General features: G+C 36.6%; 2 protein-coding genes across 5 annotated transcripts; one reads left to right on the forward strand and one right to left on the reverse strand.

Moving 5' to 3' along the window:
* The first annotated feature begins 9369 nt into the window (after window positions 1-9369).
* PFKP (phosphofructokinase, platelet) lies at window positions 9370-54083 on the forward strand. Of its 3 annotated transcripts, XM_082754871.1 has the most exons (23): window positions 9371-9785; window positions 17633-17706; window positions 23602-23679; window positions 24626-24815; window positions 27311-27476; window positions 28223-28267; window positions 28368-28476; window positions 28764-28859; window positions 29484-29576; window positions 29935-30060; window positions 30625-30689; window positions 32214-32283; window positions 35388-35534; window positions 36359-36429; window positions 36860-36947; window positions 37791-37943; window positions 43535-43687; window positions 48233-48397; window positions 49548-49609; window positions 50628-50739; window positions 52137-52236; window positions 52862-52967; window positions 53550-54083. In XM_082754871.1, exons 1-23 carry the CDS (start codon window positions 9701-9703, stop codon window positions 53701-53703), a joined length of 2508 nt encoding a protein of 835 aa, XP_082610997.1. In that variant the 5' UTR covers window positions 9371-9700; the 3' UTR covers window positions 53704-54083. The 3 variants fall into 3 exon arrangements, with proteins under 3 accessions (XP_082610996.1, XP_082610997.1, XP_082610995.1); XM_082754870.1 differs by lacking the exon at window positions 43535-43687 and having other exon boundaries at window positions 9370-9785; XM_082754869.1 differs by lacking the exon at window positions 37791-37943 and having other exon boundaries at window positions 9376-9785.
* Window positions 54084-54215: 132 nt separating this feature from the next.
* Window positions 54216-84066, reverse strand: PITRM1 (pitrilysin metallopeptidase 1). 2 transcript variants are annotated; one of them, XM_082754868.1, is made up of 27 exons: window positions 83822-84066; window positions 83543-83645; window positions 82628-82734; window positions 78923-79074; window positions 78395-78509; window positions 78189-78285; window positions 77624-77784; window positions 76165-76291; window positions 75375-75463; window positions 74656-74784; window positions 72799-72912; window positions 72227-72323; window positions 70258-70392; window positions 68287-68425; window positions 67040-67156; window positions 65416-65548; window positions 64534-64654; window positions 63697-63773; window positions 63091-63256; window positions 62869-62969; window positions 61801-61921; window positions 60954-61025; window positions 59507-59619; window positions 58844-58969; window positions 57419-57564; window positions 55685-55787; window positions 54216-55100 (listed from the first exon to the last, which is right to left on the reverse strand). In XM_082754868.1, exons 1-27 carry the CDS (start codon window positions 83866-83868, stop codon window positions 55007-55009), a joined length of 3102 nt encoding a protein of 1033 aa, XP_082610994.1. In that variant the 5' UTR covers window positions 83869-84066; the 3' UTR covers window positions 54216-55006. The 2 variants fall into 2 exon arrangements, 1 of the variants encoding a protein (XP_082610994.1); XR_014317038.1 differs by lacking the exons at window positions 54216-55100; window positions 55685-55787; window positions 57419-57564 and adding an exon at window positions 59223-59356 and having other exon boundaries at window positions 83822-83939.
* Window positions 84067-144179: the final 60113 nt, after the last annotated feature.

Genomic DNA, 144179 nt, shown 5'->3' on the forward strand with positions numbered 1-144179 from the left:
ACTGATCAAGAAACAGCATAAGTAAGAACTGTGATGCTCTCTCGAAGAAACAATCTTTGCTGTTATACATTATTCATGACACCATAGCAAAACAACAACAAAAAATCAAAGGTAAAGTCTGCTTCTTGAAGTGTAAATTATCTGGAGCAAATATCTAACTTTATTGATTTTTTAAGTACTTCCGATCTCTCTCTCAGAAACTGCAGGCTGCTAACACACAAACTGTAATGCAGATCCCCACTGTCTGCTTTACTGCCAAAATTCCTTTTCTAGTCTCCTCAGTCCTGCAGAAAGACAACTTTGTGGTGCTCTGCTCCACAGAGAGTTTGTAGAGGAGACAAAGATGGCCTGTAAACTCTGGAACGCATTCCATTGTGACCGTTTATGTTCTCTCCCTGCCTCTCGAATCCCAGAATTAATGTTTCCATTAAGTTCAGACATTTTGAGCTTAGAATTCTCTTTCAGTCCATCAGTAAGAAACCACAATGAATAAGAAGAGCCTTTGAAGGATGAAGGTCACTGCAGCTACAATAAAAAGTGCAGTCATACCACTTTATTTGAACACTCTATGGCTGTCTGAAGTCAAGGCAGGGATGTAAAAACCTTACTTTGTCTGCTCAAGGAAGTCCTGGGCCAACAAAATCTGGTCCTCGTGAGTGACTTCAAATGGACGTTTGTTGGGAAAACAAGGTACTGCCCAAATTGTCCATCAGTTTTCTGGAATGCACTGAGGACTACTTCCTGCTGCAGACACTGAACCTGCTGAGTAGGAACAGCATATTGCCAGATTTACTGCTCACAAACTGAGAGGACTTACTAGACAGCATGACTACCAATGGTAGCCTTGGAAACAGCAATCATTTCATTGTGAAGTTTATAGTTTTGCTGAGCACACCAAAGGCCAGTACTTAGATGAGCCAACTTCAACATGCTCAGAGTCCAGCAGTGAGGAAATCTGTGGGGAGAATCCATGGAGGGCAAAGGAAGAAGGCTGTGGGAAAGGAAGATAGCAGAACTAGAGACCATATTGGTTTAACAATGAGTTTTTGGGTGTGCTTAAGAGCAATAAATATATGTATGAATGTTAAGGCTCATAGAATCATAGAATAGCTCAGGTTGGAAAGGACCTTAAAGATCATCTAACTCCACCCCCTCTGCCATAGACAGGGATGCCACCCTCTAGATCAGGTTGGCCAGGGCTCCATCCAGCCTGGCCTTGAACACCTCCAAGGATGGGGCATCCACAACTTCTCTTGGCCTGTGCCTCACTATATTTTCAGTGAAAAATGTCCTCCTAATGTCTAATCTAAATCTATCCTCTTTTAGTTTAAGACCATTCCCCCTTGTCCTATCATTCTCTACCTGAGTAAAGAGCCCTTCTCCATCTTTTTTATAAGACCCCTTTAAGTACTGAAAGGCCACAACGAGGTGTCCTGGGAGCTGTCTCCCCAGCTCCCTCAGCTTTTCTTCATAGGAGGGGTGCTGCAGCCCTCTGATCAGCCTCATCTAGAACGATTGGCTAAAGATGTCAAAAACAACAAAAAAGGTTCTTCAAATACATGAGCAGTAAGCAGAATCGAAGGGAAGACATAAGCCTACTGCTAAATAGGGCGGGGAAATTAGTTACAGTTGGTGCAGTCAAGGCACAGGTTCTCAATACCTTCTTTATCTCTGTCATTACTGGCATAGCTGGACCCCAGGCAGCAGATGAAGTAGCTATGGTAACTCACGTGCCAATCCACCAGTAGCGGAGGAAGGGCTGGTTTGCTGCCTCTTACAAGGGCTCAACCCAGATAAATCTATGGGCCCAAGTGAAATCCACCCAAGGATGTTAAGAGAATTGGCTGACATTGTTGCAAAGCCACTGTCTAAAATTTCTGAAAAGTAGTGGAGATCAGGCAGTAATACTGATGACTGAAAGAGGGCAAACGTCACATTCATCTACAAGTCCCCCCAAGGGACCCAGGAAACTACAAGCACATTTGTCTTACTTCAGTCCCTGGGAAAGTGATGGAGTGAGTCCTCCTAGAAATAATTCCCAACCAAATGAAGCAGGTGATTGAGAAAAGCCTAAACAATTTACCAAAGGCAAAGCATGCATGACTAACTGGACCACCTGCTTAACAAAGTAACACTTCTTGTGGACATGGGGAAAACAGTGGATACTATATATCTGGACTTCAGCAGGGCATTTGACACTGTTTCCCACAGCCCCCATCTAGACAAACTGGCAAGACACAGACTGGATGGGTGGTCTGCAAGGTGGGTAGGAAATTGGCTAGCAGGCTGTGCTCAGGGGGTGGTGATCAACGTTCTTTTTACTCAGCCTGGCAGCTAGTTATAACCAGAATTCCCCAAGGTTCAGTACTGGGCCCTGCACTGTTCAACGTCTTCATAAATGATCCAGATGATAGGACTGAAAGAACACTCACCAGGTTTGCTGATGACACTAAACTGGGCAGTGAGGTGGACACATCAGAAGGGAGAGCTGTCTTTCAGAGAGACCTGGATCGGCTCAAAGAATGGGCAAGCAAGAACTGGATGAAGTTTAACAAAGACAAGTACAAGGTCCTGCACCTGGGATGATATAACCAAAGAGCTACAGGCTAGGTAGGATCTGTGTAGCTGGGGAGCAGCCTTGCTGAAATGGATCTGAGGTCCTGGTGGACAACAAGCTGAACATGAGTCAGCAGTGTGCTGCTGCAGCAGCAAAAACAAATCAGTCCCTGGGCTGCATTTGCAAAGACATTACCAGCAAAGGCAAATAAATGATCATCCCACTCTATTCATCTGGGTGGCTATGAAGACGGAGGCTCTCTCATCACAAGGAGCCACATGGAAAGAACAAGGGGCAACAGGTATAAGTGTTGCACCAAGAAAGGTTTCATCTTGATACAAGAGAGAAATATTTTACAGTGAGAACAATCAGCCATTGGAACAATCTCCCCAGAGATGTGGTGGAGTCCCCAACACTGGAAGTTTTCAAGATGCACCTGGACAGAGCACTAGATAATTTCATCTAAGTCCCCTTTTCCACAAAAGGTTGGACCAGATGATCTTGTCATCTACCTTCCAACCTGCATTATTCTAGTGTCAATTAGTTTAATTTTAGTTAAATTTTAGATAAACTGAAATTATCTAGTAACATGGGAACTGCTGCATGTAGTCTACAAATATTTGGGAGAACTACATGTTTTAATTCATCTGATTAGTAATTGTATAATCATATTTATATTACACTAATTACATTGTCTTGTTAATTTAGGAGAATAAAATAAAATTCAAGTCTTTGAGAAAGGTAACAACAATTTTGATGTTTGTAGGACATCAGATATTATATTAAGGAAGAAACAAAGTTACACTTACCAAACAAATTGAATTAAATCAGATCATTACTTACTGTAGCCTATTTCTTGAAATATAAAAATGTTACATAATTTTAAAGGAGCATAACAAATCTGTTTTTGTTTTTAACGATCCCCAGTGTTATAAAATGGGGAAGTGGTTACTCTTTCCTTAAGCAACCCTGATTTATACCTAGTTTTCCAGATTTTTTCCCCCTTGCAGTTATTTCCATGAAGTCTGCTGAGGGAAAAAATCAGAAACAGCCTCAGGCTAAATTACCAATTTGGCTCCAATCCACATACGCAGTTCGCTGATGTCTCCTGTATTCATGCCTTGTTGGAAACAAAAGCCAAAGCAATATTCCAGCCAGACTCGTCTGAAGAATATGATAGAATAAATTTTCAGAGAACTCTTAAATATCATCTGCATCAGAAGTGACCTACACATAAAATTCCACAGTGCTCACCTCTCATATAATATAGCCTAACAATTACAGCACATGACCAGAAACTGAACTAAGATCAACTCCCTCTTTTGCCCAAGTACATTGAAGCCTTTCTCCACAATCTGACCTGTCAGTCAGGAGAGTCAGGAGGATATTTTTATTTATTTATTTTTTGGATGAGGACACTAACTCTCCTTCTGAAGCTGTTACAAAGATTCACTAATCCAGAAATACTGTTCAAAGGATAATACCATCTAATAATCAAGTAATTAGGACACTCATATATAAGAAGCCCTCTGTACCAGACAATGTTCTAAGGATTGTTTATATTTTTATATTGAGCAATAAAATACATAAGCATGTCATTCACATGACATAGACGATAAGATTTCTCCTCAATATCTTGAGATAATTCATGCTGCTTAAAAGAAAACTGTAGACTCACCATATTCCAAGAATAGCGTCATTAGTCTATATACTTTTCACGTGAACTATGAACATGTATACATGGCCCTAGTCATTTCCCAACCAGACACGTACCTTTTGTGGCTCATAGCTTACAAATTATCCTGTGGCACCAAATGATGTCTCAATGTGGAAGTTCTCTAGGTGAGAAAGACAAACTTACGTATTCTTCTTCCCCAAAATACAAGAAATAATTTAGTCAATTGTGTGATTCACCAACAATTTAATTACCACAATGTTTTCTTTTAAAGAAGCTTCTTAGGCAGTTTTTTCTGTTTCTGATTTTTTTTTTTTTTTTTTTTTTTTTTAACTGAGCAATTATGATACATGTATGACTAGCATGGCTCAATCATTCCAAGCCTTGTATATCTGACACAACACGTCTTTCATAACACAAATCCTCTTTGATCTGCAATATTTTGGGTGGTGCTTAGCATAGTCTTGAATTTTCCTTCCCAATAAAACAATAAAAACATATTTTTAGTTTAAGAAGTGGGCTCCAGAGTTACATGGATCATGTTAAAGTGATGGAAAATATATTTCTAAGGTGTTAAAACATGTTTTTCAAGAATCAAAGTTTGAAGGGTAGATAACCTAGATAACCTAAAAATATGTATCATGTTAACAGTATTTGTTTGATGGTGGCACTGAACAGTGAGTTTAACAGCTGAAGCAGGAGAAAAACAAGCAAACAAACAAACAAAATACAAAACAGTGCCACATAATGAAAAAACTGAGCATGGATTACAAACTCTAGTATGTGTTATTTAAGAAAACGTGATTTTACAATGGAAGAAATAACTCTCTGGTGTAAAGACCAAACTGATACTTTTTCCATATATCCATTTATACAGTATCTTCTATAAAAAACTACCACTTGAAAGCTAGTAAAAGTTGATCAATATCTCTTGGTTTTGAAGTGATATAGCAATATTCTTATTAAAGATATTTCTTCTAGGAATTAACTTGCTATTGCAAGTTAATAATCTGATAAACAGATTATTAGCTTTTTGAAATAAGCTAATTTTTAATTAAGAACATTTATATTTAAGCAAATTTAGGGATTAGATTTGTGTTTTCCATTATACAGAGATTGATTTAAGTACCATCAAACGGTTGCTTGGTTTTACTGGGACTTTCATTAATGCTTTAGATTAGTATCAGAACTCTCAAGTGAATAGTCAGGTACAAGAAATTCAAAGCAACAGCCATTTGACATTAAAAAAAAAAAAAAAAGTTGTAGCTGATGTTCAGTAAATGACTTTCCTTCATGATGAATACAGTGACTTTATATTATTATCCCTCTCTGAAAATAAGATAACATCCTTTTATAGTTGACACTTGTTCCCACTCCCACTTCCTCAGCTGACTTTGGTCAGTTTAAATAGCTTACACTTAGTATAAGGGTTTTATTTGTCCCTGCGTAAAATGGGCATATTCACAAACCAGTGATACTACTCTTTATCTCTGTTAAAAGCTGATATTACAGTGACTCAGGACATTATCTATCTTCATAATGAAAATTATTTTGCTGGGAAGTAGCAGATTAATATTTTGATTACCTTTTCCATAATGTCTGTGTACGTCGGAGTTTTAAGTACATTCCTCTCCATGACTCTGTCAATTGCTACTCTCCACCTAGCAAAATCACTACCAGGTAGAGATGGAAAACACAAAAAATACATTAAAAAATCATATGAATATTTACTAGAAGACTTAACTATTCTGGATACAATCACATCCCCTTCTCAAATCTGTGTTAGTTTCCATTGCCCTCATCTCCCTTTCATCCTCAGCTATTCCTAACAGCAAGACCTTTCTTCAAATCTCTTGAAGATTTTCTTATACCTCTTGCCCCATGCTAGTTCCAGATTTATTTTCATTTACACCTTTTATTTCTAGCATAAAGGAAGACTTATGGACATCAACATAGTAGTACTTTGAAAGAGAAAAATGAAAAACAAACAAACAAAATATGGGAATCCAGCTGCTGTACTACATTTACACTGTTAGAATGATGCAATTGAAGGGTGAAAACAAATTGGAAAAAGATAGACTAAGAAGCACAAGGGTTTGTATGCACGATATAGGGAGGGAATACCACAGTATTAAAGAAATAAAGTAATCTGTTCTCTAACAGAAATCTCTGTCTCCCTCTTCCCAGAAATGACAAACCAATGATTTCTTTCTTTCTTTTTTTTTTTTTTTTTCATGCCAAACTGTGCATTGTGTCTATCCTGATTCATTTTTAAGTGCCGTAATTTCTAAATATCTTTCCACCCCATCCTCTGTTTTCTGCCTGTTTTTAATATTTTATAAACAATATTTTAATAATAATAAATTATTATTATTAAATAATAAATCAATGAATTTATGATCCATAAGTCTCATGGTAGCTGAGCAGAAGAGACAGCTTCTATAATCTCATTATAAAAACTTGAAGTGTGGGCTAAAATATTACTAGATGGCAGAGAATCCACATATGAAAGAAAGATCTAGCAGTAGAAAATTATTTCAATTGGACCTTCAGTTTTCATGTACTAAAAGCTGGAAATTTATTAAAAATGAATTATACTCTGCTACGCTACTTATGCAATAATCTTTTTGGAAAGGCTTTTTCTTCTTAATTTAACTTAATTTCCATGGAAGTTAAATGAAATACTGGATGCATCTATGATACTACATCCACAATATGAACAACTTTATAATTCAAAGGCACAACATTGTTTAACCATATTTGCACAGTAAGTTGAGGCAGGCAGCAACTGAAAGTATTTTTAAAGGATCCATCAGGACTTCTTAGGTAGTGACAGGATTTAAAGAAGCCTTGATCTAGATGGCCTGGGGAACACACAGTCTAACCACATTCTTCTCCTCTTGCCTACCTGCAACAGTCAGTATCAGGGAACAGTCAAAACCCACCTGTGCTGTCTTTATCCATGTAAACTGATTGTATTAATTGTTATAGTAAGAGGACAATTAGAGCACTTAATGTAGTGTGCAGCTTAACTGCTGAGATTTTACTCAGATATGCATTTTTTTCATGATCGGTTTGCATATCTCACAAAAGCCTATTCTCTCCGTGTCAGTAAGATTTATGTGCCTGTACCTAACTACATTGCAACTATACCCCACAGGGTTAAACGAGATTGTTTTCCCTAACAATCTTCAATATTCAAGCCAAGCCTTTTAAGATTATTGGCAACAGTAGTACCAGAATATATTTAAGTACATCAAGACAGCCTCGAGAACAAACAGTTCCACATCTTTTCCTCTCCTCCCACCTCTGTTATTAGACTTTACACAGACAAAATATAACTCTCTCCTGAGAGCTCTCCTAAAGAACAATGAGTAGCTATAATAAATGATGAAGTGAAATCACAGGCCCCTCCAGAAGGGAGTGGAAAATTACATCACTTACAAGGACTGAATTCTTTATGTACCATAAGGCTATTGGAGAAAAAAATGTTTTCAGAAAGTCATAACTCCACAGCATCAGGGGTATATCTGGAAGCAAAGGGGACAAGTCTCCTTCAAGACAAAGTGTGAATGCTTTAATTACAAAGAATAAAGCAAAATAAACCAATTCCAAAGATGGGCTAAGTATCTGCACCAAAGCAAACATAATCAATGCAAAACTTCCTCAGGCTATTGTTCAGATGACAAATTATCACTGGTCCATTATCTTGAAGTTGTTGCAATACTTTATATTAACCTAAGACCTTCCTATTGATTTTACAGGCTTTGTATCAAGCCCTGAATTTTAAAATGTTAACTTAGCTTTTGCAGAGCTACTCTTCAAGAAACTGATGCAACTCCAGTTCAAAACAGAGATGATCGAAGCAGGACTTTATGGGGCTTATATATTTCTACAATAAAAGTTTATCTTTGTTGCACTGCATGACTCAGAACTCTCCTCAGATATAATACAGTACATTCCCTATTGAATAGTTTCTGCAGCTACTTACACAGAAAAGATGTTCAGGGTATGCAAACTACTTGGAAACGTGTCTTTTCCATTGTTAAATTATACACTCATTTTAGCCTCTGAGAAGATTTGCAAATACGTGGTGCCCATTTAGTACGTGCAGATATCTCTTTGCAGGTACAATTTCTTGAAACATTTACCTATGAGTAATATTGACTGAAGTACTTAAATGACTGCGCTTCTGCCTGTGACTGTGTGAAAGTTGACAGGATGAGAACGTGTATTTTTAGAATGAGAATTAAGTCTAAGATGTGATGTAGATGTTGAATAAAAACAATAATTATTACAGCTATTAAGGTATAAAACTTGAGTCAGCATTTTGCTTCTGTTCCTGACTCTCTCCCTGACTTGCTTTATAATTTTGGGCGAGTAACTTGGTCCCCGATTCTGCAAATACTTTTACTCATGCTAAGTTCCAGACAGAACTGTTTATGGGATAACACATTAATATCTACTTAAATTAACAAAATCCGGGTCTTAAGCTGTTTCTGCTACAATCACAGGCATGTTACAGCGATGAACATAATCATACTGGTTTGGTCCAATGAGATATTATAATGAAGTGAGTTTAAGAGAGCACTGCTTTATCAGTGTGGAACAGAAGGAGGGCAGAAAGACAGGGGCTTCCTATGTAACTTCTGCCATCTGCTTGGCCTCCACTGCTCCCTCAGACTCAACACTTGTCTGCGAGCTGTGCACACTCACAGGCAACAACTCCACTTCCCTATGTGTGCCTGAGTGCCTGCAGTGCAGCAATAAATACCTCAGGAGGGATGGGGAGGGCAAAAAGAGGGACAAAGACCTGACAGAGCAGACACCGAGCAGGCCCTGGGACACGAGGCCAGTCAGAGGTGCTGCCGAAGGGAAGGGAAGGGAAGGGAAGGGAAGGGAAGGGAAGGGAAGGGAAGGGAAGGGAAGGGAAGGGAAGGGAAGGGAAGGGAAGGGAAAGGTTCTCCCGCCCCCACCTGCAGCCCCTCCTCCGCCTCAGCCCCCACCCCAGACCCCTCACGCCCCCACCCCTCCCGGCCCCGCCCCGCCGCCGTAACGGCCTCCGCTCGCTCCGGCACCTCGGCCTCCCATTGGCTTCCCGGCCCGCCCGTCAACCGCCCGTGGCGGCGGGGCGTTAGGGGCGTTACCGGGCCGCGCTGTCAGCCGGAGCCGGGGGAGGCAGCGCGGCGAGGCTGCGGTGTGCGCTGCGCCTCCTCTGGTCTCGCTCGCGCTCTCTTCGCCTCTTCCTCTCTCTCCCCGCCCTCTGGCACCCAACTACCCCTTACTATCCGTCTGCAAAGCCACACCAGCACCGCTTTATATTTTTATCCCATTTTTTTTATTATTATTTTATTTTAAATTTGTTTTCCGCGGGAGGCCGAGCGCTCGGCGGAGCCGGGCAGCAGGGCAGAGCCCCGAGGCCAGGGGCTCCCTCAGCGACCTCGCCCGGTCCCCCCCCGGCCGGCGCCATGGATCACCAGCCCAAGTTCTTCGAGAACCTCTCGGGCACCGGGAAAGCCATCGGCGTGCTCACCAGCGGCGGCGATGCCCAGGGTGAGCCCGGAGGGAGGATGAGGAGAGGGGGGGGAAGGCTGGGGGGGGGGGTGCGAGGAGGGGGGAATTCCCCCTCCCCGGGGGGCGGATGGAGGGACGGGGTGCTTGGGGGAGGCCCCGCTCCGGCTAGGGCACGGCGGGGGAGAGCGGCCTCGAGGGAGCCTGGAGGGGGTGTGGGGGTCCTGCGCCTCCTGTTGCTATCTCGTACTAAGATCATTTAAAAGATAACCTTTTTTTTTTCTTTTTTTTTTTTTTTTTTTTTTTCGCGGCCTGGCCGCAAACGGCCTCTCATCCTCCGTGCCTCCTTTCCTTTTCTCACCCTGGCTTCCTAACGCGTGGCCTCCCCTCAGCCTGCCCCGGGCGGGGAAGAGAGGGAGAGAAAGCAGCGCTGCGGCGTTAGCAACTCCTGCCGCCGAGACGGCTTCGCCCCCGGGGAAATAAATGGAGGGGGGGGGAAGGAAGGAGGTCGTGCTGCCTCACGGCGGGGGGAGGCTGCCCCGGCGACACGTTCGTGTGCCCGGCCGTGATGTAGGAAGCTCAGGCGGTGGCTTGCTCTCGGGAGGAGCGTGCTGGCAGCGTGCAGAGGGAGCCCGAGCCGCACGAGCAGGGGGAACAAAAGACGCGCGGGCATCAGGGGGAAAGAGAGAGGCTCGATCTCAACGTACTTTAGTCGTGAAGTAGTTTTTTTCCCGCACTTTCGTTTCCCCTTTTCTACCAGAAAACCTCACTTACGCTAACAGCTTGAAGTTTCAGTTAATTAAGGTTTCAGACCTCCAGCTTTTCGTGCTGCTTCACAGGACTCTCCACGCTTGCTGGGAGAGTTTTGTGATGATTGCTTTTAGCTCCTTTGCTTTATTTACTTTTTTTTTTTTTTTTTTTTACTTCCCCGGAGAGTGCCTCGGAAGTACTTTAACTTCGAGAAGAAACGTTACTTGCGTTTGTGGATTGAAGAGAGAGGAGGAAGAGAAAAGCCTCCCTCTCTTTCCTTTATACTTGGCAGCTCAGTGACCACTGCTTGCTGCGTTGCACATGGAAACGTGCAGGGACCGGTCTGCATCCATGGTGGAGCCTCTCCTGGCTCTCCCAACGGGCAAGTGGGTATGGGCAGAGCCGTGCCTGCTGCTCGCCCTCCTGGCAGCCCATCGCGTGGACCAGCGTCTGCCCGCTCCCCCCCTCCGGTGTGTACGTGATCCACTGCGAGTCGCTGCAGATTCCGCCTCCCTGCGTCATCTGGGCTGGGAGAAGCATCCTCCCGCCCTCCCTCTGCAGGAATAACGGGGAGTCCCCGGTCTTACCTGGGATCCTCAGGAATCTTTCTGATTGGGGTTGATCTAGTGCCAACCAGGAAGGAAAACAGTTCCAGAGAAAAAGCAAGCTGATGACCTTAAATGGCTTCTCTTTTCCTCTGCAGTCAGGTTACATTTGTTCAAGTTTTATCCGCTGTTTGCTCTCATTACTTCCACTGACAAGTGATTCTAGAAGGGACTGCGAATAAAGGCTTTTCTGCTGTAGTGGTCAGGTCACCCAAATCGCCATTTTAACTTCTAAGTGTGACAGGGCATTGCCTCAAGCAGCAGTAGCGTGTTCAGCAAGAGGCTGAACCCTGCTGCTCGCTTCCGCGTGTCTGGAGATTATATAATGCAGCGGCAGATGCATCTCCTTTTATAAAGTATTAATCTCCACTTGTCACTATGTGAATTAAGGCATTCTGCAAATCACAGAATGAGTGGATAGCATCTAGACATTATCTGGCAGATTGCAACTGCAGCATATTTCCATGGAAAGGTAAAGATGAACAACCTGTGAAAGCTGCTGTCTGAGGAGAGAGGTTGTCATAAAGACTAAACAAAGCAAGCTGGATGTCTTCCAAGACATCTTGTAGGCAGCTTTGTTGACCTAACTTAGAACAAGAAAAAAGCAATTTTAGGACTTGATCATTTGGACCAAATGACACGAGGCAGTTGAGGTTCATAAACCTTACTATCTTGAATGACAGAGATGTGTAAGATATACAACCTGTAGTCTGTTTGCATGCTGGGTTAGGCGTAGAGCAAGGGACAGAAAGAGTCATGCCCTGTCAAGGTCATTTGCTCTGTGTAGGGCAAATGTTCTAGAGAAACTGTGAAGGATACACAGAAGGAAATATGCTGCTATTGCTGCAGAACTTGTTGCAAATAAATTTTAAAGCAAAATTGTAGAGCAGGTAAAACTACAAACCGTGACATAGACAAAAAAGTGAAAATATAAAAAAGTTCCAGTCTGTGGTTTTCTTTCAAATGTCTTACGTAGATGTAGAAAAGGTCAGATTATCTGTAATGTAAACCAGCCTCAGCAGGAAATACAGTGGAAAGAATACCTGTTAAAGTTGCAATAAACACATATCTGCATCCCAATAGGTGCCTGGATTTAGACAGGTGGGCTGTAAATCTTATCCTAGAACAAAATATGCTTGATACTGTTTTAGAATACAAGTTACTGCCTTTACTGCTGTTGTGAATAATTTAGAAGTAGCATTATGTAAAACAAACAATCCTTCCTATTTATAGGATGTGTTAAAGTGTAAATCACTTTCCCACCTTTGTGGTACTTCCTTGTAAGTTGTTTTTTTTTTTTTTTTTTTTTGCCAGCTGTGAAATATTAAGCACTATATAATGTGTACATGCCATGCTGGGATTATTATGATTTAGTCACCACACTTCGTGAAGTATTGTTTTTGGTGGGGTTAAAGAATGTATTGCTGGTTTATTTTACATCAAAAAGGTGTAGTTTGTACACTAATGTGTGTGAGCATTAAACTTGGCAGTCCATCGCTTTAGCTAGCCAGCTAACTAGTAAACTAGAGTAAGTACTTTCTACCTTAATCACAATTACCTTGAGAGGCAAAATTCTGACAACTCTCAAAATTTAGGGGTTAATTCATTTCCTGGACTATTTACAAATGGTAGAGATTGAAGCTCAGAAAAATAGACTAAAAATTGGTTTTATTCATGCTTTCATCATTACTCAGTGGGATTTACCATGATCTGCTTCAGGTACGTGGTTGTATTTTATGGTAGTTGGCAATGACTACCACAGACGATTTGGGCAGCTGTAGGTCACTTTCATGTTTGTATAACCTCCAGTCAGGCTGCTTATTCCAGAACCATGATAGGTGTGTCTCAGCAGCAGGAGCAATATCGTCTGAAAGCATCTGACAGAAGGCAATTGCATGCTGTTGAAAAAGGATGAGCTTGTGGTTCCTTTGAGCTGTTCCCATTTACTTGCTCAGGATTATTGTCCTTAGAGGTGATCACGTTATTTCTGATACTAACTCAGGGATTTAGTGTTGTGGAAGATAGCAAGTGAGGGGACTAGAAATCTGGATTGCCTGGTAATATTCTAGAATATACTAGACCAAGGCTGCTGAAGTAAAGATTTGCATTTCTCTGTTTGATACATTACAGGCTTGCCAATGACATTTCAAGGCATATTTAATATAGTAGTGTAGATGTACTGTTCTTATCCTGGTCACTTCCTTTGGAAAAATGAATTTTGGCCACTGAACAAATAATAAAATATGCACTCTTTCATGACATCCAAAATGTACAATTTATTTATTAACACTTATGTAATATGAAGATAATCACGTGGAATAAAGGCATCTTTTCCAGCAAATATGATTGTGTGTGTAGAGACATCCATGTGCAAAACATGTGTCCACTTTTTAATATATATTAAAAAAAATAAGGCATGTGGTTACTAATGGATGACTGTAACTGTTTCAAGACATTTAATATTTTGGAGGAAGCTTATCTATTATTTGCAGAATCTGTGATTGAAAGTAGTCTCTTCAGATGTCCTTTAAATTGTGAAGAAGTAGATACATTTGCAGTCTAGATGTTATGTAAATATTTGTGTAGTACAGAGCTCTGATCTGATACAGTTTTTCTAAGCGCTTAAACTGTATAGTATTTCTCTTCAGGTAATTAGAATCATTAATGTGCAATAAAATGTTATGTAATTAACAAAACAATTTGAATTTTCTCCATTTAGCTTTAATGATTTGTTCAGTGTTTTGTATTTGACTACAGCTTCTTATCTTTCCATTTGACGATTATAGCCTCCTACTGTATTATAGGTATATCCATTTATGTCCTTGAATAAATTCTTTCTGTTTAACAGTGTTAAGACATTTCTGTAGTTCATGTGTTAAGGCATTAAATGTGCATTTAAGCCAATAACTAAAATTAAAATAGTTGAAACTTAAGGATTTCTTGATATGTGAGCAAGATGCATAGTTTTACATTTTCTTTTACATGGTTAGTGTTATAGTTACTTGTTTAAAGGCCTCTTTGAGCTGACTAGCGTGAAAAAAGATAGCTAAACACAAAACTGTGTTTCAATTTTACTCAAATTCCATTGTTGTAATTTTGCACATGCACGTGAAACAGTATGTAGGCACAAGAGAGAAATATTCTTCTGGGGGGAGTGTCTTTGAAATAATTTAAAGAGTTCTGCAGTACTGTTTGTAACTCTGCTATGAAAAATCAGCTTCTTCAAAGAGAACTGAATAGAGAATATCAAGAAGGACAGTAAATCATCCACTCTGAAATTAATTTTAGGCATTACATAAAGCCATCTAAGTCGTTGCAGGTAGCGTAATCTGTGCGGAGTCCAAAAGAACAAAATAAATCTTTTCTTCCTTCAAAGGCTTCTCTGCAAAAGTGTTTGCATTAAACCAAAAAAAAAATATTGGTTTTATCTGTAGCTTACTTTTAAAGCTGCTATTCTAATCCTACGTTCATCGGCACAGTGTTTATTATTCAGGACTAAATCCATGGCTAACTGGATAAATCTGTTTTTCAGTAATAAGCGTGTAATTACATTTCATAGATATTACAGTAATTCACAAACGCTATTGTAAGTCTCCACAGATAATGAAATAGAGCAGCGCTTTGTTAGACAAGTTATGCGGAGACTTTGTGAAATCCTTTGTATTTACATACTTGAATCACTGCAAGCAATGCAGTCTATTCAGATTTAGAAAGCCAACATAAAATCTAAAGCTTCAGTGTTTTACCTGTATTTTGCAGATACCGAATTATAGTGTGCTTTAGTCCTTCTGAAATGCCAGCCACTTCTTTAGGAGTTTGCCAATAGATGCCCAAATCCTCTTCCTATATAAAGAAATAAAGCCTGCATCGCCAAGCAATAATAATGCCTGTTACGTGAACTTACAAAGTTTTAGTGGTGGTACAGAGAAAATGGTTTTTGTCTGTAGTTCCTGCATTTTTCTTGAGCTTTTACTGTCTTTTTGGACAGGTAAATTATGAGTCTCACCAGTTTTTCATGTCAGACAGGGAAACTGGGAAGTATTCACTAAAAACGTATGCAACTGTATTAAGAATATATTCATGGTTAAAGAGTTAGTGGATTTGCCATTTTAAGAAATAAATGCTTAAATTTTCTGTTTTAGAAGAGTGAAAGGTAAGCCTAATCAACTAGGCTAATTTTTTGGTTTAAAAAAAAATTCTGGCAGATCTGGAGAATTTGGAATAGGAACAGAGGAATCCTTCTTTAAAGTACAATGATTAAGAGATTTATGCTAAAGATATAAAGATATGGTACAGGACCAATAAAGCAGAAACATAAGATAAAAGACAAGTTCGCGTCTTTAGTAGATTTGGATGTTTGTATTTAATGTCTTATTTTATTAAATACTCTTTTTGCTGACAAAACAATTCTGCCTCAGCTGGCTGGAATCACAGACACCTTTTTTTTATTTTACTTAGATACATGGAGAACAGAGACAGCTAATGAGTGAGACACCAGAGTCTTTGAAGCCAAACGTTTGTTAGATACCAAAGACGTGTTACTGTGTCCCCTCAGGAGCCAGACGGGAAAGGTGACATTTGAACCTCAAGAACAAATCTTATAAGGGCAGTTCTGAGTACTCCTCTCTGAGTGATAATGGACATCTTCCCTTCAGAAAATGAGCTTGCCAGCTCTCTTCTAAAACTGTGTGGTGATAGGGATAGTACAAAAAGTTGTCCTCATCTCTTAATCAAACAAACAGTTGTGCACAGAACGAGCTAAGTATGCGGTGGACTTTGATGAAAGGAGTAGCTTGTGCCTGTGTCTTCTTGGTTTGCAGAAAATGGCAGTGCTGTGAAGAACGGTTGATTTTATACAGTTAAAGGTCTTTGTCTCTGCTTTCCAGAGGAATTTGGAAGGGGGGGATGTTATTCTTTTATTTGTATTTTCTTTTTGAACTGCTTAATTGAGGAGATACCTTCACTCTGTGTAATAGATTAGTTTTAATCTGAAATTTAGCATGCTAACTTTCTTTTCAGTACAGTGTGTCAAAAGAAGTTCTCAGCTTTTCCTTGGCATTAGCCAGTTTTTCTTCCAGAGCTGTGCTTTTAGCTTTCTTGGCACCTGAGAACTTTTCCATGTTCTGCCACAAGACAGAGGGACAAAGAGACAATTCTTGCTTTTATTTCCTAATACAGATTTTGGGGGAAAGCGTGGTTACTTAAGATTTGAGTCTTAAGGTGAAGTGACATTATGCAAATTATATTATTATTCGTTAATTATACATCAACAAAGCTGTCTACATGATTTTGGCAAACTTTATTTATTTATTTATTTATTTTTTTAACATTAGCTAACTTCAGGAATTTTCTGGTATGTTCCTCATTAGTCAATCTCTGAGAATACCTCAGCCTCATTCTTTATTTAGGCAGGTAGGCATTTATAGCTCAGTATTTTTTTTTTTCTTTTCTCCCAGTAATGGTATTGTGGGGATAGGCCATTATGGCTTACTGTGTTGTGAGTTTACGTATTCTAGCTATCATGTTCTCAAATCTCCAGATTGGTGAGCACGTAACACCTACGTTAACAGCAGAGCTGACCTACTGCTTTGCTATTTTGATATTGAATGCAGCAGATTTGGAGAATTTGTCTTGTTTCTGGCATCCCTTTTCAGCTGATGTGCAGAGGCTAATCTTTCAGTGTAGCCTAACTGCAGCTTCTGTCCTCAGGCTTTGGATAATCTCATGCCTTTTTTAAGTGGTATAGAAGCAATTAGCATATTACTTTTGTGAACTTCTTGATTAATGAGAAAGGTAACATGAAACCTGAAGTGATGGATTATGATAGAAATTCATTTAACAAATGTAGGGGGACCAGTGGAACTTCCACTGTTTCTGAGGAGATCGTGTTTGATCATTACGCTTGCATGTAATACTTTATATTAGTATAGTTTGTCAGATATGTGAGCAGAGAGTTCCAGTGTGAATTTGCATTTCAGGGAAGCAAAGTGGCATATAGACACTTTTCTTTTATGTGAGATGTGTCCAAAAAACATTTCTTGTGTTAATTTCCAGCTATTTCTTTATTTCCTTTTTCCTTCAATGTCAGGAGCTTTGGCTGTGCTCCTGACAGAATACTCTATACTCACGTTGTTTGGAGAGCTCAGGAAAAAGAGCTGTTGTAGCATAATATCCCTTTTGAAGATGTTAAATTGGTTGAGTGTTCATTGTGAATTTCCTTTCTCTTTCTGGTTTAGTAGCTGTTAGCTTTACAATGCTGTTTTACAATAGACAGCAATTTAATCACAGACCAACATGCATACTGGCATATCATTATTATATTAAGGTAAATACTACTGCAACCTTCATATTTATAGACTGATTGCAATATCATTAAGCAAATTCCTGGTATAATAGATGCTGATCATTGTCTTCCTTTAGGAATGAATTAATTGTTGTTCTTATTTTTATTTATTTTCAAAAACGCTGAAAGTTTACACTATACACACAAAAAAAGGTAACCTGGAACAATGTGATTTTGCTTTTTCTTACCAGGTATGAATGCTGCTGTACGTGCAGTGGTACGCATGGGAATCTATGTGAAAGCCAAAGTCTATTTTGTTTATGAGGTTAGTGGTTTTTATTCATTCTGTATTTCTTTTGACTGTATTTGAGTAATTTTCTGACTGTGGAAACTTCATAGAGAGTGAGTAACAAAATAGGAAAAAAAATGCTGTAGATATCATTCCCTTTTAATCATATCAACTTTTTTTTGTGTGTGTGTAAAGCGCTTCTGACATGATATATGATAAAGTTAAGTCACTTGTAAATAAATGGAATAATCCATATAGCACCAGAAGCCTGAAAGCATTAAGAATACAGAGGTGGTTGACACTCAACAGTGAGATAGGTATTTGTGTACTTGTCAGATGTTTGTCCCCAATTATTATTATTGGATTTGGTCTCAATTATTGTGATGTATAAATAAACCTAGTTAAACTTCTAATTCTTATTTCCCCCCAGGGTATGATAAGAATGTGCCATTGTCACAATTTCACAAATAACACCATTTCTTTTTTTATGAGTTCTGCTAGGCTGGTTCCATCTTTCCTGGTTTAAAGATAGGATTTTTTTATTATTATTATTATTATTTTTTTTTTAAGAAACAAACAAAAAAGTAGCATATCCAGACATCAGAATTTTGTGGTTGAAGATTATGACTGCATGTGCATGAAGACTATTAACTTACATAAGAAACATAACAATCCTCTGAAATGAAACATGCAGAAGGCAAGTTTAATGTAAATGACAAAAGAATACTATCTGAGCATGTCTTATCGGAAGACTTAAATTCAGGTTAGACTTCAGCTTGAAAGACACCTTCAGTTATAAAATGTGCAAATTGCACAATACCGTAAATACTTTTTCAGCAAAAAGTCATTCTATTTACACTTGAATTCCTTTACAACTACTTAGAAGTATGGGGTGATTACAAATCATAAAAAACATTTGCTGTGGGGCAAAACTCAGTAGTCAGTACTCCTGTCAAAATTTTTTTTTGTTTTTTAAAGTTATTTAACAAAAGGAGTACTCGGATTCATAGAGGTGTTATGAAAGTACTTTATTTTCTGTTTTGTGCATGCAAAATATACAATTTAGTTTTAAAAGGCAGCTATTTATCCATCTTCTTTCTTGGTCTGCTTATTCCTACAGCTCATTTACTAAAGAGAGGTGAAGTGCATTGAAATGCAAATAAGTGGAGCACTGTGCTCCAGAATTCTTTTGTGCTACACTGCTACAGCAAGGAGCCCTGAATACTGTGTGTGTGCTAATTACATGACCAATCTCTAAAATTCTTTCAATGTTCAGCTGTTCTGCAGGATTGCTGAAATAGGTCAAATGTTTTTGAGAAAGTAAGGAGGTTTTTTGGCTGTTCTGAAAGACCAGATTTTTTTTTAATTATATGTAAATTGAGAATTATCATTGTTGTAATTTATCTTTGAGTTTGTTTGCTTTTTAATGGCTATTTTGTATCATGCAGTGTATCCAGTGATGAATTTCCATAGAAGTGCTGTTGTTTTTCTGAATTTGTCAAAATCCCAGTGAAAGTTATCGTGCTTCTCTATCAATTGCTAAAATTTGATAAGAGTGAAGTCACATAATTTTTGAATGAAAGTCATTTGTAGAAACCAAGTTATTGTTGGAGTTTTGCTTCTTGAATACCTACAGGCTTGGGGCTGTAACCACTTGGTTCAGTGCTTGACCACATTCAGTGAAGGACTTTCTTCTGATACTGTCTGAACTTCCCCTGACACAACTTTAAGCCATTCCCTTTCATCCTGTCACCAGAGAGAAGTGATCAACACCCCCCTTCCTCGTCCTCCCCAAGGAAGCTGTAGACAGCAGCAAAGTCACCCCTCAGACTCCTCTAAGTTGAACAAACCAAGTATCCTCAACTGTTCCTCATAAGTCATGCCCTCTAGTCTTTTCAACATCTTTGTTGCCCTACTTTGGCAATGTTTTCTTATTTGGAGCCAAAAATGGAGTTAAACGTCTCAGCCTTCTGAAGCCTACTTTGCTGCAGTTGTCTGCTCTTTTTTTCCATGTAACTATTGCTTTCCCTCATAAGAACTTCTGCACTGCAAAAATCACTGTCTTCTACAACTGTGTCCAAAGCTAGGTCAATATTCTACATAAAACAACAGCTCAATCTTTCTGTCCTTCTTTTAGAGGTAAGAGAGACTAACAAGATAAATAAGCAGAAAATGGCAGTGAAGTAAGACTTATCTAATTTTATAGAGTTTAAGTTGATCTTGGCAAGGCCCAAAGAAAGAAAACATTAGATATTGGAATTCTTATGCTGTTTGGACATACCTTAATTCCCAAAAGGAGGAGGAAAAACAGACAAACATGAAAATTAAAATTAATTGTAAAAAACAAAACAAAAAAAAAACAAAAAAAAAAAAACAGAAACAAAAAGAAAACAAAAACAAAACAAACAAACAAAAAAAACCAACAAAAACCACAACAAAACAAACAAAACTAAGACATGTATCTTATGTAATTGAAATGAGCACGTTTGAGAATTACGCTGTTCATTTGTGGAAATAATGTTTACAGTTCTTTTGTGGAAATAATGCTTACTCTACACAGTTGTTCTGGTTCTATATTTTATTCATGTTAGCATCTTTTAGCGCTTAATATTAGGATATAAACAGTTTGTAGCTACCATCATAGAAAACCATCACATTATTTCCCATATCTACACAACCTGAATTAAAATTTTAATACCCATGGACTTATTCATGCTGTGAAAATGTAGTAAGTATAGGAAGTATGTGTAAAAGTACCAGGCTGCGCTAGGAAGCTGTTTTATTTTTATTTATTTTTACTAATCAGAAATGTGTTTTTTCATATAGAAGTGTTAGCTGTCATATATGGCTATCAATTTGAGAAACTGAGATCCTAAATATTTGTATAAATAACTTCCCTTTTTTCCTCAATTGAAGCAGGCCACATAGTTCCCAGTGGCTGTTTGCTCTTACCGCTAAGCTGTGGAACCCTTAGGTTCTTTGCCTTGCTTAAGAGACCTTTTCTTAAGAGGCATTCCAAGAGCATTGGAAACTCAGTGGTAAAGCTGTCATGGATTTCTGTGTGGAAATCTTCATGTCTTTTATGTGGTGTTTTGTGCACCCAGTGATATTTTTATAAGCAATAACCAGAAAAACTGAGTAATTAAGCGTATATTTTGGGCTTCAACAGTTATTTAACATGAATCATATCAGAAGATAACTTGTTCTTTCCCTATAGCTTTTTTTGTGGACTTAAGATCAGAAGCAAGGTTTGCTGTCCCTGCTGCTCTCTTCTAGAGTTACGCTATATTCACATGTGCCCTGCAAACGTGTGACCCACAGATTTCCTCTAGTTTGTCTTTAAACTATCAGATGTTAGAAGAAGGAAGCATGACAAGGGGTTGACCTTTGAATATGTATTGTTGTATTTTTTACAGTTTGTTTTTGTTTTGTTTTTTTTTTTTTTCCATGTTTGCCTTATAGCTCGAGTATGTTAGTACCAAAGCTGCTATTTTAGAAACTGTAAACATTTTTTGGGGGGGTAAATTGGCAAATTGCCACCATATTTTTATTAAGGTCTATATGCATGCCAGGCAGAGATTACCAGTAATCAGACAATTATGACAGTGTTAAATCTAACAGGTTTAGTTTGCAATATTTGATAAAATATTTAATCTTGAATTACACTTTTAAAATGAATTGCTCTGTCCCCAAGGTTAACATCAGCGTTTAAGTAGGTAAAATGATAAATGGAAATCATTTTTATTATTAATACTTAAATTCTACTTGATCCTTTTTTTTTCCTCTGTAGCTTTTATAGAAAGATTTTTTTTTTTTTTTTTTTTTAAGTTCTATGTTTTTTGTACCTGTTAGTGGCAGGGAAGAACAGAGCTGAAATTGTAGTTACGTTGTTCCGAGCTAGCTTACATGCACCATTTGGCATGCAGAACTGAGTTAGTAAAAGCTAATGTAAACAAAGCTAATATGCATCTAGCCTGTTCCAAAAGCTACCTTTCAGTTAGAGGAATTATTAATTGTTATTGCTTGTCAACACAGAGAAGCTCATGGTCACGCAGTTACAGAATGGTTGGTTGAGGCTGGACCTGGCTCTACATGGCCCTGCTTGAGCAGGTTGGACAAAATGACCTCCAGAGGCCCCTTCCAAACTCAACCATCCTGTGAGTCAGTCAGCTCATTTTAGCCTTGCTGTAAAGTGTTTCAAATCACAGAGCCAACTTCAAGTAGTAGTTTATTCCTTTGCTCTTTCTATGCTTTAGATCTGTTAATAAAATATGAATTAGCAATTTTCATCTGTGAGTCTCATGATATGCCTTTAATACTTAGAATACTTTATTGGATCCAGTTTGTTTATTTTTCCTTTCAGGTAGAAAGGGGAAGTGAATGATTTGAGCAAAGTCGTGGACTGTATGCATTTTTGTCAGCTTGTAGTGCAGCTTGCTATATATAGTCTCTTACAAGCAGAGTTAGGGTATAGCATCATGCTATTTGTTCAGGATTTATAGGCTATGTATTTCAGTGTTGTTGTAGCCAATAGGAATGTGGATAGGAGAAGCTTTCTATCCATTATTTATCGATATGAGTAACACTCTGGTTTCTTTTTTTTATTTGTTTTTCTTTTAACAATTCTCTGATAATTGAACTCTGCAATTTGTTTATCAGGCTCAGTTGGATATAATGGAATGTTTCTGTCTGAGGGTCTGCGCTTTTTCAGAAATAAAGTTGTAGATAAATTAAATAGATTAAGGATTTATTATTTCCCAGCTTGATCTTTAATTTTGAAAGAATTATGCAAATAATATCTGAGCCTTAAGATGTCTTATTTTGTATGTGTGTATGTTACATATTAAAGGTATCTAGAGAGTATACAAAATAATGAAAAGATCTGTTAAGGACAGAAATTAGGGACAGATTATCTTCTACCTAACTGTTTCTTTACTATTACTTGATTATCTTACATGTAACTCATACTTTTGCTGAGTCGAGGTTTTCTTTATATTCACGTTCTAGCATGTGACTCAAATTTTATAGAATATTCCTATCATATCATATTATATTGTATTCCAACATCACCTTCTTAAGCCAGCGCAAGCTTGTAACATGTAAATGAACTTTCTTAATGGCTAAAACCTTTGCTTCCTCTGGATCATCCCAAATTAAGTGTTTCCAGTTTTGCTGTCTTACAAGCTTTCTATTGCAGCTTCCAATTGACTTATTACAGAGAACCCTAAAAATAAATATGTACTGCCTTGCAGTAACTGGATATGGAAGAATGGTTAATTAGTTCCTTTTATACACATTTCTTTTAAAATTGGTGTATTGTTTCCCTTTGAATTTAGAGAAATGTCAAAAAAACGAATAGTAACTCCAGTTTTAGTCTTCTCTCTATATCAATTAGTTTTTTGCAGGTTCAAAATTTGCTGTATTTTCTTTTTCTCATTAGTGTTTACAATATCACCTAATGGAAAACAGTCTGTAACTATCATCTTTCTGCTAATATTTATACAGGGAGTTAATAAAACCAAGCAAAACAATTTTCTGTAGCTGCTAACTACATCATTTTCTTTCTTTCAGCTCAGTGTAGTTCTTTCTGTATTAGAATATGCACTGGTTTTTGAAGACAATTTGAGTTAAGGCATATAAGATTGAATAACCTGATTTCTTCTTCCTGTATGAAAACTTTTTGCTTGTTGCTGTTTATTTTGCTTTGCTTATCCATACCTTGGGGGAAAAGCATACAAAATGTTACAGAGGTAGATTTTTTCTGATTGAACATTATTTCATTTGAATTAAGTATCTTTTAATTCAATGTTTCTCATTACTTAGAGTTGCATTTAATGTGAATATTACTATATGGTGAATACAGTGGAAATGCTACAGCTTTTCAAATCAGCCTTCTTGAAATACTTTTTTTTTTTTTTTTTTTTTTTTTAGGGTTACCAAGGAATGGTTGACGGAGGTGATAATATTGTTGAAGTTTCATGGGAAAGCGTTTCGAGTATCCTGCAAGTAGTAAGTGTTAGGGTATAAGGGTGGGAACACAAAGCATCTCTCTGAACAACAAACCAAAATCTTACATCCAGGCTTACAACTGCAGTTATGGAATTTTATTTCTGTGATGACTGAAGTGATCACATACCACTTCTAGCAGAGCCTAATTTCTGTGATACAGTTGCTTGACATTTTCTAAAGATGATCTCTGTGGGATCTCATTTTTGGTGCACAAAAATAATCTCGAAAACCTTTGTTCTAGATTTTCAATATCACATGTCATTAGCTTCCTGAAGATATATTGGCAAAGATGTTATAGGGCCTAAATAAGGAATAACTGTATTTTGTAAGGCAAGTGCTTTCTTACAAAACCCTGTTGGCTTCCTGTCTAAGTGAATTTAGAATTATAGTAATGGATGTAATTACAGTTCTCTAGAGCTCAGATAATACCAGTGATTTTGTGCATTTGTATTACAATGTCCTGCAAGGTGGCCATTTGGATCTCCTTATGCTTTTCCTCGACATGGTAATACTGTTCTTCCAGAGCAGATGCGATGTTTGGCAAAGAGGCCTTGCTGCTTGCTAGGCTTTCTGAAAACTCCTTTCAGGTGAACTGTTTCTTTGAGATTATCTGTAATTCAAATATAATAAGCATAATTTGGTTAGCATAGAAAAATACAGTTTTTTTATCTTGTAGCATCTATAACCAAGAGAAAATTGAGGTGTTATGGCCAAGGACAGAGAAGGAGTCAAATTTTTGAGTGTTACCTTTTTATTTCTGTTGTATGTATTGACTCCCGTGAACATAATTTCCAACAAATTCGATAATTGTTTTCATTACTTTTTACTCACTATAGAATTAAAGGTGGAGGTTATGCTACAAAATAACCATTCATCATTAATACATCTTAAAAATACAATAATATATTAGGTTATAAATTAAAACCATTATATTTCCTTTTTCTAGGGAGGTACGGTTATTGGTAGTGCACGGTGCAAATCCTTCCGTACTCGGGAGGGCCGCCTGCAGGCAGCCTACAACTTGGTTCAGAGAGGAATCACTAATCTGTGTGTGATCGGTGGAGATGGTAGTTTAACTGGTGCCAATCTGTTCCGTGAAGAATGGAGTGGACTTCTAGAAGAACTAGCGCAGAAAGGTAAGTTTGGGTTTAGACCCTCTAGACTTTTAGTTCAATCTCCAGAGTGGTTATATACCTTAACTATATGTTTACGAACTATATTCGGAGGATATTTATTAACTTTAAAAATCAAATACATGCATTCTGGGAAATTATGCATCTCTTCATAAAGTATTAGTTCTTGATTTCTGTACATCCTTTCCTATATACCATAAATGTTCAAAAAGACCCCCATAAAATACTGGGCATCTGTCAGTGTGGCTTTTTTCCCATTATGAACAGATTTCAGTGTCTAAACTTTGAGCCTTCTGCTTGAAAGGCCCCTTCACTCAAATGTAAACTGAGATGGCATTTTTTTCCTACAATAAGCAAAATTTTCCTACAATATTTGGTTGTTAATAATTTATTATTACTTTCCTGCCTAGTTGTTTAAGATCAGAACATTATAAAAATGCATCCAGCCCAGTATTCATTTGATGGCATCTAAGAGAATGTTTAAGAAAAAGAACGGAGCAAGCCTACACAAGGCCATGTTGATGCTCTGTGTTACTCAGAATATATAAGTACTCACATATGTTTCATCCCTTTCTGTCTTCAAGACTTCCTGAACCAGATGCTGTTAGCAGTCCTTAATGAATTTCTCCTGTATGAATGTATACAGTCTCCTTGAACAGATACAGATTTTTGTGGAAAACACTGTAGCAAGCAGTTCTACAGCTTCAACAAATTATGAAGATTGTGAAGAATCTTTTCCTCCTGATTATTTTGATCCTATTAGTTTCTAGTTTTATTTGTTGTCCTCCGACTTTTCTGTTAGAACAAACAGTGAATGATCAATCCTGATTTCTTTCTGTGTGCCACTTATGATTTTACAGCTGTTGTATTTTTTCCTTCATCATCTCTTTTCTAGATGGAGGAGTCCTAGTTTGCTTAGTAGTTCCTTATATGTATAAGTTCTGTACCTATGATCATCTTTGTTGCCCTTCTCTGAACCTTTTCCAGTTCTACCATATCCTTTTTGAGGTGGGGAGGACCCGAACTGCACGCAGTATTCAAGATGAGGGCAAACCATGGATCTGCACAGTAGTATAATGATCTTTGTTTTGTTCTCTGATATTTTCCTAATATTTTCCTAATATTTTCATTTTATTTTTGACTGCTACTGGGCACTGAAGCTGATTCATTAATGAAAACAGCATTATCATATAATTATGTAGAAAATAGTATTTTCATGTTAGGATATGTTTTCATGTGGGTTAGTTTATATTTCTCTACAGTGAATTCCATCTGATACTTTATTGCTGCTCATCGTGTCTTGGTAGTCTTCTTTTTATTCACAGACATTTCCACACATTTAGAACCCAAGTAATTCAGTATGAACAATAAACTTTGGCACCTTACTGTTCATTTCCTGTTCTAGGTTATCGCTGAATATGTTAAACAGTCCAGATCCCTTTAAAACTACTTTGGTTACCTTCCTGAGATATAAAAATCTGCATTTACTACAGCCCTGTTCTGTATTTTTCACTCTCTCGTTTCGTATCATTTACTCCATGCAAAAGCCTTCTCTCTTATGCTGTGGATGCTTAGTTCCCTCAAAATCCTTTGGGGATTGAAAATCCTTGTCAATTTTTGGAAATCTAAGTAGAATATATCAACCAGATATCCCTTGCATTATTATTATGTCACTTTAGGAACACTAGAAATGGTTTGTAAAGCATTATATATATGTTCACAGAAAACACTGACTCTTCTTCAGAATGCTGTAATTATCTGTACAAACATTAGTTATTTTTTCCGTATGGTTTATAATATTTTCTTTAATATAGTCATTAAACAGTTATATAGTTCTTGAATCTTGCATGAAAAATTTGGTGTTATTTGCTACAGTTTAGTTGCCACAGCTACTAAAGTAGTTGTAAGCACTTAAACAGCTGACATTTCATCCTTGAGATCCTTTAGAACTGTTGTGTGACTCAGCATTTTCACTGATGTCTTTGGAGACATATATGAAAACTTAAGAGTAGGAGCTGTCCTATTCTATTTACTTATTAATCATGAAATTAGAGCCTTTCAGTGATGCAGAAGAGAAGTCTTCAGAAGCTTAAATGTGGGGTTTGATTACTTGTGTATGCCCCCTGACATCCAGTTTGCATCTTTTTGCTTGTACATTGTGTGTCACACACTGAGCCTACAATTTGGATGCTATTGTGTCCCAACCACCAATTTTATGGTTGGTTACAAAACATGATAATCTGTTGACGCTTTGAAATGGACTGAAAAGCTCTTGTTTCCTTCCGTAGTGTAAGGAGTTCTGTGCAGGATTCTTTTGTTTGGTTGTTTGATTGGCCTTTCTTTGTACTTCTGACTAACCCTGCTACCTAAAATATCTAAACATTATTTAACGTTTGGATATGTTTAATTTACAAAAATAGAGCACGCAAGAAATATTTCTAGTATGCATTTTTTTGAAGTTTAAACTTACACGTCTTTCTCTGGATATTTCTTTACAGGAAAGATTGATGAAGAGGCTGTTAAGAAATATGCTTATCTTAACATTGTGGGAATGGTTGGATCCATAGATAATGACTTCTGTGGCACTGATATGACCATAGGTACTGATTCAGCCTTGCACAGAATCATCGAAGTCGTGGATGCCATCATGACCACTGCTCAAAGGTAATTGTGCATGTTATAGAAGACTCTAACAAACATAGTTGTTTCATGTCTTATTTCCTATTGTCATGCAGTAATGGAGGATATATGTTCATCTTAAATAGAAGTTAGGTAATTGACTCACACGTTATTTCTTGAGTGTGAATATAAGCTATTTTTAACCACATCTTTCATGTGTCTTGATTTTTTTTTTTTTTTTTAATTTGCAACTGCTTTTCTTTCATTCCTGTCATGGCGGAATTTCAAACATCTGATTGTAGAGATCTAGGGGCACAGCTTTTATCAGCTTTAGGGGCAGGCTTCATTTTTCTAATACATTTTTAGTCTTTCCTAGACATGCTATTCTAGAGAAGATTCAGACACGCATTGAATAGTACAAAATAACATCTTCATGTAAGCTTTCCACAGGTAAAGTGGTAGTAATTAAATGATAGTTTTATGAAGTTCAACAACAACTACAAAACCTACAGCAGTATCATTACAATTCATAACTATGAGTTTTTATCATTTACATTGCTAGTGAGTGTTCATCTCTTCTCTTGTAAATGCTTTTATAAATCTTAAAATGAAATAGGAGTGAAAATGAATTAAATTGTAGAAGATACGTAGTTTAATATGGCCTTTTATTTTGCTAATGAAGGCTGTGGTCATGTTACCAAACACAGCATATTTCCCAATACCAGCTGCTGATTTCAAGAACTTGGATGGGATTTTTGAGCTGCAGTTAATTTGTTTTCTCATCTTTACAGCCATCAGAGGACGTTTGTTCTGGAGGTTATGGGGAGACACTGTGGGTATGTATTATATTCAGTAGTTTTTGTTTCATACAAATATAATTATGAAATACCAAGAAATCTGAACCATAAATAACTAAGTATTTGTTATATTTATTAGGTATTTAGCTCTTGTCAGTGCCTTAGCTTGTGGTGCAGATTGGGTATTTATTCCTGAATACCCACCAGAAGAAGGATGGGAGGATTCAATGTGTGTTAAGCTTTCAGAGGTAATAAATTACTCTGTTTTGGATTTCCTGACTTCTTGTAGATCCTTTTTTGAAAGCAGTGATTTAGCAATGCAATCAGACTTCTTAGCACCTTTCCTTGTTAATTTGGTAAGATGTTTTGGTTCATCAATTAAAATACCCGTATGAAAATAAAATGTATGAGAACTCTGAAGTGATTGAGTATAAACTGCATGGAGAGGGAATATTTTTTTAATGCAAAACAATTTCTTTTGAAATTGCGTGGTGATTTTCTATATAACTATATGAATATGCTTTTTTTACTATAGAATCGTGCACGAAAGAAAAGGCTGAATATTATTATTGTAGCTGAAGGAGCTATTGATTGCCACAACAAACCTATAACATCAGAGAAGGTTAAGGATGTAAGTGTCGATACATTTATGATGCAGTTTCTATTTTGTCCATACCAGAGATCTTTTTACTAACACTAACATTTCTGTTAAGTAAGTCTGTTCAAAAGTAGATTCTAACACACTTTGCTGGTTGTATTTTAAATTTGTGCTTTATTTATCCAAGTGCACTTAAAGAGAAATTGTTTCAGTTGCTGTTAATTAGGACCTTTTTTAGTCACAATATAAGACAACAGTCTGAAACACTTACTTCATTGGTACCTTCATTGATACAAAGTCTGAAATCTGCTTAAATCAGTAATTACAGGTATATTATATATTGTTTCTTGTAAAACTTAAATCCTGATATGTCCCACTTATTGTGAAATAATTATGTTTACTTTGGACAGTCTTGTCTTTTTTTTTAAATGGATCTTTGTCAATAATTTTTATTGTTCTCTAAGATTTAAAAAACAAAAACAAAACAAAACAAAACAAAAAAAAAACCAAAAAAAACCTTTTGAGCTGAAATCACTGATTATTTGCAAAGTGTCCTTTTGGAAAAGAATTTCAAAACCACTCATTGGCAGAGATACATAAACTAGTTATGCTAATAAAACTACATATAATAAAAACACATTTTGAAATTTTTTGCAGCTTGTGGTTCAGCGGCTTGGATTTGACACTCGTGTGACTATCTTGGGTCATGTGCAAAGAGGAGGAACCCCTTCAGCCTTTGACAGAATTCTGGTGAGTTACTTAAAATAACTTTTCATGGCATCACTTGGTACAAATGCACAGTTCATCATTTGTGGTAGTTTCACACTGATGACTGGCTGAACTCCACCTTGCATAGAGATATCGGATTATTTACTGGAGAGAGGGAGATCTCAATTGTCTGTCAAATTCAGAATAGTGAAGCACTTTACATAAAATAATCTGTAGTAGGGTTAAAAAGCAAAGCTGCAAGAACAATCTGTTAAAGTTTCACCTGAAAAATAAGAATTAATTTCAGGTTGATTTTCAGAGAAATCTTGACCATTTCTGTGAGTGCAGGCTTTTAGGTTTTAAACACTTGCTTGAACACTTGAATGTTTTATTTTTTCAGGCAAGCCGTATGGGTGTAGAAGCTGTGCTTGCCCTTTTAGAAGGCACTCCAGATACTCCTGCCTGCGTTGTGTCGCTGTCTGGAAACCAGGCTGTCCGTCTGCCTTTGATGGAGTGTGTGCAGATGGTGAGTTTCTGGCAAAAAGCCAGTTCATCGTTATTCATTAACTACAACGGACCACTGTGTACTATAATCAGTGGTCTGTCGTTAAAATGCTGATGGGAATGTGTACAACACTTACCCGGATCTGGGAAAAATGAGCTTCGTGTGTGTTCTCTGGTACTAAGTGATAACTGTGAACCACCAATAAATAATATATAAATAAATATATATTCATTAATGCAATGGAAGCATCTGAAGAATGCTTGCATCCATTTGCACGTTGTATACAACACTCTGGTTTCTCCACCAAAACTGTTCAGTGTTACTTTAGCTTAAAATAAAAAGGGAAAATGCAAAATAGATATGCTGATTTTCCAGGGAGACTTGAGGTGTCAATTTCTACTTTGTTCTTCTCCTGTGTACTATAAATTATGCTGTGATAAAATGTAGGTCATAAAATGAAAAATCGGTATTTCATTTTTCACTTTGGAAAGTTATTTCATAGTGCCTGTTTAGAGAAATATATTGATAATCAATCTTCTGGGTTGTTTTTTTAAACTTACTGAATAATCAACTTGTTCTTTCAAGACTCAAGAAGTACAGAAAGCCATGGATGAAGGAAGATTTGTTGAGGCTGTGAGGCTTCGTGGAAGGTATGACAAATAACACATTAATTTATTTGCTCTAGAAGGGCTGAATTGCTTTGCTGTTCTGCTGGCACTTTACATTTAAATCAGTTTATAAATGTTTTTGTGTATTTAGAATAATATAGTAGAGAAGATGGAAGAAGAGTTGCTTAAAAAGAATAATAGAAACATTTATCTGTGTAAAACAAACACAAAAAAACCCGCCACACAAAACAAAGAAAACTAGTTTGGTACCGTGTGAGACTCTAGTGACTGATGTTAGGATAACTAGCCACAGAGAAAAGAGCTGCTGTCATGTATGAACTGGCTGGTAGCAACCACATGTTTGTTTATTCAAGATTTTGAAACCAATCCTGTGTAAGATGAATTTATTTGTAAACAGCCATTAGTTTTCCAACAGTAATGTTGGGGAAAGACCTTCTGCACCCGTATGTGTCAAAAGGGCACGTTCTGTTTCAAGTTGCTTAATAGTAAAGTGTTTTATCACCCATCTAATAAAACTCTCTTGCCTTACATATGGTTATTTTATGTTTTCATGTTATCTTACAAAGTGTGTAACACAGTGTTTTTCTGTGTTCCCTCATTTTCAATTATTACCATGTTTTGCATTTGTAATAACTTTAGTCCTAACATTGGATAGCTGTTTTTAAGTTACTTTGATTTGCTAGAGTGAGGATTGATTATTCATACTTATAATTAAAACAATATTTTTCAATTAAGTGTTTAGAAAGTACAGAAAGTGTTCATTCTTAGAAATCTGTTTTACTCAGTAATATTGTATTACGTGTACAAAGCAATGTGATTGCTACTAGTTGCACAAAAAAAACACTTTTCAAATCTAGTACTGTAGCTGAAGTTGCTGCATTGTCAAATTCAGTGCCTTGAATGCCTTCAGTATTTAAGGCATGTTTCCTCTAGAATCTTCTATTTATTTTTTCATTATCTATATACAGTTATTTCAAATAAGTGCTGTGTCTTGAGATTAGCAGTGGAATTTGAAATTCTTACCCTAATACAGAATGCATGCTTTATTTTTGTTTGTTTGAGATAGACAAGCCTTGCATATTCATATTATGAACTGGCAGGTATGCTCTTGAAAATGGGGCTATATTTTATTTTATTTTATTTTTTTGCTGTAGTGTTGCTTCGCATTCAACCAAGGTCTAGGCTAAACAAAATGTGGAGGAAAAAAAAAAAAAGGAAACCTTTTTCCAAAAGATTATTACTATTTTTTTTGTTAGAAGACCTATGACCCGCCCAATACACTTTGCGATAACAAAGTTTAATGGGAACTATGTTGTCTCGCTTTGTAAAGGCTTTTTGTGAAGCCAGAACACTGATATTAAAACTTTCTTACTTGGGAGTTGACTTAGTTTTAACATTTGTAAGATCTTGCATATTATCTTTAAAAACATGTTCTGTTAACTTCTTATTCTTTCTATCAGCTTATGAAAAAGTTTACTCTTTAAAGTAAGTGTGTTCAAAAAAACTACTGTGTTACTGGATTTGTTTATTTTATTTATTCTTTAGGAGCTTTGAAAACAACCTTAACACCTACAAATTATTGTCACACAAAAAACCAGATGCTGAGCTTCCAAAGGTGAGAGTTCTTTTATGAGTGTGTAATGTGTGTCTGCCCCTAGGGTATATTAACAAATCAACTTTTTCTTCGTCACCCCCTTAAAAATTGTCTTCAATTCTATATCGTATGTTATTTTATAAAATTAGTCAAATATTATAATGGCAGAAAGGTGATTGTAACACACCATCTGATTATTATAATAGTTAATATTTTTTAAAATGATACAAGTCTAACTAAAAATTTTTATCCTAGACAATTTCTATTGTGAATATGTCTTGGATATGTCTCTTTCCCAATTGCTACAGTATCTGGTCCTAATGGTTACTGTCATCACTTTTGTTAGGTGACATGGAGAGAAGGAAAGGTGATGTAATCGCAATTAAGAGACTAAAAATCTTGGTAGAAAGAAGGGTACAGTATGAAAAAAAAAATTCTAGCCTTTCATTTCAAAGGGGCAAAACTACTCAAGAACAGAGGCAAGTACAGGAATTCATTGAACAGATTGGATAAGACACATGGTTATCTGATCTAGTAAGTCACTGTGCACAAGGCAGTAGTGGCTATTTACCTCTTATTTCCTTTTATACAACTTACAGACTGAGAAAAGCTGGATTTATTAGGAAGTTGTCAATAAATGGTGTCTGAAATAAATTTCAGACAGTTGTTTTTTTAATTTTTCCCTATTAATGGTTTACTGAGTAATTCTGTTTTTCACCAGTTTGCAACTATGTCACCTCACTGGTTAATTCATTTTTAATTGTGGTTTGTGACTATTTTTTGCCTTATTTGCATGATTATATTACTATTATGTTTTGAGGATTTTTTTCAATGAAATATTTAAGTAATGGTTAATAGTACCTTCTCCATATTACTAAGCACAAATTTGCATTGAAAATAGGAAAAGTTCATTTTGATTTAGAAATTCTGTGGATAGGTAATAGCATTGTCACAATAGCCATTTTGGTTGACAAAAATTAATGTGTAATCTGTCAGGGAAATCTTTGCACAATAAAGAAAACTTGATTGCAAATTAAAAGTTATAATAGAAGCTACTAGAGAGGATAAAATGTAGTTTAAATTATATTTTTACTTTATCTAAATATAAGTAAAAATAAGTATATAGATTGACGTTATTTCAAATATACCTGTCAAAAACTTAATTTAAAAGTGTGTGATTTTTAAATTAGTGATTTTCAAGAGACCAAAGAATTCAGGATTATTTTTAGTGGATATTCAGCATTTGCTTTGCCAGATCAGACTATTTGTTTACATTGCAGTGTAATTTTAGGATTGTTAGCATTGGTCTATTTCTACTAGTCTATTTTGTTTCACAGTAGTTCTACTATGTCTTTTTGTGATGGAAGACATTAGAAGGAATTGTAGGTCACTTGTAATAATTAACAGAAGTACTTGGCTATGACCACACCAGCCAAATCTGTGCTTCAATAAAAGGTGTTAGAGGGGAATTAAAAAGCAGATAAAATGAGCCTGTCACAAGAATTGAGGAAGAGGCTAAGCTGATCAGATCACTAGAGCCTACTCAGTGCTCTGCTTCAGAAGTGTTGCTGCATGCAGATATTTTGCTCTTACGTTTCCTTTGTCTTTTTTACAATTCTTTGATTGCACTGAAGTTTAAAAATAAATAAATAAAAATTCTGTATTTTTTTATTTGAAAAGATTCAATGATTGTTGCCTAACAACTGCTCTGTATTTATTGTTTATTTGTTTTGGTTTTCTTTTTTTTGTTCTTTATTCCCATTTTCCAGGGTAAAGCAATTTTCTCCAGTACTAAGTTGTTACAATTTTGTCATATTAATGATTGCAAACAATTTAAGATCATTGAGCTGTGATGAATTTCGGTGTATAAGCTCAGGCTGTTAAATTTTGTTGCATTTTTCTTAGTTTGCTATTGTTTAAAGCCTGTTCTGCTAAATGCATACATGTATGATTTGCATTCCATGCTTTGCTGTTCAATTGAAAGATGCTTGCTAGCATTTACTCATAGTAGTACTGTTGCTTTTTTTTACCCATACACATTTTTTCTTTTTGTTTTTAATGCAAGTACTGAAGCTTTAACTCTGAAAAAGAATCTGTGGTCTGAAAGGTTTTGGATTTATCAGTGTGAAGACATAGTTCCATTGAGGATAGTGTTCTTAATTTGAAAATTATTTTGTCTTTAGAACTGGGCTTGCTGTAACAAGATAGAAGTTTTACATCCTATTTTATATCTAGGTCGTGTGATTGTGGTCCTTTCCATTGTTCAGTCAGTAATGCTTACATTTACAGAATTGCTTTATTTAGACACAATAACTAACAAATATATATGGAAACTAAATGCAAGATCATGGAATATATATTACGTAGCAAAATATTATTTCATGTCTTGTTTTAAGCAGAACCTTTTCTCTCTTACATTGCGTGTATTTTAGTTTACAAATGTATATTTGATATCTCAGACTTTTCCCTTTGAATAGACGAGACACTTACCTGGAACACATATTAAACTTGCAGGAGGAGGTAACACTATATATAAACAGTTACACTGAGTCACTAAAATGCTTTAAATCTGCCATAATCTGAAACCTTACGGTAATGTGAAAGATGCTGAATGATCCTGTTTACTGCTGCTAGCTGCTCTAAAAGTCTGGCAGATACTTTTAAATTAAAGTTGTAATCTGTGTGTCTGCTGATGACACTAACTGCTACGGTGATTGAATGAAATACATCAGCTCCTACTCTTTTCTAGGATATTCTATTTTGCAAAATCCAACTGCTTGGATAATACGAAAATGGTTGAATAACTTAGTCTATTTTGTTTTTCTTTCTTTTTTTCTTGAACCTAGCTGAGCTAATTATAAAAAAAAAAAAAAAAGCGTAACAAACTGCAAAGCAAATTGAAAGTCTTATTTAAAAACTTCTAAAAAAAAAACAAAAAAAAAAAAAAAACAGATTGTGTGGCATTCTGAAAATGGGAAAAATAGATTTATGTATATTTTAGTTTTGAATGGTTTTCAGGGCTTTGCAAGTTCCTACATTACAATATTTATCTGTGCATGATGGAAAAATTAAGCATGATAAAAAAAAGAAAGTGCTTATTAAAGATTGTTATTTTTCTCTTGCAGACTAATTTTAATGTGGCAGTCTTAAATGTTGGTGCTCCTGCAGCTGGAATGAATGCTGCAGTAAGGGCTGCAGTGAGAGTTGGCATAACTGAAGGCCATAAAATGTTTGCTGTCATTGATGGATTTGAAGGTTTTTCTAGAGGGAAGGTCAGTATTTTGTGTGGATAGTATAGTAGTATGTACCTCATCCCACTCTACTGCCTTTGTTATAAGGCATGTTCTTTATTATAATTGCGTGTTCTGTGATACTATCATGGAAAGTAAATCAGTAAGTTATTTAATGAAGACATATGAAACACAAATTGTAACTATTTCTCAACTATATAAACCTATTTGTTTGTTATTGCTTTATTTCATTTATGCTTAAATACTACATGCTTCAGAGCTACAGAATTAGTTCAGGTGATGGTCAATGTTTAGCATATGGTAGATTTTCCACAGAATAACAGAAGAATTGCTGTTGCATTTGTGTTCTTTTACAATAAGAAACTTTGCAGAGATGCCTTTTAAGGAAGGAAGCTTTTGTTTTTTTTTCCAGGTGAGACAGATTCTTCTGTTCCTCTGTTTTAAATGTTATGCATCAGTTAATGGCGTAAGGAGAAAATATATATAAGATTATTAGCTGGAGCAGTAGGTCCCAAAACTAACCTCAAAGACCTAGTTTTAGACTTGTATGTTTCATGTTCAGTAAGAGGATATGAAAACAGGACCATGATATGAATCAAGGAGGAAAAGTTTATTGTGATCTGGAGAAAGAGAGAGAATGAGAAGGGACTGGTAAGAATTAAAGAGAATTTAAGTTATTTAACCTCTTGATACTGATACTTCTGCCAATTTCATTTTTGGTGCTGCCAAAGTGCCCAACAACTCGGTCCAACAGCTTTATGTTAAGTAGTATCTTGTGTTTGTTGCATGTCAAGAAGAGTAATTGAATAATTATGTAACAAAATCTCCTTTACTTTAATTCAAAGATAAAGGAAATCAGCTGGGGAGATGTTGGAGGCTGGACTGGCCAGGGAGGATCGATTCTTGGTACCAAACGGTAACATCAATATTTTTCCAATTGCTATGGTGAATTCTAGTATGTTATATAACCTGTGTATACTTCAGTTCTCTTTTCCTTTCACTGAATGTTTTAATTATTTTATTTTTTTTAAATGTTATATTCCAATGTGGGTATCTTGATGGTACTGTATCAGCTCTGAGGAGAGAATGACAATGGGAGTTGTCATTCTTCTTCAACTGAAAAATTTCCTAGGGAAATTATTTAAAAGTATTGCAAACCTGTATTTTTCTCATAGCTGATGTGATTCCTTAGAGGCAGCCAGAAAGAAATACATTTATGAATAGGTATTTAAAATGAAAAATATTCTATTGCTTGCTGGGTTTACCGTTATGGCTTAGTAATTAATTCTTATTGCTGCAGAGTCTGTAAATTGTTTTTATTTTTCTTTTGGTTTAATAATTTTCAGTACTCTTCCTGCTAAGTATTTGGAGAAGATCGCTGACCAGATGCGCACTAACAACATTAACGCTCTTATGGTTATTGGTGGATTTGAGGTACAATTAAGTTTCAACTTTATGTCTAAGTAGAATAGAATTCCTAACAAAAGAAATAGACCATTTTAATTTTCACCCAATCTTCATGTAAAGTGCATTTGATTTGCTGTATTTTATGCACAATATAGCATTTAGGATCAGTTTTTACTAATCACTGATTTCTGTGGAAAGTTGGCATTCAAGGCAATGACTAATAACTGAAAAAACAGGTAAGCTAAATGGATAAATAAGATGAGGTGATGTGATGCTGTTTCTATATTTAAAAAAAAAAATAATAACTTCAGCAGTACAAGCAAGTCTATATACCATATCAATACTCAGAACACATCAAAAAGTTTTTAAGCTTTAGTTGTAATTGTACTGTGGTCCCTTATTTAAGCCACTCTTCTCAAACAGTGCATTTAAAAATCTGTAATAAATGAAGATAAGTGTTCTTTTTTGTTTTCTGTCCATATTTCAAGTTCATCTTACTTTACCAAAGTGATTTTTTTTAAGGATGTCTTGATTCAGGAATACTATGATTTGAAACAACAGGTAATAGTACCTGAAGATTGGGGAATTATTTTGTATATTTGTTGTACAAAGCACCTTTATGTCTAAATTACATATTTTCTTGAAATGAATGAGTATTCTGTTTATTGTTTCTTTTCAAATGCATACATGTTTTTAATCCTTTCTGTTTTTTTTTGTGTATCTGTCATTTTAGTGGATTCTTAATGCTTTGACTTGCTGAAGTGTGTCGTGGTAGAAATGGCTCCCCCTGTGGCCCGTTCCATTTTATCATTCCAACCTTGTCTTTATTTTATTTGTCCTAATTTTTCATCCAATGCCTGTGCCCAACAGGCGTACCTCGGACTCCTGGAATTGTCAGCTGCCCGAGAGAAATATGACGAATTCTGTGTTCCAATGGTTATGGTTCCTGCAACAGTATCCAACAATGTACCGGGTTCAGATTTCAGCATTGGTGCAGATACTGCTCTGAACACTATAACTGATGTAAGTCTGTTCTGGTGTGTGCGCTTACTAATACAGCAGTTCTGGTTAAAACTGACTGAATTGGCTAGAAATGGATATTTTTATAGACCAGAACTTTGGAAATCTAATCTGGAAAATAATACAATTACTCAGTATAGGCACATTCATGATACTTAGTTAAAAGAGAGAAGTTTTGTGATCTCAGAGGTAGATCCAAAACTACAATGACCTTTGAATTTGTAAACTACCAAATAGGGTGGCATGTATTTATTATATAGGAAAGAAAGAAACCTAAAGCTAGGACTTGATGATCATTTGCACTGTAGAATAAGGAAAAAAAAAATCCCTGTTATATGTGAAGTTTCAGTATACCCAGCTGTGACAAATCCCAAGTGAATATTGTTCTGTTCAGAAATGAATCCTTATTTATGTAACCATTTCTGTAATAAGAATTGTATACACTACTAATAAAAGAAACAGATTTAACATAAAGAGCTGAGACATATTATATTAAAAAAAAAAAAAAAAACAACAGCAAAATACAACAGTAACATAATGTAAATTAAGAATGGATCAATTAAAAGTAAATTCAGTTGGATTATCAGAGAATTATCAGGTGCCACACAAATAATACATCAAGCACGCATGTTTACAGTTCACCTGAATCACTTAGGAAGCACTAATCAATCATACACCTGCTAAGAAAAGCAATACTGTTCCTATATATTTTGAGATAATGTTATCCAAGCAATAACAATGGGAACATTACACTTCTTTTGGTTTTATTTTTCTTTTTAGTATAATCTGTGGATGCATATCCAGTAGTGTTGGAGCAAAAATATTTTCACTGATTATACATGTTGAGCTACGTTTAAAAACAAACAAAAAACTAAAAACAATAACCATGATGTTTGTGTAAAGTAGGAAAAGAATCTCAGATTGCTTTTGAAATGTAATATCGGTTCTTCTGTCATATAGATTTGTTTGAAGATTTTAATCATGATAATATTTCAAAAAATATCAATGATTCCTCAAAAGCTATCAACCTCAAGAGCATTAACATAATTTTCACCTATTTATTTCTGTTTACCATACCAACATGGGGGTTTGTTTTTCTCAAGATAATTCTCATTTGAGTTAAGAAATTTCAGTTTTCCAAACTGTTGCCTTGAACAAGACTGTAGGTTTATAAAGGTTGACTTTTTTTCCAGTTCTGGTAAATAAAAATATCTCACCAAAATGATTGATCATAAATTGAGGTGAGTAAAATGACTGTGCATGACACCTACTTTTCTTTTCTCCTTTTTTTCATAACCTGTGTATGTTTACCTAACTACCTTCTTTTTATAGGTTATTTCATGTAGAGTAGGGTCTCCCTCTCTTTCCCTTTCCCTATACTGTTGATGTGTTTTGCTTTATACTTAGGTTTCTAGATACTGTTAGACTTCATTAGGTAACAAATTGACAGTGTCTCCATATTTTCAATGCAGTAGTTGAAAACTTGTTTGTGTTGTATCTTACTGATAGTCTTTTTGTTCTTGCATTTTACTTTGTCGAGATTTTTCTCTGAAATGTATACAAAATGTAATAGCTTTGCAGGATTTAGTTTCAAGCCAATAGAAGGTTAAGATTTAGAAGGTTAAGGTTTGTTCTTTTTTTTTTTTTTTTTTTTTTTTTCTCCTTGGAAAGGAGCAGACTTTTGTGTTAAGGAAAGATTCCTGCTTAGTATTTTTTCAGTTTTCTGCTCTGACTGTTTGAATATGATCCACTAAGACTGGTAATAAAAAATGTTTCCTTTCATTCCTGTGTCACATGTTCAGATCAGGTTCAATAGCGATGCTGTCCCCTGTTAAGTGTGACTTATAGGCTCAATACAAGTCATATAATTTTCATTCCTATTGACACTGTTAGATGAGTAAATGTGTCAAGTTTTCAGATTAGCGTCTTTTAGCTCTCAGATTAGCACACTAAAGTGTTACCACGCTTAGTTTTTCTGTGGTACTTTTACAATTCTATGTTCTCAACAACGTTCAGTAAGGTAAGTAAAATCTTCTGGGTAATGAGGCCTTGTTGCTTTTTGGCATTAATAGATGTTTGTCAGTGTTAGGTTGTTTGAGAGTTGTCAAGGCATGTAAATGGTACCCTGAGACATTTGCATATGTGGTGATGTTGCATTTAAAAAAGAAAATAAACGAACACAAATCAGACTACTTTGTTTTATACTTACCTAAACTTGGTATTAAAGATGGTATATGATCTGTAAATACTTGAACAGTTACAGATCTTCTGGATGAGTTATTAGGCAAGAGCATGCTGTGTCCTAAGTCACGATAGTGGATGGTATGTTTCTCAATAACTAGAATTTGGATTCTGTGACAGATTCTTTGATGCTCTTGATTATTTTTTTTTCCAAATTGTATTTTACAATGTTAGACTTTTAATCAGTAGAATGGTAGAATTTGGGTTGTCTCTTGAGTAGCATTTTAAATTTGCCTATATATTCTATTTTCACTTCAGTGTAAAATATCAGTGAGAACAATTGTCAGAGAAATTGTCAGTATTCCACAGTACTGGAATACCTGGGGAAAGGTGGAAGTTTCAATATGTGAATAGGGTATACTTTAGGCTTTTTGTATCTAGGTAGACATAAATTATTTAGAATTACAGGATGAGAACGTTAACTTGAATTTTTCTCTGAAAAGAAGCAGCAGTAAATTAACCACGGTAATAAAAGTACCTGTGTTCTTAATTTCATGTTGCTAACTCAGTGAAATAAGTAGAGTACTATTTTGGATATCAGACTTCTGAAATATGACAAGAAAAGTGTTAGTCTTCATACTTACGTAGAAATAACCTATACATTACTGGGTTATTTAATAACCATCAAAAGTGGAGGTTATCAACACATTTTTATGAGTGAAATTAAAAAAAAATGAAATCTACTCTGTAAGTAGAAGAATGAATAAAAAGTTAGACTTCTAGCTACACAGTGTGAAAATGTATGGAAAATATGAAAATTAAATTTGAAAACAAAGCCTACAAAGGCTAGAGGACAGTGACAGAAAGAGCAATAATCCAGAACAATGTATTCCCATATATGCATTGTGATTTAGGACATAAGAACTAGATGTGGAAATGAAAAGTAAAGGTAGCAGCTAGAGATGGAGAATGAAGGAACTTGAAAAAAGAGGAGGCTGAAATCTTTTGATATGCTCAGAGAATTGACAATCTGCATTTTCATTCCATCCTTCAAAGGGAAGGGTGTGCAAGCTGATCAACTGGTCATGAGAAAAAGAATAGCAAACAGCCACAAGAAGACAATTTCTCACTGGAGTGAAGAAAGTTTATTAGATTGTCTGTGCAGTTTCATTGGAAAAAAAAAAAAAAAAAGGACCACTCTCCTGTTATCATCCCTATGCTGGTGCTAGCATACGTGATTGTACATTAATCTGAATCATGCAGCTGAACAGGCTGAATATTAACCTGGCCAAACTAATTATCCAATTCAGTTTTCATCCAGTTTGGTCCTAGCAATGTGGATATGGAGCTGGGGCAGTAAGTCCATCCCTTTTAATGGACACAAGTCAACAGAACACAGTCTGTGCTTGACTGCTTGTATTTTTATAAAACACATTTGATTCTGCCAATACACTTCTAAATAATAATACAGTAAATGGATATGAAATGATTAAAACATGTTATTGATGTGGTACAGTATTCCTCTATGATCTTACTGTTGTCCTCATTAAAAAAACAAAATAAAATGTAAAGCAATGATTACAACCACCCATCATTTACCTTCCAGAATTGTTAAATTACCTTTCATTGAAAATGTTTTCGTATTTTCTGCGGTGATGCTAAGATGCTGTGTATAATTATCTGATGCTTATGCTTGGTGGAGGTACAATCTTTGGATATGTTTGCTAAAATCACTTGCATCAAATGAAATGGCAAAATTTAATGCAAGTAAAAACATATCTTACCATATCATAACTAACCAATTGTGTTAGTTACTGCTCTAAATTTCCCTTCAGCATGGTTTCCCAAAAGTCTCATTGTAAAACTTTTCAGAGAAATTCATCAGCGTTTCTTTGCAGATCTCTAAGAAGCCTTATGGTTTTGACGTCACTTTCTTTCCTTAGAAACAAAAAATGCAACTGACTGACTTAAGCTAAGCTAAGCAATTACTGCTCAATGAAATTTTCTCAGTGAAAATTCATTCTCATCCACTCAAAAAATAATAATAATAAAATAATCAGAATGTTTTGAATAAATAAATAATGTCGCTGTTTTGGCTATACTACTCAGAGCTGCAGATCTGAAACAGCAGCTTTTTAGACTGAGATATTAAATTGGAAATGCATCCTAGCACTGAGCTGAGTTTAAAGTTGCACTTCCAAAATTTATCTGAAGTCAACATAGACTTTAGAAACTTCGTTTGCACTGGATTCACCCGATGACATATGACCTGTCATCTCACTGAATGGGATCTGCTCCATCTGGGGAAAAGAGCCTTTAAGCAGAGCTCTCACGAGTGAATTTTTTCCCATCGCTTTCTCCCAAGTCATTGATTAAATTAGTAGCTGTGGAGATATTTGTGGAAATAGCTACCTAATAATTTGATTTGCCATAGTTTGCTTCTCTGAACTGATTTGAGAAATTGAAAAAAGATGAGACTTCTGTGAACGTCATTCTTTTCTGGGAAAAGGATTAACAAAATAGGAACATACTATGTAATTAGACTTTCTTGTGGAGAGTCATTACATAGGTAGTTTAAAAAATTGTCACACATCATGAGAGATGCTGAATGAGTTTGGATTAGGTAGAATTGGAATAATGTAAGTTTAAAAAAAAAAAAAAGTTTACTGACTTAAAACAGCTTGAATTTCAAGCATTATTTTTACATCTGTTAGGAACACATAATCCTTTTCACATGCAGATTTATTTTGTAATTTGGAATCTTCCTAAATACCTACAGCTGCTTCACAAAGCAATTTTGAAATATACTTGCAAACTTTAGCTCATCCATGTGCACATGTTCTTGGATTTTTCTGGACCTCCGTGTGATCTATGTGAATAGAAGCACATGTGTGATGTCGATAGAACCTTGGAAGGCAAAGGCAATTTTTTTCTTTTTTTTTTTTTTTCTCAGTGGAAATAGGTGTGTCTTGACTTTGTAGGATAACATAGTGTTAAAAAACAGATTTCTTTTAAGCATTTCCTTCATGTTGCAGGTGTTTTCCTAGTTAACTTTCTGAACTTCTTAACACGTATCAAACTTTGTTCTTTAAGTGGCTTTTTGTTGAATGATTTCCAGTCCATCTTTGTGCTGTCTTCTTTCTGCTAAACTGCTTCAGACCTCTAATGCTGTGCACACTTCATATTCACTCCATATTTACCTGCACTAATCATCTGCATTTCTTCAAAGAGCATTGTGCCAATGCAACCTCAGTGCACTGTTGTGGTCTGTACAGGATGCACCCCCAATAATCTCACCAATTGTATTCACTTGGGCCAATGGACAGCCAAATTTACCATCACATGCAAGGAGTCATTAGCAGAGCAATCCAAAGACAAGGAATGTATCACTCATACTTGTACCACTGCTTCAGGCCTATGAAAGTTGTCTGCAGCTACATGAGGCACGTTCCCGCTTTGAGGAGTTTTGCGTACCTATCTGTGTGTTGCCTGCTACTATTAGCAACAATGTGCCAGGCACAGACTTTAGCATTGGTGCTGACACTGCCTTGAATGCTATTGTGGAGGTAAGACCGTGTATCTTTTAAAAGTTAAGATGGTAACATACATAACATCAGGATACCTAAAGACCTTGAAATGTCTAGTGTTCTAAAATAATTCTGTCACTGTAATTTTTATGTTTTACAGTTAAGAACTTTACCAAGACTGATTAAATATGAACCTAATTAAAGTTGATTATAGTCAGTATTTAGCTTTTGGGGATTCTATTTTGTTATCCAAGACTACTGCATTAGTGCTTAAGGCATTTGCTTTTACTGAAAATAAAAGATTTTATGAATTTCTTTTCTTTTTTTTTTCTTTTTTTTTTTTTTTTTTTTTAAATCCTAAGTAGCTTCTCAACATTATTTAGCTGAAAGAAGAAAGCACATCTTTTATAAATACCATATTTATTGTATGGGCCAATGACTGAACTTAGCATAACAGAACATCTGTGTGTGTGTTAACACTAAACACGTGAATAATCGTATGGACTACATAGGTTTAACATCAAGTATAAACATAGTGTAAGCAGTTAAGTTCATCACTGATGCTGATTTGAAGCCAGATCTTGCTATGGGTGAAGCTCTCCATTTTGATCAGAACAATCAGTTTTCTAGTTCTAGTCTGCTGTAGCATTTTTCCTCAGGTACAATTACTATATGAAGTCTTTAATTCTTTACCATTTCACCAAGTCTGCTGGAGTAACAAAAAAGGGAACTGGTTGAGGACTAATGCAAACAGATGACTGAATAGCTTTGGGTTCTATCAAACCTCCTATTATGAAACTAAATGAATAATTATGCAATTGGCCAAGAAAGTCTGCTTGGAGATCCTGGGGTTTGAGAAATCATCTTGAAAACTGATTTGTTTTCCTGCTCCGGTACAGAATTACTTATTCATTAGAGTAAAAATCCTCTTGTAGCTAAATGAAATAGCTGCATCAGAATATAGTATGACCTGGTCAGTAGGAGATGCAATATTACATCCCTGGAATGAAGAGAATGAAGACAACCTATGATGTAGAATGGGTAAACAGCATCGGCACATTCACAGGTAGGACACAAGTCCTCTAGTCACTCCATTAGCTGCTTCTGCCTTACCCAGCCTCTTAAGTGTGGCTGATAGGCACATGTAAAAATAAAAACACGACAACACAATGGAAAAGAAAATATACATACTACTGCTTCCTCTTAGTTCACTGCTTTAAGTACTTTTAATTGCAATTTGTACAGCATTCAGTAATGCTCTGTTTAAAAAAAAAAAAAAAAAAGTGATCTATTAAATTTCAGAAAGTTTTGTTTATTTAAAAAGATAAAATATTGTTGTTTTGGAGGTTTGAATATCAGATTTTTCATGAAGCTGGTTTAGTTCGTATGACAACACAACTAGCAATGGAATCTTAAAAAGTTCTCCAGAAAGAATCACCATACCTCCATGTTTAAGAGTCCTGAAACTGCATCATACTCTTGAGCGTTGGCCTTTCTAGCCTATGGAGTAGGATGTGAATTAAAAATACAGAGTCAAGACTGAAGTCCAAGACAGAATTTGGTAAATATAATTTCTAAGAATGTTATTTTTCCAATTTTGTATAGGTTCACTTCTACTTTTTCCAAGACCATCAGGAAAAAGGGCTAGAACAATTTTTATTCTAGATTTTTAAGGAGGGGAAGCTTATTTAGGAGACAGGGCAATGGGGAGGAAAAAAATGAAAGGTGACTTAAAATCCTGATCAATTACTTGACCAAGCTCACTGTGAGGTTTCACAGAAGGTAGTGTCAAGGCAGTGAAATATGGACAAGTAACAAAGGGCTTCTACCACAGCAGTAGTCTTTGCTATTATAGTCTCAGTTTCTTTGAAGCTGACCCCATAACCATGAATAAAAAATTCCTGGGTTAATACCAGCTACAAATCTCTCTCCCTGAAAGTAGCAAATAAAAATCTATGCTAATGTTTTATGTCAAAATCCAATGTCAAAATCCATTGTTGTGTAGACAAGTACACACAAAGTTTTCACTGGCAGTTATTCTAAAACAGGAAATATAGCATCAATGTAAAAAGCTATGTGTTTTTTTTACTCATCATAGTCAATTAAAGTAAGGATTTGAAATTCTACCATGAAAAAGCTGAGATAAAAGGAGCTAGCAACGTGACAAGTTAAACTGATTGTATGATAGTCTATATATCATCGCAGTAAAAAACATGAGACGTTCATAAAAAGGAATTGCCTTGCCTTCTGGTTTTAGTACCTAACACCACCATTTGCTATTATGGTGATTGGTATTGCTTAGAAAGCAACATAGCAACAGTTTATAAAGATGGTCTGTCTGTCTATAGCAGGCATGTAGAAGACTGAAATGTATGGCTACTAGATTGCAGAAGATTACTGCTAACCATATTAAATAAAAACATCTGTACATACAGAGATACCTGTGTGTCTTAAGGCTAGAAAAGATCACATTTCATCCAGTCTGATTTCATGCATATTGGGTCCTAGAACTTAATCCTCTTAAGTCTTGAGTCAGGCTGCTAACTGAATAAGAACACTTGTATTGTATCTCCTATAAAGCTGTCTGAATTTCTTTAAAATCTATCAGTGCCATTTGAGTATTTCTGTCACAGTTATTCTGAGACAGCAAGAATAGCAGACAGTTTCTTCTGCATTTCTATTACAAGAGACATCCTTCTAAATACATCTAAAATGGTTAATCCCCAAAGCAGAAAATTTCATTCTTGTACCAGCAGCAGGAAAACTTGCTTGAAGTTTACAAATGTTTTAGGTCTCTCAAACAGAAGGAAATCAATGTATTATCAATCCAGTTCTAGGCATGTGGGGGTGGGCATGTTTTTTTTTTTTTTTTTTTTTTGAGTTAAAATCAATGTGCCTGCTACTGTTACAAGTAATAGGGACTTTTATAAATTTGTTGTTTACCATATACCAAGTACCAGCATTCTGCAACAATTACAAAACCACAAAACCACATCTGGAACAGGAAAGCTTGAGGACACTGTAAAATCCAAGACGGGTAAAAGAAAATGTCACCTTGAAAAAAACAACGAAGTTCTATCTAAACTTGTTTAGGTTATGATAAACAGAAGTATTCAGAAACATTTTCCATAACAGAGTGTTAATCAGTATTCTTAATACATCTGTGTGAATTCTGCACTTGAGTGTGTGTATGGGTTCATGGGGGGTAGAGGTATACGTTTACATATGTGTGAAAATATAAAGATGCATAGATTAAGTTACATGCATCTTTTGGTAGCTGGACCTAAATAAATGCATACTGGTTTTAGTTTCTGAATGCGTTAAGCACTATGATGTTAAAAGTTTTAGTCTTTTTAAGTTTCCTCACTTACCAATTCAGTATTTATTGTGGTCTGTTTGGTATATTTTTGAAGCTCCTATAGCTCACAATTTCTTCTTGAAGTCCTGTTGCTATCTGAATGAAGCTTTTGGTTGTAAAAATCTGTGAAACAAATAAATATTAACAGGATCTGTAGTTGGTCATTCAGAAAATTAGTAAGGCATGAGGAGTTCTTAAAAATATAATTCAAGTTTCAAAATTATGCGATTGCTAGATACTTTCATTTCTTACTTTTACCAAATGGAACTGATGTATGGACTATACATCAACTTTCCAAAATTATTCTTGTTACCAAGTCTAGCATAACTTTTATTGATTTTGAAGGAAAAGGAGGAAGTAATATGTTTCTTTTCTTAATCTCTTCCTGAAAGGAAGTATTTTTGTCCTATGACTTAAAAATAACTTTGAACAGTTGCTGTAGAAATATTTTCATTCCAGGAAGTGAGAGCTTGTCAGCTAGCTTCTTATAGCATGGCTATGCGTAGTAATGTCAGTTTCCTAGGTCCTATAACCCTGGAGATTTTCTCTGCTACTCTTTCCCAAGTTTCTTAAGCAACCATAGTAAATACCGGTAGTATTGGTGCTATGTGAGCATCAGGTCTCCTAGTAGAGAATGTTTCTTAGGCTGTTCAGAGCATGATACAAATAAATAAATAAAGGAGCAATAGCTCCAGTAGTGCTTGAATAGTATTTCTGTGGATATCTTTGTTGGAAAGTAATCCACAGAGCAGAACATACCCAAGAGTATGAACAGTTACATATTTTTTTTTTAAACTTGAGCATAGTCAGGAGTGCAGTAAACTTTAAAATCAATAGTAAAATGATAAAAGTTTTTCAGTAATGAATGGAGTCAAAGTAAAGAAGAGAAACTTATGCTCAAACTGATTAAAAAGCTCTAATATATGTATTAGTATCTCTGTTAGAAAACTATCACAATTTTTATGTTCATGCACAAGACAAATTTATTTCTTGTTAGTATTTGCATGAAACAAGTGTTGATCGTCAAAATAAAATGTTTTGCTAGTGTGATGTTCAATATATTACTTATGAAAATGACTTATGGTAGTTAAATGGGTTATATTATGTTGGAGCCTTTTAAAATTTATCTCTTAATAAAATTTTTAAAATCAAAATGTGACACAAAAATGTGTGACATAAAATAAAAATTCAGAATTTAAAATTTCTAATATCTTATCTTTGAGTAGACATGTGATCGCATCAAACAGTCAGCTAGTGGTACCAAACGTCGTGTATTCATCATTGAGACCATGGGCGGTTATTGTGGATATCTGGCCAATATGGGGGCCCTTGCGGCAGGAGCTGACGCTGCTTATATTTTTGAAGAACAGTTTGATATTCGAGAGCTCCAGGTATGCAAAATGAGAAATGTTTTCCTCATTTTTAGGTAGATCCTAAAACTGTTGAACATACATGTATATATATGAAGTAGATAGCTAACTTGTTTTTTGTTGTAGTTTATTTTTAATTATACTATAGCTAAAAGCTATGCTTGTCAGTAGCACCGTCAAATAGTTCCAGTTTTTATGCCTTATTACCTAAAGGAACATACACCCAGTTGTTCTTGGCGTCAGGGTCAGTTAACTGATGATTTTTTTTGTATTAACCATTAAATATTATTAGGGTATCATTTCATTTCTGTTCTTCTGATTGAAATTCAAGCAACATGTAAATGAAAAAAGTTCAGCAGCTTGAAAAGACAGACAAATACAGGATAAAAAGAAATACCTTTTCCATTATAATTGTGCCTCAGCTCATTGTGTCAGAAGGCTGCTCAGGTCAGGGAATGAACAGGATTTAAGGTGGATTAGATACTGACTTTGATAAACTATTACGAGCATTTTTGAAGTGTTATTGAAATAAAGATTTTAGGATTTAAGGGCTACGGATTAGGATATGACTTTGCAGAGGGTAAGCTGATGTGAAACTTGTCTACTACAAGGCTTTTACACTTCTGAAGTGCTAGCTGCTGTCATGGACTAATACAAACCTGAGCAGATACAGATTTCCTAATAGATAGAAAGTGAATTGTAGTTCCTCCCCACTCATTTTGCAGTGGCATGCACTCTTCATGTCATGCACGGGAGTACTGACGCGGTAATACATTGCTGGATCCATATAGGACTGCAAGGATTGGGAGTAACGGCAGGATTAGACCTTATGTGACAATGTATTTTTATGTATATCAAGGTAATCCAATTTGGTGCTCTATCAGTATAGCATTAAAAAAATAACAATTTTATGTGCCTACTAAAATCTAAATTTGTGATTTGAATTTAAATCACAATTTAAATTTGTGATGCAGAAGAAGAAGTTCATTTTAACCCAAGATGAATAGCCATACTCAATATGTTTTCCTGGATCTCTAAAATTGATTATTTGAATTTGTACGTATTACTTGATGTGGAATCTTTACACGAGCTTTCAGGATAAGCTCGTAGGTTCATTCAAGCTCTTTAAAAGTTGTGCTTATCTCTTTAAAAATACCTTTGTTGTTCCTAGGCTAATGTGGAACACTTAACTGAAAAGATGAAAACCAGTATCCAGCGTGGTCTAGTGCTGAGGTAAGCAAAAATAGTTGTAGTAAGTGAAATCTGTGATGCTGAGCACTCGCAGCCAAGGCTGTTTGGCCACTAGTGAAGACAATTCAAGTCTGTATTCCTTGATTATTCCTTTAGCATGAGATTATTAGCAAAGCTGTTGCTCCAGAAGGCAAGTCTGGGAGCTGTCTGGGAGCTGAAGCCCAAAACTTCCTTCTTTCTATGTAAATATAATTGTTCTATAATCTAATACTTGATTCTCTTTTCAGCCTATTTTCTCAATGATTTTTAACTGTAGATTATTAATAAAGACAGTGAAAACTAGCATGCACATATAGCCTTTACTATAAAAATTCTACTTAGATTTTACAAGGTAACACAGGATAAACCATTTTTCAAAGACCAAAAACTTTAAAACTTGTTATTTAACATGTTTTAAAATTATCCATTCTAAGGCATCCTGAATCAGTCTGCAGCTTCTCTCTCTCTCTTTCATTAGCATTTACCTTCAGTGTGCTGAGTAGCAAAGGGCTGAAAAATGAGTACTATAATAAATTGTATGAGGAAGCTATTACACTTGTTTACATTTTTCTGCTTATGGTGATTAGGGTGAAAAAATACTTGACATTTAAAGTACTGATAAGGAGCAGACCAGGTGTTATTCATCATCCATGCTTTTATAAATGGCAAGATACTGACATTACTGCCAGTATGTATAACTTCTGTTTGTAAAGTTTTTCTACTGCATAGTTAAGTTGTCAGACATAAATTTTATTTTCCGCTACCTTATTCAATAATGGATTCCAGCTGACCTGCCAGTAATGCTGGTATAGTAGAAGTAATGCAGGTTTTAAAATCATGAATATGTTACACAAAATATGTTCATGAAACATGAAAGTGAACGTATGGGATTAGATGAAATTATCCAAGCAGTGACCGCTGCTATCAAGAAACTGGGAAGATGTTTGTCATTCAGTATCTGTAAAGACATTGACTACTTAGCAGTTAATTAGCTATGACTATTTGGCCTGAATTGTTACAGAAATGAGAACTGCAATGAGAACTACACAACTGACTTCATCTATCAGCTGTATTCTGAAGAAGGAAAAGGAGTGTTTGACTGTCGAAAAAATGTATTGGGCCACATGCAGCAGGTAAAAATGACTTTAGAGTTTACAGACAAGCTTAACTATATGCACAAAGGGCACACACTATTCAAGCATTTCAAGTAAGTCTGACTCAGAATTAAAAAGTGTGTGGATTTTTGCTCATAGGTAGCTCTGAAGTGTTTGTTAGCATCACAATTTATTGCAACTCCTTCCTTAAAATGTAGGAAAAAAAAAAACAACCTTTAGCTTCTTAATAATTATTTTTTCTCCCTCTGCCTATATTAAAAAAAAAAAAATCATAGACATTACAGCTATCGTTATTACTGTAATACATATTTAGAACATACATCTCTACCATTACATAATGTATCTGGCTTTGGAACTCTCTGGAAGAGAAGAAATTTGGTTAAGGAATTTTACGTGCAGATGGATTATTCTGGTAGAAGAGACAGCATTCAGCTTCTCCTTGTGGTCTCTGTAGCTTCCCTCTCTTTAACTCATGCTGATTGTTAGTGGGCAGATAATAAGTTTCTAATTTGGCTATGGTAATTACCAAGACTGAGGTACAGTTAAAAACACATGTAGAGCTAAATTTTTCAAGTGCTAGTAGTGAAATAACTCTTGTTCACATTAAGTCATTTAAACTTGTATGCATAGTCCTTTTACCATTACTTATTTTTAGATTCTTCAACACGAAGATTGGCACTTTCTGCATAAAATTTAACAAAATTTATTTTTAAGGTCAAGAGCAGCATTGATGAAATGATCTGCTGTTTGTGAAGTTGTTCTGAATAGTTCAATGATTTCAGTTCCATCTGTTGCATTGAAAATGAACACAAAAATCAGACTTCATATATAGACAGCTTAAAAAATATAACGTCGTTCCCAGAGCCGTATAAAGGCTGTTTTAATACTTTGAATAAAAGCAGCCATAAAAAATAATATTAATTAAAAAATGTACTATTTAAAAAAGTCCCAACCCAGTTGTTTCATCCTAGTTTTATGTACACAGCATTCTAGCCTTCCTTTTTCTAGCTGCAATAGAGTTTTGTTTCCCCAGCTTCCTAGATTACAGTCAGCACTTAAGTTTCTTACACTCATTCTGACACCTTCAACTGTTTCCTGTTTTATATTATGCTGAAACTGGGTTGCCCAGTGCAGTGTGAGAGCTAGGCGGTGCTTTATGATCAGCACTGAGGGAAAATGGAGGAAAGGGAAATCAGTGGCCTTTGTTTACCTTAAGTGAAAAGTAGTATTGATTCAGTGAGAATTCTACACAGGCTTAACACAAATTTTAAGTGTTTTATCTTGGTTTATGTGGTAGGTTTGTTTGTTTGTTTGTTTAAAGTGGGGGAGATGTGAGCAGGCCATTAAACTAGTAAAATAAGAAGACAAATACTGACTCGATAACTGAATTAACCCACAGTTAAATTTCCACACAGGGTGGTGCGCCTTCGCCATTTGATAGAAACTTTGGGACAAAAATTTCTGCAAAAGCTATGCAGTGGATCTCCAAAAAGCTGAAAGAAACCTACAGGAAAGGTGCAGAAACACTTGGTCCTATCTCTCGTTTTACTGCCTTCAGTTAGATATTAGTATATGACTACTGCCATACACAAACACATGAATGCATGATAGGTTTAGTTAACATACCTCTTTCCATCTTATTCAGTAACGTCTTGCTATGCTTCCTGCTATATTACCCCTCAAGTGAAGTCAGTATTTTAGATAGCTATTTTCTTACCTGCCTTTAAAAAATGCTAGTATGATTGCAGTTTATTATGCATGAAGGAATTGATGACTACCTAAGTTACATCTGTTCTTCCTTTTTGTTCCATGATGGCTACATGGGAGACAGAAGAAGGTAATATGTCTTCTTTGGGAATTTTTATAAAACACTATTTACTAAAATCTAATTTAAAACTGGATGTTAAAATTCAGTCTTGTTGATTAATTACACTGTTTTCATGGCTAATCATCAAAGCTAAATGTAAAAAGTGAAGATCTCCTAACCCTATTAAAGTACTAATTGATGTTTTAATGTTATGTTAAATGTTCAGTAACTGAAATTCACTTTAATTACCCCATTCACTTTAATTACAGAACAAGGGTATTTGGCCATACAAATGTGAATAAAAAAAGTCTTGAATTATTTCATTCTTTTTAGGAAAAGTATTTGCCAATACTGATGACTCAGTCTGTTTGCTGGGAATGCGTAGACGCAACCTTGTTTTCCAACCAGTGGCTGAGCTGAAGAATGAAACAGACTTTGTGTATGTATATGCTGCTTACATTTTAAACATCTCAGCACAGGCTTTCTTTCACCACATCAAATGAACGTCTTCTTCATGGTGCTGACACACAGCATTTGCCAACTGTTTTATTGTGCTTCTGTCTCTGGCCTATATTCAGCCAGTGATTCACTTTGATTGTTCACTTGTCTTTTTGAACAACTCCCTTTATGCTTTCTAGTCCTTATACTTTATGAAGTTCTCTTTTATGAATTCTGGGAGCCCACTGTCTTTTTTATCATCTTTGCTCTAATGTCTGGAATTGGTTTACTTCTCATAAAATTTAATAGAATAGTAGAGTGGTGTTTTTGTGCCTTAGATGGCATTTTATCTATGAAAAACTATCCAGTAAAATCTATTTTTTTCCTTCAGTGTTCTGTTTTTATTTTTTCCCATTTTGTTGGTGCATATAAGTATTATATGCACCAACCCAATGCAACCCAATAAATAGCAATACTCGATCCTCTTTGTTAGAATATTCATGTTAGTGTTCTTAAATTAGCTACACATTGTTTGCCATGGCTACTAAGTAAATATTTTTTTTTTCCTTCCGCCACACCACAGACATAGGATTCCCATGGAGCAATGGTGGCTGAAGCTGAGACCACTGATGAAAATCCTGGCCAAATACAAGACCAGCTATGATGTTTCAGATTCAGGCCAGCTGGAGCATGTTGCTATGCACAGCCCAAAGGAAGCAGAAACCGGAGCCATCTAAAGAGATCATTTTTAGATTGTTGTCATAGATGCACATTGTGAGTAACAATGCTTTAGAATCGTTACAGCTTTGTTTTGTAACATTTAAGTTATTGTACCAGCACTTTATGTGAAACAAGACAGTCACGTCACACAAATTTTGTCCTATATTTGTGTTACATTTGAAACAAATCCCAGCATCTAAGGAATAAGCACCATTTTACTCATACTATCCTTTAACAAAAAAGTGCAACACTGTTCTATGCACTCTGTAAGTTACTCACCTACTGCACTTTGTTTCAGAGTACTTACACCCAAAAGTAAGTGTAGATGGCTAGTTTTATGTTGAGTTACAGGATGTGCTTAATGTATCTGAAGTGAAATAAAGTACTGTTGCAAACATCTTAAGTGTGATGTGTCAAAATGTATTCACCTGCTTCTAACCACAAATAGCAAAAATCCTTCATGAAGGATTCTTTACAGACTAATGAAGGAAAAAAAGCATCAGTCTTAATTCCCTATCTAGTGAAGGGGGGAAAAAAAAAAAGCAACTCTTCTACTTTTACTTGTTTCATGTTTCTTTTTCTCTTACCTTTGTTAAGGCTATAGAAACTCTGCATAATGAGGGCAAAGGGTAGAAATAACCTTATTTGTTAACCTAATTTTAAAATTAAACCAAACTCTTTTCTTAGGCTGATTTGTTAACTAGATGATGACCAAAAAAGTACTAAACCATTTCATACCAAAAGTTGACTGACTGTTGCCCAAATAAACAAGATAAAAGCTGCACTGTACACAGACTCATTAGTGATTTGCCCACTACACTGCCATTCACTACAAACTTGCTGTGAGGTGGAAGGCACTGTCAAAAGCTCTTCTAGCTGTAGGTGGTTATTCCACCTACAAAAGAATTAATTCCAGCAAAGGCAGCTGGAATTAGCATACCAAAGAATGGAAGCTGTAGTATAAGAGACTTTTTTAAAATTTTTTATATATCCAACAGCAGACATGATTTCAAACAAATACCATTTAAATCTCTGGAGTTCTACATATACAAAAATATTTAATTTATATAGTATCCATATGAGTCTCTTGAGTAAAATATTATGGTCTTTGTCCTAACAGAGCAAATAATTCTTGCTCTCAAATACTGTGTGGTTAGAAGATTTGACAACATGGTTTTAACTGGTTTGTTGCGTGTTGTTAGAAGCAGCAATGAACATTTAAGTTGGACCATGGGCCAGTTAAAAGTTAATATAAAAAAATAATTAATTTAGTCACAAAGATTGGCTTGTTTTAAATGAGCCTGGATGTTCAGCAGCAATTCATCGTTTGACCCATGAGGGATCTTTGGTAATATCTGCGTTTTCTGGGCCAAGTACCGCCAGACCACGTGTGCTCTTCCCAACTGCAAGATACCTGCAAAAAGAAATAAAAGTTAATGCATTTGGTTATCTGTACCTATGTTACACAGTTTAAAAGACTGATTTCAGGAAAAAGTGCTGTCTGATATGCACCTATTGTTTGCTTTTATAACATCTTTTGGATTTACATTTTTTCCCCCCATTAATGATGGTACAACAGTCAATAGCACCTGGCCATAACTAGCCTAATCTGCTTAAACAGATGTTCTTCTGTGTGAAATTCTTAACTCTAAAGTGCAAGTCAGAAATCCAAAGAAGTACACTATGTTAGGAGTCCAGAAGAACCAGCTCCTTTAGCCAGGAGCTGGAAGTCTGAGTGTACTCTTTCTTCAGGCCCTTTCCAGGCTTTTGAAAAGTAAAATAATCCCTCCTACATTCTGAAGTTGTAGGTGAATTACATCTGTTAAAATTCAATGATCAGAATATAATTAACATCTCTCTAAGGTTACAAAAACAAATAATGGAAGTAGTACAGAAGACCAAGGAAATTCAAGAACTTAATTATGGTAACTTTAACAAACTTCTCTGATTTGTTCAGTTTTTCAAGCATCTTTTCTCTGAAGTTGAGCATAGACTTACTTGTTTGACACATTAACCAGGTTATCACTGTTGACAGCAAAAAGCTGCTCTCTGTGTGACTGCTTCATTTCATCTGAAATCCCGTATAAGAAATGATCCATACCTAAAACAAACAAAAAAAGCCGCATACTGCAGTGATGTACTGGAAGGGAAGAATAGAGCCTACAGTTTGACCATTGTTCTGAGACAAATTAATTGTCAATCAAATGTCAAAAGTTAGAATTGAGTAAGTAAGTTTATTTTTCTGAGGTAGTAGGAGTTTGCTATTTAGAATTTGTATTATATAGTCTGGCAAGTTTGCCAAAAACCTAAATGTAATTGGGATCCAGAAAACCTAAAGAAATAAACCAAGGCAAAACAAAACATGCTGACAAGATTCATTCTAAAAAGTCTCAATACTTTCTAAAATGTTTTAGCCAAACTGGATTTCATGCAGCTTGTACGAACAACCTCTTAAAATTTTCAATCAGCTGTAATATACATGCCAAGACAATGGTTTAATCACCTTTTGATCAAGCTACATACAGAAAGAAGTCTGCATACAAATACTTTATTGCTTTTGTTGGAATACTTACCTACAGTATTTCAGCATCAATATTAACATGAATGTTATGCATGGAGCTATAACCAGAGAACTCCAAAATAACCATAGCAAAGATTTTAAACATGAAAATAATTACAGAAAAAAAGAGTAGGTGGGAAAGACATCTGGAGACAGTTAACTCATCCAAACTTCTGCCAAAGGCAGGATAAAATGAGATAAGGTTGTTGAAGACCCTATGCAGGACCAAATAAATAACAGTAGTATTAAGGGATAGCTATTTGTCTCTGCAACAGATCCTAGGCCTATGGAACAATGTTCTTCACTAAATTTGTCACAGCTGCTACAGCACATGTTAAAATTAAATCACTGCTCTCACAAATTACAACATTCAATATGCGTTCATTTCACTCATATCTGCACCTAAAAATGATTACTTTTTTCTTTAAAATTAAATTGCCCAGGCCAAAACCAAATTCATTTCAAAGAACACGAAATCAGCTTTTCAACACGTTTTCAAGTGTTATTTAACAAACTAGCGTTAATACAAATACATATTAAAATAACATTAATTTTATTCCTATAATTACTTAAAGGAAAGGAATGTATTTTAAATTAGCAAGTTTTGAATTGAATTTAAGCTGAGACTTGGAGAAGGAAGGGAAAAGTGAGGAAAGCAATGCAACATGTAGGCAAACTAAAAAGAAGATGCGAAGATACTACCAACTGTGATATGCATGCAGATATGTAAAGAAGGTAACACCCTCCACTGTGGCATTGCTATGCTCTAATTTATTTAAAAAAAAAAAAAAGCATGCACAGAAGGTTACACATTTGTAGTCAAAATGTACAGTTGTGTCAGGAAAATAATTCTTCAATTCTATTTGTCTTTAATCAAAAGACAAAATATTTATTTTTTTTGCTTGCTAGCATCTGACTCCCTTTCCAAGCCTAAATTTGTTTCTGTAATATACCTCCATGTTCCAACTGTATTCCCCTGACATCAAGGACAAGCATGAATATGAATACTTCAGTGGAGAGACTGAATGTATGCTATTTCTGAAAAGGGAATAACAGGAACTGAGTATTTTGTTGAAACCACAGTTGTCTTACATCTGCCAAGTACAAATTTTAACATATGATTCAGTTTAGCAAATTAACTGTTTTCTCTCCTTTAAAACTTAAGAACGTACCTTTATCTGAAGGAGCTATTGGTGCATCTACAGCAGCAAATACTGCTAACTTAGCTTCATCGATATCTTGTTGTGTGAATTCTCCAGATTTGGCCCATTCAACTGCTCTTTCAAATGTTTTCAAGGTGGCTAATGAATTTGGGTCTCTTAAAGAAAAATAAATAAAAAAAAAGGTAAAATTAAGGGCTTCAGTCTTACAAAGTGAAATACTGTAATTACTTTGTTCTTAATTTAGAGTTTACTATTCATTACGCAAACATAGATACACGTGGATTACATCAAATGAGAAACCTACTTTTTGTTTATTAGATTTTTTCTTAGAGGAAGCAAGTATTACAGTAAACCAGACATTTTTTGAATTTTCAAATACACAAGTGCAGCAAGTTCACTTGCCTATAAGTAGTTTCAAGACAGTGTGCAGAGAAGTGGCATTCAAAAGATGGTAAGCCAACAGTGTTTATAATGCACTATCAATTCACTGTTGCAACTTAATAAGCATTAACTTCCATTAATATCAACAACAGTAATATTTATGGTATACCACCTTATCTCCTCTAAGCTGCTCTTCCTGCTACACCTCTTTTTGCTCTCTGTAAAACAAGTGCAACAGGTTGACAACTACTGAAATACTAACCAGGACAAGTCCCACCACGTTGAAACTTTGCAGAGGCGCAACACTGCTCAGATTTTAGGCAGGAATACTGTCCAAATACTGTGATGGACTACCTTTGGTCTAGGAAAATTATTTAAGCTAGGACTCTATGACATTTCCAGGGGGGATTTTATAACTAGTCTTTAATGCTTCCAATTTAAATTTCATCTGAAAGTAGTTTGGTAAGACCAAAGCTGGTTAACTGTTCCAGACTTGACAACAAAAAGCATAAAAAAAGAGACTTTCTCCATTCTAGCTCATCACCAGCAATGCTTTCTTTCTGCTGAATCTCTGGTGTTTCCAGACACTGCCAAGGAAGCTGTGTATTTTCAAAACCAGGGCGTTAGGAAACAGCATCATTTCTACTCCATGGTCTCAAACAACAAAATCTCAACTTTTTTTTTTTTCTCCTTGTATTTGCTTATTTATTTATTAAAAAAAATAAATAAATATGAAGGACCTCCTTAACTCATGAGGAAATAAATGAAAACCAGTCTTACATAAGCCTGGTACACAGACACAACAATGGTTGCTACCAGCAGAGAGAAATTAGACGTTCCCAGGGACAGAAACCAGAGGAGGGGTTTATTAACAAAACTGATATACATTAAGCAATTAATCTCAACATCATCAGTGCTGAATCACTTTCTTTTGATTCAACATAGTTGTATCTCTCTTTCAAGACTAAGTGAAATCAAAACAAATTCAAACAAAGATACACACAAGTGCAGTCAGTAGTTCCCTCAGACATGAACACGAACAAATGCTGTTACCTGTAGGAGTAGAAAGTAAATATGCCGTTGTGGCTAAGTTTAGCACCTCCACCGTAAGCTCCTCCTTTCTCTCTAATTTCTCTATGTAGGAATTTAGATGTCATCAACCGTGCCAGAATTCGAAGGCTGTAATGAGAGAAATATTAACAGCAAAGATGTTAAATGAACGGGATAACAGTAATATTCTCAACTGCCTCTGAAGTTCAAAAAGATCCCCATTTACTATGCACTGCTTCTTCCAATCTACAACAATAACAATACTCAGTATTTAGTAACAGCTGAGCAATGTCACATCATTGTAAGAATTGTTGCTACTTTGGAACATTGCTCGATTATTCCACTTATGTCACTGTAATCAAATACAAAAGCAGCCTCCTACCTGTAACTTTGTTAGTGCAATAGGATTGTCACCTCAGACACATCCAGGTAAGCAGGGCTGTTATTTGGAAGCTAGGGGTTAGTAACCCCTAGTTACTTAATCTCAGCACTTGGCAAAACAGCGCATTTATGGACCTAGCAACATGAAGATTGGTCTGTAAAGAATTTGTCACAAACACACCACAAAGCATTTTTTTTTTAATTGACACTCCATTTTCAGCAGTCCTGTTTTGTTTTGCATTACCCAACACACATACAAAGCTCCCTGCTGATTATGTTTCCTACCTTGCATAGTCCGTAGCTGTGTAGGGAACTGTACGAATGCATTCCCCAATGTAGTTCACTGGGAAAGGAAGTACAAAATGGGTCTTCATCTGGCATGGTTTGAAAGTAGGATCCTAAGAGAAAAATGCATTATTGGCACTGTTAGCAGATAGGAGACAATTTAGCCAGCTGAGGACTATGAAGTGCCACCAAACACACAGACGGTAAAGCTGCCACTTGACCTGTACTGCAATCAGTGACATTCATCTTGCCCCACGTTAGCAATCCAGTAATACAACTGCCTTAGGAAACTTAAGTATGTGGATATTGTACATAGGCTACCCATCGCTGCTCACCAGCATCTCAGCTGTCCATGCCTTGTGTTATTACCAAAAAGCTTTGGTAATAACATGTCTTTGCTTCTTAACATGTCTTTACTTGGACTGAACCAAGCGTTCATAACTCTCCACTTCTATGTCCATCATGTTTGACTCCTACTCAATTTTAGATATTGCAACTGGACAAAAAAAAAAGACACCCCCCCCACTGTTTTATGAGCAGCAGCAGCTACATCAATTTCTGCTCACACATCCCCTGCAATAAACTTGACTTCTACTTAGAATCACAGAATCATTTAGGTTGGTAAAGACCTTCAAGATTATCAAGTCAAACCATCAATGTGACCAACCAGCTCCCATCACTAAACCAAGTTCCTTAGTGCCATGTCCACACGCCTCTGAAATACCTCCAAGGATGGGGACTCTCCCAGTTCAAAACTTCCAGTCCTTCTCATGTCTCCAGGTCCCTGCAGCACTCACTTCTTTGTCTCTTTCACACATACACCTGCTTGTGTGCTTACTTAAGCATAAGCAGAGCCCTAAGCACCTCCAGAATCATTTAAAATTTCATTTCAATGCTTCCAAATGTTTCTTAACTCCACAAACCTGCTCCCCAGCCCCTCACACATCTCTGGCTGGTTGGGCCCGGCCCAGTACTACATGCTGGACTTGTAAGCAAGAACCACCTTTGGCTGAGCAATCTCTGCCTTTTAGCTCAATGCTCAGGATACACCAAGTTGTGTTTCTCCCATATAGTCAATAAAAATTTTCATTTTTACTTAATTGTCACAGATATTCTTTTATCAGGTGTTATTCATATTCAAAATAACTTAGGGAGTAGAGGAAGGAAAAGGGCTGACTTGGAGTGACACCACATGGATCTGATTGTGAAAGAAACCAAGGTAAAAATAAAATCTTGTAAACGTTACTTGCAAGAAACAGCATAAGCGGGAATTTCCTGCATGCACAGATAGGAAGTCAGCTAAATGATCTTCAAACCAGAACCAAAGGGAAGACAACAAAAAGGATGACATAGAAACATGAAGAAGTTTGACGAATGGTTTAGAGAAACAATAGAGTAAGAGTGTAGAAATGTACGTAGCACTATCCTCAACCGATAATGTACTTACGTTAATTAGTTTCCTTGTGATCTGCAAACAATTAAGCATTTTGCTTCCCACAGGTTTGACTTCTGAAGATTTCTACAAGAGACACAACCCATATTAAATGGTGATTTAACAATTGAAACTAAGATTACAATAAATATGGTCCCTACTCCCTTGAACTTCCTGTGTGAGCTTTTGAAACCACCATCAGCCCATGTGTCTTCACACACATAAGCAACCTACTCGATCATTTGTATTTCAAAGCTAAATAAATTTCCTTTGAAGAGTAATTTGGTACTGAAAGACACCAAGAGAGAGATTAAAGAGCCCCCCAAAATTTCAGGCAATTATTTCCTTCATGGGTAGGGAACTGGGAGCCTATTCCAGTCTCAGAAATTAATACAGATGTACATTATCGGAGCAGATCCTTTGTCAACTGGATTGAGCCAAGTACCCTCTGTGCCAAATGTCCATCCAGATAACGAAACAGATTCCTAAACAATTAAGGAACTGCACAATTCCCTATTTTCCTTTGGCTAACATGCCAAGTAAAGCTAAAAAAGAAATTACAGTTTTATGTGACAGAGAACAGAAGAATTTATTTTCCTTCATCCCATGCAAAAGCATCCACCTCAGAGTAACATTTGACAGCTGATCTACAGGATTATTGTTGTCTATTTTACAGGGTGAAGACAGGTACTGTGAGGAAACATAGCAGCTTATCACAGAGCTGACTTGCAAATTTCTTCAGACATCTATGCATGGATACAATATTTTAGATCGAATCATCTTCTGATTGCACAATTGTCTTTACACAACATCAAATCCAACGGTATTTGATGAACTAGTCACAAATGAAGTCATTTCCTACCTCAATCACATGGGGTCGAACAGGTTTTCTCTCTTTTTTACTTCTAGTTATGCCCTTTATAAATTTCTCTACTTCTTTAGATGCCTCTGATATCTGTTGAGGTGCTGCATTCACTGAACATCTGTTAAAAGCACATATTGAGTTGGTTTTTTTTTTTTTTAAATGTTTTTGTGGTTTTGTATAGTCCAACATAATTTGCACCTCTATGTCTTCCTAAATACTTTGTTAAATTGTCAGAATGTGAGATCTGTGATCACTGATAATCATTATCACAGAAATAAAAAAAAAATACTCATAATGTAGCACTTGGCATGCAAAAAAAAATAAATTCAAATTACTTTGTTCCTTTGCTTGCCCCAAACCAACTTCACTATTGATGATAGCAGTAGCTGTGACCTCCTTCTCTGCGCAGGACAAGACTACACAGATTTTACAAAATAGGAACATCTCATAAGGAAACTAATGTCCTCCTTTGTCCCATGGTTTTGAACAGCACAGGTATTTCAGTAACTTTATTCGTCATTTTATTCTTTGCAAACAATATGTTGCAATTTAATGTCACCTCAAATGAAAGTATTTTTCAAACTAATGCTTCTGATACTAAGCACTTAAACACGCCCTCTTACTTTTTCCAATATATACATAAAGCAGATTTCAAAATACCACTATTTTCTGTAAGGAAGAAAAACAAAAAACTATATTCAACTGATATAATACACTATAATAGTATTTCTATCTTGGGCACTTTTCAAAAAAAAAAAAAAGCAGAAATGTTGATGGAATATTTCTGTAAAACCCAACAAACGGTTTAATCACTTTTGATGCAACAGTTACATCTGAAATTTGCCTTAAGTTTCATAAACATATTAAAAATCAAACAAAATAAACCATAACTACCATCAAGTTCTTAAGGTAGGAAAATGTGGACTAAAAACATTTTTATGAATTCCTTGGGTTTTCTGTTTCACAAAACCCCAACATCCCAGAAAGCACGTTAAGAAATGCCCTTTCATAGGCCATTGCCTCTCTCTAACCAAACGGCCCCTTTTTGTTTTAGCTGGAACTCACCTGATGTTGTCACTATTTAATAGATACTTCTTAATGCGTGGTAGTTTGCGTAGTACTGGTTTAATATCAGGCATTTCTGCTATTCTCTTCATCAACTTCACCTGTGCAGGAAGGCAGAAAGACTACAGATGAAGCCACTTAGAAAGAACCAGCAAAAATTTAGCACTCTAATTCCAAAGTGGAGGATTTGGGCCTCACTAAAAGACGACATTAATTTTTCACCTGATCCATCCCACTAAACATTTCTTGCAGTTCTCCAGAAGGTGTAAGGTTTTTGCTGGCTCTAATAGAGGCATACAAATGCCCACAATCCGGAATCCCATTTGACAGTTCCTGGGCAGTCTTCTTAACCAGCACTCTGAAGTGTTCTTCCTCCTCAAATCGCGGGCTGAAAAAGAGTAGAAGGAGTTCTCTACATCTCAGGCGAAATTGCGCCGATGGGTTTTCACAATACTGACTCATTCGTTCATTATCCCAAGTTCAACAAAGAGCTTTTAGACCATCATTTTTCCAATTAATCCACTACATAGTCATACAAAGGATGACATGCTTAGATTTGCTGTCTAGATGTGGTCCTGAGCAACCTGCTCTAGGTGGCCCTGCTTAATCAGGGGGGTTAGAACAGATGGTCTCCAGAGGTCCCTTCCAACATAAGCTAGTCTGTGAATCTGTAATTTAGAAAGTAGAAGCCACTCAAAGATACAGTTATGAAAGCAAATCTCACAGTAGAATCTCTAAGAAGTTGGGAATGGTTGGGGAATGAGGGGGAAATAAAAAGAAAACCCCAAACACACAAGGGAAAAAAAAAGGAAACCCAATGTACAGTACTTGTTAAATATTTCACTCCATAAATTCATCATGTCTGGCAGATTTCTGTCCAAGCACAGAGATGAAAAGAGCACACCCTGAAGGAAAAAAAGAAACACATACAGGAAAAAAAAAAACTTCAGCAATGGAACAAGTAAAGAGCAAGAACTTTTTAATTGAAGTGATGCAGTGGTACCAACCTAATGCTTCACAACACAAAACCACTTTAATACAGGCTGTGCTACTAAAATCATGAAATATGACTGATCTTCACACAAAACAAGCCTGTCAATTACTCTTTTTCAACAGTAAGCAGCAGTTCAGAAACAGACTTTATTTTTCCTCAAAGTACAAGTAAAACTATTCTGGGGATGAGTCCTTCTGCAAAGGATCCCCCCTAACTCAACTTCACAATCCATAGGGAGCAAGCTACAGGAAACAGACCCCAGCAAGTCTGAAAAATCTTAAGAGACGTTGCTAAAACTTTTATGCCCAATACTAAGATCTGACAATACTGAAAACATTCAGGATTGTGACATATATACATTGACAGCAATAGTGCAACACTATGCCTTTCTCTCCTCTGTGCTTTGTTTCCGAAGTTTTTTGCAGCATTCAGAAACATGTTGACAAAAGCTAGTGAAACACTATCTTAAAAGAGATAACTGCAAACACTTCCCTTAACACAAAATATTGATACTGTAATTGTCAACTGTATATTTTACACAAAAAGGTACAAGCCCTTTTATACACTGCTTTCAATGCACATTAGCTGACCCTCTACTGGATGCCGTGATTGACCCTTAACTACAGAGCTTTTATTGTAATTTAACATCATGATGTTTATGATTAATTTACCTGTTCATACACATCCAGGTGTGAATCATCTGGAATGATATGTGGGCTGACAGACATCCCACCTGTTTTAAGCTCTATTTTCTGGGCCTGTTCCCTGTAATCAAGGGCTCCACAACCCATCCTGTGAAAAATAATCAGAGATTTACTTCTATTTTCATTAAATGGCAAAAACACAACTCATATACCAAATGCAAAGGATACTGCTAGGCCAATACTAATTTAGCAAGTAAGTAATTTGGGGCATTATCAAACAAATATAACACTTCACAATTTATATTAAAAAAATAAGTAATACAACAAACTCTTTAGCTAAAACCCACTGCTATTTCAAAATGGCGTAGTAAGTGTGCAGACTTCACAACACCCCAACACTGTTCACCCAACATCCATGTTGAACTAGAGTAGCAACATCACATAAGCTGGTATCACCACCAAAAAACAAAAACAAAAACAAACAAACAAACAAACAAAAACAACACAAAAAACAGATTCCTTCTGGTCCATGTCACTTCATCTACCCTGTGCCACTCTTGCTCCTATGATACGGTCAGTGTTTCTGTGACCACTGTGATGCTACACCCCCCCAAAAAAGTGAAAACTTCAATTTCTCCTGGGCTACTTTTCATTTAGATCAAGTTTCCAATCTATTTGGGGAATGCTTGTGTTGACACTAGGGAACAAGGCAAAGCAGAGACTAAAGGAAAAGGGCAAAGTAGATGGCAACTCAGTGGAGAGAGGAAAGAACCATTGTTTCTGCAGCACACCAACTTATCAGCACCTCCTTCCTAAAAGGACAACTACTTCAAATATTAAAAAAAGTATTATTTCAGTAAGTTGTATTACATCTTACTGCTTTAGCTTCTAGCAAAGTAAACCTCTCACTTTGTAATGACATTGCAGAACAGCGGTACATATGGTTTGAGCTCCTCAGGAAGAGTGTTCAAGCTGGAAACAGCTCTAAAATATACCACGCCATTGGTTGGCTGAGCACAGTACTGGACAGGAACTTCATCAGCTAGGGATCAAAAAACAAGAAAAGAACAACCAACACTTTCCTTCTGAAAAACAAAAGCATTTCTTGTTAGAGTTACTTTCTGTAACTTCAGAGCCACTTATTTAAACTTCAAATATTGCACTGTATGATGGACTGAAGGGTTGTTGGTTTTGTTTGTTTGTTTCTGCCCATGGTAAAGTAAAGGATATCTGGACAATCTGGAGAATTCTATTGACAGAGTATGCATTTTAGAGGTAATATTCAAATAATGGAATTGTAATTTGTTTCTGAACAGCTCAAGAAGTTTTTCCTCCCATATTTTCACCTTCATCACTTCAAAAGTTGAGGAAAAATGGTTCCTGAACTGTACATTCTATTCTAACATTGGGTAACAATGGGTACTGGGAATACACATTAGGATTTTCACAAAATAGGTCATTTCAGCATCAGAATTATGCAGCACTTGACACTTGCTGGTAATTTTAGCAGAAAATTATCTGTTAAAAATATAATGTAGAGCAATATTACCTGCAAGATTTTGACAGAACCATAACAAAATTGAGATCTAAAATTTCTTGTTTCCTATCAACTCACAGGACAGCCTTGGCAAAACTAGAGCAGACTGTCAATGCAGTTATGATGGATGACCATTTTTTTTCTTCATGGTTCCTACACACCATATTCTGTAAAAATAGGGAGGGAGGGAAAGCAGACACTACCAAAGGCTTGATGCACACATTGCCAGGAGAGCTGCACCCTGTAACAAGCTGAAGTTCTGGAAAGCAAGGGGATTGCTCAAGAGTAATTGAGCATACCACCTAGTGACTTTTCTAACCGCAGGGCAGGGCAGGCAAGGCAATGAGAAAGCAGAAGGCAGGGAGCTTGCATCAGGAGTGTTACTGCCAAACTCCTACTGAAGAGCAGGCAGCTGAACTGCAGCTGGAAACAGCCCCACATCACCCCTCAGAGGTGATGGCAAGAATTTTCTGCAGATCACTGCAAACTGTGTACTGCCCAGGTGGTGGACTAGATGAAAAGGAGATGGACTAGATGAAAAGCTATGGGCAGTAAAGTGGGATTCACTTTCAGATTTTATTTTTTTATTAATCTCACTCAAAGGATTCTAGGTACTCTGTGTTTGAAACTTTACTCCAGTACAGCTCTGAAGCCTAATAAAAAAGACAGCCTTAGAGTCTGGAAGCTTGGCTTTGGCAAGCTAACACTGACAACAAAGCCAGGAGCTAGGTGGTCAGGGCTTTTACTTGACTCACAGTGTTATCACAGTTTGTTTTGGATATCATATTTAGCTCAACTTTGACAAACTGGCAAAAACAAACAATTCAGGCCAAAATGACTGACTTTTCCTTCTCCACAAACTACTCTTGTTTAGTGTTTGTTTACAGCTTAGCAGGTACACGCATTTCTTAAAGAGCAAAGAAGAGGAACAGCTTGGCGAGTAGCCAGATAACAATACAAATGTTCTTTTCAGGACAAAATACTGGTTATACCAACCTGTGAGTGTTGTCTCCAGCACAGTGAATGGGATTTTGGGTTCAATATCAGACACTTTTAGAGCTGGGAGACAAGAGGTATCCTGAGGTTTACTTTGAAGATCAATTAATTCCAAACCTAATAAAGAAAGCAGAATACTAGTGTTTGTAATTTTTACCTTCTAGTGAAAATGCTGTCAAAACCTACTGAGATGATGCAGATCAGAAAAACATAAGAGTTTGAAGTTCAGCATTTTCTATCAACTCTTCTTTCAAACACTGTATTGAAGAATTCTGAATATTATCATACCATATCAGTGAATAGAACAGTGTACCTTTGTAAATCCTCTTTCCAGCCTCTCCCTCTCCTTTTGCATCCTGTTTACATGTAATTAAAACCCTAAAGAAGTGATATTTGCCAGCCTGCCCTGTTGTCTAGCTCTGTAGACACCACCCAGGCAACAGAGACCTTGCAGTAAAAATCTAACCAATTAGAAATCTTTCTGAAGTTCTCAGTCTGTACACCAATGCACCTAAGTTGTGTTTTCACAACTTTCATCCTCTTTCAGATTCTATCTGGCTGCCTCTAAGTAGCCTCAAACTTACCTTTGTAAGGAGACGTCTTCTGAAAGCAGTTTGCTCCCTTATTACCCCTCCCAGTAACACTGCTTCTGAACATTAACTCCACCTTTCTTCTACACAATCTCTGTGACTAGAACACAGTTTTTACAAAATGACATAACTGCTCCATATTTCCAAGTTTAAGTTATTCCTCAGAGGAAGTCAAAAGCTATTGCTATAGTTAGCTCTTTACGTAGAAAAGAGAAGTACAGTTACAAAATGTAAATCTTATAGGAGCATGGAACAAACATCATACACTCAAAAATAAAGAGCTTTAAGATAAATCATGGTATACCTCTTGTACTTAGTGCAGCTATCATACGAAAGAACCAGGTTAATATTTTTAAATAATTTCCTTTCTTCTGTCCTACTGGAGACTTTGATCATTCTGTTTTCTGAGTGTTAGAACTAATGTAGTATACCCATAATACAATTTAGAATGACCAGTAAACTGCATAGGCCCATAACACATATACACAAGCTTCCAACCTCCACCACCAATGAAAAAATACCATCCTTTTCAGAACAAATGCTGGGTTATGCCTGATATATCTAAAAATTTCAGGCATTTTACAGAACATTAAAAAAAAAAAAAAGGTTGTGTTCTTAAACAGTTACCCAAACAAAAAGATGAAAAAGCATGTTAACCTTTTTCAAAGATTTGTTTTTTTTCTTCTTCAGAAAGAGCATTGACCTTCTTTTTCAGTTTTTCTGCTTCCAGTTTTGCTTGTTTATCATAGTAGTCTTCTTGTGGACTCATTGACAGAGTCAATCTATGTGGATTATCCTGCAGAAATGTATCCCAAAACAAAGCATTATTAATTCTGAGGGCTACTTTCACCTGTTTTGCCTCAGATTATTGCTTCATCAGAAATAGAAAAGATACACATCATTTGGTTTATGTATTATCAAAAGTATCACAAATAGGCAATTTAAACTTCTCAATTAATGAACAGCAGTCTGCTGCTAGGGTGGAGAAGAGAGACAGTTTACCACACGAACAAGCATGAACAACCTTCTGTGAAATTTCAGTGTGGAGTCAGATTCCCTTAACAACACACAGTACTTATTAGTTTAATTAAATCAAGGTTAAACAACTGCATATAAGGCTACAGAGCAGTATGCCAGAAGTTATATCTGGAGAATGTTCTAAGATTGGGAATCTAGTTAAATACAGCAGGGTTTCATTAAACACCTCATTCAACCTGCCCAAGCTTGAGTGCACAGAAATCCCATATGATGTAAAAGGGGCATGCCTTATCCTGCTCAGAAATGGTTTACATCAGTCTTGCTGCTAGAGAACTCCATGCATTATGCAAGTGTTAGAACTGCTGGTGAATTTCTTTTTGTTTATACTGTATTGTGGAATTTTAATCACAAAATTACTCAATCACTTTCCATTTTAGAGAATAACGGAAGGCTATTCAAGAGACAGTGACCTCAAAAATGTCCAATTAAAAGTAGGAGTCAAACAGCAACATCTGTCACAGAGATTCACTGCCAATAATTTGGGACAATGTAATCGGATTCTCTGTTTTATGAGCTTATCTCCCCTGTGCTTATATGGAAATACTACGGAAACATGACTGACTGCAAAGTTAGAGAGTGAAATATAAAATCAACTAAGCACAGTTGAATGGATAGGATGAACAACATCTCTTTTGCTCACAGCCTTCCTGCTTTATTAATCTCCAGGCACAGTGTGTAATATAAGGTACATAATCTTTGGATATCAGAGCACCCAACTATCCTCATTACTTCCTGAGGAGTCATGCTTTTGTCTTAGGCCTCTCAGCAGAACTGCATAGTAAAGGACATTCTTAAAAATACCATGCCCATATTTCTTAATACAAAAGCCAAAAGCTTAATAGCTTCCTACTACTTCTAGACACTAATTATGCCTTTAGGAAATCAGATTTCAACTGATGCCACCATGTCCTGTTGCCTTTGAGTATATGCAAACCACCATTCACTCACTAGTAAATCAGGTTGGCAGTTCCATATAATAGATGTGTCCTTCAAAACAACCCAAAGAATTTAAGCAAAACAAAACCACCAACAAAAACAACAGAAGACACTTTTGCACTGCTATCACTGGATTTTTTTTTTGTTCTGCCATTAGCTAATGCAGGGATTCAGAAGTATCCACTGTCATAATACCTTCACCGTCCTTAAATCGAAAAGCACTCTAGTAGAACATATAGATAGGAAAACAAGAAAATAGAGCAAAAAGCAATTAGTGCTGACAGCAAAATTCAGACAGCAGTCAGTGAACATTACTAGGTCCACACTGCTGTCCACATCTTAGTTTCTCATTAGGAAAGACTCATGTGTCTTTCTGTAACATCAGGCATCACAGTATTTTAAACATTAAAACATTAGTATTTTCTCAGTGTTCTAATGTGTGTGTTTCCAAACGTCCAATGGCCAATTTTTCCAGTTTTAAAAAGTTTTCACTTCAACTATTTAAAATGAACATGCTTTATTCAGAATTGCTGCTGTTCATCTACTTCTAAAAATAGACAGTATGAACAACTCAGATCCCTTCAAATTAATTTTAAATACAAAATCGTGATTCAAAAATCAATACTGCAGGTGTTTTCCTGCAAGTTTTCCTACCTTAAAATACTTTTTAACTTTTTCCTGAAGAAATGTGGGATTTTCTCTGAGGCACTGCCTGAACCGAGAGACTTTATCTGCAATCTTCAGAAGCTCCACTGGATCCCCATCCTGATTCCAGCAGGAAGCTATATACTGAAAGGCAAGGGTAATTAAGTAAGCAGGACAATTCATATATATTTCTGTAACTGGCAGCATTTGTGTTCCAAAACCACCTTATCTACTATCGATATATAGATGATAAGTAATAGCTATTGCATACTTCTAATAGATTGAGGAGGGGGATGCTGCTGAAGTGTTTGTTCAAACTAAAGGACTATGTCATCATCACCTGTCCCTCTGTCCCCTCCACTCCCTCCTCCAATTTTACCATACCAAACCCCCGTTTCCTCTTTTTGCATAGGTGTGTATGTCTGTATTCTGGAAATCTATTGGAATATTCTTTCCTCTCTCAGATTCAAAGTAAATTCACTTTCAGCCAGGGAAAGAAGGAAAAGGGGAACAGGAGGTGTATGCAAAACAGTATATAAATAACAGTCTCCTCATTTACCTTATCAGTCAGATGAAACTATCTGTTCACTAGCAGTATCCCCCGGGGCTCAATTCTAGGGCTGATTCTGTGTAATATTCTTATCAATGATTTGGACACAGGAGTTAAGATGCATCCTTAGCAGGTTTGCAAGTTGATGCTAAACTGGAAGGTGCTGTTAACTTTCTGGAGGGCTGAGAGCCTCACAGAGGAATCTAGACAGACTGGAGCATTGGGCAATAAGCAATGACATGAAATTCAAGAAGGGCAAATGCCAGGTGTTGCACCTGTGACAGAGAAATGGTGGACAAAGTACAGATGGGGAGAGGAGTGGCTAGAGAACAGCTCAGCAGAAAGGGACCTGGGGGTGCTGGCTGACAGCAGGCTCACCTTGAGCCAGCAATATGCCCTGGCTGCCAAGAAGGCAAATCACATTTGGGGTGCATAAAACCCTTCATAGCCAACTGCTCAAAAGAGGGGATTCTTCTGCTGTATTCAGCTTTGGTGCAGCCTCACCTTAAATACTGTGGACAGTTCTGGTCTCCACAATATAAAAATGATATTAAGATATTTGAATGCGTCCAGAGGAGGGCAACAAAGCTGGTAAAAAGGCTGGAACACATTCTGTTTGGAGAGGCTGAGGACACTTGGTTTGTCTAGCTTGGAGAAAAGGAGGCTAAGAGGAGAATTCATTGCTCTTTACAACTTTTCAAGGAAGGAAAATGGAGAGGGAAGTGCTGATCTCTTCTACCTGGAAACCTGAGTCTCCATAAGCTTTTCTTGTGGAACCTATCTAAAAGGACAAAAGAGTATCAGGAGACTGATTGTTTTTAACAGTTGCACAGATAAAAAGTAAGCAAGCCAGAACAGGCCACCATCCAAGAACGCAATTTCTACTGTTTTGATCAATTTAGAAACAAATGGAAACCTCCAGGCTTACTGAATTCTCCTATTGATGTTTTAAATAAATAAATCACAGAGAAGAAGGTCCTTCTAATGGTAGGGCTAGCAATTATATTAAATTATAGTGGCACAACCCTAAATTCCAAAGAAAAATACAGTCATTTGATTTGATTTCTATAAAAATACATGGGCAACTGGCCAAAACGTACCAAGAGCCAGCATGACATTCCTCTCTTACAGAAGTAATCAGTCCTACTGCAATCAAAGCTACTATTCAGGCAAAGACAACAGGCTAACTGCCTGATTAAGTCCTACAGAGTAGAGTCTAGCAATGGTTTGAAGACTACTGAAAATAATGGAGAGATGTATAAGAGATGACAAAGAAAAAAAAGCCATAAAATGAAAAGTTTTAGGTATTAAGAGCCTACAAAATGACCCCATATTTTATTAATGTGTAGAATGCAAATTCCATGCCTATGTCTGAAACAAACAAAAATAAACCATGCACAACATACACAAGCACACACACAGACTTACTGATGCCAGGGCAAGTCCAAAACTTGTAGACTGATGTTTCAGCTGGATTTCAATTTTGTGCAGTAGAGCTTCAATCCTGTCTTCCTCAAATCCTTTCCTTTGGGAAGGGGTAAAGAGAAAAGGAAATCATATCCATTAGTACTAATCACTCTAAGTAAAATTATGAAAATGAATTATAACATCAATAAAGGAAGCATTACAACATGATGATTTCCATACTGAATTAAAATCGATATGAAATAATCTTATCATGCTGTGTCATTTAGTAAAACAGCACTAATATCATTAAACCCCTGAAGGTTATGCTGATGAATATGCCACAACAGAGGAAGTAGCAGATAAAAATTTTAAGAATATTTAGCAATATAACTTTCTTCAGTGCATTTAGCACTGAAAAAAGTTTTTTTTTGTTTTTTTTTTTTTAAAACGTACCTAAAATTTTAAGGTATATTAATATGTGTGCCTGTATTATTATATATACATTAATATATTATTATATTACTATAAATATCTAATTGTAAAAGACTGTATGAGAGAACTAACAGTATTCTTATAAATTTAATATTACTCACGCAATAACTTCATCAACTGTTTCAGCAATAATCTGTTTCACAGTATCAATGTCTGTCTCAGCAATACCCTGTAGACCCACACTGAAATAGGCTTCTCTTGTTGAGCTATTAAACCTGGAACAAAATATTCAACTCAGTTACAAGTACTAGAACTTCAGCATTAAACTTTATAGCAAAGGTAGAAGGGGAAACACACTCATTCATCATTTTCGCATAAAAAGAGGACTTTAAAAGCTGGACAAAATAATAATTACCAGAGACAAGAAACTGAACTTTAAAGCGCTTTTTGTTCAATTTAAGTAGTAGTAGCACACTGTTAGGAAAACATATGGCATATTATATTAGAGAAAGACAAACAGCTACAGAAAAAGAAGCTCTATTCTTTTCTGTTCATCTTCCAGTTCATCAGTAAGTACTTTCAGGTAATAAAGTCTCTTTTGTTAAGTGAAAATTGTAGCTGCCTGTAAAGCCAAACACATATATTCTACTTAAGCAAGTTAGTGAAACAGAACTTTTAAATTAGTACATTTAAAGCATTATTTGCAGAGCAAATGGTGAAGGTGAACTGTTCTGTGTTTGCTGCAATCATTTTCAGTACTACCAAACAACAACAGCAACAAAATGTTGTAGCCCTGTCAGACATAGTTAACAATAAGAACTCCACTATAGAGAGACAAACTGATACTTGCAGAAATATGCAGAATGTAGCTGTTCAGACCAAGGACAACAAACAAAAAGCAAGAGGTGTTCAACGCTAAGCATTCACTATTCCACATCTAAAACCTACAGAAGGGTTCAATGACAGACTCAGATGTCAAATTAAGGATCTGTGGACTCAAAATTTGTCTTTATATTGATTCATCTGCAGAGTTATTAATGCATATTAGACAATTCACTCCATAAATCAACACCAAATTAGTATAGTTAGCCCAAAAAAGGCTTAACTGAGGAACTATAAAACAACTGAATCACTACTTCACTGGTTGAAAACAGATATAATGCCCTGTGGTATTAAGATGTATACATAGCATTGGAATTCATGACGCAGGTCTTGTAGCATTCCCAATAGAGACGATTTCAAGCCATGTAGAGTACCCCAAGGCATTACAAACATACTAGATTAGTATGTTTAAGTTTCCCACTCAAACATCTGAGGCAGCAGAGACAAAGCATGATTTTTGTCATCCTCGATTTTAAAATTAGTCAGCTGAATCACGCCCTGAAAGTGATTCTTTCTTTCTGCCGACACTGAAGTCCAACTATAATGAGCAACCGAGCCTATAGTTAGGTTAAGAGAATCCACCCATCTAGTTTGCAGTGGAGAGCTAGCTCAGAAGACTGTTTGCAAAAGCTACAATTTGAACAAATCAATACTGGCAGACATATCCTTTCATATTCTGGCAGTGGCAAATTAGTATCACCTAATTGTACAAAAGCACATTTATGCCAAACCTACCTACTACTAAATCACAGGATTAAAGCAAAAGAGCAAATGTAACAGTACGCAGTAAGAGCAAGAACTAATTTTAACAGTTTTCTGAGTAATACTAAACGCACAAGATCGAAACACTCCAAGCAACTAGCACACTGAAAGCATAGCGTGCTCTTATCTATGCATTTTTCTTGCTGATAAACATTAAACAAAGCTGTACTACTGTTATCACTAACACAGCTTCCACTGAATTATTTTGACAAGCCAAAAATTACACTTGATAGTAGTTCATCAGGAAAAACCTTTAAGATTCATCTGGTGTGGCCTACGTTGCCTGCATGAGAGATGACTTTTCCCAACTTGATATTCATTTGTAACTCTTCCAATACTGCTTATAGGGATGAAATGCAACTTGTAACACTTACCCAACATCAGGAGAAAAATCTGTACCAACACCAGACTCGATTAAGGCTTTGTAAAAAGGAGAATTTGGTCCATCAACCAACAGCGAAGACAACAGGTTTAGTGTGAAAGTTTCAAAGGTGTCTGTAATGCTGAAGAAAAATTATTAGTTCTTAGAAAACATCAAGCTCGAAATACGTCACACCAAACACCGAGTTAATTTCAGAATAATTACTTCTACTAAAAAATACAGGGGAGGCAAGGGAAAAATAACTGCCTCCTATGAACACCACACCAAAATTTAGGAAACCAAGAGGGTTCCAGGTTTATGTTGTGTGTTCATAAACTTGAATTACTCATCATAACAAGCAGTAAAGCTCTGCAAGTTCAATTAGGCTATGAGGATGGATGAAGTTAGAATTTGGGTCATACGAAAAAGCTTGCACATTGAAGGAAGTTCAAAGACAAGAAGCCAGTGTTCCCAAAGCCTAATCCAATGAATAGTTTTGTAATATAATGGCTGATTATCCTCAGCTCTACCTGCTAAAGAAAAGGACAAGATATGTTTTACCTGGTACTTAAATTTTCACTTACTAAAGGAGGATTTGTATTAACCCACAGTATTATTTAACTTGAAGGTGACATTTGCAACGAGGGATGGGGGCACAGTTATGTACACCTGCATCTTCCTGAAAGTTCTAAAACAAGTTTTTGATTGAAAATTTTATTTTCATAGACTTACTCTGTCAACAAGTAGCTGACACTGACAGTCGTCTGCTTGGAAGGATCAGCAGCAAATGAGTCTAAGCCACATGTTACACGGTGTTCTCGCTGTAAAGTATAATAAGTACATATGATGCAGACTAAACTTGTATCAGACTTACAAATAAAAAAATGACTGTATCTTCATAGCATCTTCTTTCCCAAGATTTAAAATAATTTCACAGATTCTCATAGATAAATACATAAACGTGGGATATTTACTCAGTATATCTTGAAAAACTAAGAGTGGTATTTTCACTTTTTACAAGTGCAGAAATAGAGAAGAGGATCAAGAAAATCCGGCCATAATTAACACTCTAAGCTTGATTTCAAAGAAAAGCTTAAGCTCCTGCACAAGCCAGGGAGGAAATGAATATAAATAAATGAAGTGGAAAAGTTATTTTAACAGCAATGTTTGGAATCTTAGGTAAAATTTGCTGGATACATTTGCTGACAATATAAGTATCAATATATTTTTTTAATACCTAGCTCCAGATGCTTTAAATTGATAAATGCTTGTTCTCCAAATGCCAAGTACATTTGAATACTGAAAATAAACAACTGTATGCAGTTATTACTGAAATTGAGAAGTATACAATGATGTGGTGTGGTTTTTTTTGTTATTTTTTTTTTTTTTAAACACACAAACACACTTTTAAACAAACAAAATAACCCCAGCAGGTTGGGTTCAGTTATACTCAGTTTCTGCAACTCCAAGATTGGATGTGCACTTCTTTAAAAAATATTCTTTATTTGTTTTAAATACTCACAGGCTTTTCCCAGAGTTTCTGTTTTGGGATGTCAGTCTTCGATTCAATTCTTTCAAATTTTACCAACGCTTCCTCATGAATTTGTTTCAAATGTTGCTCCAGTGGAAAATTACCATAAGTGAAGAATCTGCATTTGAAATGGAAGTTTGATATTAAACATCAGATTTTACAGGAACTCTGTAGGAACAGCTTTTATGTGTATTTATTTATTCATGGTGGTTTTTTTTCTTCTGAATTTCATGTAACTTCCAGTGATTCAGTTACATCTAGAAGACAACATGCTTTGTAAGGTCTGTAGTTTTAAGACCCACCACATTTTGCCACATACATAAAACCCACAGATCTGCTGGTAAAATTTCACAACGCTTTTCAGCTTCTGTTTTATTCTTTGGAGTCCAAAAGACTAGAATTCAGTTAGTTGCGGCAATATACAAAACTTGTAACAAAAAAATACTAGTAATTGAAACCAGAATCCCAACGCTCTAATGTTTCAGAAGACAAGATTCTTATGGTCCTCACACAATGTATAAAATACTATGATATGTTTCTCAATTTATCCATAAAACAGGGCTGGGTTCTGCAGGTCACTGCTGAAGTACAGTGTCGTACCTACAAGAAGCATTGCTAACTTCCATTGGATTAAATATGAGCATGGGGTATATCTCAGGCAAATTAATTAATTAATTACTTGATTAAAATCTAAACTCAGGTACAAATGAATACTTGAGATGATGAGAAAATAAAGGATGATAAATTCACAATCACATCACAAGCTGATGTTCCATAAATGATCAGACTAAGAGATTAACCACAAAATTAGTACAGAAGAAAGAATACTATAGATTTCCCTCCACATCACCCTCATATTTCAAGTAAGTTGACTTTTAGCTTAATGACCTTTATCAGTACCAACAGAATTAGTGTCTAACTCAAATGGATATCTGTTATTTAGAGCCCAATACAGTAATGTGATTCAGGAGCAAATAAAGAGCCATGCATTTGTAATGTCTTTTAACTTTTAATCTGGGTTGATTTGAAGGGGATTAGGAACCCCTAGACTCATCTGTGCTGCTTGTATGGTAATTTTCCACCATTACTTCCAAATACTTACCATTTTGTATTTTTGTATTTGTTCAATTTTCCCCCAACCCACAGAAGTTCATGGTAAATTATCTGTAAATAAGAACTTTCAAACAAATCCTCATAACCCAGCAGGCACAAGGAGTCTAGAAAACGCCCATCAGCCACGTATCTTCAGAAGTCCCTACTTCCAATTCACCTTTTACTTTTCTTCCTAAAGCAAATTCCTTGCTTTGAAGCTGTGATTCCTTGCTTTGAAGCTGGAGGGTACAGGTTATATTGCTGACAATGAGTACAGAAACACTGTTCCCTCACAGAGATATAAATACAGTGTTAAGTCACTATATAACCTAGTAAATTAGTCACAAATTTCAGATACCTGGAGTTGCTTGGATGATAATGTGTGGCATGGAACTGTTTGAGCTGCTCCCATGTAAGATCAGGAATACTTAACGGATCCCCACCAGATACTACACCATAAGTGTGATCAGGAAGGAGTTTATTTTGCAGGTGCTGTGCAAATATCCTCTCATTATCTGTCTTAAGAGGAAAACACCACATTTTAGTACAAGTCATCAAAACATTTTAAAAATAAAAGGTGCTCAATAAGACCTCAGTCCTAACTTACACAAGAACTCCCCACGTAAGCATTTTGTTATGCAGTATTTTGATACCCATGTACTTTCATAAAACTAGCTATGTTATGTCAACTTAAAAGAAAAATTCTACAATAATACCCATTAACAAGGTTCTCTTCTATATGCAAACAAGCTTTCAATGGGCTACCTTCAAGAATAAACATGTAACAATTTTGTCTTTACTAAGACTTAAGATTCATAAAGGAAGAACAGATATCTCTGGTGCAATAATGCTGTTGATAACCTGTAATTGAAGCTGTGTAGAAAATCTAAAGGAAAAAAAAAAAACAAACACACAAAACTTACAAATGCCCCTTTCATTTCATTAAAAACAACTCCTTTGAAGACTAGAGGTGTCTGAGGATCAGTTGGGTTCTCGTGTTCTAACCTCCAGCCTTCTTGCCTGAAAAACATTAATACAGGAAGTGTTGCTTGAGAGTTCAAGAGGTTTTTGTTTTTTGGTCTTAAAATCTTTTTTAGATCTAAAGTTTGCATACATCTCCACAACTTACCAGAAATCTAGTTGTCGCAAACATGGGAAAAAAGCTGCATCCAAGTACACTGACAGGAGATTCTGGAAATCCTTGCGATTTTGTGTTGAAAATGGATAGAGTGTGTAATCACTAGCTGTGTACAAATAAAGGTAAAAGAACAGAACTTCAACAACTGAGATGCATTTTACTCTCGTTCATATTTAATCACTCATCAGTATAAATAACGGGAAGAGAAGAAATTTACTAATTGACATATGAAGTAATTATTTGTAAAGAAAACTTTGTGCTGGCCAAACATACAAAAATTTAAATGTCTTACAGTATACTATAAAAATCCAGCTCTGCTGGGCCTTTGTAACTGCCAAACAAACAAGATTTACTTTGTTGCCTTGCCTTGTTAGTTTCTTAATCCCTCACTCAAAATTTTGAGTCTCTCATTCACGCTTAATAATGGCTCTCCAAAGGGAAAATAAAGAGAACCAACAGAAAGTTCTGCTGCAGTAAAACCATATTAATTTTAAACAGTATTATTTACTTCAGGCTCACCTGTGAATGCATTCATGAAAGTGGACAACGATCTGTTTAACATTTTAAAGAATGGATCTCTGCAAGGATACTTTTGAGAACCACATAACACGGTGTGCTCAAGGATATGCGGGACCCCAGTGCTGTCCATTGGAGTGGTTCGGAACTGTATACTGTAAGACAGACAGCACAGAGATGAACACATTTATTTGCGATGAGAAGTGCCCCCACCTCCCATCTGCAGCTTAGATTTATGGAAATATTGTCACTGTCTAGTAACTAACCTGATTTACAGTGGGATGCAGAGTTACTGAGCTTTTATGAAGGACTGAGTTGAGTGCTCAGCCATCGCTGCTAGAAGGGGTAACACTTCTGCACTTCTATTTCTGTAAGTAGCGCAAAATATTTCAGCACGTAACTAAACGCTAGAGCCAGAAGTGGCTCAGCAGACAACCTGTGTAACTAAAGTAATTCATAAACCTACAACAGTAGCCAATATCAACAGTTAGATTTACATCCTACTGGGAAATACAGTCTTTCCCCCCTACTACTCAGTTTAGTAGCTGAAAAATAGTTTTTTTGTTTGTTGTTTTTTTTTTTTTTCTCTCTCTCTTTTGTATTGGGTTTATCTGTCAAGGGTTTGGTAGCAGCAGAGCTGCAGCAGTGGCTTCTGTGAGAAGAGTCCAGCAGCTGCCCCATGTCAGATCAGAGCCAGCTCCAGCCAGCTCCAAAGGGACCTGCTGCTGGCCAGAGCCAGCATGGCCAGAACCAGCATGGGTGATGTTGGTTGGGTCTCTGTGAGAGCAGACTGAAGGGAAAAAAGAATTACTGTGTTAACAGCAGCTGGGAGAGGGGAGTGAGAAGCAGCCCTGCAGCCCCCAAGGTCAGTGCAGAAGGAGGGCAGGAGGTGCTCCAGGTACACAGCACAAGTTTCCCTATGGCCTGTGGAGAGGCCCCTGGTGGAGCAGGCTGTCCCCCTGCAGCCCATGGGTCCCACATGGAGCAGATCTCCACGCTGCAGCCCGTGGAGGAGCCCCTGGTGGAGCAGGTGGATGTGGCCTGGAGGAGGCTGCGGCCCATGGAGAGCCCCTACAGGAGTAGGCCCCGGGCTGGAGCTGCGGCCCATGGAGAGGAGCCCATGCAGGAGCAGAGGGTCTGGGGGGAGCTGCTGCCCGTGGGTGACCTGTGCTGGAGCAGTTTGCTCCTGGGGGATGGACCCCATGGTACAGAGCCATGTGGGAGCAGTTCTTGAAGAGCTGCTGCTTGTGGGCAGCCCCTGCAGGCTCAGTTTGGGAAAGACGGCATCCCATGGGAGGGACCCTTCGTGGAGCAGGGACAGAGAGGGGCCATGAGGGAGAGACTGTGAAGGAGCACTGATCGCAGCCCCCATTTCCCATTCCCCTGCATGGCTCAGGGGGAGGACACAGAACAGGGTGGATGGGCGTAAAAAGGTGTTTTTACTTTGCTTTTAGTTTCTCACTGTTCTATTTTGCTAGTGATAGGCAGTAAGTTACATCCATTTCCCTATGCTAAGTCTGTTTTGCCTAAGACAGTAATTGGTGAGTGATCTCCCTGCCCTTATCTCAACCCTTGAGCTCTTTCCATTGTATTGCCTCCTCCTTTTTCTTTGAGGAGGGAGATTGAGAGAGTGGTTGTGGTAGAGTTGATGGGACAACTGAAGCACACAATCAATGGCTATAAACTATTCAAAAGTGTCAGGCAGGAAAGGAGATGTATGAGGGTTGCCCTTTACGCAAAAAAAAAAAAAAAAAAAAAAAAAAAAAAAAAAAAAAGAATTGAATGCATGGAGCTGCCTTTGAAAAACAGCAATGAAAAACAGGTTGTCAGCTTACGGGTGAAAAATCAGAGGCCAAACCAACAAAGGAAACCTCATGGCTGGTGTTTATTACAGGCCATCTGATCAAGGGGGGGATGCTGATGAAGCATTCTTACTTAAAGTACAGGAAGCATCCTGCTCTTAGGATCCTGCTGAGGGACTTCAATCAACCTGGTATCTGGAAAAGCAGCACAGCAAGCTGTAAGCAGCTCAGGAAATTCTTGGAGCGCACTGAGGATAATTTCTTAATCCAGGTGACAGACAGCATGACCACAGGGCAGCATTATTTGACCCACTGCTTACCAACACAGGTGAACTAATTACAGAAGTCAAGAAAGGTGACAGCCTGGGCTACAGTGATTACGTCTGGTGGAATTTAGGATCTTGAGGGATATGGGCTAGTCCAGTAAACACAAGACCCTGAATTTTAGGAGAGCAAGTTTTCAATTGTTTAAGGAGTTAATGGATGGGACTACCTGGGAAAACTTCCTCAGGGATAAAAAGAGCAGAAAGAAACGGCAGCTCCTAAAGGCACTCTTTCTTGGAACGCAAGAGCTCTCAGTTTCCATGTGCTGGAAATCAGGAAGGGAAGGCAGGAGACCTGCATGGCTGAGGAAGGACCTCCTGATCAAACTGAAGATAGAAATGCATGGGCAGTGGAAGCAGGAACACATACCCTGTGAATAATATAGTGATGCTGGTCAGGAACGTAGGGGTGGAATAAAGAAAGCTAAAGCACAACTGGAGCTGAATTTGGCAAGGAACTTGAAGAATACAAGCCCACTGATCAGAACAAGAATACTAAAGAAAATGCACCCCACTGATAAGACAGGAGAATTAGTGGCAACTGATATAGAGAAGCTTAAGGTACTCAATTTTTTTTGCCTGTTTTCAAGGGCAAGCACTCTTCCCACACCTCTCATGTTCCCGCACCTCAAGGCAGGAAATCGTAAGAGAAGATCAAGTTCAGAGGAACCTGAACATCCATGACTCCAAAGGATATGATGAGAGGCATCCCAGTGTCCTGAGGGAAACTGGCAGACCATTGTTAAGCCACTCTCCACCAAATATCTCTCCACTCTCACATCAAATATGGTGATATTTGAAAAGTCAGAGCAAAGAAGCAGTCTATCACACTTCAAGAAAGGGGAATATCACACCCATTTTTAAAAAGAGAAATAAGGAAAAATATTACTCTTTAAAAATAGTAATAAGGAACTATCCAGGAGCTACCGACCAGTCAATCTCACCTCAGTGCTTGGTAAAACCATAAAAGAGATCCTCCCAGAAGTTACGTGGAATCAGACAGAAGAGAAGGTGATTAGAGACAGCCAACCAAGGTTGTCTCTAATTATGGCTTCACCAAGGACCAGCTATTCCCAACTAATCTGGTAGACTGAGTGTACCAGAAGACATGGGAATCTTGTCTAATTGCTGCCTTCCAATACATACAATGAGGTTCTGATGGAGACAGGTTCTTTCCATAGGTACACACAAGAGAAGGCTATGTGATGACATTCATAAATAAAAACAAAGACAGTTCCAACTTGGTATTGAAGAAAAAAAATAATCCACATATGGTATGTCAAACACTGATAAGAAGTTACCCACAGAGGTTTTAGAATCTCTGCTTTTGGAAGTTTTCAGGGCCTACCTGAATAAATTTCAGAAGAACTTCATTTGAGTTAAATGCTGACCCTGTTTTGAGCAGCATATTTAACAACAGCTCTCGAAACATTTGTTCCAACATGAATAATTCTAAGGAAGTTCCACAAAGTAAGTACTATCTTTGTTATTACAGAAAAATCCAGTTACAAAGTTGAATTACAGTTTATAAACCACAAGTTGATGCTGAGATGGAATGTGCTATACATACATTAATGTTTTACCTGAATAGATTATTGGAGTCCTCTCGAGCCACATGTAAATATTTGGCTCCTGTACTGTCATGACTAAGCTTGACTGCAGTCAGGAACAACTCAGGAACAGCTGTCACCTGTATTAGAAGAAAACATCTACATTAGAGTGTGTCTGCCATAAGATCAAATAAATTAAGAATAATATAGCAATGATCAGTTTGTTGATCCTGTACATAATGACACCATATACAGTATTACATAAGGTCTTTGTTTCTATGTTTTATGGAAAAAAAACACAACTGTATATAAATAAAAACAAATAAACTATACTAAAATCAGAGAACTATACCCTTCCAGTATAGATATTAAGACAAAAAAAAAACTGATAGTGAATTAAAAGAGAAGGCATATCAAGTATCAGTGGCTAGGGCAGCAAAAGAAAAACCAAGGAATCAAGGAACTCAATTCTACTACTAATTCTGTTGCTACCAATAACTGTTTGCAGATTACCTTCATTCTCTGCTTCTGCTTTTTTTCTTTAAAAGTAAAAAGAAATTCCACATATTACTGCTATTGCAAGTTGTTAACAAGGCAATCAAAAGCAACTCTGGGAATAAAATTTAATGTCTTCTGTGAAACAACACACAGTGAAGCGTCAATTATCTGCCCATACTTTTAGAAGACCACACAACATTTAACATTTGTGACAGACACACATACTCCTACAGTGCATCATTTACTCTATGACAACAAAGTCCCTACAGGATCATGTGTTAATGATATCCAGAGAACTTAGCTGCAGACGGATAAATATAAGAAACTAATGTATCAGTTTTTAAAGACTAACCAAAGCATCTATGTAAATATTTGCACTGTGTGCAGGCATTTGGCCTCCTTGTGACACTTCCCCACCAAGAGAAAACGCAAAGAAAAGGCAATGCCTACCTGACGTACAGTGAAGCCATGGATTTGCTCTCCTACCCTGTACTGCAGCGCTCTTTCGTTGGCAGAAACGCTCTTCCACCTCCACGACTTCTGATTCAGAGACCTGAAACAACACTTCTCTTTAAAGCAAACACCGTCTGATGGGAGCAACCGCACCAGGGAGCGAGGCCTTTCCCCGTGCTGGGTGAGGGCAGCGGAGGGCAAGCCGCTGAAAACACGACCGCAGCCGGAGCCTCCCTGCCTCCCTCCCGCTCCCCCCAGCTCCTTCCCCACCCTCACCGGCCGCGGCTCAGCAGCCCCCCGGCCACCCGGTAGCGGCTCCACATGGCTCGGCAGGACGGGACCCGAGAAGAGAGCGGAGGACAGGCCGGGGACGGGGCTCGCAGCCGGAGCAGCGCAGGCGCCGCGGCCCCGCGGCCTGCATTGGCGGCGGGAGGCTCCGCCCGCAGCCCCGGCCCGCCCCGGGGGAGCCGCGTGAGGCGACCCGGGGGTGCCTTGGAGGCGGTGGGACCGCGAGTGGAAGGTACTGGAGTGTGGTGGTGGTGGAACACTGCCCGAAAACGTTTGACTTTGGGGAAAGGCAGGAGAGACTTTGGGGGTGGGGGTTAAGGGGGGAGGATACGACAAGAAATAAAAAAAATAAAACCGACTCTGTGTAATGTCTCTGCGCGTTTGGGGAGTTCTCAGGAAAATCAAACGTTGTGTTGGCTGTAAAGGGAATATTTGAGAAAAGCTTGTTTGCTTTTTCAAATTGAAAAAACAAAACAAAACCAACAACAACAACAACAAAAACCACACAAATTAGTTATATGTCTTTCAAGGGCTCTGCAGGTGTCCCTGCCCATGAATATCAAATGTGAATTTCATATTCCACCAATTTGAGAGGGAAAAACAAACAAAAAAATAAACAAAAAACAAGGGGGAAACAAAACCAGGGCTGAATCCTGCATTTGTATCTGTGTGTGCAGAGTCATTATCTCCTGCACAAGACCTTTCATACAGGAACGGTACACCTTAGATAAAAAGGCTAGCAGAAATGTACTCCAGTCTGTGTGGTAACGGGCCTCTGAAGATTCAGCAGACACCACTGTACCCACTACTAAAGTGCTGGTACGTTGGAAGTCTGTGCTTAGGTTTCTATTCCTTCCATTTTGCACATTATTACGGTTTGTAGGTCATGGATTCATAATGGATTCCATATCTCACTTCCATGAGGTTTCAAAGAAGGACAGGATCTGCAAAGTTTGGCCACCAAATTACCAAGCCCTCCTTCCTAAACATGTCTGGTTAGCCATTTAGACATCAGAAGCCTGATTCTGAAAGCAGAGAGTACGTGGGATTTTAAATAAATTCAGTGTGAGCAATGGATGCTTGGCACATTCCAAGCTGCTTGTCTTCACATCTTTGCTTCAATGTAGACTTAAAAAATAAAATAAAATAAAATAAAATAAAATAAAATAAAATAAAATAAAATAAAATAAAATAAAATAAGATAAAATGTAGGAATTTAAAGCATCCAGGGAATTTTTGTCTCTATCATCTCTGACCTTTTCCTCCCCTTTGCTCTCTGCCTCCTGCTGCTGCCTGTGCTCAGTCTCACTGCGGGTTTCAGCATCATTGCACAATTCTCACTGCCCTTCACTCTCTCTGCCCCTGCTGCTGGTTGTGCTGCCCTAATGCACACCGTCCATCTCCCTTCTAGCTATGTGGCTTCTGGTCTTTCATTTCCTGTTTTTCTCTTTTGTGTTTTCCATATAATTTTCCCATTTAATTAATTTTTAAATTAAATAACACAGCCAATAACTTGCTCTAGTTAAAGTTCAGATGCTGTGCTATATAACCAATCATCTATCTTAATTACATTTTTTTTTTCTCATTCATTTTTAAGCCTAGTGGAAAGATTCAGTAAAACTTGTAAAGCTTAGGAACTCTGTACTAGTGAGTGTAATTTGTTCACTGCCTATTTTCTTTATACCTGATTTTCTCTCATTTAACCTATTGCATTTCTATTTTTCTTTCCTGTGTCATTTTGTCCTCTGTATGTTATTTTTTTTTTCAGATTAGAATAAAGGCACACCACTTTGGCGGGAGCTGTTTTCAGTATACACGTTTATAGTGATTAACACCATGAAGAACAAGTACTGATCGGAATTATAGTTAGAAGAAAAAAAAATAAGTTGCATCAATTTTTATTATAAAGGTCAGCTTTTTTTTTTTTTTTGTCTTTTATTTAGTTGTTTATTTATTTTCTTGTTGACTATTCAGTTCCCTAGTTTTACTAACATTTTCCTAATTTGGCCATGAGTGACTGTCTCTTTTTACAGATTTATTCATTATTGAGTTTGCTTCATTGTTTGTAAGATTCATCTTAATGGAGAATCAAGCTGACATTCTGCTGCAGACATTTATTTATTTTTAGTTGATGTTTATATTGGAAGGATGATTTACTGGCTGTCTGTTTTTGTATCACTGACTAGCATTTGACAAGCAACCTTTCACAAACTTAACCAGTCTGATTGGGCAGAGTTTCAAAATCTATCAAACGTCACTCCTAAACTTAAATTTAATCACAAAATGGAGGGCTTTCATACTACCCCTTAGACAACTTTAAAATATTTTTCTTTCTCCCGCTATTGTCTATGATGTATTTTGCACATCAGAACTTTTCTTCTGGGAAATGGAACAGAAAGTGATGTGTGTTTTGTTTCTATTATCGTTATTTTGTCTTTTTTTTTTTTTCTTCTTCTTCTTACTGTGTAGATTAGTGATGCATTGGTAATATAAGAGTAGAACACTATATTATTTGTGAATGTACAGGCACACACACACATATGTATTAATTTCTTAAACATGACTTTTGCATCTTAAGAATTCTCAATTAAGAAAAATCTCACTGCTATGTAAAAGTATAACAGATATAAAATCATCTTAGTTGGTTCATCTTGACAAATCACTTAAAACCGTTTGAATTACCATGATCAGATTTTGCTTTCAGTTATTTAATGTCAAATCTAACTAACTGCAATTACATCAGCTTTTAATTGGTGAAAGTAAGGTGACAATTTCATCTTCAATGTTTGAGTAGAGGGATACTTTTACTTGGTGTTATTTTCCCTCAAAAGATTTTGTTTTCAATCATTTACAAGTTTACCTAAATTACATAGTTGAGTTAAAGATTCCTGTGCCTGTACTAGCTATTTATTTCAAAAGATTCAACTAAAACTATTCAAGAATTAAAATACTAGTTTGGGTTTAACTAAGAAATCTCACTCTATTTTCTGGGGCAGAGTTTGGTCCTTTTCACTTGAGAGTGTTTTTTCTTAGCTTTTTGGCCAATAAGACCCAAATTTTACCAAGTTAAAATCTCTGAAAAACACCTAGTAGGTGCTTGTTGCAACTGGATAACTGTATTTTTATGGTGTCCTGTACCAAGCATGCTTGGATCTCAGAATTTCTGCCTGTACAGAGCAGACTGCATTTTCACATTTCTTCCAGAGTTTTCCCAGGGCTAAAGTTAATAAAAATTATTTCCCTTGTGACTGCCTGTTGTGGTTTAACCCAGCAGGCAGCTGAGCACCACACAGCTGCTTGCTCACTCCCCCACAATGGGATGAGGGAGAGAATCGAAAAAGGTAAAAGTGTGAGAACTCGCAGATTGAGAGAGAGGAGGACAGTTTAATAAGAAAGAAAGAAAAAAAAAAAAAAAGCACACAAATAAAAGAAAAACAGCAGCCACGCCCCCTGGGCGTGGAACTGGCCAGTTCCCCCTCAGTTTTTACTGCTGAGCATGACATCCGATGGTACAGAATAGCCCTTTGGTCAGTCTGGGTCAATTGTCCTGGCTGTGTCCCCTCCCAGCTCCTGGCACACCCCCAGCCTTCTTGCTGGCAGGGCACTGTGAGAAGCTGAAAAGTCCTAGACTGAGTTGTTTAGTTGGTGTGTTATCCACACTATTTCCATCCTAAATCCAAAACACAGTGCAATAACAGCTTCCATTGAAAGAATTAACTCTGTCCCAACCAAACCCAGGACACTGCTTCACACTCCCAGGGAAGAGACATGATTTTCTGTATAGCCCTCTACTGTATAAGAAACATAAAACTCCCTATAAAGGTCAGGGGAACAAAAAAAAAAAAAAAAAAAAAAAAAAAAAAGGCTAAGCTCAAGGTCTACTGAAAGATAGAAATTTAAAGGGGATATAGTTCGTATGTCAGAAATTTTGCTTTGCCAGTGGAAAGAATAATGAGGAGACTGTCTGTCAACCCTTGTCTGAAGGCGATGAATAAAGATTCTGTGAAGGGAATTCATGACAATTGCAGGGCATCCACTGAGCTGAAAAGAATAAACTTCAGCATCCCAAATACCCTTGTTGCCTTCACACACCACCCATCATGTTTCTGAGAAAGGATCTAGTGAGTATAGTTCTTTGAGAGGATGTTAGCATGACTGCAATTTCAACTTTATCTTGAACATCACTGTACCCTTTGCTCGTGTATCAATTTCATTTCCAAAACTATTCATATTTTTGAAAGTATTCTCTTCAATAAAAAATAAAAATAATAGAAAAATTAGCTAGCCAAGGTTTCTGTACTACAGGTCTCATCCAATATTCAGCAAGTCATTAAAATCAGTATTTTACAAAGCTGGTTTGCCAGGCCTCAGCATGCCTCCTAATTTGCTCTGCCCATGTTTCCTTCTAGACAAAATTGTAAGTAAAAGACAGGAGACAGAAACTGATGTTTGTGCTGCTACTCCTGTTTTTCTTCTTCTTTTTCTTCAGAAATGCCTGTTTAGACTGAAGCTAAGGCTTGGGGGTACCCAAAGAGTGCCTGCCTGTTAGCAGGAAGCCTGTCAGAGTCAGGTGGAAGGTTATTAAATGTGTACATGGTAGAGTGAAGAGAGTGTGTTCACCACAAAGACTTTACAGTAGGAAAGGGAATAAAAACCACAGGTAATGTTCAGTGTGATGTTTTTTTTACACTTTCTCTTAAAGACATCCTACAAGGTAGAAATACACCCTGCATTGGGCTATGGGACCCTGTGCAGGATTAATGCTGGAGCTTGTGGACCCTTCTTTTTATCACACAATTAGATTTGAAGATACCTCCCTTTGCTGCAGTGCTAGGAGTAGGTTTTGTCTCCAACCAGTTACATGAGAGAAGGAAAGAGGAAAATCTTGTGTCTTGCTAAAATCCTGGTGTAATGTAGCATAACACAAGTGCTTCTTGTGTTTTAGGATTACCTTAACCAAACCAGAATACCTGGTGACAGTCAAGATGAACACCTTACTTAACAGTTTACACTTTGATTGATTTAATTACCGTCCTTCACATCTTTTTCTTTATTAAATCTTTATTAGAAGATTTAAATATTAGAATTGCTTGCCCTGCTAACCAATACTGTGACAGTAAAGAATTCAGGTAGAGGAAGGAGAGAGAAAGGTAGAGGGAAGGTAGGGGTTAGGTGAAGGTTGACAAAAAAAATCTTGTTTCTTTAACAAAAAAATGTCTTGGTTCTTATGTGTGCACAAAAGTGAAAGTAGCTAGTGTCACATCAATATTATTTGTAGGAAAAAGGATATTGCAAAGGATTATCGTTAAGTGAAAGACTTTGTTATAGAAAATCACAAATACAGGAATGGAAAGGAAATACATTTCAGTGTCTCTGAAGGTAAGGAGAACTTCATACATATCTTGTTGTGTGCTGCCTTCAAATTGCAATTTAATGCTATATCCGAATTCTGTATGAGGAAGTTGTTAACAATGACAGCTGAAGGAGAATCAATCTCAGGGTTAACAAAGAAAAACAATGAATTATGAAGTGGCAGAGTTTTATTCCATTGAATATGGCTTAAAAATTTATAACCTACAGAACTTCTTTCTAAGGGCAATTCTGTTTGGAAGGATCTTCCTTTGCTGGTTGCTTATAATACCCAGAAATATTCAGCTACATCACTTACATAGTTTTATCAGTCTTTTCATTCATCCTTTACAAACATTTTAGAATAAATTCACTTTAACCATTAGTAATGCCATTTGCTGTTGGAAGGTAACAGTAACATAAGTAATAATGAATCATCAGAGTCCATCTTTGCCAACAGAAGAAAAACAAAACCCTCACTAATAATAAATTCTGCTGTTGTCTTCTTAGACCCGTTAAAAAATGATAATCCACAAAAACAGGAAGAGGATAAGCAAGTAGAAAACTCTGTCACCTGCTCCATTCTTGACACTTATTATGGAGTGTCCCCACTTTATGAATTTTCTTTTAGCCCTAGCTGGGTTTTATTTCATTTCTTAACTTATTTGTTGCATTAGGGTCAGACAAGCCACAAGAGAGATTAATGTTGTGTAGATATGGTCTTTCACATAGCTCTAATAAGGTACCTCAGTCCTGCTCCTGTCACACTGCTGACAAAGACCTTAAGAGTGCAGGTACACATACATGCCAAAGTGTATTCTCCTACATAAAGGAGTTATGGAGTTTATGCAGAGTTAAAAATTTAATTTAAGGCAGCTATCTGCCCGCACCTACAAAAACACATTCTAGATCCTGTGGAGCCATAGTAATGGAAAAGAATGAAATTTATGTCTTGCTTTAGTAAAGTAAAACATATTATGGGGAGAGGTGGGACTTAGTACATGTCTGATTCTGTTCAGAGTAGTTTGAAAACTGCTCTGCATCTTTAAACATTTCAGCTGTCACATGCAGGAAAGAATTGCTTCTTGTTATCTCTTCCCTTCCATTTTGGAAGGAGGAGGGAAGAAAGGTAAAAAATATTTAACCCTCAAATTTCTTGCACTTTTTTTACATAATTAAATGTCAGGGTAGCAGGGCACCCCTATGATAAAAAGTGTCTTCTAAATATAAAGCCAGAGAAGGTTCATAAAAATTAAGGTCCACACTTGGCCCTTGGTCTCTTCAGATCCCTATAAGGCCATAAAACATAGTTAAGGTGAGAGGAATTTTAGTTTCAATTACCTGAAGTAGTGAGAGAGCTGTATTACAGCTTACTGGGGCAGTGATTTTATAATACAAAACTGTGCTGCATGCCCCTGTGCATGGGAGAATCTGAGTGTGGAACACCCCATGACTAAGCTGTTGAGTTGTGGAAGCTGATGGCAGGTTAACCATCTTAAGTCTTACTCCAGTTGCCTTTTAGAAGAGGTCTTTGAGCAAGCCATATCCATAATCTCACCCTGATTTTGTTTCAAGACAAACCTGTACACTCCAAAAGAGATTCTGAGAGTGAATTAATATTTATGTGATGTGAACAATAAATGTGGTGTAGCCAGCTCTGAATTCCAAATGCCAGAGAATCAATTATTTGCTAATCTTCAGCTTTTCTTATTTGAATGCTTATTTGAACACTTAGTGTACTCAGCTGGATGTATTCTGACAAGCTTAGAGTAAAAATGCCATATTTGCATCTCTGGCTGCTTCAGCTATCAGAAGTTTGTTGTGGGAAGAGGTAGGAATGTAAAGTTGTTCCGTGAGCAGCAGAACAACCAAATATAATTTCTTGTTGGCCACATCTTGTACAATGAAGTAAACCAATTCCTGTTATCTGTCCCCATATTGTGATGGTCTCAAGAGCCTCTCATCTTGACTATGGTTTTCCATTGCCGATACCAGCAGTATAAAATCACAGAATGGATGAGGTTGGAAGGGACAAAATCATATACTGTACTTGATCTGGAATGATGATGCATGGACAGATTGCTCAAAAAACTGAGTATAAAATGGATGAGCTCTTCCTGCTTTTCCATCATCTTAACATTTAAGTTGTTCTGCTGCTCATCTGTCTCTTTTAACAAAATATGGCATTTAATATCCGAGACTTCTGCTCTCACCATGTTCCATTGCAAGTAGTCAGTTGGTGGATGAGAGGGGAACACAATGACAGACAAGAAAAGCATGAGCTGCAAAACCTAACTGTCCTAGAAAACCAAGTTAAAAACAAGTGTATAAGTGACATAAAGTTAAAGTAATCAAAACATTCTCCACTTCAATGGCTGTTTCTGAGAAAAGCAAAGCAATGTTATAATTTAAATCATACTTGGTTTTAGATTTCTTACTGGCTCTTACGCAGCTGTTTAGCATGCAGTACAAAATGCAACTTCACTTACACTTCATTATTATAAACAAGTGCTAAACAGAAACCATCTGTATCTTCCACAGTTAATGTCTACATCATGCTGCAGTTGGCCAACTCTTATAATCACATTCTAGACATGAGACACAGTTGTAAGACTTATTAAATATCTGTATTTTGTGCTATCATCTTGTGCTATTGAAGTAAAACTTAAAACGTGTAATTTTTATGAAGATTTAGAGTCAAAACACTTCAGAAATGTTGAAGATGGTGCATTTTTTTTTCCCAATTTGCTCAATAAGATTGTTTTCAGTTAATCTTTTAAGTCGCATGGGCGAAAAATATCTTCTAATTTGCATATGGTGTAGTCAATTGTCAATCATACTGAAGTAAATAGTATCTTATCAAGCACACACCACTGAAGATTTGCCCTATGTTTATTTATTTATTTATTTATTTATTTATTTTTATGGTGCTTTCTACTTATCCACAGCTGTACAAATAGCCATCTGGAAAGGGAGGTGCACAAATACTGTTACCGCCACTGTACTCACAGAAGGGCAGAAGAGCATACCTGCCTAAGGACAGCTGCAGTCTGTGCAATCCTTGCATTTAGGCAAGGGTATGAGTAGCTTTTATTCCCGTAGCAGTGGCTTTCTGCTAAGTGTTACTGTCAGATTTACCTAAGTAAGGTTGCAGAACTGAGCCAGAGTTTTTATCATGCACGTTTTATTTTTACTTACATTTTTCAGAACATGTAAGACTCTCTCCTTTGAATAATCCATAAAAGCTTCAAATAGGCAATGTGACCTAATCTGCTAAATGATCCTATGCTTTGTCAGATGTAAAATATTATCCAAAGTGAATGAAATGAGGTGGTTTGAAGTTTTGAAAAGATGTCTCTGGAATGTATGAACATATTTGTTTCATCTTCCACATGTAACCCAAATAAAGAGCCCATTATGATGTACTCCACATAGTATACAGTTCATTATGTTCAGCAACATGTCTTTTCCATCTTGTAGTAAAGCAAAGTATTCTCTTTCATCTCTGTTCCTTATAAAGACCTGCCACCTCTTACTGCTTAATAATTGAAGGCAGCCTACTACAGAAGCTTAGTGTTGGATAGCAGCCTGCACCAATAATATGAAAAAGAACCAAGTTATTATTTTTGATGGCTTTAGTATTTATTAAAACTGAAGACTGTACTACAACTCCAGGAATCTTTTAACTGTGCCACTGACTTACAAAAAGAAACTCTGGCCTTGCTAAGATTAAGGATGACTTGTACATCACTATAATCTCTACTTCAGTCACCAGGTCTCACTTTTGCACTTGGACAAAGTATTAAGATTGCTACTATTAATTTACAGATAAGTTAATGGAATTCCATTAATTAGTCAATGGGAGTCAGGAAAAAGATTCATTTCTTTGTCATAATCATGCAGCACCTATGTAGTAAATCCCTCCCTGACATACATGAGTGAAACTTCCTCTGAAGTTCCTGTAGGATTGGGACACTTTTTACGGATACACAAATCTATTTGTATGTATTTGAAATTCAAATATGTCTTTATCTTAACCCTACATGATGAATTTCAAAACAAGACAATTTCACAAGTATCTGTTTTGCTTAAATGGATTTTCCAAACAAATAAGTATAGTTTGAACAAAAACTTCTCAGTCACCTGTGTGGTTTTATATATTTTGACTTTTTTATTTTTATTTTTTTTTTTAAGTTACTTTTCTTGGGAGCATGAAAGCTAACTCAGGAGTGAATCTTTCACTGGACCATCAAATTCTCTGAAGACTACGTTTGCTTATTTTGTCCAAAATCATAGCAAACTATGTAAAAAGAACTCATGAAATTAACATGCTAGTTTCAATCTCCCACATTTTTAGAAACAAGCAACCAAAAAATCTACTTCACTTTGGCTTGTATCCATATGTATGCGGAATGTATATGTCACAGCTTTTTATCTGTTTGGATAACAGAATGATAGATAGAATGGTTTGTGTTGAAAGGGACCTTAAAGATCACCTAATTCTGCCCCCCTCACGCCCCCTCCGCCATGGGCAGGGACACCTTCCACTAAAAATCTTGGATACTGTTTAGCAGAAACCCCTCCTAGAGCTTCATCAAGAGTTCAGGTTGTTCCCTATACTGAGAATAAACTGTCACTTCATATCTTTCACAAACAAACAGAAAATGAAGGGGATGTGAAAACTGCTGATCAGATCAAGGACCACTGCAAATAAGACCAGCACAGGAAGGTTTTGCATGCTGTTTTTTCCTGTCATTTTATCAGGATAAATGGTACCCAGAACTGGACTGCACTATAACTACAAGGTATGTAGTCACAGATAAAATAAAATAAAAAATAGAAAAAAATCCTGCATGCTTTGACATTTTGTGAGGCTTTGACAAAAGGGAATTAAAAAGGAAGTAGAAGATTTTAATTGAAAATGTGGAGCCATGAACACTGAATCCTTGAACCCACAGGTGATCTCCAGTACTTAGTGTCAGTAAAATATGCATAATATTTTTCATTTTAGCTGTACTATATATTTCACCTTCCTGTGCTTAACATGTCTGAAACCTTACAAAATGAATGCCTAAAAATAACTGCATCTGGGCAGCACATAAGTGGCAGAAGACTATATCCTACAGCAACAGCTGAGCATAAAAGTGAACATGATAATAACTGACTTATTCAATTCTTAAATATGTGTTAGGGTACAATTGCACTCAGATGAGGCAATGTCTAACCCTGGCATGCGGAAGTGCTCCTCTAGGCTAGAGCCTTTGCCCCCGCAGTTTGTGTCCCGTTATTATGCTCAGCTTTGCCATTGTGATAGTTCAAGCATGTGCGGTTTGCCATTCAAAAGAGAACTGACAAGGCTTTCAATAGACAGAATAATATATGCTCTGAATGTGAAATATGACATTTATCATTAGAAAAATCACTGTACATGTAAAAATCCCTGAATGTACACGCCCCAGGCCTGCTTACAGATATCTTTCTTTTAATAGCTCACCAAGCATGCGTTTTGCCTTCAGCTAGCTGAGTTTGGCTAAGATAAAATATTTACCTGTGTGTTGTGTACTGTATCAAGCACCCCTGTATAGATCATACACATGTAAACACTTTAAATAAAATACTAAACATACAGTTTTAGACTATAGATTCTGCTGTCTTAATGTTGGCCCCAAATCTTCTTCTGGTACATCACTTTCAGAGGAAGGCTTGATGTAATCACAAGAAGGGCTGTATCTATTTGCAGAACGGGACAGTCATATTTTCTAACACTGCATAATACATCGTTCAGTATAGAAGAGGTTAACTCCAGCTAGGAAATCAAATATATTTTCATTTTCAAAAATATTAATTTTACACAAGCTGGCTTCGGAATATATCTCATGGGTAAGCTTGTTTTGAGAGAAGATTAATAAGAGAATTACGTAATGTTGTTAGTAAGCAATTAAAATTCAACTCAGCCTTAAAATTTAGGCCTTTGGGAACCTTAGTTGAATTTGCACATATTTCTAAAATAAAAATAGTAACTAGTTCCAAAGTGCCATTACATGCCGTACATTTTCAAATGTTTTCTCTTAAATGATCAATTTAGCCTTGCTTCTGGATCTTGGGAATACTGCTTCAGATTATTGATTTTGGAACTATCATTTTGCTTTCTTCACAGGTATGAGTGGTTCAGTCTTCAGAGAACTGATATTGGCAGTGGAGAATTTTAGGTCTGCACCATGGTAGATGTTGAATTAGTGAAAACGTCATAAACTCCCCTGTCTTCCAGGCCTTCTGAGACTGAGGAGGAGGTAGAAGGAATATAGTAGAATGCAACAGGAAGCAGATGGAGGCTTGTGCCACCTGTGGGAAGGACACCGAGGATGCGTTTCTGGCAGCAAAGCAGCCCTTCTGTGGTACCGCACAAGGAAAAACTTCTCCACCCAGAACCTGCTGTGCCCATCAGAGGAGAACCTTCCCTAGTCCATGGGCAGCAGTGACCAATGGTGCTTACACTTGTGCTAAGGAGATCAGCTCTGGCCAGGGAAGGGACAAGAGAACAAGAGGAAAGTTGAGGCAATGCCAGGAGAAAGGGTGATAACATCATCTTTAAATGGAACTGAGGAGACTGGCAGAATTGTTATTCAAGAAACTGTGTTGAAAAATGACATCTGCTCTGCTTTGTTCCAGGAAAGTCACAATTTGCAAGTTTATAGCTCCAGAAGTGTCTGAATCATTTTCCAGATAGCTTCAGTGGTTAGACCTATAGTAGTTTTTTTTCTGTGACAGCTTCTGGGAAAGCACCTACTGCTGAGCCGCCTCCTCTCTGACTTCTCCACAGTCATGGGAGCACAGCAGGACCGAAGCCAGGAGGAGGAAGGGAATGTCAGTAACTTGAACCATTTCGCACCATTCGCAAGCTGCAACAAAGGATTTGCGAGTTTGAAAGAGCAATTGCTGGTTGTTGGTCGCTAATCCTCTAGAGGGCAGATGCTCCCTGTTTTATCATAAAGCAGGATTTTGTGCTGTATTACAGTACTGCCTCTACCCTTGTCTCATTTAAAACTGATGTTATCACCCCGTCTTATGGCAAAGCCTCAGCTTAACCCTTGCTTTCTTGTTGGTCACACTGCTGGTTTGAGCTTCCTTCCTTTTTCCACTCACATCGCCTTATTGACCGTGCTGTTGGCCAAAAGGAGTTTGCTGTTGACACAGTTGGCAGTGAGAAAAGCCGTGCATTTATATCTCATTAGGTAGGTAGGATTATATTAGAAAGCTAAAATTTGACACCACTGCAAAATGATAAAATGCCTCCAGCATTATTCATTGTCTTCTCTGAAAACCAAGTGCAGTTATTGCATGTGCAATTTCTAACTTGCTTTTTAAAAGATCTGGGCTGAGACATGGATTTCCACTGAAACCATGCAAAATTCATAATATGTGGTTGAGACTGGGATTTTCTTGTTTACCTTTCCACAAAACTAGCCATGGCATAACAGAGTTTTGAGGTGAGATCATTTTAACTTGAAATTTAAAGCAAAATCTGATGGGTTTGCAAATGGAGCCAAAGGGAACTGTGCTTTAAAATGCCATAAAAATGCTGACAATCCTGAAAAATCAGGCTTCAGGCATTTCAAGATAGGAACAAAAATGGATAATCTTTTTTTTTTTTTTTTTTTTTTTTTTTTTTTTTTAATACAAAGACCAATACCTACCTTTTCCCATCATAGCAAAGATAAGGCCACGGTTGCATGGTACAAGACAACAACACACTCCAAATAGGAATTGATGTGATTTGGTACAGCTAAACAGCAAAGTACATTACCATTCAGAGACACTTGTCTGAGATAGAGAAAATGTGATTCTCATACCATAGCCAAAACCTTTCCCTAGGAATAGATGTGAAATGACTTTGATGCATTTATAACAGTCCTGGTTTTGTGACTAGCTTGTCCAACACTCCACTGTTTGGTGCAGGTACTCCTAGAATTAATGAATATTTGTGAAAAACTGAGCAATGGCAGTGAATAGCACACAAAAGCCCATGAAGACATGTGAATCCTGTACAACCTCAAGGCTTTAAATGGCATGCAGTAAATAAAATCACAGCAATGAGTGTCCTAAGGATTACTAGCAATACAAATTCCCTGAGTACTGTCCATTCTTAACACTGAAGGATGCTGGAAAAAATAATAGTGATCAAAGACAGTACTCATTAATTAACAATTATCTAATAAACAATTGTTAACAATCTCATGTTTTCTGTGTGCTTGTATACCACTCCAAAGCCTGTAAACATAGTTTTGTGACATATAATGCAAATATAGGTACCTAGTCAATATTTCTCTGAAGCAGAGAGGACCCATGAGAAATGTCCTGTTCTGCAGTCTGGGAAAGAGGCAATTCAGAGGAAAAATGACTGAGCTTTGAACAAACAACCTGAAGAGTCAGAGGCAAAGCTGCAGAGGCTCTGCAAAGCTGCCTGCTTTGGCCATTGCAGATCTGAAGTGAAGGACAAACTAGAAGTGATCACAGAGCTCTCAGCTTCAGATGCAAGCAAAGTATAGGCACTCACTGGCCAGTGAACATTGCCGAGTGCAAAAATCATACTTTAATTAAAAGCATTCCTATCTGCGAATGGAGAAGGCACCATGGAGTTCAGCTGGCAGCTAATTTTAACAGATAGATTGTAGGCTTCTCTTAATAGAATATTTTCTCAAAGAAGTAGAATATTGTGATTGAAATAAATATATGTTTCTGCCCTTTGCATCCTTCAGCTTTTCAACAGAGAGAAACACTGACTGTCCTATAAGACAGCAGTCAGGTAGGTTTTCCCATGTCCATTCAAGCTCTTGCACATCTGTAATGAGTTAAAAGTTATAATTTACAGTAAAATTTATATATATATATAAATTATGTGTTTATTAGTTGTAGTTGTATTTAAAGGCCATGATTAAAGATCAGAATCTTCTTGCCTGAAGGACTTCACATGAAAATGAAAGGACAGTCTTTGTCCCCAGACTGGCCCAGTGAAATCCTATTAAAATATTTCCCCATCATGAACTATAAGTATGATTAAGCAATGCCTTGCAATAAACATAATGAAAACATTATCCATCATTTTCAGTTGTGGTTTTTCTATTAAATCAGGGCATAACCTATTTGACAATTATCATGCGACAATGTCTATCCCTAGCGGTAAATAAATATCAGTTTGACTTTGGTACGATGAAAGCTTTTTATTTATTTATTTATTTTATTTATTTAACTATTAATGCACACGTGTGTTTTGAACCAAACTGATGACAAATGCTTCCATCTGGAATATAAATCCCACTGACTGAATGGAAATTTAGTGTGGGATGTTTGCTGTGGGAGAAGTTCAATACCAAAGAAAGGGAAAAGGAGACGATACTGTAAGTGATTTTGAACTGTATGGAAAATACTCCATTAGCAACTGAAATCAAGAGGCAGGCAGAGTGCTGAGTGACACAGGGTGGCAGCACAGATCAGCAATACTGGCTTCTGCCTATTGGAAGCATAATAAAAACCCCGTGCAGAAATCTGTGCTTTTTATTGGGGTTGTTTTATCCAGGTCTTATTTTCACCATGTGATTGTTCCCCTTAAAGGTCATTCATCTTAAGCTGGATTGAAGTCAAGCTAATCTCCTGTGTCTTGATCTGGCTCTAAATAAAATCATTAATGGGAGCAGAAACAGTTCTCATCTAGAGAATGCTCATTCTGGAGTGGGGAAAGTAAGGTGGCCCAGATGCAATCCTGGCATTGTCGAAATCAAATGGGTGGCTTGTAGATGACTTCAGTGGGACCAGGATTTCAGCACTAGGCTATGATTTTTGATAAATCAAAGGAAAAGACAATAAAAATTGGGCATTTAAATCATTTATTCACTTAGTTTTGAAGAGAGAGTGGCAGAGGAATGGTCTAACTCCTTCAGCTTTATTTGAAAATCCAAATCCCAAATCCACATTCAGTCACTTAACTAACTGACCTGGTTCACAGGGATACTATATGTTTGCACACCCTGTTGATTCAATGCAAATACCTTGAAGAAGTGTGTTACATTACCTTTAGGCAGCATTATTTCTATGCGGCATAGAATTTCTATGATTTAAAGGGTTTGCGTTAGCCAATTTAATATATTACTTTAATCTCCTTGTATTCCTGTTGTGTGATGATATCCATAAAGGGAAATTAAGCTGCCATTTCCAGTAGAAGTAAACTTAATATTTATTTCTGCATGGCTAATATATGGAAACTCAGATTAGTTTCTGTGTTCATATTAGCTGCCATGCGTCTGGGTTTCCATCCCACAAAAGTTTATGCAGCTGCTTTAGTTAGCATGTCAGTTTTTCTACTATGGTTACATGGAATGACTTCCGTGTTTAAAGTGCATGTTAGCAGGATCAAGGACCTTAGGTAATATGCTGTGAGACTGTGCACGTTTCTGTAACTTCTATGACTCAGTAGGGTATAATAAATGAATAATGACCTTGTATTTTCATGTCACAATGTCAGCATTGCTTTAATTTAATCCACTGCATTTATTTTTGCAGGAACAAAGATATCATTTAATACTGATCTTGAAAAAAAGAAAAAAGAATGTCTTTTTTTTTTTTTTTTCTTTCATTCGTTTAGTCATTTGTTCTTTTATGTGCATTCATCTCTTGTCCATCCTGAAAGACTCTATGGTAACTGGAGATACAATGAAATTATGACATCTCAAGAGAAAAGAGGCTGAAATCTGAACAAATGAGAGAAGAAGGGATTTTTAGTCACTGTTCACAACTCTTTTCACTCCTTTTGACTGACATCTACTGAGCAGCAGTGACTACTAAACATTGTATAAGAAAATAGGTTTTACTTTCTTGGTACAGTTAGCACTGAAAATAACTGCTTTTTTACACATTTTGTTTCTTGCCTTTTAAATACAATAAAATAAAAAACACAAAACAAAACAAAACATTTCACCTATCCTTTAAATGCTGCAGTGAAGATAAAGGTCAAATGCTTTATCTTCATATAAAGGTTACTGCAATAATCTTGCACATTCCCTTCAAAAAGCTGACTTTTCTGTGCCCTCTATGTCTTTCTTGCAGTTCTCCTTTGCTTCTGGACATCCTTGTTTCATTCCCTGACACCATTTACTGGGAATGCATAGAAGCACACTGCTTTGGTCTAAATGACTGCACATTTTACCTGCTATCATTAGATTCAGTGAAGATAAATGAAAATGAAGTTAGCTATAAGCAGGAAACATTCTGCAATGGGTTGAGACAATCAGTGCCAATGTCAAAAGCAGGAAGGACGTTTGCACAGCATACATTATGCAGTTCTAAACACTTTTTAAAATATACATTCTCAGCACATAGTAGAGGTCATAAAGGGATTTTTAACTTTTATTGCTCATGGCTCCAACCTGTAACATGTTGCTGAAAGATCTCAACTTCTGAAATTTTGAAAGCTGGGGTAAAATATTAGCTGGTTTAAATTATCATAGATCCATGGAAGTCTTCCTTCTTATTTCAGTAAGAGTTTACACCTATAAAAAAAAAATAAATCTAGTCCTTAAAAGAAAGAACTTGACAGTTCCAGAAGTTGTTCAGCCCTTTACAGGATCTGACTGGTAGACATCTAAACCACTGTTAAACTTATTCCCAGTGGACAGCTGGGAATACAGCTGGATGCATCCTGAGTATATACGTATGAGCACTGAGTATTCTGGTGCTAAGAAAGCAAGCTTCGTAATTAGAAGAGAAAAACCTTTGATAGTAATAGTAAAGAAGCATCTGATGTTTGAATGTCTAATCCTGCAGTATTCTATTGTTCTCAGATTAGATGGTAAGAGAATTTTTAAAATAGCCCAAATGATTAAGGATAATTATGACCAAATTGTCCTCAGATTTTATTATTATTATTATTATTATTATTATTATTATTATTATTATTATTATTATTATTATTATTATTATTATTATTTAAGAATGGTTGATTCTGTTATCATTAAAATATCACCCAAAATAGGTCTAACTACATCATCTCACCTCCAAGCAAAAGTACTTAAGATGATTTCAACAGCATGTCTGGGCACTGAGAATTTTTATGGAGATGTGAGGTATAATGGATAATCTGACAAATGTAACTATTATGGTTTGAGTACACCACCAAAATAGCTCACTGCCTTCTGGAAAGTAACAGTACATTTTAGAATAGCCCAGACTCGATTCATATTGATCCACATAAAGAATAATGACCAACCACACTGTTCCAGGAGAATTAATCCAATCTTTTTCCCTACGTCCCTTGTTGAACCCTCAAGAGAGAATTATAGATTTCTTATAGTGTTATGCTCATTCACTTACTATGTGGCAACAACCTACTTTCTGTTTAACACAAGGAACATGGGAATCTGAATGTAAGAACCTACAGCAATAGGCTTATGCATACAGCGTTCTGATTGTCAGAGATAAAATCTGACATCTAATAAATCTTTGATCTTGAAAGGAAATTGGTGCTTATTTGCATCTAAGTACTTGCAAGCAATTGCAGGTAATCCAAGTGGAGAATCAAAGCCAGAGAAGCTTTCTGTGTATAATTCACGTTTAAAAACTCTAGGCAAAAACAGTTTGGGTTTGATTTGCTCAGAAAAGCATGGGCACTGAATTTGCACAAGTATGGAAAACTGGTTTCATTCAAACTCCCTGTGACCTTGCCTGTGGTCATTGCAAAATAAACGCTAGTTTAAGTAGTATTTATTTGTTCCTTGCAAGTCTTACTTGGGAAGGATGCATCTTGGAGGGGGATGTTGATACTGGTTATTATAAAAAGAAAATAACATGTCACTTTGATTGCTAAAATCTTGCACATGTACTGAACGGAATGGAAAGCCAGGTAATGAATAACAGAAAGGTTTGGCTCAAAGGCCTATGAACTGCAATGTAAACATCATATCTCAGAATTATGGGCACATAAGCAATGTGGTTGATACATATGCTGGGCTTTATGTCATGAATATTTTGTTACAAGGCAAAGCTGTGATGAATCCTGCATGTTCTTATGCCACGAAGAGAACTGATTTGCTTGTAATGTGGAAAATTAGGTGATCACAATTTCAATGAGTGATCTCTTCATGCAAAGGCATTGAGGATCCAAAATCTAAATAGAATTTAAAAACATTATTTGAATAAAAAAATAAAACACTCAACTGCAAAAAAATCTTGTATTGGAAGTTTGGCTGGATCAAATATATATATATAAATGATAGTCTGGATTTTTATAGGAGGGTCATTTTAAAATAAAAATCAGGATTTTGCCTTGAAGCACAGGGCAATGTCTTCTGACACAGATAGGACTTTCAGTTTTCTTTAAATTTAAATTCCTCAAAAAGAAAGCAGACTGGTACATATGGAATTTGATTGAATTCATATTGCAAGAGACATTTTTGTATTTTTGGTTTTGGTCAACATTCCTCCAGTGTCTTCATAAGATTTCTGGTGAAGCTGGGTGTTGCTTGCTATGGATAAAATATCAGTGTGGCTCTTGACAAGTAATTAGGGCTTATCTATATGAGAATTTTTAGCCAAATATAGAGTTACATAGCTACTTGTCTTAGTGTGGATGTCCTTATTTTCTACTATGGTAAGCTTGTGAGTCATGGCTGCTCAACTGTGGATATGTATTAAAAAAAAAAACACGTCAGAAGTTTCTTTGTTTTCTGCTGTAGCCGTTTGAGAAATTTAATTTACTTTCAACTACACAGAAAAAAAGGAACTATGCACATGGGATTTTTTTTTTTTTTTTTTTTTTTAATACATTTTTGATAAGCTGAAAGTATTCATACAAAACTTTACAACTTCTGGTGTGTTTTAATAATTGGTGGCTTTTTTTTTTTTTTTTTTTTTTTCCTTTAAATTGCTCCCTTTCTCATATTTATTTATTTTTTTTCCTCTTGAAAACTAAAAAATTTCATAATAAATGAAAGACCATACTGCCAACATTAATTTTTTATTGACAGATCCTTAGATTTACTTTTAAAGTGAATATATGACAACACATTTTTTAAAAAGTTCAGAGCTATGATTCTGTAACTGCTACTCACCCTCCATTATTTGACAAACTGGTGTGTTACAGTGCATCAAAGAACATGACCACTAATCATTACTGACGTGCCAAGTTACAGATACAGGTTTATCTGGGGAAAAGTGCCCATATGACTATTTTTCACAGCTCAGATGAAATACTGTTTTTCACCTTCTCCTAATTCAAAATACATAACCAATTTTGCTCATGCCTGTAAAAGTTAATTAGCAGCTATTATGACATTCCTTTTACTTTCTGACAAGCCATATGTATATAATTATAGTTTTACATTCTTTAATTCAGCACATTGCATCATCTGAACCTGTATGGTAAATGAGAATTATTGTCTCTGTGTTTTCTAGTGATATTAATGTTCAAAGTCACAGCAAAATGTCCTTCATATAAAGAAGTTTAATCCTACAGTAATTAGGTTCTTCTTTCATCTTCACTCACAAGAAGGAAAAGGAAACAAAATACACTAAAAACATGCAGTTGTTGAATAAGTCTTTCCATGATGACTGCAAGCAAACAGACCACAAACTTTTTGAAAGAGTCAAAAGAAATCTTTTCATGTGGTTTGAGTCTCAGAAACCATGTTTGAAAATATGTCATGTATAAAATGAATAATGCTGAAAGTAAGACTGCTACACTTGAGCAGTTTTGTTCATAGTGCTTTATAGGTTGATTGAAAACAATCAGCTGGAAAGATCTGTGTGTACAGGGAAATGACACAAGTGGCCCTTAGTAAGATATGTAATTTTCCTCTTATTATGCTAATTAAAGAAAATTGCCTTCAATAATACAAAATAATATATCTATATTGGTTCTATTTAACTAATGTTCCATAGCTGCACAGGCAATCCACAAAAACAAACATAAAAGATATTCAGCTACAATTTATGGACGGTGTTCAAGCAACTCTTCAAAAGGAGGGTTGAGGTTTACAGTTTCCTTGCTGCAGGTCCTGCATAATGGTTTCTCATTCAAATCAACAGATTTTCTGCACTCTTTTCTAATTCTAAAATATAACAATTATTGACTCTACTGATAAATGTAGTCCAGTGGAGACAATACCGCAAAGTGACAATGCTAAGATCAAGAATAAATAAAATAAAATCTCTTTTAGGTCTGTCCCAAGCCACTCAAGTCAATAGGAACCTTTGAAGTTAACATTAATAAGATTTCAATATAAGTTGCCTTAACCCTGATTTTATATGAGTAATTTAAGCTATGCAGCAACAACATTATGCAATGTGGAAAATATAATGCTGTGGTCAGAACTGTAGTTTTATGTTTCCTGATTCATTTTCAAGCTCTTATTATATATTTCTGATATATTTTCATGTCATTTCCATTAGTTTTAGAAGACTAGAAAACAGAGAAATGTAGCAGTACTGAAGTGTTCTTATTTGTTTTGAGCAGCCTTATTCTTTAAATCAAATTTAACTTTATTGATTGCGATAATCACAGTTCATGTTCCAGTGTTAACTCTGAGAAATCTGCATTTTCCTTTACACTTTACAAGTGGGGAAACACTGACATAAAAAAAGAGTGCAGTTCTTTAAGTTTGCTATATGGTGTCCTGGTAACTATTGAAGCATAATCAAGCTATCTATATATGTTTGGCAACCATAAAACTTATACTGTTTGAGGGAGGGCCCCTGTCTTTACTACATTAGGAGTTTTCTAGCACTATGTGAAGGAGTCTTAAACACACTTACAGCCAGCTAACGAACCGCAGCAATAAAGAAATGACATTACTTTTGTTAGTATTCCCAGACCAACTGCTGTGAGAAGCTGAAATTCAGCTTTTACTTGTGAACCCAAGCTCGTGTGGGAAGTGGAAGTACTCCCAGTGACTCTAGCCTGGGAGCCGAGCCCATCATCTGAGCAGCAGCAGGACCTTCTGCGCTCTTCGACACTTGGAAAAGATTCAGTTTCCAAACCTCTTAAATCTCAACTTGTTCTGCTTAGATTGCCAGCATGTCTGCCAGTAAGTGGTTTCCTGTTCAAGGAATGAGGTGCAGGGTGTCAATGAATGTCATAACCAGCCTGTAAGAGGTTAGTTTGATTGGGTTTGAACCAGTAATCCAAGTTGAAAGATTCTGCCCAGTTACTAGTTTCCTATATCATTAAAGCTTCCACCTCTGAGCTAAACTTATCATCATCAGCTTGTATTTTAAGTTAAATGAATATGTGGAAACTTAATTTAAAGCAAAGTGGCAGCATGAGAAATGAATTAATTTATTTTGTAGCTTTGACAGAAAAATGGAAACTGGACAAAGTAAAATACTTCAGCTTTGCTGGCAGGAGTTTCGTAAAGGAAGGCTGTGCTTTTAAGTAGTCTGGCTTTTAAATAATACATGCAAATTGTACATCGGGTTCCAGTTCATTCATCTGTTTTTTCAAGTGACAAGTTTTTTGCAAAGTGATAGTCTCACAAATAGTCAGAATTTACACTTTTCTTTTTTTTCTATGTCTCTTTCTTTCTTTCTTTTTCTTTCTTTCTTTCTTTCTTTCTTTCTTTCTTTCTTTCTTTCTTTCTTTCTTTCTTTCTTTCTTTCTTTCTTTCTTTCTTTCTTTCTTTCTTTCTCTCTCTCTCTCTCTCTCTCTCTCTCTCTTTTTTTTTTTTTTTTTTTTTTTGAGGGGGGAGGGGTCAGAAAATGGACACCATAAATCTTACAAGGTTGAATTTTACACTTAAAACAATCCTATTAGGAAATATTTTCTGCATTTTGCAAGTATACTATTGGAATGCAGATCAAAAATCTCCAAGGTCACCCATATTGTGAAATCAAAAAATTTAAAAGAGATTATATCATTGCCACTCGCTGCCTGTATCATATGTCATTCCAATATCATATCAATTGATTATAATTCTTTTTTTTCTTTCTCAGGCACAACATTAAAATCCTTTTAGAAATTAGTGATGGACCAACAGCTTCTCTTTCCTGATGTTTTTACTAATAACCAGTAGAGAGAAGAAGAGCCAAGAGGAGTGCTGGCAGATTTTGTAACCCAGGTCAGTAGAAGATCAAGGTAGGTTTCAGATACACATTATAAAGGGAAGGACTATAAGGCAGAAAAAGGGAAACCAAACTCATGTCCAGATGTTTGGCAGAGCTTCCAAGGTCAGCCTGCACAGCAGTGTGGTTTTGGATAAGAATGGCTGAAGGGTTATACCTGGGATCCTAAGAGTGGGTCTACGCTTACTATGCACATGCATCCCATGCCGTAAGCTATACTTCCTGGTAATAGATGCTGTTCTCTTTTGGAAAGAAATCACTGTACTATGGGAACAAAACAAAACAAAACATAATAAAGAGAGAGGACACCTATCTAGAGGACACATTTTGCACCATGTGTATTTGTGCTCTCTCCTTTCACAGCACACCAGGCATCCAGTTAATCTCATGCATTGGTATGCAGTGAGCAGGCAAATCTGGATCTGATGCTGAATGACTGCACACTTGTCTGACTATGAACAGTTCTGCAAAAGCCACAAAAGGAAATGGACTTACACTTGTGTTTGTCTGGGGCAAATCTTGGTCTTTGCACTTGGTCACACCTGAAAGGCACAAACAGACCTAAGGACTGATCTGTTAAGGCCGTGAACATTTCACTGCATATCTGTGAAATTCCCACCATCATGAGATATATAGTAATACCATTTATCTGCAATCTGTGAAGATGACTCTGCTCCCCGTATTGTAAATTATGTCAAAACCAAATTGATTATCTCTAAGAAAAAAAAATAAAAACAAGACAGCAAATATTTCTTAGAGTTCATTTTCTGCTAAGTAAATGATTTTAACATGACTCTTAAGACAAATTTTGCAAGTTTACCAATGTTGCCCTCAGAAGAGATACACCTAAGCTCTTCCAAAACCTATTTTTAATGTTTCTTAGATGGTTCTTTAATTTCATTCTGTGTAAAAACTAGTTCTGATAGATACCATGAAGACAAAGAGATATCAAGAAAGAAAAACCTGTGCTCTTTAGCAAGATGATAGAAATTCATTATTCACAGCTGCATACACACATGATTTTGAGTTCTAACAGCCAGCAATTAGTTTAAACAGTAATACCACCAAGGGAAGCATAACTTAGTTAAAATTTACATTTAAATGAGATCATTTGGAGAAATCAAATGCAGAACAATCTGTTATTTTTATATAACATTTCAAAGTAGATTTTCTTAGTAAGGTATTTCTCACAATATAGTTTTATTACTTGCTAGTCTGAAATTATCATGATACATTTGTACTTGTAGCAAGGAAAAAATGTATCACTTACCATTTGCTCATTAACAACCTGATGCAGAAAATTATCTGTGTTCAGGAAAGCATATTAACCAAATTTAACTTAAAGCTCATGCTTTGTCCTGCTGAAAGCTAAGCACATACTTAAATGCTTATTTTTTTTCCCCTGAACATCAATTGAAATTCTAAATACATTTACTTGCTTTCTTCAATCATGTTCTCAACCTGCAGAGATATAAAATGTTTTTGTTATGAAGCCGTTTCAATTTGTCAGCTATTTTTAATTCTTATAGCCAGTAAAAAAAACATCAATATATGATCCTGTAGTAGACACTGTGGAGACTTTTACACCAGATAGAAATCTCTTGAGATTTAATTGTAAGCTTTGAGATTAGAACAAACTGAAAATTAGATTTTCTTTCTTTTGGGAAGCTTCTGCATATCAGCCGTTAAAAAATAGATATATTATTATTTTTAATCCAAAAATTTAAATATCATTGTAGTTTTTTTTTTTTTTTTTTTTTTTTCCCACAGACTATTTCTATATAGTCTAATATATAAATCTTGACATTCACAAGTGAAAATGAGTCCATTCAGTTTTGTTTTGACGTTAAACATCAAACTACATGTGCCAATGTAGTATATTGGTAGTATACCAATACCCTATAATAATAGGGTTTCTGGAATCCCTTTTTCCCATTTTCTTCCATAGCTGGGCTTTCTGTCTGGGTTTTATTACACAGCATAGACATTTTTTAAGTACTCTGGAAAAAAAATGGATCTGTTCTGTGACAAGACAACATTTCCATATAAAATAGGGTTCAGACTAGAACGGTGGGGAAAGCATTAGGAACACATCACTGTAAAAATACCTTTGAAAAAGATTGACAGAATAGGACCCTAAACTATGAACTGACCAGTGAGCACGGCCATCCAGCCTGGGGACATGAACAGGTATCTTTGTTGGATACTGTTTATTGGAGGGTCTGCATAATTATTTGCCTGGGTAGATAGCATGCACTTAGGCAGCATACAGAGGCACCAACAGAAATGTGGCTTGTGCACTTCATTGTCAAAAATACAGACAGTCTGGAAGGGTTGCAAGAATGTGGCATCTATGTCCACAAGCCACTTTTGTGCTAAATAAACTGGGTAACTCTACGACAGAGTGGACCAGAAACTATAATAATGACTTCATTATCTGTTCAGCACCTAGAATGGGCAAGTGTTTTGTATAGGACATGGAGTAAGATAGATCTGTGACAGGAAACATTTTTATAAAGACGTGAGAGAACAGCTGATAGTGAAAAAATGTTGTATACGTAGAATAAATTCATCTAGAACGCTATTTGAACTGGATTTAGATTAGTAGTGAGTCCTGTATTCTATTAATTGTGGAAGAATCTCCTCTCTCATTTCTTATTTTATCACCTTTATTTCTTATTTTCCTCGGTTTTTGTTCCAAGGACCTACTATGGTTGTTTTTAATACATCAGTGGCATGGCATTCTCTGACTAAAAACTAAATTGGGCTCTTCGAGCTTTCCTTTCTCACTACTAGACAATGCTAATAAAACCTCTCTTGAAAAGTATGAGGTAAACACAATTTGGGATGGGTAGTTGGATGGAGACCAATCAGAACTGTGCCAGCAAAAAAAAATTAAAAAACATAACAGTGAATGGTCAAGGCCAAAAATGATGTAAATTAATGAAAACTTGGCCATCTTCAAACCCAAAACCCAGACTCATCACTCATTCCAGATCACTGCTGCAAGCTCCAGTGTAATAAAACAGAGTTTTAAGCAGTCTAGTTTTGACATGTTTATGCATTAGTGATGCACCCTTGTCTCTATCTGAAAACGACCCTCTGGCAATGTCAGCAGACAGAAAGACCAAGAGTGGGATAGGCGTGTAAGCTCTCATCTCTAATGGTCATCTGTCTGCCCTGGTCAAGAGAGAGCAGGGCTTGAGAGGGGCCAGCTCTGATACAGCTTGTGCTGGTCTTGTACTTTGGTCTCCTGTGTAGCCAGCTTTGCCATTTATTAAAAGCACTAAAATTCCCTATTAAAAATGTCCCTCTGAGGAATTTTAACAGATGACACCGAAGCTCAAAGTGATATAATTTGTTGAATTGAGAAAGTTCTTTTAATTACCAAGTCAGTCTTTGTTGCAACCGCTTAAATGTGTGGTTACAATGTTTGTTGTCATTGTTTTAAACAGGTGCTTGTGTAGAACCCCAGGTTTTCTCTCTTCATTGTCAAGAGTGACGTCTTGTCAGGTTCTATAATAACAGTTGCCAAATGTTTAACTAAGAGCTACCAGAAACCTGAATTCAAATAACTTCTCATGCTTCAGTGTTTTTGTTATACAGCACAGACATATTATTGAACCAGGCGTCAAGGCTGGGTAGGGCAATGTGTGATAAATATTTGGCTACTTGTCTTGATCAGTTAATATCAATTGAGCAAACTTGTAAGTGTGAAAATGCTGCAGGGTGGATGATTCATTCTCATTTAGGGGCCCAAAGGACTGATGGTTTAATGGGCTTTGGATCAGACTTTGAACTTCCAGCAGACCTTCAGATAATCCTTCTGCTGAGCATCTGTGGACGGGAGTGGGTGAGTCAAACTAGAATTAGCTTCTTGCTATGAGTTAATTTTGCTGCAGATCCTCTGTGTGAAAAAATGCTCTGAAATGGCAACACAAGTACTGGCTTTTTAGATTCAAAGATTTAGATTCTTCATTATATCACATATGCAAACTAATGGTCTTTCTGCCATGCTGTTGCAGCTGGCAAGCTCCTTGCTAGTGGAGCTGAACATACCTTGAATGTGCAGTCCCCAAATCTGCTAGCAAGAATGTATCAATCTTCAACTCCGATACTAAAATGTATTGACTTCATGTGAAAACTGATCTTGGAAGGATATGCATACGCTGTTTCCTTATACACAGCCAAACACCTGCTTTCCTTGCACAAGTAGAAATATTTGACCATATAAGAACAGTGAATAAGGTAAATATAAATATAGGTTAGACCTGTATTTTCTAGAATTCATACCCATCAAAGTTGAAACATTGCATTGGATTTCCACAATTCATCCATTTGCTCTATAAGGGATAAATCAACATTATCATCTCCACAGCTGAACTTCAAAAAATTTCTTTTTTTTTTTTTTAAACTAAAATTGAAACTGCTAAAGGAATCACTTTTAGTATATTTTCCATTTGAAGAAATGTGAACTTTCAAAAATGTAATTTTATCATGTTGTTACATTTTAAAAACAAAATTGATCTATCTTCAGTTTTTTAAATGGAGAATTAAATTTTAGCATCTGTTTGACTCCTAAAAATTGCCATTTTTTATTTGCTTTCTCATCTGTAATAGGAAAATCTCCAGGTGTCAATAAGATATCTTCAGAATGCATACAGTACTAACATTTTTTTTTCCCTTTCAGCACTCTTATTTTTTAGATCTGGTATAGTAATGGATAGGGGCTCAGTATACATTACACCATATTTTGGAAAATGAGCTTTATCTGTCAAAGAAATGTCATTACAATGTAGAATGTTACCAATTTTGCATCACTCTTCACTAGCAGCTTTAAAAAATTGGCCTTATCTTCACTGTCATTGAGCTTGAAAAAATCACATCTTTTTCCAGTTAAAGCTGTTGTATAGCATTATTGCCTGGACAGACAGTGGACAGATGCTGCTGACTAACCAAACCATGCTGATTCTGGTGCTAGTGAACAGAGAAACAGTTGGGGTTTAACCTGGCAGACAGCTAAGTACCACACAGCTGTTCACTGGGGGAGAGAATCAGGAAAAAACAAAAAGAGCAAAACCTCATGGGTTGAGATAAATACAGTTTAATAGGATGGAAAAGGAAGGGAAAATAATAACAACAACAATAATAATAACAATAACAATAATGGTGATAAAAGAATAAGCAAAAGAAGTGATGCGCAATGCAATTGCTCACCACCCGCTGTCTGATGCCCAGCCCCTTCCTGAGCTGCGGCTGCTCCCCCTAACCCCTGGCCAACTCCCTGAGTTTTATTGTTCAGAATGACCCCACATGGTATGGGACATCCCTTTGGCCAGTCTGGGCCAGCTGTCCTGGTTGTGTCCCCTCACAGCTCCTGGTGCACCCCCAGCACCTTCGCTGGCAGGGTAGCACAAGAAGCTGAAAAGACCTTGGCTTGTGTGAACACTGCTCTGTAACAACTAAAACATCACTGTGCTATCAGCATTATTCTTATCCTAAATCCCAAACACAGTGCCATACCAGCTACTGGGAAGAAAATCAGCTCCATCCCAGCCAAAACCAGAACAGGATATAAAAGATTTTTTCCTTCTCTGGAAAAGGATGCCCTAACTTCAGCAGAGTACAAGAATATTAATGCCCTGGTCAAGAGGACAACACACAAATGACTCAGAAATGAGCTGAACCCATTGACCTGTCCTTTGGTTTAGACAAGATGGTAAATAAATTAAAACATAGTCCTCCCTTTTCTTCTTTACAGGAGCTTTGTCCCTCCTGAGCTCTCCCAGGGCCGTGTGGAGATGTCATGATAAGTGCCAGCCTGGGCACTCACTGCAGTTCCCCAGTTCCTTTCTACTTCAGCAATTAAGAACTTGGTGCAACACAGCAGATGCTCTGACACCAAGTGTTTTGCTGAGTGGTAACTGAAGCTGAGATTAAATCATGTAATATTATGTAATTTACTGCTGGTTTTACTTTTATCTATTTTTTGAAGTGGGCATGTTCACAAAAAGTTTTGGAAAATGCTTCTTATATCTTTGCTTTCTTTCTATTTATGATTTATTCATTTATGTGTTGGTCAAATATAGATGAAATATAGACAGGTTGGAAGATACTGGTGAATTAAGGCATTAATGCCGTCAAGGACTGTGCTATCACTGTAAACTATGTTATAATCCATGGCTTGTACAGAAGCTGGGATTTTGGACTGAATTACAGTTTTATTGTTCAAATACAGTGCATTCACTAGCATTTATAATGTAAAAGAACAACTCCAGAGTAAGAAAATAGATAAATATATGGCATTACTTGTAGAAAACTAGAATATTTATCTACTTCAGCTCAGAAAGGTGTCTCAGACTGTGATTTAGGGGGGAAATGATTGTAATAAATCAAATGAAGCAGCGACCCCGATTAAAGATGGGGAAACTAACATAGCCAAAATAAATGTGTTTGAGTGAAGTTACTTATTTGTGTATATTTGCAAGGCTGGTTTTCAGCAGCTGGTGTAAGACCCATCTTTAATTTCCTTGGTAACAGAACAGGCTTATAGGCACCATGTTGTTTGCTCTGTAATACCACAAACATTTTATTTTATATAGAATTCTATCATATTAATTTCCATTCTACTTAAATAATATGGCAAATCTATTTCAGTTGCCAGAACGCTTTGAGATATATCATGAACTGCCACATCTTTGTAGTCACAATCCTGACTTAACTGTTTCATTGACCTAGGATTCGTAATTCCCCCATCTAAGCCAAATGTATTGTATATGCTTATATACCTTTAAATATTTAGGGCTGTGTATGTGAGTGAGTGCTTTTGTATATTTATATTTATATATATAAGTATAATAAAAAATAATATTCATGTTTAATCTATTCATTTTCTTTACTGGGGCCTTTCTCAAAGAATGTATTTTTTCACTAATATTTTCTGTCCTCGGTCTCGCTAAAGAAGTTTGTTTTTTTTTTTCTTTTTAACTTTATCTTTTTTTTTTTTTTTTTTATTTTTTTTTTGTAAGCTTCAGCCATTTTATCTGATTTAACTGTTTTAAAATTATTTCATTTTTCATCTTCAGGTATACAATGAATAGAGCAGTGCAAAAACTCATATGAGAGAAATTGAAAACACTGGGAAAAAAAAAAAAAAGATGAATAAGTGAATGCGATAAAAATATGCAAAATAATAAACAGTATAGAAGAGGTAGATCAGGAGCATCTGTTCTCCCTGTCTCATAACACAAGAATATGGAGACTTTTATGAAATTAGAAGGTGGTAAATTCAAAATAGATAAAAAGAAATATATTGTCAAATAGAGCAGGTAAATATTAAATCTTCTTGCAAAGGATGCTGTTAAGGATGAAGACTTACTGAGATGAAGAGGTAGCTGGATGTTTATATAATAGCCAAGAATATCCTCATTTATAGTAGTGAATACTAATAAATTCTGAAAGATTTAATAAGCTTCATGCCAATGGTTCATAACAATCTTTATCTGTCATGACTCTAGATGTGTCAGATGTGACAGGAATTATGATGTTTCTTCTGTGTTACGTGAAGCACCTACTTTTGGTGGTTCCCTGGGAAAGTGCAAGTGAGACTGACATTCCTATGTGAAGAAATGTTTTTTCCTTAAAGCATTGACTTTAAAAGTGTTTGTGTTTCTCAGAGGAGCTTAGGATGGAAACGTGAAGTGCTCATTTTTATAGAACTCAAGGGTTGAGACTAGAGGCTGGTGCAGAGTTGGAGAGGAACCCTTGCTCCCATACCTCCTCTTGTTCCTCCCCACCCAGGACCTGGGTGGGTGGCAAACTAGAAAGGGCTGAACCTTCATTTGTTCCTATCCTGGAGAGGTGATTACAGCTGATATAAACTGACTCATGATCATGAGTCTTGCGGTGCAACTGAGATCAGGGGGACTTGTGCAGCAGGATAGGTTTTCTTAAACTCTTTTGAAGAAGAAAGAAACACAGAGCCTAAACTGAATACCTCACTGAAATATTTCAGAATATCTCACAGAAGTATTATGAAATAAATTGATTGTGAATCACATATTTTCCAGGATATGACTAGATAAAAAAAAAAAAAATAAAAAAAAAAATAAATTCTATGGATTAAAACGAAACAAAACAAAATAAAATTTCAAGGATGATGGTGCATAGATAAAAACAAAACAAAACAAAAACAAACAAACAAACAAACAAAAACACAAAAAACCACAAAACCAACCTATAAGCATTTAATGGTGGAAGGAAAGGTGGGTTTGGATCTGCAAAGAAGTGTGGAGGGATTAGCTACTTCCTATTCACTTTAATTAACAGATGAATTATTTTAATCTCTTATCATCAATGAGACATTTCAAATGGGCAGTCTATATGGCATTTGACTGGATGCTGTGTTTTCCTAGGCCTCACAAACTTGGTTTACGTGCATTCAGTACCTTAGATCAGATTCATCTGACTAAGTATAAACAAATACCATGGATGTAAATAGTATGGATATTGACAATTAGAGGGCATAAATCCTAGCTTTTGAGAATGAGTCTGCTCCTTTATTAAATGGTCTTTTCAACACACATCTTTGGGAAGTCTTCATTTTCTGTTATTTCTTCACTAGGATTAAGTACGTTAATTACACCATTTACAAGCTGGTCATTCATAACTTTTGCCTACAGCAGTAAAACAGTTCTAAACATTTTCTTGCCTTAATGCCTGGAATTTTCTTCTAGGCTTTTGAACAATAGGCAAAGACCTCCAGGAGCTTATGAATCACTTTTAAATGACATCATGGTCTCTTCCTCTCTCCCTCTCTCTTTACTAAATACTGAAATACCTCCTCTCCTCTCCTCTCCTCTCCTCTCCTCTCCTCTCCTCTCCTCTCCTCTCCTCTCCTCTCCTCTCCTCTCCTCTCCTCTCCTCTCCTCTCCTCTCCTCTCCTCTCCTCTCCTCTCCTCTCCTCTCCTCTCCTCTCCTCTCCTCTCCTCTCCTCTCCTCTCCTCTCCTCTCCTCTCCTCTCCTCTCCTCTCCTCTCCTCTCCTCTCCTCTCCTCTCCTCTCCTCTCTTCTTTTTTTTTTTTTTTTTTCTGTTCAGCTTTACTTTAAAATGGCTTACCACTCACTTGGCACAGTGATAGACTGCACAGTAGACATAACAACTTGTTAATCCAAGACAGGTCTTCAGACTTGAAATAGTGGCACATCCTGGACTATAGGCACAGCTTTGTCCAAAAGTGTTTATTATAAACAGATGATGATTAAGGTTCAGGTGATAATTAAAGTTTGATGACCATTCATTATTATCCATGTGCCAGATGCAAATTTACTTACAGTGAAGTGAATATATATCAAAGGCAGCAGGGAAGGCAAATAAGCACCACATTTATCATGACATAGTGAAAAACGCCCAGTATAAATTTGTGTGTAGTGAGGTTCTTCAAACACACAGTTGGTCATGATTCACATTATAGTTATGGACTAGTCATCATTTATTACTTCTTTGTTTGACTAACCTTCAAGCAAACAAGCATAGATCTGACATTATACCTAGACCAATTATTATTTAAAACCTTCCAAGAGTTCTCTGTGTTCATGATTTTTCTCAATTGTTCTTGGTTTTGAAAAGTCATTTGTATCTGCCAAATAGGCCCAACTCAGCAGTTTAACTTGAGAATTTAGCAAAAAATATCTGACTTTTAAAGGAATAGTGATTCTACACGAGGACTTACTTCTTACAGGAAAGTAAGAAGTCTTCAAACCTTTAATTCCTACCACACTAATGTACTCCTAAGCACATGCAGGATCCTTGCTGAGCCTGTCTGTTCAGTACCTGAGATTTAACCAGAGATAGTACTTCAAGTATGCAAATAGATTATTTTTTTTTTTTTTTTTTTTTTTTAACTGAAATTTTAGGAGATTGATTAAAGTTTGTTAATGTATCTCTGGCACTTTAGCAGATTGTTCCCTTTAAGAATGAGTGAAACTCTGTTGCAGAGACAATAAATTAAGCCTAGTTCTGCTTATATTTTGTTAATTCTAAATCCAGGAATGGTACCCCAAACATTAACAGCATTGACCCCCACAAATCAAATGAACTGCTGGCCAAAAAAAAAAAAAAAAAAAAAGGACTGCTGCAACATCAGGGAAAATGGGAAAGATCAAATGTCAAATGGGACTGAATAACCTAGCACCAAAAAACCAAAGAAAATAAAAGAGATGGAAATCTTTTTAAAAAAATAGTGTCAACCCTTGTAGGAGGATAAATGTTTACATGAGATCTGGGCACTTGCTAAAATTGCTACAAGAATTCCTTTCCCACAGGATCTAGAATCAACAACCTTAATGAAAAGAGAGAATTAAAAGGGGCACTTGGTTTCAGAAAACATATATTTCCTGGGAAAACATACCATGTCTACAAATGTGTCAGTATATTTCAAGTAAAATGGTAATAAGCATAAATATAGTCCTGTTCCAGGGAACAACGTCTTCATGGTTAACCCTACGTGTGCTCCCAGTTTTAACTGGAGTTTACTACTTTACAGATGTCTACACTAGAAGCTCAGATGCACTTAGCAAGAAATTAGTTAAAAGATGTTTATGGGTTTTCTAACATGAAACAATTTCCTAGCATAACAAGGTCAAGGGGCTTCAGAGTGGAATAAATCACCCTGTTTTCTCTGAATGAGGTGTTAAGAACATAACAATGACTTTAATAGAATATAAATCTTCAAGAAGGAAATCTTCAAGAAGGGAACTTTTTTTTTTTTTTTTTTTTTTTTTTTTTTTTTTTTTTTTTACGTAACCATCACATGCCTTCTGTTTTCTTTCCAGTCTGTCTTATGTGTCTTCATTGAAATGAGTCATTTCCAAGTTACTGTAGTTGTCCTCAGGTACTTTATAGCAGTGATGATATTTCATATTCATTAGCATGCAATACTCATGTTAATAAGTTATGATAAAAGTGCTAAAATGATTATTCCATTTTACAAGCTTAGGTTCACCCTAATTAATATTTTAAAGTAGTCAGAGAATGAGATAACATTTTGGTTACTGTCCAGACAATCTCTCTTGCTCTTCAGAACATGGCCAAATATTGTATATTGGTCATAAGTCAGAAAAAATATGTATTTTTATAGCTTCTAAATGAATGTGAAAAGCTATAATCTTTCAATAGTCTTTCTCTTTTTAAAAGCGATTTTTAAATGTTTTTGGTTTGAGTTTAAAGTCAAGCATACATGTCTGAGTAATGATTATAATAAATTCAGAAAGACATTCCCTTTCTTCTTTGTAAATGGAAGGTGAATGAGGGTTTAGTCAGTGTCTCAGATGAGGTGACCTAGGAAATGGTGACTTACTGGGCTGTGCAATTACACTTAGTGGAAAAGTTCCAAGTTTGAGGAAATCTGGCTATAGGAGTCAGACAGAGTTTTATGTTGATGATCAAACATGGCAAAGGTTCTGGTAGTTGTAAATTCCAGTCCCATTATCTCGCCCTGAAAAAACCAATGACTTGTTTTGATGGTATGTCACTAGATGTTTTCCTCCAAGATTAGGAGACTCAGCTCTAGAAGGGCAAATATGGGAAGGGGATTTGAGGAATGCTGAAGTCTAAACCCTGCTCCACTACTGACCTATTCTGTGGCCAGAGGAAAGATTGTCAGCTCTCAGACTCTGTTTATTCCCCTTCTAAAAGTCTAAAGTTTTAAACTAAACATTTTTTATGTGTGATGAGAATTGCCTCATGGCAGGGCATTTTGAAAATGGTTCCAGAGTTGCTTCACTGGGCAAATAGAAACATGTAGTACCAAAGAGTCATTTACTCCTGGCTTCTTTGAAATTCCTAATTCTTAGTTTGTGTTTATGTATTTACATCTGAATAAAGAAGCAATCTTGTGTATTTGCATACCAAATCATTGACTTCAGTTCAATAAACAGCTTATTGAATGTATAAAGTGCCCAAATATGATTTACGATCTACCAGTCATTCCTGTTACATGAACTTATAGCTTCTTCTCTGTTTTCAGAGGTGTTATGAAATTTCTGGGTCAGATCCTCAGCTGGTTTCAACTGTCATAGCTGCAATGAAGTCACCGACAATGTCTTTTAAATTAGACCTTCAGGGCCTGGGAATGACTGCAGCCAACTGCATCAAACCGTCATATTTCACATCATTCTATATCAAAGCTAAATGTAAATGCTGCTCTTGCACATGATACAGTGCACAGAAGTCAATCAAACCCAGCCAATTTACATCAGCATATTAGCCTGTCTGCTATGTATAACCAAACACACAATATTCACAAAAAAAAAACTTCAGGAAAAGGAATAAAAATGCATGGAATAGTGAGATCATGGAGCAGAGGCACATGCTGGTCCTGCATTTGGTTGCAGTGTTTTGAACAGTGGGGCAAGGGAGGCTCCTGGGGTTTGGCTCTGCTGTTGTCCCTGATTTATTGAGTGACCTTGGAAATGTCTTTGTGCCTTAGTGACCATCTGTAGCAGCACTTAAATACCTTGCAAGCTTAATTATTGTTTCTAAAACATTGTAGGACCCTCCAGTAAAAGACATCATGTCTGCTTAATGTCATATTATTTTATTTGAGACTTGGAAACGTTCAGAATATGAAATGTTGAATGTAAAGCTGTTCAAAACCATATGTCTAATTTCAATAATTCATTATAAGTTCCTTGGGGAAATACAACACAGTAAAATCCTGTGTTACCCTTTCTCAGATGCTGTAGTTTTAAGTTATCCCACACATCTGTAGATTTCAATCTGAAGGTTTGTCTCAAATTCCAGCTGCTTTCGTAATTTTTGAATTATCACCAACTCTCACTGAAATCAAAGGAAGGGCTTCCACTGATATTACAGAATGCTGGAACAGGCTTAAAAAGAATATTTGTGAACAGCAGTCTTTGAGAGTCATTAATGCTGCACTGTCATGTTTCACGACAGAGCAGAGAGACATGATCTGTCCTGAGTCAGTGATATTCAATTTTAATGACAATTAACAGGTGTTCTGTGTATGCAGAAGGGCTAAGGGAGAGTGAAGGGAAATATATATATATATATATCTATGCCAGGGTGTGAAAAGAGGCAGATAATTTTCATGTGGAGCAATGCAAAATATGATGGTGATATCCAGCAGGTTACAATAGGAAACCTTCATGTCCCAATGGCTAATTTGTTACAGTGAGTCAGTATTCAACAGCGTGGATCTGATTCATTTTTTAGTTTAAGTACAAAGAATCCTAATTGGGATCTCACAAAGTGCCCCTGTCATATGTCAGAGTGAAATTCTTTTTTTTTTTTTTTTTTTTTTTTTTCCTTTTGTGTGTTTTATTTATACTTAAGGGCATGTTCCTAATTACAGTTGAGGCAGTAATTTGTAGAGGGTGTGTGATTTGAAAAAGAGAGCTTCCTTTCTTTCTATTGACAGCAATATCTGCAATTTGATGATGATGTCCTCCAGTGTCTGTTACAAAGCTTGCTTGGTGAGTCTCTCTTCCACGCATTCACACTGCATTCTGAGGGTTCTCTGAATGGAAATGGAAATGGTAAAGGATAGTTCAGTTTTTGTCCATCAAGCAAATGCTCAGGGATACATAGACTGTGACTTAACCTAGTACAACCCCTGCATGATTGTGATGTTATAAGGAGCAAAGAAAGCCACTGTTCGTGTCATCATGTCTTTTGAATTTAGTGTTTTGGTACATAAGATCCAGAAATTATTTTGGACTCCAGGATAAAAGTCACAGTCTTGCTGGGTACTGAAAGAATGAGAAGAATGTGGTACACGCCAAGGCAAAGCTTATGCATGATGGCACAATTTGAAGATTTGCAAATTTATGGAAGTTGGCCCTTTGTCTCCTGTAATTTTGTCTAACCTCCCACTTCCAGGAAAAAAATATGTTCAGCTTCTCCATGCTGTGGCTGATCTGTTGCTAAGTGCCTAGTACTGTCACATTTGCCTAAACAAATGCAATAAACAGTAATTATTAAACTCTACCTTATGAAGCACTTCTAACATATGAAAAACTGACTATAAAATTCTGCTTTCTTCTATTCGTAATATATTTATCAGTGATTGAATTTCTTTCCTGCTGCACAGGAATTGCACCCAACAGACTCCAGAAGACACAGAGCACCCAGCACTCTGCTGTTCAGGATATGTCCAGCACAGACTGATAAAGGACAGATGATCTGCTATAACAATGCTTCTCTGTGCCATCCTGAAGTGTACAAGGGCTTTAAAGAAGACAAAAGTGGCCCCAGAGAATATTTTATGAGAGGTTGAGCACAAACAATCTTACAGCCTGGTTGAGCGTTTTAAAGGGATTTTAGGGTGTTTACAGGGCATTACTGACACTGAACATTGCAACTCTTCTGTGTTTTGGAGGGATCAGTGAAAGCAAGTCTATCTTTTACTAAGAGCTGCATAGACTCAGGTACAGCCCCTGTATTTGGGCAGCAAAAATAAAGCTGCAGCATTCTACTCTTGCCAAAATTAGCCAGGATCCAACTTAAGAAATACACAAACAGATGCTTAGACAAGAGCACCACATATCTATTGACTGCAGTGGAACTAGACAAATATTGGAAGGTCTGGTCCAAAGTACAGTATGTGTCCTATTCTTGCTGCTGATTATTCTTGTTTCTGATTTATTAAATCAGAGGTTATTTTAGGCAAATCCATCTTGAAATCCCAGATCTGTCATAAGGCTCCTGTCTGGAAGAAGCAGAGGCTAAAAGTAAGTGCTACTTAAGACTAAGGGCAGGAGTAATTTCCCTTTTAATATCAGATTATAAATCAGGTGCCTGCTAAGCCTCAATAATATAAAAGCTAGTGTAATCAAATTTAGAAGAGGATAAGAGCAGAACATGTTACTTTGCTCTGTCACATGCTCTTTCTAACCTATATACAATGGAAGGAAGCATCTAAAGCAAGAGTACACTGCATTAAATTTTATGTAACATTTGCCAGCAGAGGATTTTCGTTTAGAGATCTAGAGATAGTCTCGTATCCATTCATGCATATAGCTCTTATTTATAGCTCTGCGAATGACACAAGTCCATGTCTCAGAGAACATATTTCTAAACAGACAACTGTAGAAGTGATGTTTTCAGTTGCCTAGAGATAATAACAGCAACAGACCATCCCAGACTTTGCCTACTGTCTTTCTTCAGCTTGTCTGCGATTTATTTATTTATTTATTTATTTATTATTATTATTATTATTTTTCGTGTACAGAAGCAAAAGCACAGCAGCAAGGGATGAAGCACCCGGGAAGCAGAGCTATAGGCGCTGAGGACCCGGAGGCGTGCGCGGGGGTCGAGGCGCGTTCCCGGGTGTGCCGCTGGGTGTCAGTGTGTTCCTCGCAATCGGCGGCGCGCCCTGGGAAACGGGCTCACGCACCGAGACTTGGTGGGACCGGGGTCATCGTTTGAAGAAAAAACGCCCTAGGAATAAAAAAATACTTTTTCTTTTCAGGAAAAAAATAAATAGAAAACAAAACAAACAAACAAACAAAAACACCACACACACACACACACAAAATCAGCAACAACAACAAAACCCTGGGAGTTTTAAATGTGCTAAAAATAGAACTAGAATATATCTAAGAAATGTGCTGGTAATTGTGTCTGCACCTCAGGAAATTCATGCAGTGAACTCAGGCTAGGAACTGAATTTGTATTAGGAAAGCATACTGTAATAAAACAAGATTTCACGATGTTTTTAAAAAAGATAAATTAAGGGGGGCAGATTGAAATTGAGGGCAAGGAAAAGTCCTCTAAACCCACCCTTCCTAGTAGAAGACGCAGAAAATTTTAAAAAAGTAAATGCATCTATATTATATCAGAATATCAGAAGATGGCAACAAGGAGATGCACCTAACTGCTGACCTGCAAAATGGGTCAGACACACTGGAGAGTTAGGAGACAATATTGGGGTCTTTCAGGTTCTCAGATATTTTCCTTTCATCCAAATACACTAGTTATGAATTTAGCCTGTCATTCAGCCCAATTCTTCTAGCTTTCTGCAAATAAGAGACCAAGACTTAAAATAAACAAGTAGATCATGCAAACCTGCATAGAAAGAAGCAGTGTGATGTGCTTGACTATAAAGGTGTAGAAACATAAAACAACATGACTCCAAATCCAGAAGGTGTTTTCCCAGGGGAGTGTTAATAGAGATAAGTTGTGTTTTTGCTTCCAGCAAGACCACGTGGTGTGTTTCCATTGCATGCACTGAAGCACCTGACTGAATGAGTCCGAGTGACAGAAGTCAGGATTGAGAGCAGCCTGTGGATCTAGCAGATCCTCTTGAATCTATGTATTACCTAAATGAAACACTCAATGTCATAAAAAATAGCCTTTCTTTATATTAGTCTCCAGGGCAATTTCTCCTAAGGTGACTTAATAGCATTACTAATACTTCAAATCATCCTATACATTCATCAACATCAGTGTTTTCTCATCAGTAAATTTACTCATAGCTTTTACACAGCTTTTCCCCACATTTTTTGGCTGCTGATATGAGTACTCTGGGTATGGATGTAATATTCGGGAAGTTGCGTGTGTGCAGTGTGATTGCTGATATCAAGTGTGCTTCCCAAAAGCACCAGATGCGGTTCTAAATCAAGCTGAGCCTCCGAGCTTTGGGAAGTGGCTGATATCACAGAGCCTCAGGAAGACTGTAAAGGTGTTGCCAAATGGCACATGTCCAATTAGCTTCCTCAGTGGCATATTTAGGACAAATAGGGGAGACTGGTGGATACGGGAGACTTACGGGTGTGTATTCATTTTTTTTTATTATTATTATTATTATTTTATTTTTCCTCCCCATGAAATTGTACCACAAGCTCTATGTTCTGGTAGTTATGGGTTCGGAGAGCCATTGCACCTCACATTTCACACTGTTGACTCTAGGTAATAGTGACATTAGATTCTTAAGAATCAAAGGCACAATATAATCAGGAGAGGTATTATTTTGTGTTTAGCAGAGCACTAAATTAATGATATATGAGCATGATTCCACTGGTGCACATCCCTGTTACCATGGCAACTATATTATGTCATGTGAGTCTGTCCTTGGTGTTACTTAGAGCAGCAAGGTCTCAGCAAGCTCCTCATTTATTTTAGAGACCTAAATAGGCACTTTCTGTGTGTGTAGAATGAAATCAGCTTTATTATAGCTGCAAATGTTATATATTCCATTAATTGCTTCTCTTATGTTATGGTGTTAATTTACTTTACTTACATGGAGCATTAGCATTAACATAAAACAGATAATTAGTGAACTGCAAATGACTAATGCACTCATATTGCGCAAATTCCTCTTTTCATATTCAAAGCACTGCCATGTGCTCCAACTTCTCCAACCCCAACCATTAACCTCAAGGGTTTGCAGACCAAAAAAGGAGATGGAGTCAGTCCAAGAGGAAACATTCCCATCTCCAGAAGTACTATCTGCTGATTCACAAAGAAAGAATTTCAGAAATCCAGCCTCTCTCCTTCCCCCATCACTTTTCCTTTGAGCTTCTAAAGAAGAAGAAACAGTTTTGAGGACTCCTGCTAGGGGCACATGGTGTCAGGTTCAGTCCTCTGTTTTTCAGCAGGCAAACCAAAGTTCTTTGATCAGGATTACTGAGACTACCGTAAATCTACCATTGAATTGCAGTGTGAATAGAGGCATATCCTAAAGACTGTATCCAGATTAGATTTTGATCATTTTGATTTATTGTTCTGTTTTTCCAAATGTACTCTGATTTGCAATAGTAACCTCTGAAATGTCTGAATCAATGTCAACATACAGCACACTTCTCTCAGGTTAATGCAATTGCCTCAGCAAATGAGATTATTTTGCAGAGTAGCAGCCAGCAGATGGCAGCCTGCCTGTTACTGTTTCAGCTAATGCATTTTTTTATAAAATATGGGAAAGTAAACCAAAGGTACATCTACTCTGTGTGTGTTTGGGGGAGGAGGAGAGGAAATGTTTTGCAAGTCAGAATCTACAATTAAAGGAGAATGCCTTTTTTTTTTTTTTTTTTTTTTTTTTTCCTTAAAGTAGATTAATTAATCAGATTCATTCTGTTATCAGTCCTTTTTGTACTGGGCAATACTGATCTTGGTTAAAAAAAGAATATTTTCATTTTCCCCTCCCCCACTTCAAGCTTTGCATACTTTAGAGAAATACTGTATCTCCAAAGTACCAGCTGGCCAATCAATTTATCTTGACACTTACAGCTGGGAAGTTCATCTATTAATAAGAGATGCATCATGTACCAAAAGACGATTAATGATAACCATATATCAATATGTACATAAAGCCATACTCCTCCTCCCAAGAAAATAAAATAGAACTACAGCGTATGAACTATCATGCAATTTTGAATCATCTACTGTGTTTTAATTCCTGGAAACACAAGACAAAATCCTCAACCTGTATAAATTACAGTGTCTCTGATAAAGACAACTGGGAAGACAGTGATTTATATCAACAGAAAATGTGACTCACAGGCTTATCTACAGTTTTTCTTACTGTTACATTTGTCTCCCTGGAGTCTTCTGCTTTCCAAAAATTTCAATATTACCCACTGCTAAAATGGATCATGAAGAGCAAAATAAGGTAAAGAAAGGCATTCTTTAGACACACTGAATAGTGATATTTACAGTTTCTGAGAAGACCCATTGCCTTGCACAGTCACTTCCCTATTTTGTGTAGCAGCAGCAGGTTAGCACCTTCTTTCTGCACAAGGAAGCTTTCTGAAAATAATCGGAAGACCAGTGAAGACAGAGATTTGGTAGAGTATCACTGTTTCACTATTACTGACTCAGGTACTGTAAAGGCCAAAATAAACATGCACAGAATTACATTATTCTGAGAAAGAGGCTTACTTTCCCCTCCTCCATCCTTCCTCATCCTTCAGTCATAGAATCACAGAATCATCTTTCAGCCTGATTTAATGCTTGTGAAGGTCAATGGCAAAACACTGCTGACTTTTATGGCTGAAAATCAGGATCTAACACAATGTTTTTTTCCCACTTTTTTTTTTTTTTTTTCCTTTTTTTTCCCCTTTTCCTTCTCTTCTACCATGTGCACTCTAATATTATATGATCGTGGTCACTGAGATTTTCTTCATTTTACTATTGATCAAGTCTCTCTTATTCTGCAAACATTAGGCAGAATTTGTGTCATTTTATACTGCAGAAGCAAATTACTTAAATAACTCCATGAAGAACATACAGCTGTGTACCATACCTGTGCCACATGTAAGCTTAATTCATACAAATGGTCCCATTGATTTTATTTGGGTTGCTCAAGCTTCAGCAGTCCAGGCTTTCCAGTGCTAACACAGTAAGTGCTGCATGGCCAATAAACCTTTGTATTTCTTTTAAAACCTTATTTCTTTCAAATCTCTCCTTAAAACCTTTTGTAGCCTGATGTACATTAAATGCTCCCTGGCAGAAACAGTGTTGTCACATAGGTTCCATCTTTCCATTTCAATTTGTCTGATAGAAAGTGAAATATCTGTTCTGGCTGTGTACATAGAATGAAAAGACCATGATCTTCGTAAACAAACAGAAAAATATGGAGCTCTGTATTTCTATCCCACCTTTGTTTGTTGCCTCCTCCTCCTCCACCTTTTTTCCTTCTCCAGATGAAATAGTTTGATGCTTGATTTGGTGAAAGTGTTAAAGGGTAAATTACTAGTCCCATAGGTAACACTAAGAATGAAGAATAAATAGCAATAACAAACAATCATGTTCCCTTGAGCAAGCATTCTAAAATTAAATCCTTAGCATGTCTGCCTTTGTGCTTTCCTTTTCTCACTGAGAAAAGTTAAACATTGTATTATTTAGTTAAATCATTTTAGTTAGGTCATTACTGCAGGCTACATAGGTTAGATGAATATTAGTTTTCTTTTGCAGATTTGCTGTTCCTTTTTACTTACTACTGACAGTTTCCCTGTCACCACAGGGCACATTCTCATTGGAAGGTTCGTTGTGCAGTGAATTTTATTAATGGCCATAATCTGCTGTCGTGTCAGTTAATGCATTCTCCTAGTGGTGTGACAAGGGTTGACTGAATCTTACAGTGAATATGAGAGTGAGAAATATTTACGTGAGGAAACTTTCGCCCATAATGACTGTTTATTTGTTTGTTTTTTGGGGGTAGGGGGTGTTAGAGAAATATTAAGAAAAAAACACAAAGGACTGAGAGCAGTGGATGCCTATATTAATTCCCTTTAACTCCTTATATTTTTCAATTTTGAGAGCCTATTTTGGTTAACATTGTTGTTATTAAACTGTTTCCCATAAATTTTATTATTCTTGTTTAAATTTAATCTAAGATAGAAAAGGTCTAATCCACCAGAGCATGCACTTTGCTTGATGTAAAATTAAAAGGAGAGAAAATTTTAAAAATAAGATGCTTAACTCGGCATTGACTAATACCTCCTTAAATGCTCCCTTTTTATACAACTCCTCAGACAATTTATATGAATTAGCAAGATTTAGACTTTGAAATTGTAATGGTAAAGGTAGCTCTTCAGCTTTGGGAAGCTGAATCATCCTATAATGATTTTTTCTAATAAAGCATAAATCATGAACATTAACAGGGAAAGTCCTGGTCAGATTGCTGTGTTGCATGCAACACAATCTTCTCAAGTACATATTTTTATTGACTTCAAGATTTTAAAGCCAAGCAGAATTTCCTGTTTGAAAAAGATAGAATATAGGATAAACAATTCTAGGGTAGGCCCATTTGATTTTTTTGCATGAAGAATGCTTGAGGCTATAAATCAAATTCTGAACCAGAAGTTGGCTACCCATAAAGAACTGTGCTTGGCTAGGAAGTTCCTAACATGCATCCTCATAAAGCTTTGTTACAAAAGATTGGTCAGCCTCATTTTCCTCAAAGGAATCATGTTTTATCCAAAATATTTGTCAATTTCTTTGTTAAAAAAAAAACTCCTCATGTAACTCTAAACTAAGCAATTCGTCATGACCAAATTATAGGATTTCAGACCAAAAGTGAGACTTATTCATGTGTCTTTCAGCAGGGGAGATTTACATGAGAAGTAACTAGACACAAGCCAAGAAGATATTTGGAACTAGGGTAGGGAATAGTATCTACCATTTTACCGTGAAAACCAAGTTCATCTCTGCATGGCCACAGCAACATCCTGACAGTAACAAAATACTTTCTTTGTCAGCAAGCACTAAATTCTCACTGCTGGATGCAGAAGGGTCTTCAGGAAAATTTAAAAGCAATCTGGTCACTTAGCATTTTATTATTCTTCATAAACATTCAAATTCCATTGGTTTTGAGTCCTTATTATTCATTTGCCAGAAAGTCCCCCACACTGCTTTTGCCAGAGACTCAAGAGGTTTCTGGACTGTTGTACAGCAGGCATGACAGAAGGTTAATAATAAAAATAACCAACCTTGGCAAAACTTCAAATTGGATGAAAGGACTCGCCTAAATCCATGCATTTGCCAAGTAAGCTGGCACAGAACCAAAATGAATGGTTACAAGTTGTATTAGTGTTTCTTGAAGAAAATAGCTCAGCGGAAGATTCAGAGCTGCTTTGAGCCTTGGAAAGACATGTTCAGGATTTACAATCCCATTTCATAAGGGAAATGAAGTAGATTTCTCTGATAATGAATAGAATTAAAACAGCAAATATGGCTTTTGGTAACACCATTGGTTTTACCAAGTCTTGTTTCCTTTGACCAAAGACACTGCAAGTTGCCACAGCTTCTCAAGCATATGTTCCTCCACCATCCTCTTAAAGCCTAGGACAAAAGACAAGATTAATTTTCCTCCTATTTGCACTGGTGTTAGTTGTCACAGTGTGATACTAGTATCAGAGAGGTCTAAACCAGAGCATGAGGCTCTAACATGTCTCTTTCTTGACACTATTCACATTTTATGTTGGATCCTGCTTTTCATTAAGAAACAGTAAATGATCACTCACACCGAGCAACTCACTGAAGCACATGCTAAATAACAGCTTGCCTGAAGAACTGTTTTGTGAACATTTAGGAAAAGCTATAGAGTCCCTAACACAGAATAAATACCCAGCATCGATTGCTGGATATGCTTCTAAATTTGTATTTTTATACTTAAAAACAGAAGGTTTACTTAAACAGAAGTTTTTTTAAAATTATTTTTAATTTTATTTTTTTAACAGTTCACTGCAGATTTCTCCCTCTAACTTTTAGTATAGGACACAAGCTGTAAATATGTGTTCTTTACAGAACAGAAAAAATTTTGCGTTTTCCCCAGAAAACAAGGTTTCCAGATTAAAGCCACCCAGTATTCATTACAGAGATTCTGAGTAGAAGAAATCATGGCCAAATTTTAGGCAACCTTAATATTTATGCACATTACAATAGCCTCTGAGGGCTATCAGTGGATTCTTATCCTTCCTGACATTGTAATAATCTTTCCTACACTACCCTACATGAGAGTTTGTAAAGGCAACATTTTTTTTTTTTTTTTGGTAGGGATTTTCCCTAGATATCCTTTTGGAGAAGGAAGTGGATTAGATACTCTTTGGAATCATTCTGTAAAGAAATTCTTGTGTGGTTGGTAGGAAAAGCTGAGTGGCAGATTTAAATTTTACTTCTCCCTATCTTATACATACCTCTCAAATTAAGTCAGTGGGTGTGAGTTTCTTCACATTTTAACCTGAAAAACAGTTTTTTTTTGTTGTTTTTTTTTTTTTAGTCAGTGTTTATATCAGTTAAAGAGAAAAGAATTTGATGCAAAACAACACTGGCATCAATCAGCAAAGGATACACATCTTGGCTAAGATGAAGAGACTACATAACAAGCATCATCAAGTAACCCACTCTAGCTAAGCAAAGTGGAGTAAGATGCTGACAGTGCTATTATAGCTTGCAGAGAAACTCCAGAGCTGTGGTCAGTAATGCATGCATGGAGTGGGATTGTTCTTTCTAGGAAAGTACCAATTCTCCTTTCTGCCACGTAGGATGCTATTCAGTCTCGGAGGAGAAGATCAAATATACTGAGTTCATCAAGATCCTGATATTAAAAACACATTTGATTTTGCTGCTTTTTATTTAAAACAGACTATTTTTTGCTTATTGTTTACTAACACAGGGCAATGTGAATATGTTCTATGTCACACAGCTCTTTTCAACTAACTCAAGTGTCTAGTAACTTTCTTCTAAATCTGTTATAGTCCATTAAGCGTGAGGCAACATGTTCTATTTTTATATCTGTGACACTATTCAGTAAGCATTAAATTTGTTTCACCACTTAACACATGGTCTGTATTTATGAATCTAACCTCCTTTTAAGGATAACTTGCTTTTTGGCTGAGCTGCTTTTCTTCTCCTATTGTTATTCGTGGCTTTATAGTTTCACCTACATGTTCCAAAACAGAAAACACGTTCCACCACTGTTATGAACACTGTGCAAAAACATAGTAAAAAAAAAAAAAAAAAAGCAATTGACTTGTCCAAAGGTAAATTCCACCCTATTTAGAGTTGAGTTGTGGATGGCCTCTTTCAGCTGATCTAGATAAATTAAACTTCCTCATTTATGCATGTTGTTGTGATAGCACAGTCTACCTAGTGATACATACATGTGAACCAGGGGGCTCTTGTGGGTTTTGCTATTTTTTTTTTTTTTATCCTGGACAGATTATGAGTGGGCAATTGGGGGAGGAGAAGACTGGACAGGAAAACTATGGTATCTTCCCTGCAGCATGTAATACTCTTTAAAATCTTTACTGGGGACTTCAACGATAGGACAAAATACAAGTTTTCAAGTGGCACTGGAAGAGGGAGAAGAGTTAATAGTACAGAAAATGGATCTGAACCATCTGGAGAAGCAGGTAAATACAAAATTCATAAAGTTCAACAAAGATCAGTGTGAATGCCTTAACCCGGGATGCAACAACCCTTTGCAATAGTCCAGACTGGGAGCTGACTGTTTGGGTTGTGGTTCTGCAAAAAGGGTCTGGGTGCCCTGGTAAATATCTGGCTGGACAAGAATTAACACTGTGCCCCTGCCGCCATGAGGGCTAACAGCAGTTTGGGCTGTTTTAGCAAAAGAGTAGCCAGCAGATCAAGGGAAGAGTTTTTTCTCCTGTATTCAACTCTTAGAAGGTCACACTGGGAGAAAGGTGATGTGTTGGAATGAATTCAGCAGAGGGACACCACAGTAGTCAGGGGGATGGAGCACTTGTGCAGATGGTCTGAGGAAGTGTGGTTTGTGCAGCCTAAAGAAGGAAAAACTCTTTAACTGTCCTGATGTGTGGTTATACACAAGACAGAGCCTTACTGTTCTTAGAGGTGAAAAAGGACAAGGGCAATGGTCACACACTGAAGGAAGGGAAATTGTAACCAGATATAGGGAAAAGAAAGTCATAGTGAGAGTAGTTAAGCAGTGGAAACAGGCTGATCAGAGACATTTTGGGATGTCCATCTTCAAAGATATTAAAAAGTCAACTGGATATGAGCTTGAGAAAACCAAGATGTCTTTTAAGCTACTACCATTTTGATTATGGGTTGGACCAGATGACCTTCAGAGGTCTGTATTTGTACTGGGTCTGTCTGGAATGTTAACTTTCCCGGCAGCAGCCCATACAGTGCCGTACTCTGTACTTGTAGCTGGAACAGCAGTGTTATCACACCAGTGTTGTGTCTACTGCTGAGCAGCAGTGGCACAGCATTGGGCCTTTCTCTAACCCTCCTAGGGGGTGGGCAAAAAGTGAGGAGAGAAACATCACTAGGGCAGCTGACCTAAACCAATCAAAGGGATATTCCATACCATGTGATGTCACACTCAGCAATAAAAGGTGGAAACAGGAAGAAGAGGGGAGGGATAGGCTCTCGTTGAGAAAATGTTGGTCCTCCTCTCGAACACCGGCTGCGTGCGTTGAGGCCTTGCTTCAAGGACGTGGTCAATCATGGCTCATTTGTGGGAAGTAGAGAGTAATTTCTTTCCTCTGCACTTCCATATAGCCTTCATTTATTTTGTTTGTTTGTTTTCCTCCCTTCTTTTTATTTTTCCTTTTCCCCTCCCTTTTCCCCTTTCCCTTTTTATTTCCCCTTAGTTAAACTGTTTAGTTCATGGTAGTTTTTATTTAATTATTATAATTATTTCCCTTTAATTAAATTATCCTTATCTCAACCCATGAGTTGTTCTTTGCTTTACTTCTCCCCTTCCTCATCTAAAGGAGGGGGAGTGAGAGAGCGGTTGTGGGGTTTAGCTGCCCAGCACGGTACAACCACCACAGTATTGACATAAATTATTCTATTGTTCTGTGACTATAAGTTATTGCACGAGATTAAGGAAAAGTCTAGTACAATCTAGTACATTAGTGGCAAAAAGACCAATCTTCTTTTGGAAGGAGAATATTCATCTATTATTAACAGAAACTGTTATTTCAGTATTAATGACTGGTAGAACAGGCATTTCCTAGCATTTAATGACCTGTTGAGTGCCTGAGAAGAAGTAGCTGAGAGCCCTTTGCCTGGCTCATCATTAGTTGACAGAAAATGATGAACTTGGAGAGAGCACTAGCACTACTGTAGACACTGAGAACATTTGAAAGAAAAAAAACCCAAAACATTAATTGGGCTAAATTCTTTCCTCTGTTACATAATGTCAAAAGGGTTGAATGTCTATTACCAAGAACAGATTTGGGGTCACAATCTTCTTTTCTTTCTTTCTTTCTTTCTTTCTTTCTTTCTTTCTTTCTTTCTTTCTTTCTTTCTTTCTTTCTTTCTTTCTTTCTTTCTTTCTTTCTTTCAATTTGTAGAATAACTCAAAGTAGATCCACATTGCTATGGCTACTGTGTTTATAATAGACAGCCACATTCCTTCCTGATGAAATTCTATTGAACATGTCCTGTAATTGCTAAGGGCTGATGCTGCAAAGAGTGGGATGGCAGGATTCCTTTCTCATTATCACTCCTCTTGTACAACATTTTACTTTCCCTTCAACCGCCCATTTCATGTCTCATTTTTCCATTCTACATGTAAAAGATACAGTTATTTCACAATATAATTACTTGATTTTAGCCTATAATCAGTGCAGCTCACAAGCAACTTTATTTTCCATGAGAAAAGCAGTAGTCTTACACGGAGCTGTAGGCATGGGCCTGTAGGCTTTTGCTGTGGCTTGAGCTCTGTGCTCTGAGGAAGCTGTTTGTTTTCAGTGTCACCAGGGAGAGGATCAAAAAAAGTGAGAAGACTGTACGTGTGTTCTCAGATGCAAAGCACAATGACAGTGACCTTCATTCAGGGCTGTGGGGATAGTATATTATTCTGAAAACAGGCATTGCAAACATTATTGCTATTAAAAATATAAAAATAAATAAATAAATAAAAATAATAATTAATAATAATAAATAACAATAAAAAACGATAACCCTAAACCACTATGTTTCTATCTTTTCTATAATATTAACTATACAAGTAAATGCAGACATAAACTGGTGCATTAGAATACATAGAAGCAATTGATTTACAGCTTACTTGAAAAAAATATTCAGAATAAGAAATATACCATAGTGAACTGAGAAGCTGACAACAGACCAGCTTCTTTACACTATTACACAATTTTTCAAAAGACATCTCTATCAGTGTCCTAAGGAAGCAACTGTGACCAAGTTTTCAGACTAGAGAATGGGAAGGGAGAGAAAGTCAATATGCCTGAGAGCAGGGCTGCCTTCCAGAGGGACCTGAACAAGCTGGAGGAATGGGCAGGCAGGAACTATGTGAGATTCAGCCATCACCAGTGCCTAGTCCAGTAGGGAAGGACGTAGGTGACATAGGCTCGGGCTTTAGTGGCTGGGGAGCAGCCCTGTGGGGAGGGTAGCAGCAGAGTCTGGGTTTAGAGTCTGGGTAGCAGCAATCTGGGCAGGAGCCAGAAATGAGTCTTGGCAGCAATGTGGACAGCAACATCTCAACAGCACACAGCCAGAGAAAGGACAGAAGACATCATCTCCCTCTGTTCCGCTTGTGTTGGACCACACAGTGGGTCCAGAACCTTGTACACAGGTCCAAAACACAGGTCCAAAACCTTGTACAGTTTTGTTTTCCCAGGAAAGACACTGAGAAACTAGAACAGGTTCAGCAAAGTCCATTGCAATTATCAGGGCTGGAGCAATTGCTCTGTGCAGAGAGGTTGAAAGAGCTGGACCTGGTCAGCCTGGAGACAGGACCTTTAGGGATTTCATTTTTATGAGCTCTGTGAGGGCCTAACACTAGCTCTCCATCATCTAGGGGATGCCTTTGAGAAGACGAGTTGGATCTGTGTAGCAGTGCATGGTGAGAACAAGAGAGCCATTGGGTATAAACTGAAAAAAAAAAAAAAGTTCTGGATATAAGGAAAATCTTTTTTACCCATGATGACAGTCAGGCAGTGATGAAGGTAACCCAGTGAACATTTTTAGCACCTAAAGGGGTAAAGCCCAGAACAACCTGGTCTGAACTCAAAGCTGACCCTGCCTTGAGCAGGAAATTGGACTGAAGAACTCTTGATGTCCTTTCCAACCTTAATTATTCTACTATCCTCCAATTCTGTGATTTGTATGAGCCTTGTGGCCTGCCAATTTGAAAAGTATAAAGACTGTGTCAAAATTTCATTATCTCCTACTCTGTTCTCCTACTCTGTTCGTGTAGTTGGATAAATATGCATGTATACCTTGCTGGGTCAGGATTCTTGTGATGTTAAAGCAGATGTGACTTGAGTGAAGTCACATGTCGGGCTAGACTTTGTACAAGGATACTGTACTCAACAGTGAGGGGAATGTTCTGACTGATTCTGACTGATTTCAACACAGACCCACCCCCAACAACACAGTGAACCAGGATTTAATCTAACCTCAACTACGTCGGCATGCCACTATGTAAATCCAAGGTGCATTTGTGTCTGGAAGAAAATATACAGGGTAATAAAAAAGCCACGGGAGAATTTCAGAAAGGGCAAAAAGGATCATCATAGGTATAAAATGGTTTCCCTGTGAGGAGTGGCTATGTAGTCTAGGACTCTTCAGTCTGCAAAGCAGATGATTTAGGTGGGTAAACTAAAGGCTTATGGTATATAAAGGACAAGACACACAAAGATCTGTTGTTTACTCTTTTCTCAAAGAACTAGGAGGCATGGACATAAGCCAGCATGCATGACGTTCAAAACAAGGAAAATGATTCTTCATATAGATACAGCTAAGCTGTGAAATGGAAGCTGGCAATGGAATGATGTGAATGCTAAATGTTTCCATTAGCTAAAAGAATACGTGGACGGGCTGGTGGATTGAGAAATTCATCTGAGACTACTGAAGGCACAGAGATCCCTGATCTGTGCTCAGCTGATGGCCCAGAATGAATTCTGGGAGAGACAACATTCTGCACTTCTTCTAGGACTGACTTCTTCTAGGCCTGAATAACATTTTTTTTTGACCACCAGCAGAGACAATTGGGATAGGTGTACTTTTGTCTGACACAGTATGTCTGCTTTTATGTGTAGTTTTATGATGGTAGCGGAATATTTTGCATAAAAAGGAAAACTCTTCATTTAGATAGTTTACTTGAATCATGCCAGATTAATGGCATGCATTTGGAAACAATTCAAAAGACAGAAGTATCAAAACTGGGAACAATCAGAACTCTGTAAAAATGGTGTGACCCATGGAACAAAAAGCTGTATTCAGCTTTGACACACATGCGGCATTCTCTCTGAAGTCACAGGAACCATGCATGCATCAAACCCAAGACAAAAATAGATAAATAGCAAAAATAGATCCACAAGTACCCATATGAGGGAAATGACCTTATTTACGGAAAAAGCTGCAGTGTTTATCACCTATTCAATCTTTTGTCACAGATTTCTAAAGCACAGACTGATATAACCCAAAACCTAGTCAAAAAAGAAGTGTAATAATTAAACTTTTCTATTCAGACATGCTCTGAATTAGCACATTTAGAATGAACAAAAAGATCACTTCTCTGAAGATGACCTGTTGAAGATGGTCCCATCTGAGAGCACATAGCTGGACCAATAAGTTTTATTTCAACTCCAGAGAATGACTTGGTTTCCTTGTCAGCTTGACAGAAGTGCTCAAGAGAAGCTCAAATACTTACTGGCATTTTAGACTTTTTAGATTAAGTTGAGGAAAAGATTGATTATGTATTTGTTTGGTAGGTTTATATTTAACTAGGTCTGGGAATAGAAAATAGATTTAATTAAGGTGTAACTATAAATTCAGGTTGAAGCTATAAATAGCAAATAGTGCAAACAGGAATCAGGATGAGTCTTCTGCCTTCCAGAGAGGTGTGTTAAAGTAATCTGTAGATACAAGACCAATTTCTTACCTCTTAGCTGTTGATCATATACAGAAGTCTTATGCCACTGATCTGCAAAACTTACATGTAGCATAAAATAGCATGTTAAGAATCTTCTGAAGTGAACTTTATGGGTGCAGTTACATACTGGAAAGAGTGGACCTCTAGTAATTTTTACTTGTTTGAGGTGTTTCTTTCTGAAATACTGGTAGTTCCATGTTAATTTTTCAAAGAATGTCTTTATGGAGATTTTCTCAGATGCATTCATCCTCCTCGTAGCAGTCCTCTGCATAATCCCTGTGCTCTATTTTCTAACCTAATGTACAGTGTTTCCTGACTGCCACTACCAGTAAGGAATTGATATAAAAATTAAGTCCTAGGTCCCTGACAGGAAAAGGTGCCAAATTATTAAACTCTGGACAACCCATTGGGCTCATTTCCCTATGAGCTTGGACACCAGCAGGTAGCTAGGCTTTTGGGGGGATATGTAACTTTCCCATTGTAGCTGGTGGAGGTTAGGTTTTATCTGTTATGTTTGTGGATCAGATTTTATGAGGTTGAGTTTATACAGGAATTGCATTAGGCACTCTGGAGAGTATAAGTTAAAAAGGAATGCAAAGAAATAAAAAGTCTGGAAGGAAAAAGCACACAGGAGGATAATGGAGAATACCAAATTAAATATTTGATTCTCTTTTTCATTTTAGTAGCATTCTAAATTAATAATATTTAACTCAAAAAATCTAGTTTTAAAAAACTTAAAATTTTCCATATACTGGAATTTGAAGATCATTATTTTCAACACTACATTCTTTCTCAGATACAGTTTTTCATATTATATACCACTCAAATCCCTAAGCCACCATAATCTGTAACTCAATTTCCATTTATACCTAAAAGGCTTCTGACATCTGTTTAAACACCAATATCTCCACAAGTACATAGAAATTTTACTCCTGCTGGGTATCAACTGAAGAAATCTGAAGTTTAAAATGACATTAAGCTTAACAAGCAGCTCCTAGTGATTTTCTGCTGATGTTAGTATTTAAATGGATTTTTTCTTCAATATTTCCTGTTTCGTCAGTGGCCTCAGATTCTTACTGAGATCTTTCAAATCGACATACAGTCTTTTGACTGAATATTGAGATAATTTGATTAAACTTTTCAGACTTTTTCCTTATAGCATGTAATCACAGGCATATGAGCTCCACTTTCCATGATTCATCAGCTCTCATGAACAAGCAGCATAAAGCAAGGCAGAATGGTCTTGAGGGCAAGAATGCCTTAGAAGTAAATAAAAACATATGGTAACATCAAGTAATTTAATCAATCAAAAAATAATTACATTTGAAATTCTGTCCCTCAACTATACATTTTTATCACCCCTTGCCTGAGTGGCATGTCTGGTTTACAGTAGTGACAGTGTCCATTTTACCATGAATCCATTAATTTTATGGCCTGTCTTGTATTCCATTCCATTTGATCTTAAAGCCATCTTCCTGCTTTCCTGCTGTCCTTTTTTTTTTTTTTTTTTTCCTTTTTTTTAAAATATATTTTTCAGGGGCCAAGAAAGAAGCCATTGGATTAAATTTTGGGCCAAATAGAGGAGTATTTTTCATATTTTGGAGAAGTAATAATCATATTTTGCTGACATCTTGAGTCATTAATTTATCTCCATGGATGTTTGTCTTAACATGCCAATGGATATAATGATATGTCAGATTTAATTTTTTGTATACAGCTGGTAACTGGGTGTTAGGTAATGGTCAAGATTGTCCTTGCCATAGTCTGCATTTTATTTCAGTGTGGTCATAATCAAGGGTGAAGAATTTGTGGAAGCATGATTTTTTTTGTAGTTCCCTGACAACTGTTCTTTCTGCTTGAGATCTTATTATCATTGGATGCAATGACTGTTGTCACCATATCATGAACATATCATGTTCACTTTGTCCACTTTGTCACCTTGACATGCAAAGGTTGAGTTACGCTGTAACTGTTTTATCCTAACCTGGAAAGACTGCATCCTTATGTTGTGAAGGTAATAAGAAAAACATTCTATCTTCTATGGCAAACATTTGCAATGGTTTGTTGCTGTTGTCCCAAAGCCAGTTTGACTTTGCTGAGAGAAAGAGTTGACTGCAAGGTTATTGTGATCTGCTTCCCAGACTGGCTAGGCTAAATCCAGACAGGTTTATGCATTTGCCTCTGTGAAGGCAGATGTACCTGGGGAAAAGAAAACTTTTATCTTCTCTATTTGAGATTTCCTTGGGTCCTGAACAGGGAATCTGCAAAGATTGTGTGGAAGCTCCAACATCTGAACCTTTCATCAGGGCTCCTCCTTTCCCAGCCTCAAGACTGCAATTGCTCAGTCTTTGAGTTAGGAAGACAAATCTCAGCTTACCACACAGTCGGTGTTTTCACATTTAAGTTCTGAAAAACTGAAGTCATGCATTAAAATCCTTCCACATAATAGCTTGTCATCACCCTCTTTGAGGGGTAGCTACATTTAAATGCTCTTCTTGAAGTGTTTCAGAGAATTTAAATTTACCATGGGATTCCCTATTTTGCTTTTCTTCCTCCTGTTATCTTTAGAACTCATTACAGCAGCTCACAGCTTGTCTGGAAGATATGGACCTGAGGTTTCCTGAACCTACAAGTAGCATGCTGATCTGAGCCCCTGGATAAGAAAGAGTCAGTCTTTGTCCCTGGAGTTTTTCATTCTTCTTTTGGCTTAAAGGGAAAGCTTGGCACCTGCATTGCCTCTTGCTCAGCAGAGCAAAGAACTGCCTTCTCAGCTAGCTCGAACATGTCTTTGTTTCTTTATATGGAAAATAATTCTCACTGCTGCTAACAAAAAAGAGTACCAATACCAATGCCTTTATATAGAACATATTAGTTCAAGCTCACGGTACCTTTTACAAACAAAGCCAGAAAGATGATTTTTTCCCCCCAAACTTTTCAGAAAATGGAAGCAGAGAATGTGAAAAGTGATTTACCCAGTACTATCCAGTAAACTGGGGGTGTGGGGGTGCATAATCCGAGTCAGTGCCCCAGACACAGGGTATAGTAAACATGTAAGAAGGTGCACTGTGAAGATACTACTACAAGGACTGCCTCTCATATCCCATTTCACCAGCTTCATTAATTTATTTTACTTGCAAGTATTTTCATAGCATGCACCCTTTCGGGTGGTGAAAAATTTGGTGGCAAAGCATTTGAGAATATATGAGGCTCCAGACAGCATTAGGGGGAGATGATCAACTAGTTTCAGAAGGAATTGCAAGTGTACCCATGGCAGAGCAGCCTTTAGTCCCTGTCACCCCCCTCTTCTGAGTCTCTTTCATTTCTCATGCTCAGGTAAGAGTGCAATTGTTATGGTTCTATCAATATGGTTATTACTCCCACTCCGTATTCTGTGATGAAGGAGAAAACTAGTCTGCTAATAGGAATTCATCCATTCCTTTATAAGTTCAAAGCTGGGTCAGCACAAACCAGATCTTTGGCTTGGAAGCACTTATGCTTTTTTTTTTTTTTTTTTTTTTTTTTTTAATTTTGCATCAGTGCCATGTCTAACTACATCCCCACATAAAAGCTTTTTGGCACAGAAAATCCTCCATTCAAGTCACTCTCCTTCATGTCACTGATTAATTCAGACCATTAACTAAGAAGCAAACTACCTAATCATTTGTCCATATGTGGCCTGCATATGTAGCAAGCTTGTAGGTTTATAAGTGCAGTTGGCTAGCAAAGAAACCACTGGCATTTCATTATATTTTTGTATATCTCAGCAGTTTCTGCCCCTGGCCCCCAAAAAAGAAAGGCCAAAGCACAACTTGTTTTTACAGTAATTCCTTCAAAAACCATCAGAATCAGAAAAGCTCATCATCTGAAATTTCTAGCTCAAATTCCAAAACTTTAATCTTTTTACAAGTTCACCTGGTCCAAACTTTGGCTGCTTTTTTTGCAACCATCTATTGGTAAAACTCTGTGACAACTGTTAAATTATATTGTGAATGAAGTCAAAGGGAATTTGAGTAAGTAAAAATCAGTGTTAGCTGAAATTTAGTTAGAAATTAATTTTCCTTTTGTAATCTCAGTCTCTGATTTACAAAATTTTATTACAGATTATGTTTTAAAAAAGTCTCTGAGCTCATCCCCATCAGGTCCCAATTTAATCAAGACCTTTATTTTCACTGATTCTCCTTCACTGTTTTCATAGTTCAAGTCTATAATCACTATTCAACAGTTTTAATTATAACCACTGCTCAAGAGACCTGAAACATAGCTTTTCATATCTTTATGAGATACTTTTTGTATGGAGTCCTGAAGATCTCATAATTTATATGCTATTAAAAAAGTCTTATGTGAAGTGGAACTGAGATCTGGACCATAGTGAATACCTGTGAATGGGTTCAGGCTTTTAATATTTGGTTTGTGCTTAGTTTCTATAACCATTGCAGACTTAACACATGTGAGATGTAAGTGTATACTGCAGAATTTTGCCTGAGGCTTCAGAACAGAACTCTTTAGTTTAATGAGAAATGCCCAAGCCATTGTAGCTTAGAAAAACAAAACATCACAAACTCACTGCCTTCTGTCCCCACAAAACATCCTTGTAGGTCTATATAAGCTTAAAGGGAAAGCTGTTTCCTACTAGGATTATCCTCAGGTCAAGGTGGTGAGAAACAGGCTCTACTGCCAAACATCTTCTGCTTTGCTTTATGTTTCCATCATGAGAACTTTGGGCTGTCCCATATAGGTGACCATGCTCCATTGCATTTCCTCAAGGTTTTCCCTTTTATTTTATTTTATTTTATTTTATTTTATTTTATTGCACGCTTTGGCTGGCATCACAAATCTAATCCTGTGCATGTGCACACGAAGTACATGTAGTTGTGCCTCAGCTTCCCTTCTTCCTCAGAGTTTTTGTCTGCAGACAAATAATGACAATTAGGTTTCCCTGAAAAAATAGTCATTTTACCCTGAGTCACACTTTGAGCAGTCAAGTCTCAGAGACATAGACCAGGTATGTGTTTTTTTAATTCCTAACAATATCTTTCAAAATCTCTACAATCATAAGTTTAGACTATTAGGGTGTATAATACCCAGAACTACTCAGAAGGCAATGAAATTGCTTATAGACATCTGATGGAAATTCTCTTCATACTCCTAGGCAATACCATAGAAAATGTGATGAACAATGTTGTCCCTCTGCTCTCACATGTCCTCCTGGGTTAGTTCCATCACTTCTTTGGAAGTGATAATAGGTTTGTCTTTTCTCTTTTGATCTCTTATCTTTTTTATTCTCAGGACTATTCTGACTTCAGAGTCAGCATTGTATTGAATAGTCTAAAACTGAATCCTCCTTATTTAAAAAAAAAAAAAAAAAAAAAAAAAAAAAAAAAGAATATATATATATTTATTTTATTTTATTTTATTTTATTTTATTTTATTTTATTTTATTTATTTTTTATTTTATTATATTATCATGTTTCCAAGACAAAGGAGTGCCTGTAATCTGTGATGGAATGAAAGCAGTAGAGACTGAAAACAGTTTTTAGAGACAACAGACAGACATATTCACAATGTAGTTGACATGGTCAAATGCTGAAGGGCTACTAAGAAAATTATGTAGTTTTTGCATCTCATCTGTGGATAATTATATTTACTATAAATACTGTCAGCAACACAGAAAAATTGCTAGATAGTTGGAAATTACAGAGGGAACTAAGAACTGTTCCATATGAAAACATTAAAATAATTTAACATCAGGCTGTGTGAAAAGTGGTCTGGAAAAAAAATCCACACACTATAGATTTGTTGAAATAGCTCTGATATTTCTGATAGTTGATATTGAGAGAAGGGTCAAAGGAATCTGAAAGAATCCTGTTTTCACTTTTAGTGGCTTGCAAGCCCTATTTTTTCAAAAACATAGAAAACAATACAAGGAAGAAAGATAAAAGAGAACTAAAGTAGTAAAAATGACTAATCTGTAGGGAAAAAAAAAAAAAAAGTCTATTTGTTGATATACATGTAGGTCCACTGTTGGATACTCAAAAGAGTTGTCTCATGCAACATCTGAGTGAGGGATTGCATGCGTGACAGAGGGAAGATTACTCTGTACTTGCCCTTCTTTGGTGCTAATAAGCATTTGCTTCACTTTCAGAGACAGGACTGCTGGCTTTGGTTTACCTGATGTAGCTGTTACTGAGAACAATATGTCCTGAAGAGGAAAATCTGGGAGTGTAAGCAGCAAAAAGTTGAGATTTGTCAGAATTAGCAAAGCTATGGAAGAAACGATAGATCAATCAACTCTTCGTTGTATTACTTTGGAGATATGTTTTCTCAAGAACAGTTTTGTTCTTAATTAAAAGAAAGCTTTTACCACAGATCCCATTTCAAAGGGACCAGGATTGCAAGGTTGGGTCGTAAGTTAAACCTTCTGCAGCAAATCTCATTTGCTATACGGGGGCTGTTTGATACCTAGGCTGAGAATGGGAAAATTGTCTGACTCCACCCTAAGAGGTAAGGGATGGTTAGAGACCTGAGCAGCACAGGGAGTGTGGTTGGAGAGATAAGGAAATGTCAGAGGCACAGTTTTCTCAGAGACTGTAAGAATCAGTGATAAACATAAAAAGGCACGACACACACAGATCCTTAAAATACCTTTAAGAATCTGGGTTTTAGTCCCTGGGATTATCCAGGCTTTTGATTCTGATAAGATGATTTATGAAGGTGCCAATAAGTACTGCTTACAGGGGTTCTGCATTCAGAGCCATGGTTTCAGAATGTGGGACACACTGGGGAGATAGTTTTTAATTGTATAATTTATCTGAGAATAGATTATACATGTAAATTTGATGTGAATTTAAGTCCCACTGGAAGTGCCTCAGTTTTTTCCCTACTACTTAATCCATTTCTAGTTTTGGAATGCTAAGTACAAAACAATACATCTTAAAAAATTATTGGCTTTAGCAATATCCTATCCTAGCTGTGCTTTCATGTGGAGGAAATACTGCCTGCTGGCCAGAAAAGAGATGCTACCTTTAGCCCTGGCTACCTTTATCCATGTCTCTTAAAGTAGTATCTTCTCTGACCTGTTATTCTACTGTCAACACATCATCTCTTACACAATAACAGAATATAAGAACATAAATATTTGTGTGATACCCATCTATCTCTGCATTTGAGAGTGGCAAATGGAATTTGACGTGGAAAAGAATAGGGCTTCAGTGTGTCCACCAGAGCAATGTGCAGTGATTCTTCAGCTCATGATTTGCATCAGTTTATCCACTCAGCCGGTATTAGATCTGAGCCCTTTTAATACCCAGTAAAGCCCTTTTCACCACCACTATACTGTTTCTTACTTCATTGTCAAAATAGAGTTCTGCTTCAGTGAGTAGAGATCTTCTTGTACTAGAATCAGGTCCTCAGACAGATAATGTTTTATGGAAGCAAACAATTCTTAAATTGAGCCTTTAATACCAGAAATCATGCTTCCCTTTTCCCTTTGTTTTAGTTTCAGTCAGCTGTGAGACCCATTATCTATGAATAAGGTATTAGCTGTGCTGCACAGGAACTCTAGTCACATTGAAGAGTTCTTTTAGTTACACAGCAAGGTAAAGTACAGTTACTGTATTAGTTGCATTTTCATTTTAGTGGGTGATATTTTCAGCTTGGGATTATCTATACAAAATAAATTGTAGCCCAGAAAACATGTCTGATCTGGCCTAGTGTACATGTAAAACCAGTTTGGTTCCATTGTTCTTTCAGTTCATCAAAGAAGTAGGGGGAACTTCCCCCAACACTGGCTCACAAATGCTCAATAGAAAGGTGATCACCACTGCAGAAGGGATATCCAGCCCTGAAGTAGAGGAGAGATGCATTTCTGCATTTTTCACTTTGCTTCTTTTTTGATAACAGAATATTTAAAAAATGATCTCTTTCTTTCCACAGTGTCATAAACTTGCTGAACCTGAATGGAGAGAAAAGTGCTTCTGCTGCTGAAGCAGAATATAGTAATACATTTGCTTGCCATGTGTCATTATCATAAAAATACTGCAGCCAGAGTATGTAGAACATTTTAAACCTCACAACCATCTTAAATCTCAGTCCAAGCCAGTGAAAGGTTATTATACGGGTACAACAATATTCCCATTTCATAATCCTTTGTCTGCTCATTTATCTTTTTTTTTTTTTTTTTTCCCGCCCCGTTTCTTTCACTACCTTTCATTGTGTTTATAAGACACCTAGGAGACAGGTTACTCATAGAATAACTTTTTATTTTATTTTACTTTATTTATTTTTTTTTCCTTAAGGTCTACTGTAATTTCTGTATATTTTAACTCTTCCTTGGTTTCTGTGGTATATATATAAACACATTTAAATACACCTATGACAGTTTTGCTCCAGCTGATGACATGGTCCCACCTCTTTACTTCCTTTTCTCTCCTCGTCCAGCTTCAGGTTCTGCTCTACCCTTCCATATGTCCTCATCACATTTTTTTCAAGTCCCTTCTGCTCTACTGCTAATGTGCCTGGAAGAGATATCCCTCTTCTTTC

The sequence above is a fragment of the Aythya marila genome, assembly GCF_965140915.1.
Source record: "Aythya marila genome assembly, chromosome: 2".
NCBI lineage: Eukaryota > Metazoa > Chordata > Aves > Anseriformes > Anatidae > Aythya > Aythya marila.

Excerpts from the sequence above, each read along its gene's own strand:
- PFKP (XM_082754871.1), top strand. The coding sequence starts at position 9,701 with ATGGATCACCAGCCCAAGTTCTTCGAGAACCTCTCGGGCACCGGGAAA. Across the intron at positions 24,816-27,310 it reads AGAAGAACTAGCGCAGAAAG|GAAAGATTGATGAAGAGGCT; the intron begins GTAAGTTTGGGT and ends ATTTCTTTACAG. Across the intron at positions 48,398-49,547 it reads TTGATATTCGAGAGCTCCAG|GCTAATGTGGAACACTTAAC; the intron begins GTATGCAAAATG and ends TGTTGTTCCTAG.
- PITRM1 (XM_082754868.1), bottom strand. The coding sequence starts at position 83,868 with ATGTGGAGCCGCTACCGGGTGGCCGGGGGGCTGCTGAGCCGCGGCCG. Across the intron at positions 65,549-67,039 it reads GCTGGAGACAACACTCACAG|CTGATGAAGTTCCTGTCCAG; the intron begins GTTGGTATAACC and ends TTTGATCCCTAG. Across the intron at positions 64,655-65,415 it reads TTCTGCAATGTCATTACAAA|GATGGGTTGTGGAGCCCTTG; the intron begins GTGAGAGGTTTA and ends TATTTTTCACAG.